General features: G+C 38.7%; 1 protein-coding gene and 1 long non-coding RNA gene across 3 annotated transcripts; one reads left to right on the forward strand and one right to left on the reverse strand.

The window, feature by feature from the left end:
* The first annotated feature begins 7,429 nt into the window (after positions 1-7,429).
* On the forward strand, positions 7,430-11,255 carry LOC308696467. Of its 2 annotated transcripts, XR_014030823.1 has the most exons (3): positions 7,435-7,469; positions 7,548-7,617; positions 7,703-11,255. It is a non-coding gene; the product is annotated as an uncharacterized lncRNA (long non-coding RNA). The 2 variants fall into 2 exon arrangements; XR_014030822.1 differs by having other exon boundaries at positions 7,430-7,469; positions 7,548-11,255.
* Positions 11,256-33,808: 22,553 nt separating this feature from the next.
* Positions 33,809-87,368, reverse strand: cdh7a (cadherin 7a). Its single transcript, XM_081373712.1, has 12 exons — positions 87,009-87,368; positions 81,274-81,730; positions 64,280-64,574; positions 61,506-61,625; positions 60,339-60,506; positions 59,663-59,850; positions 57,394-57,647; positions 56,237-56,373; positions 51,341-51,462; positions 45,898-46,015; positions 45,490-45,741; positions 33,809-35,640 (listed from the first exon to the last, which is right to left on the reverse strand). Exons 2-12 carry the CDS (start codon positions 81,508-81,510, stop codon positions 35,132-35,134), a joined length of 2,400 nt encoding a protein of 799 aa, XP_081229838.1. The 5' UTR covers positions 81,511-81,730; positions 87,009-87,368; the 3' UTR covers positions 33,809-35,131.
* Between the last annotated feature and the right edge of the window lie 56,811 nt (positions 87,369-144,179).

Consider the following 144,179-nt stretch of genomic DNA (forward strand, 5'->3'; position numbering starts at 1 on the left):
CTCCCATCTAGCGGTGAAATTGTATATGACTACCAACTGTAGAATTTTAATCTAGCCACTCCCATTCCGAGGGCGTTTTAACTCCTACGGTGGCCGTATTATTCCAAGATTAACATGGCTTCCAGTTCAACTTTGTCCATGAGTGTTTCTTCAAGTGATGAGTTTACTTTAGAAAACAATGAAAAATAACAAAAATTTACAGTGCTCTTTGATATAGCCTACAAACGGCGGCAGTAAAACGTAAACGTAATAGCTTACGCTATGGGGAAACACTCTTTTCCTCGAGATACTGAAGCCAAAAATTATCCTTAATTTTCTATTAATGTAAAACGCGTTGCGGCAGCACGCAGACATGGGCGAGACAGCTCGCGCGCCCATTGGCTGCTCTGCGGCAACTGCAGCAGCCTATCGAGAGAGGCCCCTCGTGACGACTGATCCAATGAGGGCGCTTCGCGCCCACTACGTCACGTCCCGCCAAAACGGGTGGGGCCTTGGGCTATAAATATAGCCTCGGAAGGCTGGTTAGCTGGTTTTTCATCGCCGAAGCGAACCAGAGTTGATGCATGCACGGCAGGATACGCAGTACTCGTTCCCTCTCCTAGAGAGAACCGAGGTTACATTAGTAACCGAGTACGTTCTCTTACGAGAGGTTCTCTCGTACTGCGTAATAGCTTACGCTATGGGGAACACAATGCAAAACGCTATAGCGTCAACTATCCACCTGGATAGGCTCTGTTTCGACGCGGCCAGTCCCTTAGAACGTCCGCTGAACAAAACAAAGAGCTGCTCCGTCTGTCTAAAGACAGCTGAGCAAGACACATAAGCTCTTAATGCCCTGAGTGGGCAAAGGAAGCTTGCGTCTCCCTCCTCGTCAGAGACCGGTAGGGCTGACAGGGAAATGATCTGTGCCCTAAATGGGGTGTTGAGGGATTTAGGAACGTACCCGTGCCTCGGTTTGAGTATGACTCTAGAGTCGTTAGGCCCAAACTCCATACACGTCGCGCTCACTGAGAGCGCATGCAAGTCCCCTACGCGCTTCACTGAAGCGAGAGCCAGAAGAAACACTGTTTTGAAAGACAAGTGTTTCAGGTCTATCGACTGAATAGGCTCGAATGGGGCGCCTTTCATGGCCTCTAGGACCGTGGAAAGGTCCCAAATGGGGACTGAGGGGGTCTGGGAGGATTCATTCTCTTAGCTCCTCGAAGGAAGTGAATGATCAAATCGTTTCTTCCCAGTGACTGACCCAGCGTTGGCTCAGTGAACGCTGCTATGGCCGCCACATAAACCTTGAGCGTGGATGGGGCTCTGCCTTTATCCAGTAGCTCTTGTAGGAAGGAAAGAACCTCCGACACTCCACAGTGTGAGGGTGATATGTCACTAGCTGCACACCAGTTAGAGAACATTGACCATTTCGAGGCATAGAGCCGCCTTGTAGACGGGGCTCTGGCCTGTGTGACTGTGTTTAACACTCCCTCTGGGAGTTTAACGGGTACCCGTTGATGGTCCACGCATGCAGGGACCAAAGCTCCGGGTAGGGATGCCGGGGGGCGCTGATGACAGCGGGCAGCCTGTCCACGCTCTGTTCTCCTATAGCGGTGAGCTGAGAGAGAACGAGCGGGGAAACCTTCGTGGGGCTTATGATGTGTGTAAGCGAATAGGGGCGTGGGACAGCTGGCCCGCTCATAGCGCTGACAACACCGTCTGCTTTGCCAGAATGTATGCACGCTGGTTTCGTTTTTACAGAAACCGCGGAACATACTGAGTGTAGTGTTTGTGGGCACTGGTTTGTGGGCACGTTCACTACATTTAGTGCACAATCGACGTGAGTCGATTTTATTTGTGCGGGCCGTGTGTGACGGGCTGTGCTTGTGTGTAGGAATGGGCACTGGGCAGTGGGCATTTTTACTACACTCATAACACCATCGGCCGTGGCCGGGATACCAGAAAATACACTCTTTATGGGATTTATCTGGGTGGCCGTAAAAACGGCGTTTGTGTGCAGGCAAGCGGGCTGCTTCACCGACTTGTTCACTGCAAAATACGCTGGAACAGTCGCAATTACTGGAACTGAGCGAGCGGGGATTTTCGGTGGGAGTCCGGCCGCAGCGGGACTCGAACACCCTCATTTTCCTAGGCTGGCTAGGAAGACTTTGAGGCCTCGGGCTTCAACTCAACCTTTGGCCGGGGCCCGCGTTGAGGGGGGCGGCGGCTGGTAGAGCGAGGACCCTGGCCCTGGGTCTGACGGCGCTGTGGAGCGGCTGCAGCGGGCTGGGGTTGCGGCTGAGAGCTGCGAGCAGACGGCTTTTTAGGGCAACCTGCTACGGAGCTGGAGTCTTTGACAGACGTTCAGAATAGGCCGGCAGGAGAGACGGGGGCGTCGAGGAACGCGGATCGCTCAGAGTCCGACATCTCAGAGAGCGTGAGCCAGAGGTGTCTCTCAGCCACGGTGAGAGAGGCCATGCTCCGCCCTATGGCCTGTGCAGCGGATTTGGTGGCGCAAAGGACAAGGTCCGTTGCGCTCCTCAAATCTGGCAGGCTAACAGCCTCCGGGCCCTCCTCGTCCATTTTGCGGAGAAGGTTGGCCTGGAATATCTGCAAGATGGCCATGGAGTGAAGTGCAGAGACTGCCTGTCCGCCGGTGGTGTAAGCGCGACCGTGCAGGGATGACGTCATGCGGCAAGCTTTAGAGGGTAGCGCCGTCTTAGCGCGCCGTCCAGCGGAGGGCGGGCAAAGATGGGCGGCTACAGCTTCCTCCACGGGGGGAAGAGAGTGGTACCCCTTGTCCTTAGCACCGTCAACCACGGAGAATGCTGCAGACACGGGGGCACGCACTCTGGCTGAAAAGGGGGCGCCCCAGGACTTAGCGACTTCCTCGTGAAGCTCAGGCAGGAAAGGCGCTGGGCTAGAGGTCGGAGAAACACGGTCGGAGAAACACGACGCCTCGAAACACGAAACACGACGAGGCGTTGTCCACTCGAGGCCGAGGCTCTGAACGGCCTGCTCGAGCAGACGCATGAGCTCCGCCTCAATGCTGGCTCTTTTCCCCGATGGCCGGTGAGAGGAGGGTGCGAGATCCGAAGAGCTCGACCAGTCCTCGCTGCCCGACGCTAGGAGAGAACAGCTGTCATCCTCCACAGACGCAGCTTCCTTGAAGTCTCCCGCGGCGGAAGCGGTGGCAGACGGCGGCCGCTGTCCGGCGGTGAGGGACTCAACAGAAGCAGGCGAAGCTGGCGGGCGCACTGGCGAGCATTCGCGGGTTGGAGGAGGTTCCAGGACCCGTTGGGCACGGCGCTTTTTACGAGGCTTCCGAGGCTATATTTATAGCCCAAGGCCCCACCCGTTTCGGCGGGACGTGACGTAGTGGGCGCGAAGCGCCCTCATTGGATCAGTCGTCACGAGGGGCCTCTCTCGATAGGCTGCTGCAGTTGCCGCAGAGCAGCCAATGGGCGCGCGAGCTGTCTCGCCCATGTCTGCGTGCTGCCGCAACGCGTTTTACATTAATACAAAATTAAGGATAATTTTTGGCTTTAGTATCTCGAGGAAAAGAGTGTTTCCCCATAGCGTAAGCTTACGAGAGAACCTCTCGTAAGAGAACTATTCATCACCTATGATCCGTCGCAGCACACAGATTTATGTTACAAGGTAAACTTTTTCATAATTGACGCAAGGAAATGTATTCTAGACGTCGTTCTAGCATTATGCACAACCATCCTATAGTTAGCCAAGCAACTATAAAACTTTGAATTTACACAAATAGTCTGGATTACCTGTCGAGAAGAAAGCAGGCAACTTCTGCGTCCCTTGCTCCACATGAGCTCCTTCCATCTTAGAAAAGCCACTCCATTATTGACTTTGGTCTTGTTGATTTGCCTGTCGCGTTGTTGTTTTAATTTGTTTTAATTCTCTCTTTTGCTTCCTTGGCGACTCTGTTATATGTCCTCGAGAATAGGTGTGATCCTCCAGGCTTTCAAATCTGCCGGCAGTCGCGAGTAATCTACCCCTCGCATTTATCACAGTGCCACTGGGCGAAGCTTGAATTTCCAGGTATGTCCCTCTTTGGCTAATGTATTTTCAAGATGGAGGCGCAACATGGCTCCCGCCATTCAAGCGACTCGCTCGTATGTATTCTGAATGGCAGATTCTATGCTTACGAGAATACTTGATTAGTTGGTGGAAGTAATTACACATGAATGAGCACATATAATTTTGAAAGAACAAAGTGTTTTTTGCTAAGAATCAACTTACTCAATTTACTCAGTGTAGCTTTAATAATATTACGAGCATGACAGAGTTTCCACGAGTCTGCTTGAATCCGATGAAGATAGCTAGGTCATAGCCTAGATCCTTTGATAGTGCCAAGTGTTGTCGGTTCAGAAGGAAAGTTAGGTTGTTGCTGTATGCCTTCCATTCTCGCTCTGTCTGAACAGCATACGTGAAACGCGCTGATGACGAATGATATCTGCGTTAACAACAGCCTGCGCAGTGGTGTGCAAACACACGTTGACTGACAGGGAACACATGCTGAATGAAATGAATGAACGCACATTCATATTTAGTCTGGAACTACAATAACCATAGTTTTTACACTGCACACACAACACCTTTGCACTTTACTCACAATTTCTCTCAACATGGGGACAGGAGAGCTGTCAGTCAATCAATGGGAAAACAAAGTAATTTGTAGGCTACTTCTTATTTGAAAAAAAAGTAACTCCGATATTTTGTTAAAAATATAAAAAAGTAATGCATTACTTTGATACTTGAAAAAAAGTAATCTGATTGCGTAACTTATGTTAATTATGGGCATTACCCCAAACGCTGGTTACAAACAAACTCTATTTCAAATAAATGTTCTTTTGAATTTTCTATTTATCAAAGTATTCTGATAAGAAGCATCACGGTTTCCAAAAAAAAAAAAATAAGCATCACAAATGTTTTCTCAAATGTTTCTTGAGCACCAAATCAGCATTTTAGTATAATTTCTGAAGGATCATGTAACACTGAATTAATGGCTGCTGAAATTTCAGCTTTGCATCACAGGAATAAATTACATTGTTACATACTAAAATAGGATACTTTTCAAGAACATCAAAAAATCTTACCAACCCCAAACTTTGAACAGTATACTTTCATTTTTTACCATCCAACTAATTCAAAAAAAGGATTCAAAAATGGATAATCGATCAAAATGGAAAAGTCCCCAATCCTGTTTTAAAGAAACAAGGTAAATTACGAAAGTAAAATGGTGTGGCCAACGGCAATTCACATTGACTTTAATATCCCAAACATATCTGCTCAAGAATCTCTAAAATATTTTGTAGACATTCTGTCAGTCCATTAGTTGTGATCCTCCTTCGAATTTACAGTACCCTGGAATCCATACATCTAAAATTCATGTTATGAAATATTCCCTCTTTTCTCACATGCCCTTTTCAGTCACAGCAGCTACATAGAAGAAAAATGATTCACAGCCCTTGTAGCATAATGATTTGCAGCAGTCCAAAAAGTGCACACTGGACCATAATTGATTTAACTGCATTAATGCTCATGCTTAGCTGTATTGTTCTCATGTAAACCCCAGCCAACTGTGGTTAGATCATAATTTTATAGGGAAACAATGTGAGCTGGACTGAAGCCATGCGCTAAATAGGAAGATGGGACAACGTTTTTTCACAAAACAACTCTCTCAAACACTGGCGTGATCTGATGCGGAGCTCAGATTAGTGAATATTTGTTGCGGAGCTTCAGTCTCTGTTTACAACAAACGAGTCAAACGAGCCACCAAGCATTCAGAGTCTAAAGCATGCCAGCATGCTTTGCGAAACAATAGAATATATTCGCTCACAAAGGCAACTAAAAGCCTGAACTCCATCACATATTTTACTTCAAAAGATGAAAGGTAACAGTAGAAATTTTCAAGTGTAACTTACAGCAGCAAACTAATTTCAGCAATACAGGGTCTTTTGAATGAGATTGCTGGAGAGAAAGGCATAATAGAGCCCATTCAACCTCTCAACTTTCTTTTTTAAAAGAACCAAAAGGATAAGTCTAATTAATTAAATCATTTACATATCAAAACATTCATTTCTCCATGATAATGGAAGAAAACTTGAATCATTTGAAGGGGGGAGGGGTACCTGGCTACACATAAAGGCTGGTCTGATGACACTTTTGTGCGGGGGGAAAAAAAATAGTAGAAAGATCAGACTAACCTTTCTCTTTATCTGATGAAGCGGGTCTTAAGCATGGCTTTATAATGAGCATCATTACTAGGGCATAATGCTAGAGTCTATAGGGATCGGGCATGTCAATGACAGACAAAAGGGAACAATGAGATAAACACACACTATCTGGACATATTTTGCCTCTGCTTACCTCACACAACTATTGCTGCATTTAAATGGGAAGCAAAGAAGATGAAGTGTGACCTGTGCACATGATATAGGACCGTCTGGCACTTTTCACTAATTTAGTTATATCGCAGATAACCTTGGCAGCGGTTAATGTCTGTTTAGTTTCTAAAACAGATGTTCAATCATTTACCTTGCCCCTTCTCGGTCACGAAGCAGAATAATGTTATGCTAATGAGCACCTGAATGACTGAAGTTGGTTGTTGGTTGTAGTCGATGCTACACTCAAAAAAATATTTAAGCCTAAATTTATGATTTATGTATTTAAATTGCATATAAAATGTTTATTATACACAAAATAACAGGTAAAGGCTACTAATAAACTGAATGTGTTTTAAATACACAACAAGGTTGATAGCCTACATTTATCATCAATATCCAAAATGTTCCAATGGCACAGATTTCAAATGAATATTGCTTGTTCAACAGCTAGCCATATTTTAACCATCTTCATACTTTTTTATTTTAACATAATAATTGTAATGGTTTTCACAATGAACAGATCTATGCTAGTACTAAGCAAATTTTGAAGAAATGCATTTTAATATGCAATTCAAATGCATAAATCTTCAATTTATATAGGCCAAAATATTTTTGAGTTTTTTGAGAATATATGTTAAGCGTCTGTCGCGATCACATTTAAAATAATAACCAAGCCAAATAACCATGATATTCAAGTATGGTTAACATTACATAATTCACTTGTTGTTCTTTCCTTTAGCAAATGATTGAACATCTTAATGTTTGTCTACTCTTCTGCAAAATAGTTCTGCACAGCAAAATAATAAAGCATAAATTGAATTTGACCCAGTAATTCATCATGAAACCGTGTGATATAAAAGTGCAGTAGGCTATGAATGTGTCAAAAGACTTCATGTGGGCACTGCTATAGGTGGGAAATATACAATAGCCTATGCTCTTGTAACCGGATGAATGAGGTGATGGACATTAGTGAGCACCTATCAGCAGGTAATCCACCCTATTTAAGAGCTGGTTGGCTGTAGCCCGGGATGCGTCACGTTCGACTCCGCCTCCTTCCAGTGTTTACAGTGGCTGTAGGTATGTGTGTTAGCATATAGCAACTTCTGTTTTTAGTTTGTTTGTATGTAGGGGACTAATTATTAGTGTTGTGTTTAGCTTGTCTGTCTTCTCCGGTTTTCCTTCGGTTTGTCGCAGTGGTTGCATTTGCTGGCTGCTCGCCTTTCAGGTAGGTGTGAACTGTTGATGGAAAGCGTATTGTTTGTCTTTATTTGGGGGTTTAGGATCGGCTGATTGTGTTGAGTTATGTGCAGTGTCCCTGTAGTCTATCTGAACAGCGGATTGCATGATTTGAGTACCCGTGCCTGTGAAAGGACAAGTACATTGTGCGAATGCATCGTCTACTTCCGGTAAGTGTTATTGCGCATGTAGTTACGAGCTGAAAGTTTAGCCATTGAGGCATAAATCTTAGTGTTTCTTTGTATTTGGCTTAGGATTTTCCCTCTCGTCCGGCAATCTTGTTCTTCCTGCTGGTGCTATAAAAAGCTATTACAGCCCCGTCGATTCCTTGCTGCCAGATTAAGAGCGCATCGTATTTTCCTGCTCCACTGTCGCTACCGTGTGCAATACAAACTTTTTGCCATCTGTGAGAAGATCGTCACCCCACTGATGAGGGGGACCGTTGCTGTCTGGTTTTATTTATTATTTGTTGATTTAATGTTTCTTTTATTGAACTTTTGAGGTTAACATTTGGTGTCAAAAATGGAACACCAAACTATCTGCTTGTGAGCTCATTGCGTGAATTGAGTTTATTTATTTATTTATTTATTTATGGTCTGTGTTTACGCCTTTGTATGTTATTCGTGATTGTCTATTAATGGTGATATTATCTGCTCATGACCGTACCCTAAACATCATCCAACTGGGCTTTAGTGCAGTTGGTATGTTGAAGTTTGGTTATTAATTATTTTTTTTGTGTGATTTTCGTTTCAGGTGCTGAGGTTCCACGGGTGGAGGATCTCTTGTGGTGGTGGTGCTTTCTTCGAATGTTTGCCGTGACACTTTTTTGAAGTCTTTGCTGTGTGTGAGTGTGCTTTTGGCAAATTAAGTTTAGTGATCCCTCCTCCCGTGGTTTGCCTCAGCCCTGTTAGTCTGTGTCTTTTTCTATGGTGTCTGTGTAACCAGTGTATGGAAAGTGTGTGTAATTATTCAAATGTGTTTTTGTTTACTTGAATGTGTTTGTAACTCAAAACCGTGTCAGTATAGCTCCAGGTTGCCTTTTTAACGTGACTACCCTGCTGCTTTAAATTAAACTTTGTATAAATAAAATTTTTGTATATTTTCATATCCACGTCTCTGCCTACCTTTTATTAGAGAATCGAACCTGAGTGACCTAGTAATAGTAACTTGAGTGTTGTCCATATTTCCCGGGGCGAAATTCCCCGGGTGGCGTAGTCGAAATTCTTTCTACCTGTAATACCGCTCTTTTGCCACATTTGGCGTATAGTCGGCAGGATCTCTATTGTGTAGTGCAAAGACGTGGGTATTATTTTGTTGGTTTAGTGTTTTTGGGTATTTTGTTTGTTTTCTTTTTTTGCAGAAACCAGACAGCAGCAGTTTCTTTCAGGAGTGTGTGACAAGTAGACCTGTGAGTTTTTGTATTGGTAAGTGATCTTTCCTGATTTGTAATCATGGACGATGAACTTTTCCAGGCCTTACAATATTGCTGTCACATTGACTCTCAGCTAGTCTCGGATCAGTTGGGGCGAGTTGAGGTGCGTGGAAGTCGAACGTGTCGCATCCGGGCGGCACAAGGAAATTGGTTGCCGTCATGGCAGAGAACTTGTGTTTCACTCGTTTCTCAGTGTGTGTAGCCGTCATGGCAGAGAACTTGTGTATCACTCGTTTCTCAGTGTGTTTAGCCGTCATGGCAGAGAACTTGTGTTTCATTCGTTTCTCAGTGTGTGTGTGTAGCCGTCATGGCAGAGAACTTGTGTATCACTCGTTTCTCAGTGTGTGTAGCCGTCATGGCAGAGAACTTGTGTTTCACTCGTTTCTCAGTGTGTGTGTAGCCGTCATGGCAGAGAACTTGTGTTTCTCTCGTTTTTAGTGTGTGTAGCCGTCATGGCAGAGAACTTGTGTTTCTCTCGTTTTTAGTGTGTGTAGCCGTCATGGCAGAGAACTTGTGTTTCACTCGTTTCTCAGTGTGTGTAGCCGTCATGGCAGAGAACTTGTGCTTTACTCGTTTCTCGGTGTGTGTAGCCGTCATGGCAGAGAACTTGTGTTTCACTCGTTTCTCAGTGTGTGTAGCCGTCATGGCAGAGAACTTGTGTTTCACTCGTTTCTCGGTGTGTGTGTAGCCGTCATGGCAGAGAACTTGTGTTTCACTCGTTTCCCGGTGTGTAGCCGTCATGGGCTAGTGGTCTATCGTCGGGGCGACGATACAAAAGGTGGGGATGGATTGTAACCGGATGAATGAGGTGATGGACATTAGTGAGCACCTATCAGCAGGTAATCCACCCTATTTAAGAGCTGGTTGGCTGTAGCCCGGGATGCGTCACGTTCGACTCCGCCTCCTTCCAGTGTTTACAGTGGCTGTAGGTATGTGTGTTAGCATATAGCAACTTCTGTTTTTAGTTTGTTTGTATGTAGGGGACTAATTATTAGTGTTGTGTTTAGCTTGTCTGTCTTCTCCGGTTTTCCTTCGGTTTGTCGCAGTGGTTGCATTTGCTGGCTGCTCGCCTTTCAGGTAGGTGTGAACTGTTGATGGAAAGCGTATTGTTTGTCTTTATTTGGGGGTTTAGGATCGGCTGATTGTGTTGAGTTATGTGCAGTGTCCCTGTAGTCTATCTGAACAGCGGATTGCATGATTTGAGTACCCGTGCCTGTGAAAGGACAAGTACATTGTGCGAATGCATCGTCTACTTCCGGTAAGTGTTATTGCGCATGTAGTTACGAGCTGAAAGTTTAGCCATTGAGGCATAAATCTTAGTGTTTCTTTGTATTTGGCTTAGGATTTTCCCTCTCGTCCGGCAATCTTGTTCTTCCTGCTGGTGCTATAAAAAGCTATTACAGCCCCGTCGATTCCTTGCTGCCAGATTAAGAGCGCATCGTATTTTCCTGCTCCACTGTCGCTACCGTGTGCAATACAAACTTTTTGCCATCTGTGAGAAGATCGTCACCCCACTGATGAGGGGGACCGTTGCTGTCTGGTTTTATTTATTATTTGTTGATTTAATGTTTCTTTTATTGAACTTTTGAGGTTAACATTTGGTGTCAAAAATGGAACACCAAACTATCTGCTTGTGAGCTCATTGCGTGAATTGAGTTTATTTATTTATTTATTTATTTATGGTCTGTGTTTACGCCTTTGTATGTTATTCGTGATTGTCTATTAATGGTGATATTATCTGCTCATGACCGTACCCTAAACATCATCCAACTGGGCTTTAGTGCAGTTGGTATGTTGAAGTTTGGTTATTAATTATTTTTTTTGTGTGATTTTCGTTTCAGGTGCTGAGGTTCCACGGGTGGAGGATCTCTTGTGGTGGTGGTGCTTTCTTCGAATGTTTGCCGTGACACTTTTTTGAAGTCTTTGCTGTGTGTGAGTGTGCTTTTGGCAAATTAAGTTTAGTGATCCCTCCTCCCGTGGTTTGCCTCAGCCCTGTTAGTCTGTGTCTTTTTCTATGGTGTCTGTGTAACCAGTGTATGGAAAGTGTGTGTAATTATTCAAATGTGTTTTTGTTTACTTGAATGTGTTTGTAACTCAAAACCGTGTCAGTATAGCTCCAGGTTGCCTTTTTAACGTGACTACCCTGCTGCTTTAAATTAAACTTTGTATAAATAAAATTTTTGTATATTTTCATATCCACGTCTCTGCCTACCTTTTATTAGAGAATCGAACCTGAGTGACCTAGTAATAGTAACTTGAGTGTTGTCCATATTTCCCGGGGCGAAATTCCCCGGGTGGCGTAGTCGAAATTCTTTCTACCTGTAATACCGCTCTTTTGCCACACTCTGTTGTGCAAATCAAAGCGATGGCTGATGGTGAAAGATGGAAAGGCCTCTGATGCAGAACCCAAACCTGCTGATATCAAAGAGCAGGGATAATTCCGATTCATGCCCCTGTAGAAGCTCCTATCGGAATGTTTTCCTGGAGCCCAGCTTGCATGATGAAAGACAGAGCTGGATGTCCAAATGTTGCTTTAATCTACTACAGTTCAAGAAACATGTCAATATCTCCCCTCAGATGCTGTTTCATCACTAAAAACAAGAATATAGGGCAAATCGTACGTGTAAATTTGAACCAGGAGAAGGAAGCATTTTCTTTTTAAATAAATGAGTAAAAGATTTTATTTGGAGATGACAGTAAAGTAAGGATAGACTGATTCCTGCAATGTTCAAATTAAACTTACACTTCTCCAATTTGATGGATGAGTGGCATTCCAAAAGCGCTGATTTTCAGCCCAACACCACTGAGACTTTTCACGGTTTGTATACCTCCGCTTGTCTGTGTTTGCACGTTGTTCGCTTATAACTTCGCTTTGGACTTTGTTCATCAAGAAGTCTAGCAGTCACAGTCTACGACTTTCCAGAGTTAGAAATATTGCCGTCTTTGGGCTTGCATGTGTTTAAAGATTACGTTATTGAACCAATGTGTATTATGAGTTTTGAGAACAGTAAAATCCCGGTTTTAATTCAATGCATTTATGAAGTGGTCATATGGCCCTTGAATAACGTGCAGGGGAAAGTTCACAATGTTGTTTGCAGATGAAATATAACACAGATAACATTAAATAAATATTTTTTATCAGGTTAGATTTAGATTATTATTGACTTTTTCTACTCACAAACATACGTCATGTTAGTTCCTGCAAGTGCAATGGGTTGTGGGCAATATACCAGAGATTGTACGGAGCCACACTTCGGAAACCTACCAGAAATAGTAGATCATCTTATCATCTTTCAGTATATTATGCTTTAGGACACACTTATGCCTGTTTTCACATACTATTTAGGATGGATAGTATAGCAAGTGACTGTCTTTATGAGGGAGTCAACTAATCATTCACTTAACCTATTCATTTAAAAACAGATTCATTCAGGAACAAAATATGTGAGTTTGTTCAAATATACTTATTGATTCATGCTGTTCACTAGCATAACAAAAATACATGGCATTTTTTGTCTAAAATTAAAGTTTGAACTTTTTCTTTATTAAAATGTTAAATAATAATACTAGGCCTAATAATAATATAAAAAAAATATGAAAGCAATAGGCCCATCACACCTGCAGTCATGCGGTTGGTGTGAATATAGCTCAGCTCATGTGATATTATCTAATAACAGCAGTGAGGGAAATGCTTTTCTTGCTGCATAGTGGTAACAAATCAAAGTTTCCCTTTTATGAAAGAGACAGAATGAAAGGTTACTTAAGACCAGTGGCGAAGCTATGGGTGGACCCAAGTGGGCATGGGCATTGAGTCCCACTCTATCAAAAGTTGTCTTTTTTCCAAACAGATGTACTGTATGATGATGAATGATTATGATAAATGTCTATATACACACTATAATTTATAGTATTTATTTAAATAATGATTAAATTAAACTTTCCATGTTCAATTGCAGGCGATTTCCTAGATTTTCCTCTCCCTATAGGTGCATATAATGCGCTTGTCAAAATTGTAATAGTGATTTGTACATTTGTGGAGTTAAATTTGAAAATGGCGAAGCAAATGTCAATCAAGCCAAATTGGATATCCCAAATGTTCTGCTGCAAGCTACAGTAGCAATGAGTCTGGCGATTCCTTTAGTGTAAACTGAGACACTTGATTATGATGAGTTCATCCCCATTTTTAATCAGAAGTTCCATTGTCTCAGACTAATATTGCAGGAGGACATGTAAAAGCATTCGTACAAATATTTTCTCAATGTTTATAGTTTAAAATTTTTAAACATTAATTCATATAGGCCTAATGTGCATACTGACATAACCTTCTTGATAGAAAAAGGATGATTGTTTTTTTATACTCTGTAAAAAATGATATGATTAATAAGTCATGCCAACATATGTTTTACACTAACTTATACAAATAATTTGAACAATTTCAACTTTTTTATAAGTTAAACAAGATTCAACTTGATTTTAAAGTTATTTGTAATGCAATTTAAGTTGAAATGATTCATAGCATAATTGCCTAAGTCATTTTTTGTTTCCTCTGGTTTTCCAAAGACATTGAAATATGACTTAGGCAATTATGCTATGAGGCTAACGTTATATTAAAACAGCAGCAGAACTTAAGTTTTTAAGTTGAAATAATTGGACATGTTTAGTTTTTATAGGTTGTTGTTCTTTTTTTTTTTTAAGCTTTGAACTTGAAACTGTGCTGCGTTATATTTTTTCCTGGTAATTTGGTTGGCAGTTTTCATACTATATACACTTTGCCCATCCCCTTGAACATGTCTGGCCTCGCCCCTGTCGAAGACTTCAGATACCCCAACACCTGTGAAGAGATGACTCCTGCGAGGACTTCAGATGACGCAAACTGAATCAACATGCACCAATGCTACATTTTCTATCTGAGCTCATTGTTTCTGCCTAAAATTAATACATGATGTTAGTTAACTGCGTGATTTGTATATGTACCTTTCTGAAATCCATTACTTTGACACAGTCATCTCTGATAACAGATCACTCTAAATTGTTATGTAGACTCATGCGTTTCATCTGCTTTGAAACGATATGTATTGTGAAAAGCGATATACAGATACATGTGAATTGAATTGAATTATTATTGGCCTAATAATCTGTGAGCTCATGTGTAATTCAAACCGATGGGCATAATGGATCATTTATGTATTTTTTTTCTTCAGAGTTTCTCTTTATTGCTCTGTGAGTATTTCAACCTCTTGTCCTTGAACAAGAAACTCATCTGCCTCACAGGAACAGAACGGTTATTGTGAATTCTCCCTTCATAGTAGCTGTTTGAGGGCCACGCATCTTCACTGTTTCTTTTCTAACCTTGAAGGTCCTTTCTTTGTGATCAAGCTCCAGCATCAACATGTCACTCATCTTTTAGCAACCATTCACTGCTGTACCGCTTAAGGGGAACGTGTAAAAATAAAGTCTGGATAGATGCAAAGAGAAGTTAGCCTTTGAAGTATAGCAAATATTTGGATTTTAAAGATGTTAAGATGCTGCCAACACTTTGTTTTTAATTTACGATACTGCTACTGAGCTACTTATATTTGAAGTCAATGCAAAGGTTAATGATTTCCAACAGCAGTAGTAATTGAAAAATGTCTTGTTTTAATTAATAATCCCAGAAAATGAAATGCTTTTGTAAGTTTATTCAAGTTAGCCAGCTTTCTGCTTTAACCGAGCAATCTCTAAAAAAAATCATGGCGGATCTCCAAGACAGCATTCCAAAAATATCAAAGTTATGACAGGAATGTGTGATATATAGACAACTCAACTAAAGCAAACACTGCTCTATATCAGTCAGTATAAGCATATGCTGATGCTATGCAGCTAGTGGTTCCTGTCAATCATTTCCTATTCACAGAGCTCAAAAATCCTTCAGATGTCATGGGCTGAGACTTCAGCACAGAACCATGCAAATACAATATGTATAATTTAATGGCAGTGACTTAAATCAGTATAAACAGGCTTTCTTGATGTTTGGGCTGGGTCAAAGAATCTCTCTGCTCCCAGTCAATCAGTGATGGTGTTCAAGAGAGACACCAAAGGCATTTTAATTTTTTTATTTTTTTTTTGTAGAGAGACTTGTGTGTGTTGATGTTTGTGTGTAAACAACACTACGGACTTTGATTTCACCTCAAAGCTGCTGTAAACACACACTCCTTTTACCCGCACAAACAGATGAAGACCATCGTTTCTCCTCTTCAGCTCCAGTGATGCTCTCCGGGTGGCATATTGACAGTTCAATTTGACGCTTCTCTGCTATAGTTAGTGCTGACACTCCCCACACCCCTCGCCTGTCCTAAAACTGAAGACAGACCGCCTCTGCATGCAGTTCATCCTCAACAGCCTGCCTTACATAGAAACAGCCATTAAACTTAATAAACTGCATTCTTATTCCAACTTGTTTTTGTTTTCCATTAGTTGCGACTGATGACAGTGACTGGTCGATATATGGTAGGAGAGTGAACATGGGCGAGTTGTGATACAGTCGGTTTAATCAATTAGACGTATAATCAACACAATTCTGAGGTGACAGCAGAGCTGTCAGAGCTGCCAATCTAAAATATATTAAGGATTTGGAGGACAAAAAAAAATCACATCTGACTTGACTTAGGTAGCGTTAATGAATGTTAAATGACATAACTTGTTTAATCTGAATTAGCAGATTCTCTTGATAAATTTAATTTATAACACACTATTCACACAAGATTTTCAGCTACACCTAAACTTCTTTCCAAAGTGCTTCTACTGTTCCCACAAAATGTCTGTTTAATTAACAATAATAGCACTGCTATGGAGTGATTTTGGATGTTCATTGTTTTGAACAAATAAATTTGACTATCAAAGTAATTCAAATTCAACTACTGTTGGTGGTGTTGGTTGTAACATTAGCACATGTGTTCCTGACATTAATTTACACCGTTTTATAGTTTGTAACAAACAAATATGAGAATATCATACCAAAGTTTGAAACATTGCATGTGCAAACAAACACTGAGTTACAGACTTTAAAACAAAATGTGTTATAAAATGTAACAACATTACATTTTATTTTATTAACATTTTATTCTAACCTTTCCCTCACCCCTTGGATTCCCTCTGTTTAACCATGCTTACCTCAGCCCAGTAAGAGGAAAATGTGTGGTGCGCCCCAGGATGCAGAGATCCAGCCCTAGGCACCCCAACCCCCTCACCGCCCGCCACAGGGCTAGACGTACCTACATGAATGCTTCTCCGGGTAGAGCGGCTGGCATGGTCCACTGCAGCCCCAGCCTGTCAATCTCAATTGGGACAGGATACTCTGCACAGATCATCTGCATGTTTGCTGGCTCCCGACGGCAAGCCTGGAACACCACAGGATGTGACTCAACTGCCAGGAGGCAGAGAGGAGTAGGTAAACAAGTCAGACACAGAGAGAAGCAGCTAATGAGAGGTGATGTACTGTATGCACTTGCACTGTAGCTGCTATGCATGTGACAGAGAAATTGCACTGAATAATGTGAGGCTTTGGAGTTTGACAAACTGTTAAAAGCTGGTTTGAAAAAAAGCAGTACAATGGTGGTGGGGGGTCTTGCTACCGTTGTTAGCAAGGCCACAAAGTAAATTCTTTTTTTCACCTTTTCCCAAATCGTCTGTGTTCAAATATCTTAACAATTTAGACAATTTTAGACTCTTTAAATGAATTTGTTCAGTACAAATTAAGTTCAATTAAAAGCATTTGTGGCATGATGTTCATTACCACAATAATTAATTGTGGCCTCCTTTTCATTAAAAGATTTAATCTGGGTTACAGTGAGGCACTTACAATGGAATTGAATGGGGTTAATCACTAAAAAAAAAATGTAATCAATAAAATACCTCTTTAAACTGTCTAAATAGTAGCCACAAGATAGTTTTAGTTTTAGCAAGTTTTTGCAACTTCACTGCCATAAAAAGTAACGCTGCAATAACAGCATTTTTGTCTTGTAAGTTATTTTTTGTATGTATATACTTCTGTTATTATTTACCTACTCATTTTATATTGTTTATTCTTTGAGAAGGGATTAGTAAAGAGGTGGGTGCCATTTCATTATGTAAATGGTTTTGGTTTCTCCTGTTTAAGCTAGTTAAGGAGTTATATTCTTATTGTACTTTTCTTTTCTTTTCTTTATAGCTTAGTTAGTTTCTCCCTAATAGTTAGAGGGTTTATGTTTGTTGTTTTGGCCTTGCCCCCTCTTGAAGCCTTAATCCTCCCACATTTGTAAAATAAAATAACTTGTTTTTGACATTGAGTTGTTTCCGGTCTTTGTTAAAGCAATTAAATTCCCAACCCCATTGGCAATGGGGTTGGGAATTGAACCTTGCTGCCTCCACACATCACACCATTTTTATTCTGTTACATGTTCCTCCAACCCGACTAAATAGGAACATAACAAGCATATATTGGCAATGGTTGCCAATTCAGATCAAAATATAATCTAAATCATTTCTTGTATAATAAATCATTTTTATGAACATTATTTAAAAATACTGTTAACTGATCTTAAAGTGTCCCTATTATGCTTTTTCGAATATTACCTTTATGCAGTGTAATGTGTCTGTGAATGTAAACGGTCTGCAAAGTTGTAAAGTTGAAAGTGCACGATAAATAAAGTTATTGTCTCCCAAACGAAAGAATTGACTCTGAACCAACTAAACGAGTCGTCATGAATTCCAGTCTCACTTCCAAGACCTGCATCCGTAAAGCGGTACATTTGCATAATGCCCACCTATGGTCTTTAGCTGGCCGCGAACAACGTCTACTTCAACCTGTCGTCAAAAACTGTAGCACGTTTGTGTTGTACACATGTTGAGAATATTCTGTATTCTGCTCTGCAAAAGCAAATAATCTTCGTAAACACTTCCAAAGGATAAGGATGTGAAGAGTCCACAGTGATACAACAGCAGTATAACCTTTTGACACTTGCTTCTCAAATCTCTGTCTAAATGGGATTTACAAAATGCTTATCCATTAAAGATGGGACAGTACCCACTTTATTTGAACCAACTTGCTCGTCAGAATCACAGCCGTAAGTATGATTAATTATTGATGTATATATTTTCTACCGGGTGTTCAACCGAATAAATGGCTAACTGAGTTATTACTGTCTTACTGAAATAGTTCTGCTAAGCAGCTGTGGGCCACTATTACCTAAAATTGTGTTCATTAATGCAGATTGTCTGTTGCTCTTACTACTTTGAGTAATGATAAAGAATGGAGCAGGATTTGTTTTATACACTTTAATATTACATCAGTCATTCACGTTAGTGCTCGGCTAACGTATGCACTGTTATTGGTACAGTTAATAATACAGTTCCCACATGTGCACATCAATAAATTAGTAATATACACATCGGTTTGTCGATGGACATATACTTGTTAATCCTGATGGTGAGGAATTACAGTTGCAACATCTCATAATGTAAGTCAAACTGAGTAGAGTATCACTGAGAAACGTCCTGCTCAAGTCGTCCTTGCTATGGATGTTCGGGTGGAATAACTAGTTCTTCCAGTGTTTCATTATTGGACTCGCGCTCAGATTGACACGGTAAAATCGACACCATCGTTACTGTCTTTACAGTGTGTTCAATCGCTGAGGACTGAGGAAGCCTCTGGAGCTGAAGTTCAGTTATGGTAATGGGTGTTTCATTTATGACAGGCGCTATAAGCAGAAGACCAATCGTAACAGACTGAGCCGTCTGGCCAATCAGAGCAGAGTAGCTCGCGGAAAGGAGGGTTTTTAGAGAGACTGATTTATCAGATGAGTTATTTGAAAATCATTGAAAATTGTGTTGATGTCTAATGTATATTATGAGGAACCCTTAAAATAGCATAATAGGGGCACTTTAATTTGTACTAGAACCATAATATTCCTTTAATGTGAAGTAACTTTAAAAAATAGCATAATAAAGTACCTTGACCAGTCTTAAGTCTTTATAGCTCATGCAAAGTGAGGCTTTCTTGGAAGCAACATAATTCAAGACATCTCAAATGAGCTTTCTATCAAGATAATATATTTAGACAGGTCTAAATGAGGCACACAATGCAAGTGTGCAAATCCATGTAAAATGTGAAGAAGTAATGCTTCTACACATTATTCATTTAAATAACTTCTCTGTGTTTAATATAATCTCAAGCTCTGAGAAACGTGCCATGGCTGTGTGTGACGTGAGAGGATTGAAGAGGAGATACAATATCACACCATACAGTGACTGGCCGCTGTATAAATACAAATCCACCTGTTTTCCCCAAGTCCAGCAGGGCCCGAACACGATCCGAATGGTTCCATTCACACCTGAACAAGGTGAGGGTGAAGGGATCAGCTTGTGAGAGCCGGTTAAGTGTGAGATGTGTGAAGCCACAAGTACAGAGGAGGATGGGACTGAGATTGCAACAGACTTTTCTCCAGAGAGCTTTAGGGCTGTGCATCAGTCTGGCCACTAAAGAGATTAAAATGCCAAGAGTCACGTGTTGTGACGGTCAGAGCTGCTATATATTTACTGACGTACAAAATGACCAATATCATGACTCAACTCACTGTGTCAGGTGTGACTACACAGGTTAAAAAACTATAATTCCCTGTCCACACCTTTAAAGCGTGAATCTTATGGCCCGCCGGTTTAGGGAAGTGTTCTGCCTCTAAAATTCCTTCTGTCAGCTTGCTTTGGATCCACTTGATAAAAGGAGAGAAGCAACCTCAATGTGATTTTGGACTCTGCCCAAGGAAAAAATCTACACAGTACAGTGGAATTCACTTTTTATGTTTAGGTGCTCAGCCTTAGCTGATGCTCTCTTCTCACAAGCCCAAAAGGAGGAAGGATATATTGAAGTTTATTATGTAACAGCTCTGGATCTTTAGAGGCCTTTTAGCAGAAACTGTAAGTTGACCCAACTCAATCCCTCCAACCATATGAGTAATTGTATTCATTGATCTGATCTGATACTATGCGTTTCATCTCTTAGACGTTGTCTAAAGTCACACAGAGCAAAAGTCTGTTCGATTAATGTCAAGATTTAGTTTATTTTGTTATCAGATCTCCCACTCCATCAGGTAATATGAATTTGTCTGATATTCAAAGTCACTGAATAATCTTACTCATCTCTACCAAATGTTAGTAAGACTTTGGGTAACTGTCAGGATTAAGATATGTTCTTTTTAGTTGTTCCTCTGTTCTTGTTTTCCATCTCTGTCTCTTTCAGTTACTTATTATTCCCTTTGTTTTTGTAGTTACTGATTCATTTCACCTGGGTTTCATTTAGCTCTCTTTGATTGCCCTGTGTTTCTGTTATTCCTGGTCGTTTCATATTGATGCGTTGTGTGTTTTTGCTCCCGAGATTATTCTAGTGTTTTTCATGAGTTTTAAGTTTAATATAGACTGTTATTTATATCTTCTTCATCTTGATAACACTTTATTTTGACAACAGTAACACTTTATTTTGATGGTCCTTTGCACAGTCTACCAAATATAATTAACTTTGCAACTACATACCACTAAATCGTATTAGAGTATTGGTAGAGTATTAGTAGACTGTTAATCTCTGCTACCCCCAAAGTAACTTTGCAAGTAAATGTCAACTCTAATAATAATTCTCTATCTCTAATACTCTAATGGGAGTTAGTTGACATGTACTGAAGTTGCAAAGTTACTTATAGTTGGTAAAATGTCTAAAGTGGACAAAAGTTTAACCTGACTTGGTCCAACCAGAAACTGATTCTATGTTTGCTATTTTAAACATGTTTATCATGTAATTTATTTCTGTGAATTTTCAACATAATTACTCTAGACTTCAGTGTCACATGATCGTTCAGAAATCATTCTAATATGCTGATTTGCTGCTCAAGAAACATTTCTTATAGATTTCTTAATATTTTTGTGGATACATCTTTTGAAAGTTCAAAAGAGCAGCGTTTATTTTATAATAGAACTCTTTTTGTAACATTATAAATGTATTTACAGTCACTTTTTATCGATTTAATGCACACACACATTTTTAAGAAACTCAGAACCTTTAGATCCTTCAGGATTTACTCTACACACACACACAAAGTTCATACCACTGAAACTGATGCGGAATTCATTCACCATGTCAGCAAGAGTTTTTCCCCCCCCTACATTGAATGCCAACAATGTTCCATATGAATGTTGATTGTGGGGACAATGGCTCATCGAGTACACTGATGTGAGGCAACGCTCCATACAGAGGACAACTAATGTGGCAGAACTTATGTGGCTTGTGTCTGAACATGTTACCACAGCTGTATTTCACCCAGCGCGAGCACAGCCGCACGCCTTAAGACCATCTCCCCATGCGCAGATTAACCTGATTATAGCTATTCTATGTCCGTGATAATCCTGTATGGTGAGTTAGGAGGATATAACCGCTCAGGGATGATAAACAGAGCTGCAGTCCATCGACAGCAGGAGGCCATTCGCAGACATTGCTGCTACTCAGTATTAACAGCGAGAAAGCCCTTGAGTATGACAGGCACAAAGAAGAACTGAAAAAAACTGACAGTGTATATTAAAGTCAATATTCATTCTCACTGAGGGCTAATGAAGGGCCATTTGCTCTTTTTTCAATAGCGATCCAATCAAAGTGACTTTGCAGAGGGTTTCTTTCTTTTACAATGTCATTTGCACTGCAGATACAATGTAAGGTTTAGAAGGAGACATTAATGGCATCACAGTTGAGAGGCTTCTCTTTTTCATTTATGTATTTTATCCAACAAATCTAAGAAATATTAGCATCACGTCGCCATGCATGCAGTTCACTGTTGCTTGTCCATTCTTAAATATTGTCATTCTCCAGCTTTGAGGGTGATTAAACTGTAAGAGTTTTTGAATTCCTGTAGGAGGCTTCAGTCTGGCCATCTAATCCATCAGACCAGCCTAGATGAGTCGTGTGGATCTGTGCCCTAATCAGAATGAATGATGCCGCAGTGATCAAGGATGCAGGTCAATCTCTTTCCAAACTTCATTTACATGAAATGTTCCAGCCTCCGGTACAGCATTCAAACGCCTGGCTACAAGCACGGTTTACCAAATATCTTGTGCCCTTGAGATGTTGTCCCTGTGGACGAAGAAGCAAAAGTCAGCAGAACGCCCCCTGGATCATTACAATTTTGGCATCTGATTATGATACTCATTGGCATCTATAGTGTAGAATCCACCCTGTGAACAGGCAAATTTAACCATATCTCACACACACACACACACACACACACACACACACACACACACACACACACACACACACACACACACACACACACACATATATATATCATATAATATCATATATGTATTAATTTGCAAAACAGTTGCTGTAGCCCAATAGATTTGCACATCTAAACGACAGAAATCTAGAAAGATATCTAAAAAAAATCTAAAGAAATCTAAAAATATTTTGGTGACCACAGAATATACACAATAAACATGCATTATTTAAATTAATTTAACTTATTATTTTATTGTAGGATTGAAAATAATCCAAGATATTTGAAATGAACAAAGACATTTGCTTTACTGTTTCCACCCCCTCTTTCTGATAGCGATCTAGGCCTGTAGACACTTATATGTGTACTTTGGGGGTCGATGCATTGTCACACCTTTAGTACAATGGGGGGAAGTTGTAATTATTTGATCAGTCAGTTTGAATGTCTCACATTTGGGTTTTAGTCACATGGTCAGGGAAGCATAAGATTGAAACTGTTGCTCTTTCTCTTTGGTGCTCTAGCTCTCTGATTCTCTGGGTCCCTTTCTTGGGGCTCTCTTCCTTTACCTCCTCTCTCTCTCTCTCTCTCTGGTAACATTTTACCTGCTGGGTAAGATTAATGGTATAAGTTATCTTCATCTCATACATCTTTTTTTGTAACTATTTTAAGTGTAACCATAACCATATTTTGTCATTAAACCTTTTCAATTACAACTAATGTGCTAAATAGTTTGATTTGGTATTGACTTTGAAGTGCTACCTATTGCAATACAATTTTGTCACTCTCTACTATAGCAACGCTCTCCCACATATTTAGCTATTGTAACTGCACTTATTTCTGTCGTTGGTATAAGTGGCAGTGGGTGGAATAAGCAAGAAATGTACAGTTTTCTACCATCTTGCTGACAACTTTTCTTTAGTCATTCGGCAGTCTTGCAGACTGAACCGCTGCAGGAAATCCACCCTTACATTATTATATAATTAATTATATTAATACACTGTTCAAAAGTTTGATGTTAGTAAGATTTCTTTTAAAGAAATCAGTACTTTTATTCAACAAGGATTCATTAAATTGGTCAAAAGCACATTGTTACAAAATATTTCTTTTTCAAATAAAATTTCTTTTTCTTTTGAACATTCTATTAATCAAAGAAGCCTGAAAAAATCATGGTTAAAGATATTAAGCAGCACAACTGTTTTCAGCTTTGATAATAAGAAATGTTTCTTGAAATGTTTATTCTCTTCTTGTATTAGAAAGACTCCTGAAGGAATTCATATATTTATTCAGCAAGTGCCAGTAAAGACATTTCTAATGTCACAAAAGATTTGCTGTTCTTTTGAACTTTCTTGGGGGGTGGGGGGGGGGGGGGGGGGGTGGGGAAAAGTATTATGGTTTCCTTAAAATAGCACAACTGTTTTCAACATTGATAATAATAGGAAATGTTTTTTGAGCATCAAATCAGCATATTAGAATGATTTCTGAATGTGACACTGAAGACTGTAATGATGCTGAAAATTCAGCTTTGCATCACAGGAATAAATGTAACGTTTATTCAAATAGAAAAAAGTTATTTTACATGCTTTCACAATATTACTGATTTTACGGTATTTTTGGTCAACTTAATGCATCCTTGATAAGCTCAAGATACTTTCAAAATCTTACCAACCTTGAAATTTTGAATGGTGTATGATTAAAAATGATATATGAATAAAATATTATTGCAGTAAATAACATCATTGTCTCCGCCAGCAATACTTTTACACCTCATTGATGTCATGCGCCAAGTTGGAGCGTTCATACATGACATCAATGTTTGTGGACGGGGAGGGCCCCAGCTCAGTTCACACTTCACAGGGGCCATCAAGATTTGCGGTACACAGCAGGTAGAAGTCAATTCACCAACTACCGGTCGATTTTAAGCAAAGTAGACGTCGTGCTGACAGGCTGTATTTAAGTTCCAGGAAAAAGAACCAATTGCACCTCAGCTTCTGCATACAACGTGAAGTATATGACAATATTCACATTTTCCAGTGGCTTGCCAACAATATTCTTCACAAAAGAACAGTCCATTCTGTGGTATGGCACTTCACATTTTTAACATCTCTCTTTGAAGATTCAAGAAGATGTACCGTATAATGGCATGCTTTTGATATGAAGTGGCATCATTTAACCGAAGGAAAGCGAAGAGATCTGGCTGAAAAATGATGACAGAGTATCAAAGCAGACAGAGCACTTAAGACTCAACTCTAACTGAGAGCCTCTTACTGCTCTCATCAGATGAACCATGATCTAGATATGACATTTCTGCCTGCTGCCCCTCATACAAAAGTTTTTCTGCCTGCCAACACAAAACTCTGCAACTGTGACACACAGCTTGGCGGCCTATCTCCAAAGATAATTGAAAGAGTTTACGAGGTTCGAAAACTAGCCTTGCTCGGGCGGTTTAGAGAACTCATTTCTGAGTGGCAATTTACAGTTGATTTGCGGACACTTAAGAAAGGTATAGAGGGGTCTGTCTTATCCTAAAGTTGTGGGGCCTGAGGCCTGTCTGTTCTAATCTGCAGATTGAGGTTCTGATAGCTCTATGTGTGTCTGATTGCTCTCGGTTTCCCTGAGGGCAACTGCCCTCGCCCAAGCTGTATCCTCCTGCTCTTGATTGGCTAGTCCCCCCTCCCACCCCCCATCATTGTTCAATCACCCTATTTTGATCATACCAATTGACTGAGAGAGAAAAAAAGAAGGTATCCGCAAGGTAAAAACTAATAGCTGTTGTTTTTTTCTTCAAGTAAACCTGTGAAATTGAAGTGTGTGTTAATGATTTTTTATTTTTAAAGCAAATGCAAGAACTTGAACTTCTCCCAGCATTCTGCTGTACCTTGTTCTTGCGAGATGTGAAATGTGCAAATGTAGCTGAAGCCTTAATAACAGGCACTGAGAGCAGCTCTGGGACAGTTTTTAGTTTTGATTCACATTGTTAAATATATTTAATGTAAAAATAAATAAAACAGTCCATAACTTTAAAACATTTCCAGAGATGCATGATATCTTATTTATTCATCTAAAGGACGCAGTAAGACTGCCAGCTGCACACTGAAAAATCGATAACTCTGCCAATAACAGCATATTATCTCACCTTTAACGTGATGAAAAAAATGTGATATATATATATATATATATATATATATATATATATATATATATATATATATATATATATATATATATATAGTACAGAAAACATTGCAAAAGACTGTACTGTATAAACACTATATTTGTTATGTTATAAAACATTGTGAAAAGCCGCAGAGAGGCAACTGGCTGTGAATGAACAACAGATTTCAGTAGCTCTGAATGGAGTCAAGGTACACTATTCAATGCACTAGCCCAAAAATGAAAATTCTGTCAGTAATTACTCACCCTCATGTTCCAACCTCGTAAGACTTTTGTTCATCTTCAGAACACATATTAAGATATTTTTGATGAAATCTGAGAACTGGCTCACTCCTTCATAGGCTGCTAGGTAATCGATATCTGCCATCCCAGAAAAGTTAGTAAAGACATCGTTAAAATACATTTTCATTTTTGGGTGAACTAACCCTTTAAAATCCATGTGAACCGGAAGTTGCAAACGACTTTTCTCCAGTGCTGTGACGTATTTCCCAGTGAAAAGGAATATTGAACAGAGGGCAGGGTAGCGCTCCTCCTCTCCATCTCTGCTCATTACAGACTAACGGTTTGAGGGGAGTGGTTCAGCGTTTCCCAAACCAAGCCGCCAAACCTACGTCATCAGAGAAGCAACGCAATTCCAGACCGGAAGTAACTTTTCAGACTTTGATTAAAGACGGCAAACAATTTTTTTCTGTGTATTTACTTGCACGGATTAATTGTTCACCACAAGACTAGTAATATGCGCTAACAAAGTAAATAGGGTCAATTTTGATTTCAGTTGGACTTTAAGCGCCACGTCTGGAAATTGTCAAAAGGCATAATATGAAAAAAAGTGTAAAAAGATTTCATGGTTAGATCACACCAAAATAGAAATTTTCAGCCAAAATTGTAAGCGATGCGTGTGGTGCTAATCTAACACTGCCCACACCTTCAAAAGCACTATACCTTCAGAGACGTGTGCTGGTGGTGCATCATGCTGCGAGACTAAGGACTTGGAATCTTGTTGAAATAAAGAGAACAATGGATTGTGCAAAATGCAGAAAAATACAATGAGACGACATATTTCACCCTGCTAAAATAAATTTGTGAGAGCGTATTTCAGCAGGACAAACAAAAGGCAAAATTAACACTGGAGAGGTTTAAGAACAAACAAAAATTCAATGTTGAAATGGACCAGTCAACGCCCTGATCTCACTCCAGTTGAGATTCTGTCACGCTACTTGAAAATTGCAGAGCACCAGCACCATTCAAATAATTTGAACAAGCAAATCTGTCCATAAGAAAGATTGAAATAGCTCTTGAACTGCACGCAGCTGTCATTGACTGCAAAAGTATTTTTTAAATGTGCGTTTTTATTAAATATTAAACAGCAAAGTTTCTTCAAAGTTGTTTTTAGCATTCAACAATGTTGTAATTTATACGGTATACTGAAGACTTCTGCAAAGCACTGTATATAAACAGAAAGCGGGCGAGCGAGAGGGAGCAATAGAAAGGAGATGTTTGTGTGTGTGTGTGTGTGTGTGTGTGTGTGTGTGTGTGTGTGTGTATGTGAATCAGTGTGTATGAGTATTTTGACAGAATCAACACTTCAAAGCGGAGCATAGTCATCTCAAGGTCAGTTCAAAGCAAATAAAAAGGCACACTCAGCAATGTGAAGATATGTGCATGCACTTCAGCATTCACTCCTGCATGGGCAAAAATAAATAAATAAATAAAAATAATAATTAAGGGCCAAGCCAACAATGCCGAAATATTTCGAGGTCTTTTAATGGTCTTAATCATTTTAATTACAAATCACTGGTTAGGAAATGAGCAAGAATTGCACAAATACTGTAGATAAAATAACTTGGCACAGAATAGACTTCCCCAACTTGCAGACAGTTTTTTACAGGAGGAAGAGTCAGTGTTGTTCCACTTAATGTTGATGGCTTCAAACAGTTCATGAGTAGTTGAAAAATCTAAAATATTCAGAGACTAAGGCCGTGTGTCCACCAAAGCGTTTTTTTCACGCGGCTGGCGTGTTTTTTCAATTGTTTTCAATGGGAGCGCTGCGGTTTTAAAACGGCATGAGCGTAGCGAGGCGCTGAGCGTTTTTTTTCACGCTGAAGCGCAGAGCGTTCTGCGTTTTTTACAGGTCGCCGAGAGTTGAAGAATGTTCAACTTTGGGTAAAACGCTGCGCTCATCACTGTCACTTTTTACCCAAACGACCAATCACAGTGGAGGAGGGGCGGGACTAATACCACACCGACCAACCGCCACATTCTGCTTGTACAACGTCAACAGATGACAACAACAAGCATAATAATGGAACAAAATCATTTAAAACAAGAGCCAGAGAAAATACATTACATTGTATCGACATTTTAATATAGAATCAACACAGAAACAAAATATATGTGAAATGAGATACTAGTAACACTTTTGCGGATATTCTGTTTCATTTCAAGCAAAATGTCTCAACTGAAAAAAAATGCAACACTACCAAAACGCTCTCAAGCTCCCACAGCTAGGCGTTTTCAGCAGAGCGCCTAGCATTTTCAGCTGGCTAAAAACGCTTTGGTGAACACACGGCCTAAATATTCACTATATACTGTAGGTTCAAATCTGGACTCTGCAGGCCAAAACATGAGCATTGTTCCCAAGCCACTTCATGGCTGTCTTTGCAATTTGGGCAGGAGCATTGTCTTTTTGGAAAATAACATAAGGCCTTGTGTCCACCAAAGCGTTTTTTAGCCAGCTGAAAACGCTAGACACTCTGCTGAAAACGCCTAGCTGTTGGCGCTTGAGAGCGTTTTTTCTTTCTTTTTTTTCAGTTGAGATGCTTCATTGCTATGATACAGAATATCCGTAAGTAAACTGTGCTACGGTACTTGTACGCAGATAATTTGTTTCATACTAAAAATATATTTTTCATTCATTTTGTTCAGTTCGGTTACACTTTTGGGGACCCATACAGAAAAAAATACATTGAATTATATTCTGAAATATAACAAAAATATATGATGTTAAGTGTGAAATATATTTATTGGGCCAATTTCAAATATTTCTATATATTCCAAAATATATTCTGAAAATATATTTCAAATATATTTCTTTTGTGTATGGGGTGTCTGTTGCGAGTGTGTTTAATCGAAGTTTTTTTCAACACGGACAGTATAGCCTAATCATCAGCGATGCACGCGATTACATTTAGAAATAGACAAGCTTTGTTTCCAAATGCACCAAGCAAAGATCCTTTCAATTTTATAAACTTTTACAAATCCAGCCAATATAATCACAATGTACACATCCAAAATAAAATCTTTAACATATATATATAACAACTGCAAAGCTCCTAATTTGTAAACAAAATGATTTACGCACTAAATCCAGCATAAACTCTGGCACAATTTGCATATTTTTAAACTCTCAAAACAGACGTCACATTCCGAACCTCACAGCAATTGGCTGCCGACCGCGTTTTTCGCTTGATATTTGCATAAAGTCGAGAACTGCCCAACCTTTTGACGCTCTCGGTCGCTCTCAACGCTTTCTCCGGTCCGCTGTCAATCCCAAAATGCACTGCGCGAGCGTGAAGCTCGACTTCCATAGGAATGAATTGAAAACGCTCGCTCCGCTCGCACCGCGCCAGTAGACATGCACCGATACGCTCATGGCGTTTTAAAAAACGCGGCGCTCCAATTGAAAACAATTGAAAAAACACGCCAGCCGCATGAAAAAAAAGGCTTTGGTGGACACATGGCCTCCTCTTTAGATAACACCCTTTCAAATGTGGGAAACAAGCCGAGTTGTGAATTTGCTTAAATTTTGCTAATTTTCTGAACAATAATTTCTGACAATTAAAAGCTAAGTGTAGCCATTTTGGGCTAATGTATGACATTAAACATACACAAGCCACAGAATCAACACTCAACCCAGGGCTCAGCTTAGAGGACAACCCCCCCACCCACCCCCCACCCCCGACTTGAAAGTCTTGACCAGATAGCTCTGCATTTGGCCGGCATTAGACGTGCCTGCTTGTGAATACAGATCCAAGACCTGCTCTTTAAAATTATTGATCAGAACAACATTAGTAGAGACCTTAAAGGCTTAGCTCTGCATATCGCTCTTATTATTTTGTATAATATGTTCTAATAATATTAGCCTATGCAAGCTGAAAACTCATCCCGGATCCCAGATGTTTTCGTAACATTTCCAAATCCGCCTTTCCCTTGGTTTAAAGTGCCATTGCTTGCTTGCTTGCATAATTATCCTGGCTCTTTTAATGAGTTTTCTACTGGCTTGAAGAGGTAATTGGATTTTTCTTGAAGCAATCTTGTTAAATGCATAAAATCGTATATTTAATTTAGAGAGGAAATCGATGGCGTAGTGAGTGTCGTTGGCAGCGCTCTTGCCGTAGTGGACATGCAACGAGCGCCGCTGAGGAGAAGCCGGCAATATATTAACACACACACTAACATCTCGTTACTGTAATGAAAGCTGTAAATCCAAAGAGTGAGCTTTATAAGTGTTTCATGGGAACCGTATAAGCAAGATTCGGCTATTCTGTTGTGTTAAGGAGACTTTATTAATGCTGTTAATTTTCTAAATGGACCGCAATTTTTCACGGAACGCCCGAAGCCGTCATATTGCAGTCAAGCAAGAACAGACAATTCTAATCAATATTGCTGAGCTCTGTCTCTGACATTTGTGTCTGTCAAACTGATTTAAAATCTGAGAGGGCATTGAGTTGGAAAGCTGAGGTGGCTTGACTCACAGGCTGCAAACACCTCGGCAAGTGGTGATTCGCATGAAGATGACGTGCTGCTGATAGCTGTGCTCTTTCAGTTCCAAGTTCAACTGAGTCCGGGCACCTTAAAAGAACCCAATAAACCATTTGAGTTTGCTTTGGGGTGCTATAGTGTACACCTAAATAATGACAAAATTCAGGTTTAAAATTAGCATCTGTCCAATTTGCATTTTTATTAAATAACGAGGTTCTCAGAGACATATATCTCATGCATCTGTGACCTTTGTATCTTCAGTATGTTTTAAGGATTATGTTGTGGCTGGCGATTCATTCTCTGATACCTGTACATGACATTTATCAAGTTTATCAAGTGACGAGAATACTTTTTGCGTGCTAAAAAAAACAAAAAAAACAACTTTATTCCACTATTCATTTCCTTCTCTCTAGGCCTCGAGTGAGTTAACGTAGTGTTTTTGCGCAGCACGTCACACACATGACCAGCGTCGGCCAATAGTGAGCCTATGTGGTGACGTGCAACACTGACGCGCTGCGCAAAAACACTACGTTAACTCACTTGAGGCCCAGAGAGAAGGAAATGAATAGTGGAATAAAGTCATTATTTTTGTTTTTTTTTAGCGCACAAAAAGTATTCTCGTCGCTTGATAAACTTAAGATTAAGCCACTGTGGTCACTTGGACTATATTAACGATCTCTTTAATAACTTTTTTGGGCCAGCAAGTTTCAGTCCCTCAGCTCTCAGTTTCAGACAGCTCTCAGATTTAATCAAAAATATCTTAATTTGTGTTCCGAAGATGAATGAAGGTCTTACGGGGTTGGAACAACATGAGGGTGAGTAATTACTGACAGAATTTTTATTTTTGGGTGAACTATCCCTTTAAGTCCATAGTGTTCCAGAAGTAAAACCCCATTCATTTTTTTCATAGGGGAACTGATTTGAACACTAACTTATAAAGACAGACCTAACTGTGATCTACAAGGTTGTTAATTGATGGTATATGCTTTTGTTGAAGCCAGTCACCCAAATTATTTCACCTTATTTTTTTAAATAATCGTGTTCAGCGATTACCCATGATTCTTAAGTAAGGACAGATGTTTTCTTGCATTATTATTATTTTATTTTTTTAACGAGTGTAACAGCTTATCGAAAAAGAAAAACTATAGGACGGGACTTCTGTTCTATGTTCTATGCATCGGTTGTTGATTGGATTTTGAGATATGGGCATTACACTCAAAAATAGATGCAGATGAATGCAAGCTTGCACAAGTGTGTTTAAGCAGATTGGATAAGTTCAGACGTTTTAACCAGAAGCTGCATTTACACATGTCATTTTGATAAAAAAATTTTCATTTTTTTTATTTTTTATTATTAAACATACAAATTGTCCGATTTTCAAATAGCCTACTTTTTCGCTTCAAATCAATGTTTGGAATGTTTTAATTCACCCCATAGCTGGCTGGTTTGATTCATGGCTTATAACTCTTAAACAAATACTTTCCTTATGGAAAAAATACATCCAGAACTAGGGCCACTGAAGAAATGGCAGAGCACTGTTGCACTCTGTTGGCTACAGGAAGAGAGCATCTCTGTCGATATGCCCCTCACAAACATCCCGTTTTGTAAGAAAAACATCACAGAAAGAAATTTGGTCGAAAAAATGGTCAAAAATGAAAAACATTTAATGGTATAAGTAATTTCAGAACTGTTTTTTAAATTACCTTAATCAACGAAAGGGATTGGGCATGTAATAACTACTTTTATGGTATTAAAATCATTTTACAATCATATTAATTCTAGGTAATCAGTTATTGGACTGAAGCTGTCATTATCACACTTTTCAATCACTTAGAAGCTGAGCAGCTGAAATGACCTCGCACTGTACTCACATTGAAACAATATATATTATTTAATTAGAAATGATGTATATAAATTGTACTGGTTTCCTTTAAAAAACATGCCTCTGTACATCAGGTCTTTGAGAAGAAGCTGTTGAATTTATTGTCAGCCATACTGATGCTAAGCCTTCTGCTGGGTTCAGAAAGGAAAGGCCACTTAGACCAGCAGGCATTCACTCTCAATCTCAGTCAGTTAATGGAAATGAATGTGAAGTCATTAAGTAAAGACATGACTCAATGTGAAGTAAATAAAAAAGAAACAGAGGACAGGACAAGCTTTCTATTCCGGGCAGTTCTTATAATTTTTCTGAATAAATTAGGAAGGTCTGCTAGAGATCTTAAAGAAGTGAATGAATGATTCTTCTTTTTTTTAAAAAGGACCAGTTTGTTTTATAAGCCACTTGTAACAAGCCCAGCATTCCTCTCAAGTGTATTATGAGATCATGTCCTAATAACGTCCATAATCCCAAAGCAAACAGTGACCAGCTTGTAAAAGTAAAGTAAATAGAATCAAACTCATGAAAAGAAAAAGCGACATTGATTTTCAGTCTCTTTGATATATGTGTTATAGAGTCTGATATCTGTAAAGAGAACAATGATGGGGTGACCCTATCCTCCTTTGTTTGCATTATCTGCTCGCTGCAGTGACTTGCTTAATTAAAACTGTATTTATTATTACTTAGTGCCAAGTCAAACGAGATTTCAATTGCCCTTTTAGTTTTCATTTAGTGAGCCAGTTAACAAATAATTACATTTGCTTTCTGATAGCAGCTTCCCTCTAATGATCACAGACAGTATTCTCAGTCTTTATTACCCTTAGTCAGATAAACAAACAAAATGACAAGTTATCACTTGCGTTAAAAGCCAAATCCATTATCGACGGCGTAACATGATCACTTTATAATCATACAGACTGGGCAAGACACAAAATATCCCATATAACTCAAATCAAACTTGTATCTCAGATTTTGACAGGCACAACCACAGTTGATAATGAGCACGCAAACAAACTGACAAATTAAAAGCATGTATAGTTTGGACACTTAGATTCAATTTCCAAACGCCATCTGAAAAACAGTTTACAGCATCTTATTGAGTGCCAGAAGCTGTTGGGGAAGAAACTAAAATGGAACATGTTTCATGACTCAGAACAGATCACAGCTATCTCACACTGTGATAGCGCAGGCCAGGCTGCAACAGGCGTTCGTGGAAAGACTGCCATCCTAACACGTCAAGCTGTGTACGAGTCCGACAGCGAGACTAGGCTCATTGGAGAGATCTAACTAGCCCGGGCGAGACAATTTATAGGCTAAGCTTCACGTCCGACCGTGTCGTCGCACACCCAGTCTGCCCGTGCTTAGACGCTTGATCGTATTTCTGGATGTATGCTTGTGTTCTCTAACTGAATCATCAATCTCCTCTTTCGGAGGCTAATTTAGCTGAGGCCTTTTAAACGCTCTGACAAGCTTCGTGTCATTTATCAAACTCGAAGCCCTGTTGGTTCTCTCCGCTAGCCTTGATTACATATCATGTCTGTGTGCAAACCAGCCCGTTCCACAAACAAAAGCAGCCAATTCAGCAGCAAGATCTCCACATCAAAACATGCACTGCATGCCGGGATGTCCGAATGAATGAAAGCAGTCATCAGGAAATGGCCACACTGTGTGCTGCAATTAGTGTGCTTTATTACAAAAATCTGTACAAAATGTCTTCCCAGTTTTAGAATGTGTTACTGTCATTTCATATCATTACAATTTAAAACCATGATAATAACCTGTCGGACAATAGCTAAACATTGAATATACTGTAGTAGTAAGGTCTGTGTTGTCCATATGTTATACACCGTTTCACACGTCGCCAGATATTATTTAGGATAATGTCTTTACATTCTTTTTTTTTTCCTTACACTTTGCAACTCAGACTCATATAAACACCAGGCCTGCTTTAAAACAAACAGCTCTCACAAGATATTCAGCAAGAACCACAGCAAAAAAAGAAAGAAAGAAAAAAAAACTGTACACGGGACAGCATAGAGCACTACAAAAACATTTTGCCGCTTAGAGTTTCTCCACTGAGACTGAGGTTTTCAAGAAAGGAATAGGCTTAATACAAAAGACTCCCCTTCAAACGTTCGCTGTCGTAAGGGTTCTCTCTACAAACTTACAAAATAACATCTCAAAATAACTCAGGTTGACAGCATCAACTGAAAGGCAAGTACTATACATTTTCAATGATTAAATCCACTCTGGCCTGTCCTGCTTGATACATCAAAGTCTATTCACTACGAGTTTGACTTGTATTTTGGTCGGCGTTACTGCAGGATACTTCAGAAGTTGTGATAGCGATACGCCTCGGCCCAAATTTTCTCATGGAACTAAGGCCTGATAACAGACGTGAAGTTATGCATAACGGATATTTTACAAAGCAACAGCTGCAGATCCTCGCTAGGCAATGTGTTCGGAAAAGATACCGTGTTCTTGATTGCTGAATTCATATTGATTTTTTTTTGTTGAAGAACCTATGAGTCATAGAAACATCTGATAGAACAGAAACACTGATCTTTTGAGCATCACTGCTATATAGCTAGCAGGATGGCACTGTCCTCATTTATAACCATGGGGAGAGCACTTCAAATGTCTCTTAGAAACAATTGGTATTCCTGGACCAGCTCGCATGGCGCAGCGGTCCACCGTCCATTATTCTCTTGGGCCTGAAGATCGCTCTTTGGGCGCTTGCAACCAACATCCCAAGTCCAGACTTGGCATCTAACTGTAATTTAAATAGAAGTGCTTCCGAATCGAATCTCCACAGTCTATTCGTTATCAAAACTGCTGCTCTCTGCAGATAAATCTCCCCCCTTCGCATTGAATGTTCCTTTTTTTTTCTCTCCTCCTCTGTCAAGCATCAATGAGTCAGTGGTATTCTCTTGAGCATTGTTCATTTCCATTATTCCCTTGATTGAGCAGACCTTGGCAGTAATTTTAATCCCGGCTAGGAGGAGAATATATTGCTGCTGTCACCGTGACCATACAGGTCGGCTAGCTTCCTGAAGCGAGGTCCCCAGTCGCTCAGATAGTCATAGTTCTGCTCCGAGTCTGTGCTAAGGGAGTCCAGGGAGCTGAGGGAATCAGCCACAGAGCCGCTGCCCTCGAAAGCATACGTCTGCAGGGAGTCATAGGGAGGTGCTGAAGGATCGACGTCAGCGTCCTTCAGGCGGTCCCATATAAACTCCCGGAAGATCCCGTTGTCGGGAGTGATTTTGTAAGGGGGAGGGCGGGAGCAGTAAAGGGTGGGCACTTCCGGGGTGACGTCTCGGCGGGCTTTGCTGTCCCTCACTACGTTTAGGTTTCGTAATGCCACCATGTCAAATGCCTCTGTGTCTTCCTCACCTCCACCTTCATCGTCGTAGCGCACAATGTTCTCCCGCACATCCCGGTCTTCATCCAGGATCAGAGGTTCCTTCTTCCGCCTCCTCATTGTCACAATCAGCAGCACCAGAACTGGAAACCCAAGACAGAAAAATCATATGGTGTTAGTACAAGCAAACCAAAAACAGAACAGAAACCAGATTTGTAAAAAATAATAAATAATAATTAATTAATTTTTATTTATTCAGCAAGGAAACATTAAATTTGTCAAGTGACAGTAAAGACATTCATAATGTTACAAAAGATTTGCTGTTCTTTTGAACTTTCTATTAATCATGGTTTCCCCCAAAAATATTAAGCGGAACAACATTCAACATTGATAATAATAAGAAAATGTTTCTTGAGCAGCAAATTAGCATATCATAATGCTGAAGAATCATGTGACACAGAAGACTGGAGAAATGATGCTGAAAATTCAGCCTTACCATCAAGGAATAAATTACATTTTAAAATAGAACACAGTTCATTTAAATTGGAATAATATTTCACAATATTACTGGTTTTTTTTAACTGTATTTTTGACCAAATAAATGCAGCCTTTGTGAGCATAAGAGGAAAAGAATGATTACAGACAGCAATTTTTTAGTAGTAATGTACACTATTTGCATACTGTCAAGAAATATACAACATAATTAAAAGCATATAGTAATAATAACAATATAATGTATACTATTGTGTGTGTATATGTACATGTATGTACAGCATGTATATGTATGTGTTTGTGTAAATATACATATGATATTAAATGTTGTATAACATACTATTAGGTAATATAACTTGCATGTTGTTTACTGACTAGTATACTTGCATATAGTTTAATAACTAATGCATATAGCCTACATTAATAGTTTGTTATTATTATTAATTATTGTATTAATTTATATAGTTTACAACCTTAAATACTATATCACGAGGGTAACTTATTTGCATTTAATTCATTTCATTACATTTATTTATTTTCTAATTTAAAAAAAAATCCAGGCCACTTCTCTGACATCTTAAGTATATTCATAGTTCTGTTTCCACCAGACTACTGGGGTGCAAATAGCTGCACAGTGCTGTTTACACTTTGTGCAAATAGTCATTACGATTAAACTATTTGCTAACAATGTGAACAAGAAACTCCTTTTATATGAGAGTAGTGTTTAATAAATTGCTTCATTACAGATTCATGTCCACAGTAAACAACAATTCCATGAAAAATCAAGCACCAAGTAAGATTAAGATGCACCCAAGCTTTTTTTTAAAAAAGAAGGAAGAAGAAGAAGAAGAAGAAGAAGAAGAAGAAGAAGAAGAAGAAGAAGAAGAAGAAGAAGAAGAAGAAGAAGAAGAAGAAGAAGAAGAAGAAGAAGAAGAAGAAGAAGAAGAAGAAGAAGAAGAAGAAGAAGAAGAAGAAGAAAACACACATTGTGTTTTTATGTTTTATGGGGACTTTCCATAGACACAAACAAACTGTACAAACTGTATATTCTATCCCCTTACACTAACCATACCCATCACAGAAAACTTTATGCATTTTTAGATTTTCAAATAACATCACAGTATTCTTTATAAGCCGTTTTCAGCATAGGGACCAAAAATGTCCCCACAAAAAGCATTATTTTGGATACTGCCATCTTCGTGGGGACATTTTGTCCCCATAATCGATGGTTATCAAAGACACACACACCTTCAAATCTCAAGCAGTCCATTTACCTTCAGTGAAAGATAAGCAAAGACATAAGAGGTGTAGAATCAGATCAGAATCTCGACCTTAACTGTATCTCAAAAATATGACAACGGACCAAAATATTACTCTCTCATTGTTTTACACCCTATAGAACAATTCTGCCTCAAGGCCTGACACTTTGAGGTACAACATGAAAGATAAGCTGAATTATCTCTGCAGTTCAATTAGGGCAGATCTGGTACATTAGTTTTATCAATAAGTTCATCAGACTGGGCTGTAGTGATTTTAATAATGCTGCTGACAAATCCTGAGCGGGAGGCGTTTCATCATTGGAGGTGCTCCTGGGAGCAGGAGGAACCAAAGGAGTAACAGTCGGATTCAATCTCATCCTGCATGTTTGTTTACAGTGGTTATTAACTGTACGGGCCCTTATCCGCGCACAAAAACACATGCCAGCACTTTTGTCTTCTCACTCTTAGCTCTGTCATGTGTGAATATAAGCAAACAGACAGAGATAAACACATAGATGCACGAAGAGCAAGATTTAGGGCAGGATGTGTTGCTGTAAATATGAGGCTTTAACGGCCACTTGCTTCCTTCCCGCTCCAACACAAGCTGCTTATTCGGGAAAGGCCAGCATTAAATCCTTTTAATGAGTGCAGCCTACTGTATGTGTAAAATAAGACTGGATTATATGTCAGTCAGAAAATATCACCCTGCTCTGAAAGCACAGACCCCGTATACAGCACATCAAAACTATCAACGAATGGCAAGGTTGCACCGTCGCACAAAAGACGTGTCTCTGTGATTCAAACCGGGGATCAAATAATGCACGGAAAAATATGGCGTGAAAGAGACGGAGAAATTCTGTCATTTTAAAAAGAGAAAAGGGGAAGCGAATTGCAGGAAATAACTAACATAGCAAGACACATGCACAAAAAAGTAAAATAAATCCATTTTTGTGGTGTTTGGAATGCAAAAACCAATCCTCCGTGTTGCCGCTCTCAGACCCATGAATGCGAGGGATCTTACAGTATAGCCACAACACAGTCCTCCCACGGGAGTCTCTCTCTCTCTCTCTCTCTCTCTCTCAATGTAGATAGCACATTTGTGTATTTGGCTGCCGTTACTAAGCTCGAGGGGGAGGGAAGGGAGCAGATAAAGTAGGGAGAGAGAAAGAGGAGGTGTAAGTGGGAGCAGGCTGAAGTGAGAGAGAGAAAGATAGAGTGGAGGGAAAAGGGAGGCAAACGTCTAATGATCCATCCTTCAGGCCTGCCACAGCAAGTGTGAAATATGGTGCCAAAGTCTCATACTTCATCCTCAGGCCTAGTGTCGTTTTGCAGGGGCAGACAAGCTGGGCGAGTGGGCTGGCGAGGCAGCGGCTGCACGAGTGCAGTCATAATCACAGTACACACACACACTCCAATACAAAAGTAAAGCATATATCGGCCTTAAATACAAGAGCTACGGCCTTACAACCATTCATGGTGCCAACAAAGGAAATGCTATATATAAAACTGGAAATAAAGGAATAGAAAAATTAAAAATTGGTCATAATTTACTCAACCTATTTTTTCTTTTTTTTGAAAATCTGTATTTTTTTTCTTCTTCTGTGGAACACAAAAGGAGATTTTATGAAAATAAAAGTGAATGGTGACCATGGCTCCAAGGCAAGATTTTCAAGAAAAAAAAATCATTATTTCAGTCTTTTCCTCACACAAAGCTATCAGAAAAAGGCCTTGTATAGAGAAACGAGTCATTTGAAATACTTTTATGGTGATTTTTTTTTTTGTCCTTTTCGGAGCTTGACAGATCCCTTAACTTTTGTGAAATGCTAAATATAGACAATTCAATAGAGTATAACAGTAGCAAAGGAGACAAGCTGAAGACCTGGAGTTTGTACCAAAATTTGAGTTTAGTAGAGTGTACATATAGAGAAAATGATGTATGAAATTTTTACACATCTGGAAATCTTTTCTTACTTTCTTATTTAATGTGATCATTGGTTTCAGTAAAAAGGTTGCTTTGGATATGATTTGGGTGTACTATAAAATATGTAATGCAATTACATATGTATGTGCAATAATGTATTTTTTATAACTGGGCAATCTACTATAATCTACTGAAATTGTATTTAACTGAAATATAATATTCAACATTAAAGGTATGGAAAAGAGAAGCTTGGACATCTTATTTTGCATTCCACAAAAGAAACAGCATAACTTGGATTTGAAACAACATGACGGTTAGTAGTCACTTTTTGGGTGAACTACAGTATCTATAAATAATGTATATATGCATATCCTATATCAATGCAGTTGTTTTTTGAATATTTTCTAGGACAAAAGCAAATAATTTTATTTCTACATGAAAACAGTTTATTTCTATATTAAACTCAAAGCATTTCGATTTAAAACAGAAACTTCTATTTTGCTAAAATCTAATTTTGTGTGAAGCATTGTTTTATTAGAGACAATATGAACCTATTGTTTAACAAACCAAGTTCTTTAAAAGACACACAATGTCAGAAAAAACTGTAGAAATTTTTTACCTTACCGCCAAAGGCATGCAGCTTGTTACTGGGTTAGTACCCTTAAAGAGATAACTGTAGTAATATGTACCCTCCTGGCACTATACATGAAGCTTTTAGGTGAAAATAAGGTACTAAGATCTCTTTGAAAGTCTCTTTAAGGGTTCTGCGCTGAAACACACTGTGGTATCCTTAAATCCAGTAAAAAAAAAAAAAAAAAAAAACACATTCTGAGAGTGCAGGGTTTATATTTTTTAAGCCATTGTTATGAAGAGTTATATAGATCTAATGCAGTCTTAAAACTTAACTGTTACAGACTGTGCCCACTTTAAGGCTTGATTTACCCTCTCTGCAGTTTTGACACAAGATGGATGTTCAACGGGAGCAGCAGATCAATTTAACATTATCCTCAATTTGCAGTAATTGGATTGAGAAAACAATCCGTCATCCAGAATCAATTAAACAACAAGTGGGATATTTTGTGGGGGCCTCGTTCTCATCGACCTCTTAAAAATGAGGCAGCGACTACTAGATTATGCACTGCCCTTCATTCTCTCTTTCACTCCCTCCCTCTCTTTCTCTCGGTCTCATGCGTTCCCTTCACATATCTCAACCACTGCCAATAGCCCAGGGCAGTGCAGGGACTAATCAAGATATACTGGCGATATGCGGCTCTATCTGGCTGTTGACATTTATGCCGCTGCCCAACACAAGGTGTTTGTGCTTTATGACACCTGTCTGTCCCTGCGTTTTCACAGCAGTGACATTATCTGCAAAATAAAATATGATTTATTCTGGGTGATGCAAGAGCACAGTGCATCGCCTTAAGGGCCCTCATAAGTATTACTGACTACCGTCCACTTGCACCATCAGAGGCCATAGTGAAGCGCGCCTGGAAGACAAGATGCCCTGCAATCAGTCAAGCAGAAATTGAAAAGGTGATGTCAGTGTTGCGAGTGTGACCTGTGGACATGAATGTATCAGAGCGCCTCGGGCTTACCTGACCTCTCTGTATTCCTCCACCTAAGACTGGAATAATGAGCACATTAAGGTTTCCCTCAGAACAACTAGAAAGGCACAGCGGCTGTCATCATGTGATATGCGCTACAGAAATCCTTTAGATTACTTTATGCAAACACTGATAAATAGCAATATGTTTACAGATCCCTTCTTTTGAAATGTTTTGAACCATTATCAATGCTTGGGCTTGAAAGTGTGAGTAGGAGTAATAGAGAGTTCACCTGAAAATATGTTATCATTAACTCGCCCCATGTCGTTCTAAACCTGCATGAGTTTCTTTCTTCCGTGGAATACTAAAGGGATTATTATTTATAGCACAACATCCAAGATGCTCTTTACCATTCTATGGAAGTGAATCGTGACCAACTGTCCAGGTATGACATTCAATCAATTTTTCCTCACACAAAGCTATCATATAGCTTCATCATCTACTTTTATTAAAATATGGCTCCAAAAGTGCGTTTTCGCAGTGATGTGACCCATTTTGGGTTCCCCAAAGAACCGTTCAGCAAACAATTCTTAAAATACCCATTTTTTTTCTTAGTGAGAAGAACATTTTAATAACAAAGAACCTTAATTCCACTATAAAACAAAATAAACTTTTGTGGAATGGTTCTAAAGGTTTTCTATGGAACCATAGATGCCAATAAAGAATCTTTATTTTTAAGAATGTATATCAAAAAGAACAATGTTTCTTTAAAACATCTCATTTTGTGTTCAACGAAAGCACAAAAGAGTCATGCAGGGGTGAAATAACAATATTTTCATTTCTGGGTGAAAAAATCCTTTAATGGAGAAACTCTTTTGTACTGTATGTTGTTAGATAAAAAAAGACAAAAGACTCAACGTTGACATGTCCTTGTGTATCATTCATTGCCTGGCATGGTTTAGTTGTGCGCTGCTTTGAAAACTAAAGCAGCAGCAGCCAAAAAGCTTGTTGATTCATTACTCTGAATAAGATAAAAGCAGAAAAGAAGATTCTTTTCCCTCTGCAGCTCTCCTACTCTGAAGGCATCCTCCTCCGTCTCCTCCTCCCCTCAACCATGAGTGAGCAGTCTTGAGCCCCTTAGGGGCCGGACTCTTTTTGCCAAAAATAACTGCATTGCTCAGATCAGGCAGAGCAGTGGTCTAATCCAACTTGTGTAGTTTGGGAGGAGATGGGGTAGAGGGGTGGCGGCACTGGAGATCCCTACATTCACACGAGACGGCAAACCACAAGAATGACAATATAACATCATTTACAGCTGTATGCTGAGCTCACATTCGGATGATAAATATTTCAAAACAGCGATCAATCAAAACAGTGATGGAGTCTGCTACTGTGTGCCACAAGCTGTGCTGTTTGGTGAAGATGGGATTACTCACAGGTTCCTGTTGAACCTGAGGATGGACAACAACGAGAAGCAAAACATGTCTCATGGTTTCCACAGTAATATTAAGCACAACCGTTTTCAACTTTGATATGAAATGAAATGTTTGAAATGTTCTTGAGCAGCAGTTCAGCATGTTAGAATGATTTCTGAAGGATCATGTGACACTGAAGACCGGAGTAATGATGCTGAAAATTCAGCTTTGCCATCACAGGAATAAATTGCATTTTCATATATATTAATTTAAAAATTTTGTTCAAATAAATGCAGCTTTAGTGAGCATAAGAGTCTTCTTTCAAAAACATTTGAAGGGGAGTTTATTATGTTTACTTTTCTGTTTATATTGTTGTTTTCCATGTTTTAAGCATAAACCTCAATACATTTAGTTAGATTTGTACTGAAAATAAGAGGAAAAAAATGCATTTGAATCTGAAACCAAGTCTTAATGTCTCATGGAATTTTGCTTCATCGTGATCTTATGTATGGTGCTAGAACAGCAGAGAGTTCTTAGGGAATGTGAAATTGAAGCTTATTGCACTCAGCTTCACTGCAACATATTATTTCAGATCTACTTTTTAGTTGTAACGTATCTATTCAGATAGAAATGAACTAGTTCATACTTAGATGTAATGGCACAGAAGAGGCGGAAAGAGTTTCCATTGTTACGTATTCATAATCTGTGCACTCAGGGGAAAAAAGAGAGTAATCAAAAAATGGGGTTTGGTTTCAAAATGTACACACACAAATTCCTGTCTTGTCACAATAACAGGACTCAGACAGAGACAACATTTGTCAGTAAATAGAGTTGTGGCTGTGTCCATAGACAGATCTCCACATCGCCATCACAGCCAGAGAGACAACCTATCAATGGTATAATCAAGAAATCAATCAAACCATCAGGACTGCATTCACTCCCTCTGTGCAGTCTTCAGGTCGCCAAATCAACACAAAGGCACACCAGTCAACCAATCAGACCAAGTGAATGGTACATATGGGGTATAGGTCACTCATCAAACAATCAGCTAATAAGGCTCCAAATAATAAGTAATCATCCAGACCTGCAGCCTCCCTGTAAGAAGGTAAACAAGTCAATTGTGGCCAAGCAGACCTCTCAGCGCATGCCGAGTCCCAACTGTTAAAGCAGTCGTGCCAGCACTTCTAAAGTAAGTGCAACCCAAATGTGTGCTAAATGTCAGTACGGGGGAGGTGGAAATGCAAGGAACGCTCTTAAAAAATGATTTGAAAAACAATAACAAAAATTGGGAAAATATCCTTTGATTGGAAGCTGCATTCACAAAGCTCTCTGGCATTTTTACCTTAACATTAGTTTTCTCTTAAAGACAACATAAAATCAAAATATGTTGAAATCAAATGTTATTCATAAATAATAAATAAATAATAAAATGGCCCTGGTCCTTGGACATGATTTATAAAAAAATAAATACAAAATACACTACTGTTCAAATGTTTGGGGTAGGTACAATTTTATAAATGTTAATTGAAAGAGCTCTCTTATGCTCACAAGTACAAATTGTAATATTGTGCAAAATTATTTAATATATTTATTTTAAAATGTCATTTATTTCTGTGATGGCAAAGCTGTTACTCCAGTCTTCAGTGTCACACGATCCTTCAGAAATCATTCCAATATACAGCATTTATTTGAAATAAAAATAGTTTATAACAATGTAAATGTCTTTACTGTCACTTTTGATTAATTTAATGTATCCTTGCTGAACAATTTCTTTAAAAAAAAAGAAAAGAAACTTACACCAAACATTTGAACAGTAGTGCATTTTCAAAATGTAACTTTCTCAGACTCTGAAACCTTTTCTTCAAATTTCCAGCAGAATATTTTGTTTCACTCTGAAAAAAAATGTACATTACAAAAGCTAAATGTTGTTTCATAATAAGCCATTTGTGTGCTGAATTGATCATCCCAAACAGCCGGACACAACAACACTGGTTTAATCATTGGCGGGAGTTTGAGGCGGGTTTATATGTTTTTAGACCTATTCAAGAAAGGGAAATGATCGGCAAGAAACAAAGAAAAGCAGCACTTTGTCAAAGTCAGTTTGTTTCATTAAACAGGCTTATTAACCATGGCTGCGTTCTCCGAAACTACCTTAACGCTACGTCGTTCTTAAGTTGTACCTTAAGAAGTACCTTTTCGTTAATACGTGGTTTCCGAAACCTTCTTAGTTAAGTATACCTTCTGTAAGTCATACGTTCGTAAGGTTGGTCTGGACCACTCTTAGCTTTACCTTATCACTGTTGCAGGTCTATATGAATATAATTCAGAAGTTTTAATACACCCAGACAGTGTTCAGTTAGGCTAATTAAAGTGTTTTCATGCAAAGAATAAAATTGTCATTACAATGATTGTTGTTAGAATTTTAATTATATTATTATATAATACAATTTTATAAATTTATTTTAATTAAAGAGCACTTTTAAAGGCCAGTGAAAGCATAGGCTACTGTTAAGTCCTATTCGGACGCTAATATTGTTTCTCATGGGCTCGTCCGGTATTTTAAACATTTACAGGGTAAGTCGGTTATTTTAGTGCCATCCGAATCCATAATATCAGTGTTTTTTCTCACCCAACCTGTGTAAAAATCCCTGTCCAAATTAGTACCTACTGTTTTTTGACAAACAGGTCGTGTGGTAATTTAATTGCCGTCTGAATCCACATCTCCGAGTTTACAAAAAGAGATTCAAAATCCACTGTTTAAATCCTTTTTGATCACTGCCGAGCACCGTACGTGACGTACACTTTTATTTACTGAAATGCTGGAAAATATTTACAAGAACAATATTTCATCGCAGCTCCACCTCAGCGAACAAAAATGGGAAAGAGAAGAAAGCACATAAAAAATTAAAATGGTTATTATGGCAGCAATATATGATAGCCTATAATTTTAAAATATGTAGGCAAGTATAGGCTAGTATAGTTTGGATTATTTTTTAAAATATCCCATGAGTCCTAATAAATGCAATTTAAACTATTTCTGAAGTGATTATTTTATAAAGAACACCACTTTCTAGCTTAATGCAGTGAAACAGCCACTGCACGAGAGAATAATTGATTCTTGAGCCATCGATTTCAACCAATTCAGCACCATCGCCATGGACAGCGCCGGGTAACGTCGCACGTAAGAAGGTATATCTTAAGCAGCTTCCTAAGGTATGGTTCGGGGAACACACCTAGAAATGGTATACCTTCAGTTAAGTTATACCTTAAGAGTCTTCGTAGCGTGCTAAGAGACAACGTTATCGGAGAACGCACCCCATTGCTTTATGTGCTCAGGAGGTATAAATGTATTTCTTACCAAGCAGGGTGATGATGCAGGCCAGGATGGCGATGAGAGCTCCGGTGCTGAGTCCAGCCGACAGCATGAAGGCCTCTGTGCCACATGACTGGGGCGTCCCATCAGGGTCACAGTCACACACTCTAATAGACAGCGTGTTGGTGCTGCTGAGGGCAGGGGACCCGCTGTCCACTATCAACACTGGCAGCCGATACATAGCCTGCTCCCTCCTCTGAAAACCACTCCGCTTAGTTAGAACAGAAGCGGTATTGTCTGCAGAGAGAAAGAGAGAAAAAGAGACATATATGATATCATGTGAAAAGTGAAAAAATGACTCCTATGAATAGATAAAACGAAACCTTTTCTTACTTAGGAATAAGAGCTGAGACTCAAGGATTCGCTATAAACTGTCTTAATGAAATGACGTACCTTTATTGTCTCGAAGGGTGAAGTTCATGTTCCCAGCTGTCTCTGCAGTGAGGGAGAAGAAGAAGCGATGCCCGCTGGGTGGTTCATCTTTATCCACTGCACTTACTGTTTCAATGACCTAAGACAGTGTTGAAGAAGGAGTAAAGAACAGGAAGATGAATACCGCTGTTATTGCCTCACTACAGACAAAATCATCCACAGCTCTCTCGCTCAAAACACTGCATTGTCACAATAACAATGAATGTTTCAGATTACAGATAAACCTGAATATTTCATGAATGGACTTATTTAATTGATGAGTTGATTAATTAGTAAAAAAAAAAAAATTATTAAAATATTTCCTCAGTAAGGCACCATACGGAAGATAATTTCAGACATTACATTTTTGTGGTCAATTAATCAAGTCACTTAATTATGTAATGAATTAAGTCAGTGTATATTTTGTTTCCATATAACTGAACAAACACTGTACAAACTGGATACAACGTGGCTTCTTCAAGCAGTCATATCTAACTGGCCTGACCATTATTGTATTTGTTGATGTAACCTAACGTAATCAAACTGAATCAGTCAAATTATCTAATATTTTTGAGCTTAATAAAACGTTTATTTAGATGCCACTCTATGAATATTTCAGGTTCAATTGCGATTGATTACTATTTTTAAAAGTATAAACCTATCACTCAGCATCTATCGCCATGAGAGCCACATATTAAGACAATTAACAGTTAATCTTTTACATATTAACCTCAAGACCCATTTTTAACACATTTCTTTACAGAATTGATGGTAAAGGTTTCATTAGTTAACAAAAATGAGCAAATACAGTAACATGTATTGCTCATGTTAGTTAATAAATTTACTAATGTTAACAAATGAAACCTTATTGTAAAGTGTTACCAAATTAATTAACTAATATAACATGTTAAATCAGCAGCTCTTTTTCATGTAACACCACACAACAAATTTCAGCCATCAGCTGAATTCAAGGTGGTGAACTTGGAAGAAACAAATACACAATTCACAAGTTTAAATCACACTGAAAACAACATCAGGAGGATAATCGAAGCCAGTAAGCTATCTGTGAGAGATGGCGCTCATATGGTATCCAGGGATTTAGCAAAGTAGAGGGCCATCCCAGTCTAAATCTGGACCGAAACCCCTCTAAAGCTGGGCAAAGTGCTGCGTTTTAGAGATGAATATCAGGGTGACCCATCCGGTGGTACGCTAAGAAGATTCTCCTGACACACTGTTGTGGCCTAATCTGTGGGCTTTGGCTGGGTTAAATACTGTGCACAGCTCTTCCCTTGTGTCAGGCTGGAGTCAGCACAAACTCAATCTGCTTGAAAAATCTCCTAAAACCTCACACACAGGCCGATTGCAGCGGAGCTGCGGCTAACAGACTCTTCTGTATCTTTTCCTTGTTCGTCCGAGGAATATGACCTTGTGCTAACCTAGAGTTTTCAGCACTTTAATTCTCCACTCATTTATTTTTATTTAAGACCCCTTCCCCACATATACGCTAAGTGAGTATTTGGCAATGGGAACTCTGACGGATTTATCATTTATCTGTAAATATTTTTAAAACGTTGCACTATTAAAATCCTGCATAAATGACACAAGCAGCACAGGATGTTCCCTCAGCACCAAGCGCTGATTACAGTAAACTGTGACAAATTTAATTTCAGATAGTCCATTAAGGCGAATGCAAAGTGTATTGATAAAATCATTGATGCAACGGGTTCATTCAAAATGAATAAGAACATCTTGCCAAGGCAGAACAGCTTAAACAAAACCTGATTTTGCATTTGACCAAGGAGAAAAGTCAATACATTTTTTTTTTAAGAATAATACTGCAGAAACACAAAATAGCTCTTGTATAGCCAAGAAGTGCATATACAGAATGAAAATAAAATGGGTGATTTAAGCTCCTTTCACGGTACATGTAAAAATGGCTGGAGGGCAAGGAATCTCCCCTGTGCCACCTGGTTTTAAAGAGGGGTAAAAGTGGTAAGACCGCCCATGAAGAGTTAGCAGTCACAAGCGCTTTAAAACACCAGTCTGTCAGCCTGCCACTGCAGACCGACCGTGTCTCTGAGGCATAAAGAAACAGGAATATAGACGACCTTAAAGAGATTTAAAAAAAAAAAAAAATCACTCCTCATAATCTAATCTGCTAAATCACCTGTAACAAATCATCTGGCTCATTTAGAGACCGAAGCTTCAATTCATATTAAGCTTCTATTAAATTCAAAAAGGCATATTAGGAACAAAAGAGAAACCAAGGGCACAGAGAAAAGAGCTTTGCGCTGGGAAGCGAAGGTGAAGACATACGTTTGGTGCATGTGACCCCATTACAAGCACTTGTTGGATGGGGATCTGGGGACCCTTTTCAACAAGCCATCTGTTTTAGCCTTGAATGCAATGATGGGGAAAATTCCCTCTCGTATCACATACATTGGAGATGGGTGATTATGATCACCTTTATCTAGATTTTTCATGCATTTTTAAAATTTTAGAATTTTTTAAAGGCCAAGCTTTCATTAATAGAACTGATTGTCAACAATAGCAAAGATGAAACAAAAATGTGCTAGTTAAACAATATTGCTGATGAAAATAAGATATGAACAATGTACTAACAATGTTTTCAAAATGAAAAATAAAAAAATAAAGATTTAAATAATCCAGTCACCAATAATTCAAACTAACTTCTGGATTTAAAGAAGGAAAGACTAGAGCCTGGCTTGCATAATTTTTTTAATGTCTTGCAGTGAGTGTTTTATTTTTTTATGACGATGTATCAAGATAAAAACTGCATCTGCATTCTGGTTTGTTACATTGCACTACTGTAGTTTATTTTTAACACAAGAACACATCTTACGTCTGAGCGGAATCAAACAATCACAAAACCAGCCTAATCATACAGGACTTCGACTGGTCATTCAGACATCCCTCATTTTGAAATAATGTACTTTTTCCACAATCTAGCTCTCTGAGTACATAAGAAAAAAGTGAAAGAATTAAATGTGCACTCAAACCTGGTTTCATTTGCTCATGAACCTGGCATGAAACCTGGCAACAGCATTACCATACAACTATACACAACACTTCATTCTTCCTCCAGGCAATTCTGAATTTAAATTCAAGAGCTCCATACAGTCTCTTTCAGAGGGGCTGGCTTCTTGATGGAGCAGGTGTGAAGCTCTAAATTTACAAATGTGCAGATGAGGTGTACGGAAACAATAAAGTGGAGATACACTCAAAGATAATTTAACAGCAAGCGCGAAAGCTGGCTGAAAAAGAGCCTATTTCACCACAGACGCAAATAGAAAAACAGCATTTGCGACTATTTTGCAAGGCACTGAAGTGACAAAGAATGTAAAAGTGCCATCACTGTTTGTTGATGATACTGTCCCTCACGGAAAACATTCTGTCTGATCAAAATTCTTCATCTAACAGCTCCAGAACGCCTCATTCAAAGGCTTTGACTTTCAGATTTGGTCTCCAAAAGCACTCCAGGATGTCTGAGAGCCTCTGTTCTGCAGGTACAGCGTTTTAAGGGCCGTGATAAGGACAGAGTCCTCGTGCCAAGAATCACAGGAGAGATCCGTGCAATCAAGACAGCATTTGACTATCACTGCTGCATCGCTCAAGTGCTCCCATGGCTGAAGATATGGAAGTGAACATGAATCACAGGGGAAACTAAATCATTATGAAAACACACAGACGCTTTCATCTCTACTCAGAGAAAGAGAGACCGTTCTACTGTTCCTCGGAGAGGCAGGAAAGTAATTTAGCCTCTAATATGAGAGAGAGCTCTGAAAGTTAGAAGTGATAGAAGTCTGAGGTGTCCAAAACACATGGAGAGTGTTCTTGGGGGACTTAGGTAATGCGTTTCAAGGCTACGATAGCATTTGTGAAAAGAGCCCACCAGCACCTTTTCATTTAGGCAAAACAAACACAGTTCCCTGTGACTCTGGGACACAAGCAGGCCAGGACTAATTGTTATGGCCCAGACAATCATGCCACTACAGGGGATTGTATCTCATGCTCAGTAAACCCTGTAGCCTTGTTCTGTTCTCTCTTTGTTTTGAGAGCTCTTGTGGGAGGGATTATTTTTTCTTAAGAAAAAGAAAAACATCCTTCAGTATTCTTTCACTACTCCCAAAAGAACTGCTCAGATCAAGTCAATTTCTGATACACTAAAAAAAACAACATTGTAATTAAGTGAGTAAGAATTTCAAACACCTCTTCAAATGCTTGACCATTAACTCTCCTCTAAATATACACCATCTTTCTGAGCTTTAAATGAAACAATTACAATTACTAAGTGGGGTTTCTATGGAAGCTTGCTTTCTTCGACTATTTATATATACTGTAGGAAAGGTGCCTCTAGTTGATTGTAGTCCTCTGACATTACCCAGCGCTTTTCTAGATCAATGGTGAATCAAGTCACAAAATTTGTCAGTGGCTTTTATCATTCCCATTTGGACAGAACAAAGGTCCAGAATGTTTTCTCCATGCAATTAGTATGTGGCATTCGTAATGCCCTTTATACCACATTTATCTTAGTAATGATGTTCTGACAAACATAGGAATATGAATGTGACAGAGAATGTGTTTGAATCAGGGCATGTTGCTGACTCGAAAAAAGAGGAATCTGTTGGTTTGCTTGTGTTTGTGTTCAGCAATTGCCTGCAGCAGGACCTCACATTTGGCTACTTGACAATGCCACGCTCCCCAACAAACCAATTTCATGCCACAGTCACCTCTGTCTCATTTGCATCAGTGTAAAGCTTTTTCTGCATGAGCGCACAATGTTTTGATCCCCTGATTAGAGTGATCTGCAGCAGAAAGTCACTAGAATCCTGTTGTTATCATTTTGTCCATCTGTGGCTCTCGCTGTTCTTTACTGGCTACTGATCAGCACTAAGGTCCAGATTCTTTCTGGTTAAGTTATATAAAAAATATAAACTAATGAAAAGCAATATTTTTGAGTTTCTTTCTTCTGTTGAACACAAAAGTAGATTTTTTTAAAGAATTTTGCTAACCAGACAGTTGACGGAACTTATTGACTTCCATAGTAGGAAAAAAGAAATACTACGGATGTCAATGGGTGCCATCAACTGTTTGATTACCATTCTATAAAAATATATTTTTTTGTGTTCAACAGAAAAAAAAAGAAACTCAATCAGGTTTGGAACAACATGAGGGTGAGTAAATGATTACAGAATTTTCATTTTTGGGTGAACTATTCCTTTAAGCTGCACTGCAATGCAGCACATAATCTATTTTCTCATTTATTAGTTGCTTCCAACAGTAATAGTGCACAATTAATTTGTGTAGTATCAGAGAAGATTTCTGTGTTTAATTGCACTATACGAGTATTGAAATCACATTTGATATGAAAGCCTTTCTGTTGAAGAATCAAGAGCCACAATACCTGTCCTGGACCAACGTTTTCACACAGGAAAGTCTCATACTCTATGGCAAAGACGGGTGCATTGTCATTAATGTCCATCACTGTGATCAGTGCCACTCCTTTCCCCACCTGCGACGGATCCACTGAAATCACAGAGAAAAATATGCATGCATGAACAGGCTAACAGATGAAAAAACATGAGGACACCAACACATTTATTTCAATATGTTTCATTTATTTAAATGGGTTACATTTCTTAATGGGTCGCATTTATTTAAATATGTGCCTTGCCATCTTTCTGGCCATAGTCACCATTAGTTTATTCACTGGGGGCTTTAAATCATCATTATGAAAATACTTCACAAAAAAAGTGTTGTAAAAATTAAAAAAAAGGCTAAAATGAATAGTATAAAAATAACATTAAGTATAATTATGATGTAAATTCATTATGTATCAGTGTATAATAAAGGTAGAGAAGAGATTGTCACACGAGTGTGCCAAGTAGCCATTTAGCTACACTTATGTTGAGATTGACAGGATGAGATGAACATTCTCCTCCTGAACTTTCTTTTAAAGGCTCCACTTAAATATTCCCATTGATGTTCTTACAAGCGATTGCAAATGTGGTTCTCCTACTGCGGCTGCCTAAACTTTGTTCACTTGGCCCATTTTATCCAGAGAAACAAACATTTATATTTGAAGCTGAGTTACATTAACAATTTGACCCTTTGTATACAGGGGTACAAAAGAGACAAAGCCGCACTGAGGAGTAAATCTTATCTTAAGACATGATAGTCACTGCGATTTATGCAATACAGCAAACTGAAATAGGGATTAGCTGCTAGTTTTTTTTTTTTTTGTTGTTGCTCACTTCTCCCATGAGTGCTATAAAAAAAGACTCCAGGAAATTTACTGCTGCAATACACGCAATAGAATTTTATGTGAGTTTGAATCAAATATGAGCTGTCAAAATATACAGGCCAGTTGCAACATCATCCCATTTATCAGCAATCGGATCCAAAACAGCGGACGTAAAGGGCCTTTTCTGGTACGACTCGGGCACATCCAGTACATGAATGGTTTGAACGTTAAGCCCTGTGCACATCTGAGTCAAGTTTTTGTTCTACTTTTAGCAAATAAGTAGCCTGGCAAGCCAGACCTACATCAAGATGTTGGGTCTGGCAACTCTCCATAGACACGGCTCAATCCGAGGGGCGGGATAAACGGCTGTCTTTCAAATTCCCTCTGCACGCAATAGGACAGCGCTTCAACCAACCAGAGCGTTTTCCCAACAGCGAAGCTAGTTAATAGATTCAACAACTTTTGCCATATCTGGCCGGCAAAACTACGAACACATCTTCCTTTTTTTAAAGAAATGACTTAAGTGCTGTTCTTTGCTCTTTTCTCAAAGAAAAACTTAACTCCAAGTCCCCCGGAGTCACGGACAAAGTCGATTCGAAAGATGTTCGCCAGCAGCAGCAGCTCTTCTTTGTTTTCAAGTGGCAGGTAACCGTCGCAACTCTGTCGTCATTATGTTAAGCCCGCCCCGCCTACTCTATAGACCTTATGTAGCCCCGCCCCTTTTCAGCGCTGCGCTCGTTGTCTTTTGACTTCCGGTTTTATTTTCACAGCGATCTAGCGTATTTATGAATGAACGGCTCGTTTTAAAATCTTCCCGGTCTACTGACATTTGTTAAGACATCTGGTTTAAACATTACAATCCTCATGATAACTTTCGTTAACTTTATATAAAGTAAATCCACTTCAAAAGCTAATTACTCTTGGACAGCAATGCCATAGAAATATATAGAGCGACTGCAAAAACGGAAGTTCAAAGACAATATTCTAAACATGGCGGTGCCCTTGTTTCTCTGGCGCATAAGGTCTATAGACGACGTGATTGGCCTGACCCAATTTAGGTTTTTGCAGCTCGAAAGTCAATGGAGAGTTGCTAGACTGCCCTGGCTGCAAAATACATTTTGTTGCCGCTAGGGTGCGTCTAGATTTCTAGGCTAGCAAATAAGGTGATACTTTCAACCATCAGACGTGCTGCACTTGGCAATCAACAAATTAACAGACTGCACAAGGGCGTTGGGTTATTTTTGTTGTGTAACTATGAATGTAGATATCCCAAATGGTATTGGCACTTAAGCACAAGCCAATAGCAAACACCTGTTGAGGGCAAACTGTCTCTAGTCAACCAGAACAGACACAGCTGCTAGTATTCTTTGAGCGGGCTGACTGCTGTTTGCTAGTACATACTCACATTCGTTGCATGCTCACAATGCACAACAAAACCAATAAGAGCATTTCAGTTGTGTGCTAATCGACAAAATCTCCATGCGTTTTTGCAAGCTGTCCTGTATTATGGGATTTCCATAATTTTGGCACCGGTGATGATATTGGGGGGCATCGATGAGGACAAAACGCGGTCATGGTCTTCAGCCAAATGAGTTGATGGAGAGCAAAAATAAATCTATTCTGCAGGTGTGAACACAGCAGCAGTGGGCTGGAAATATGCTGGCTCATTCGGAGTTGATTTCCATTGAAAACACAGTGATTTATTGTACGCAACACACTAGCTTGACTCTTTATGTGGCAAGCAGAATTCAGCCTAACTGTCTAACACAAACGCTGCTCTGGTTTAGGGAAAACGCATATCCCAACAAAACCACGCTAGTAAATATATGACTCATGCCTCCCACTATCTTCAGCCCAAGATATATAGAGCCCATCTGCCTCCGTCCCGTACACACCTGCAGGAAACATGCTGAGTTGCACGCGGGAAGAGAGAAACGGTGTGCGGTTTGAGCTAATTCATTTATTAATTTGACTTTTTAGAGGATGAGGGATCTACCATGAATTAAATCTAGGCAGACTGCCATCGCTGCATACGTATCGTAGCTGGCTTTACAATGCTCTAAACAATAAAACGGGTGATAAGTTACCTCAGCGCCGATGGCACGGACAGTGGCTGTTAAGCACATTGTCGTGGCGGTGACTATAATGTCACAACTGATGCCCCTGGACAGGCTCATAATTCGCCGTGTTAAGTGCAGTCACATGTAACAGAGCCACACTTTTTTGACCAATGAATTTCCATGATTTTTTCAAGACCTTCTCAGTGATTTGTGATTACTTGATAAGGACTGTTTTGAGAAATAAATTTAGAATAATTCCTGAGCTTATGTCAGGTAACAATGTTATAAACTAATAGCAAGTATGTATTGATATTAAAAGTGTGGTCAATCCCGATAAGCCAATGATTATTTTCATGTTATGGCAAATAACTGAAAAATGTCTGATAAGTCAGTCAACTAAACTAGCTAAAATCATTACGTCGTTATTCATTACAGTTGTTGCAGTGCTATTAAATTACTGTTTTTAAAGATTAACATTGCCATCGTCTAAAGTGAAAAATGGATACGTAAAATCATACGCTGTAAAAAGTAATTTTTCACCTTAAATTATTTTTATTTTATATGCTGATGCACCCCCCCCCCATTTTTTTTAATAAATGAAACATCCAAATCATTATAAAATTATTAATTATTTTTTTCTATATCGTAATAAACATTGCAGAAAAACTAAATATCACAAAGTCCCTGGTAATAATTATCAGAATAATCAGTTCTGTAATATAGTCAATTCTCCTAAATGAAAGCTGTTTGCGGTAACTGACTTAGAATATTGCACATTAACATAGATTGTGTGGTCATATTTATAGTAATTTTACAAAAACTTTAAATAGATTCTTGCATACGAAGCAACTTTATCCTGAATGTCCCTTTCAAATACTGTATGATTGCCATTAGAATCTAAAATATCCATTTTCTAAAATCCTAAATTTTCAAGGCCATTAACACCTTACCAAACTATGACAAAGGACTTTGAGGCTACCTTTTGGTAGCTAGCAAGCCTCTGTCTCATTCTTACAGACAAATAGAAGAGGACATTTCAATCTTCTCTGCCAAAACCCATTTCAGAGACAATGGGTGCCTCTGACAATGACTGATTGTCTATGAGGGTAAACCAGCAAACTTTGGTTAAGTGTGTCCACATTTATGGATATGGGTTAAAAATGTAACCACATGATGGATATTATTCCCCTTCATCACTCAAGTCAATATGGTTATGGCTGTCTGTGCGAAGACTGCAGGGGATCTGTGAAAACAGATGCACTTGAGTGAAGGTCATGGTGGGAATCAGCATCAAAAGTTAGGTGGGAGAGGAAGAAGCAGTTCAGCCCATCGGCTACAATCAGGACAAGACTCGATCAAGCTACACGGATTCTGGAGGTGCCAATGGACAGCGGTCAACTCAGTGGTGCAGCATCTGTTCCCTTCCTGACCAGAGCGCACTCGCATAGATTAAACGCTTATGCTATATCTGCTGTGCGGCAAGACAGAGAGGCACGACATGCACATAGGATATGGTTGGACATATTGATCACTCCAGAGCAGTGCTAACTGTTAGCCGAGGCAGCCTTGGGATAATGATATTCATTGTGAAATTCAAGGCTTTAATTTAATGAAGGATTTCTTTCTAATAGAATTTAGGATTGCAAAAAAAAAAAAAAAAAATGCAACTGCTCAACACTCCACAATTCAAACCAAAAGGAAAGCAATTTGGGTATCTTTCAATAAAAAGTTTAGAAGAGCTCAGTTATGAAGGACAAATCTAGCAGTAGCAGTTTCTGTAATTGACAGACATTGTTCGATAATAAAATGGAGCACCGTAGCACATTTATATAAATCAGGCCTCTTTCACAGATCATAATTTTGTGTTTCATTCTTTATTTCAGCCGAGAAAGATAACTACTTTCAATGTAACCACAAATTTACTGAAGACCTTAAACCATAACATAACCATATAAATTAGCTCCATAATTGCACAAACTAATTTGAGGTTACTTACAGCTTTCAGTAGCCAGGATGGTGATGTTATGTACAGCATTGGCTTCTCTGTCTAATGGCTTAGCCGTGCTGATGACTCCTGTTGATGACTCAATGTTGAAAAATCGCTCCAAGTCTGTGTTTCTGTCTATTGAATACCTGGGGAAAAAAGTTTTAATGAATTTCAAGCTTTGACTTTTAAATGAATTCTATAGATATGGATATGCCCTTTAGCCATAGCTACAAGCCCAAGCAGCAATCATTATTTTCACTGGCTCTTAGGCACAGAACTACTTAATTATGAGCGTTTGTATTTTAGCACAAAACAACTGAGTCCCACAACTCATTTACAGTCAACATTTGCATCCACTCCCACATAAACAAAATATTTTAATTTAACAATGATGACACTAATGACTTGCATATGTGTTGTCTTTGGGTCAGTAAGATTTCATTTTGTATAAATAAATGCATCCCTTTATCCAGCAAGGACGTGCTAAATGGATCAAAAGTGACAGCAAAGATATTTGGCAAAATATTTATATTTCAAGTAAAAGCTGTTCTATAAACTTTCTAGTTTCTGATAAAAGTCAACTTTTTTTTTTTTTAATTAAGCAGCACAAGTGTTTTCTAAATTAATAATATTAATAATAATAATAAATGTTCCTTGAGCAGCACGTTTCTGTGACACTGAAGACTGGAGTAATGATGCTGAAAATTCAGCTTTACCATAAAAAAAAAAAAGAAATGTAAAATTTAAAAAACTATTTTTAAATGTAACAATTTTTCACAATATTACTGTTTTACTGTATGTTATGTTTTATCAAATAAATGCAGCCTTTGTGAGCATAGGTTCATGTTTTTTTTTTTTTTCAAAAACAAAACAAAAAATGTACCGACCCCTAACTTTTGAACGGTAGTGAATGTATTTTTTCATAAGCCATTTTGCACAGGTTTGTGTGATCTGATCTCTATCCAGAGACATATTACACTGCAAGGGTTGAATGCAATCCAGCTAAAGACAATCCTGATATTATCTAAATACGAAAATCAGGTCTTATATTTTTATTAAAGCTTTAAGCTTTAATAAAACGCTGTAGTCGTTCTCAAGATTTGATCTTGCCTTCATAAAACCAGTATCACGACGGTGTGAAGTAATTCCATAAGGCCATGCCTTACCTGATGGGACTATTGGTGGAGTCCGGGTCCAGTGCAGAGACAGTCCCTATGATGGTTCCCACTTTAGCAGCTTCAGAGACAACCATTTTACTGAGCGGAGAGGAGAAGATAGGAGGCTCATCTACATTCTCCACAGTCAGCCTCACCATCGCCGTATCACTGAATGGTCCTTGAGACAAGAACCGTGGGTCTATGTTCCTGTTGGATGCCTCAATTTTCAGAGTGTAGCTTGACTTTGTTTCAAAGTCAAGATTCTGAGGTAAAGAGCACAAAAGGAGGGAGGGAGAGAGGGGGGAAGTGTTGAAGAGATAGTTTTGTAATTATAAACAAGGACAGAGAATATGTGGTAAGGATCCAGGCAAGTCAAAAACAGAGTTCAGATTTTAAATCTAGCCATGTGATGTGTGTACATATATAATGCATCCAAGAACCTTTGATCCACTCTTTTTAGCTCTCATATTTCATTTAAGTATTGCTATCGATTGACAGGACAGAAAAGAACAGTGTCAAAGCAGTACATTGATTTTAAGACAGAGATACATGATGCCGAAAATGTCTTGTGGAATACTTTCTCATATAGTCATTTATCACTCCTGTCTGCTGTAATATGCAACGCATTGAAAACTACCTTCCGTGCCTCCTTCATATCACTGACAATACATAACTTCCCTGAGGGTGAAACAAAGCCAAATCCAGGACTTGTGAACGTTTAAATGTAGCTTTAAAATGAGAAGTCAGAGTCAGTTTATTGTCAATTCTATCCTACACAGTTTCCCTGGAAACCACAGTGCAAATATATAAAACACTGTATATACAACATACAGAGTTCGAAACACAAGTTTTCAGACAGATTATCTTTGTATTCATGTTGGCTGTATACTTTTTGAAAATGTTTTTATTACCTTAAACATATTTATAATAGAGATATTTGAGAACAATCTAAAATAGAGTGTTATATCCAAAACAAATTTGTGTCACGTCATTGACCCGTATAAAAATATATACAATATATGCTAGAAGCAAAACACATTACACTGTGCGGGGTACAGTCGGAATGTAAAGGGGTTTTAGTAAAAGGTGCCAGCAAAATTAATTAAAATCCCCCCAAAATTCAAGATATGGCTGCAAAACAATTCACCTGTGAGTTTTTATTTCTATAACATAAGGTACACAAGCAAGGGGGGGATGGGTGGGCATAAGGTGGGTCAAAGAAGTTGAGGAGCATGATCGCCTTTGGGAAGAAACTGTTCTTGAGTACAATGGTTCAGGAGTGTATGCTCCCGAGGCTTTTCCCAGAATGAAGAAGGGCAAAAAAGCTGAAGGCCAAAATATTGTCCTTCATGCTGTTCCTGACTTTCTTTAGACACGGCTTGGGGGAAGTAACATGCTGAGCAGCCTGCACTGTAGGACTTACAGCGAGAGGAAGAGCAGTTTCCAAACACTGTTGATTTCCTGAAGTCAACAATTATCTCTTTTGTCTTGTTGACATTAAGAGATGGTTGTTGACTCCTCAACATTTTTCTACGTCTTTCATCTCCTCTCTGCATGATATCTCATCATTGTTATTGATGAGCCAAAGCACTGCGATGTCATCTCTAAAGTTGATGATATGGTTGCCGGGGTGCCTGGCAACCAAGTTTAGAGTCAACAGCGAGAACAATAGAGGGCTGAGGACATGGCCCTGGGGGACACCAGTAGCCAGGGTGACAATTTGTGAGGTCTGGTCATGGATCCTTACTGCCTGCGGTCTGTTTTTCAGGAAATCTAAATTGCGATGCTTAGTTTTAAAGCAAAATGCCTGCTATGCAGTATCTTTTAACAAAAAATGTTGAAAAATAAATAAACAAAAGTAAAAAAAACAACAACAACAATGAATTCCATCATAAGTGTTATTCATTATGGATAGTTTAGCCCATAAGCAAAATGTCAGAAGTCAAGTGTAGGTGGGTTGGAGGTCTTGATAAGGGTCATGACCAGCTGCTAACAGCATTTCATTATTATGGATGTGAGAGCAACAGAATGCTAACCATTAGGGCATGCTACCGTAGAGTTGTTCAGCGCTCCTACTTTGCAGACAGGCACAGAGTAAATGAATTTGTCAGGAATTCAAAGGGGTCTTATATTGGAAATGAAAGCAGTAGTTGTTAGTGTCTGCACATTTTCTCATCGCACTCCCTTCACAGGCATAAAAATGTATTGCCTTCCCTTATTTGTCATCATAGCAATGGGGCTGAAAGTACATGTAAGGATTGGGCTGTCTATGGCCTACCTTCTGCAGAGTTATGACTCCTTCTTGGGTATCATTGTCTGGTGCGACCCTGAACACCCCAAGGCCGTCGCCCTCTATAATTCTGTAGTCCATCTCAGCGCTTGGTCCGATGTCAGAATCCAAGGCTTTTATCTTGGCCACCACTGACGCCACAGGCAGGGATTCAGGCACAGCAAACTGATAGGATTCTGCAAAAGAGACCCAGCAAACACACACACCCACACACAGAGGTTATTGATGATGCTATTTCTCTTTTTTCCTTCCTTATCACCTAGCTGTTAGGGCCGGTCTGAGCTAATAATGTATCCCTCTGCTCCGTAGCAGGTAAGCCACTCTATAGATATAGCAAGCACGAGGACAGTCTGAGCTCTACACTTTCCCGGACACATAATGATGGTGGTGAAGGCATCGTGCAGCTAAAAATAGGGACAGAAATGACTATGACAATAATCTAAAAAAATCCTCTATTATAAAAGAAGATTGTTCAGTTCTATTAAGAAGATCATCTCCCTGATAATTACACAGCAACTACAGCGAGCACTTGATCTCTGTAATACAAGATCAGCCTGAGTTATTAAACATCTCAGATTACACTCATGCAATTTAAATGGAGAGACAGCATATGATAATGATGGATCAGGTCCACGTTTGCTTTAAGTTGGTAGTAGAATCATACTCCGTGAAAAGCGGGGTGGGTTGTCGTTAACATCCGTCAGGGTGACCGTCACCGAAGTGGTGCCTGAGAGTCCACCCATTTGGCCAACCATGTCTTTGGCTTGGATTACCAAAAGATACTGGTCCCGTGCTTCTCGATCCATGTTGGGCAGAGCTGTCCTCACAATGCCTGCACAGAAAAGTTTGAACTGTTTGACTGAACGTCCTGTTGTCTAGTGTTGATTAAAATGTAAGAAATATGGGGGGGTGTTGATGCATGAGATGTACTGTGTAATGATAACATCCTCTTGGCCTGAAAGAGCTGTGAAAAAGCATCTAGATTACAATATGGATCACTTCCCTTCTGTATTATGGGGATATGGAGTGTCCATCAATTAAAATAGGATTACCATTTAGTAATCTAAACAGCAAGGACCTTTTTCAGATTTGCTAGGCCATATCATAATGGATCTCTCATCGATGAGTCAAATTCACTGAAGCCAGCGCAGGACTGTAAATCAATTTCCTCTCCAAGTCATTGTTAGTTTTGGAATTATTTATTGGCACACCAAGAGTGATTAAATAGTACCTACTTCCTTTTTGCATACAGAAAGCTATGATAAATCCTAATCAATAACCACTGCTATTTGCCATATCTGGCTTCATTTTCTCCCACATGTTGTGGTGGCGTCTCTAAAATTAGCTGTACACTTTAAAAGAAAAGGGAGAAAAAGTTTAATCAAAGTTTGTAATTTACCAAGTTGATTGAGTCCATATGTGGAAATGACCTCAGTTACAGCTAGAGTGCTGATTACATTAAGGATTTCATTCCCTGTAATCAGTTGCTAATGTGCGGCAGTAACTTCATCACAAGTCCCATCAACTTTTTTCTGTCTTTAAGTCAGTCAATCAAAATAGTGGTCTCCTGACGTTTCCATATTTCCATTACAGGAATTGGTGGTTACCGCGTCAATGCCTTGAGAAGACTTCTTACTCAAGTTACAATGGAAAGGAAGTTTTTTTTGTGTGAGTTTTTTAATTAATCCGATTTAAAATGCACACTATTTAGCTAAAGAGATTGACGGGTGAGAATGATGCTGCTGGATAAGCTTCAAATCTCAGCATTGTAGTGTCTGAATATTTTACTGATAACATTGCAAAGAAATAAACATTTGTAAATTCTGCATACCTGTTTTTGGTTCCACTGAGAAATAGGGTTGTCCCTCAAGGATGCTGTACACAACTCTGGCACTGTTTCCATATGTGGGATCATCTGCGTCAGTTGCCTTAACCTCAACCACAGATGTGCCTGGAAAAAAATTATCCACCTAATTTGGTCAAAATGTTACCAGACATAAACTGGATTCATAGGCATTGGGCCTCACTTGATTACAGAACTGAAATCTGATGCAGCCTATCACGAAAACATGAATGAGCTCAAATAAACCTACTGTATAAAGAAAAATTAGGATGCACAGATGTAGATCAGTGTCCATTGTTCAGATCCAGCAAGTGCTCACCAAGGTTACATTTATTTGTAAAAAACAAACATTTTAATATATTTAAAAAAATTATTTATTCCTGTGATGGCAAAGCTGAATTAAAACGTCTTGCTCTTGCATTCCTGAACCATCTGACACGCTGTCAGTTCCAGAAACGAGGCATCTGCTGCAAAACGCATACATGAAGTTCATTAGAGCATTTTGTAATCACATTTGATAAGAGTCACAATGGCTTCCCCAGTGACAACTTTTATTTCCATTGTATGCCAATTTCCCCAGAAATTACAATTATGTTTTCTTGAACACATGGGATAGAAATACTGCGTTATCCGTAAATTATTTTCGTGATTGTTTTTCATATTTTTTTGCATAAATTAACAATGAAACTGGGATTGAAACATATCTTGCGTGGCTTCTGCAGTGTTTTTTTTTTTTTATTCTTGTGCCTGTTTTGATTACAGAGTACTGAGCTGGTGTTGCCTCAGTTCTCATTACGCCATGTATTCTTGCAAAACAAAAACTTTAAACACAAATCTGTATGTGGCCTGCACTTGCCTCCCCTTATCTTATCATGATTTTCTGTTTTGTTTGTCTTTTTTTGCACAATGACATCCGCAGCACATACAGGTTTTGGGTTTGTAAGATTTTGTTATGTTTTTTTTATTATTAGTATTATTATTTAAAAGAAGGCTCTTATGCTCACCAAGACTGCAATTATTTGATCAGAAATACTGCAAAAAACATTACGATTGTGAAATATTAGTACAATTTAAAATAACAGTTTTCTATTTTAATATATTTTAAAATATAATTTATTCCTGTGATGGCAAAGCTGAATTTTCAGCATCATTAATCCGGTCTTCAGTGTCACATGATCCTTCAGAAATCATTCTAATATGCTGATTTGGTGCTCAAGAAACATTTCTTATCAATATTGAATACAGTTGGGCTGCTTAATCGTTTTGTGGAAATTGTGATACAGGATTAGAAAGATTATTTAAAAGCATATTAATTGAAAATGTATTTTTGGTAACAAATGTACAAATCTTTACTGTTATTTTTGATCAATCCAATACATCAGAATAAAAGTGTTAATTTTGTTCAAAATTATTAAAGGTGAAATAGATTCTATACTTCAGATACTATAATTTATCCTGTAGAACTGGAGCACAAAGGGAAGTTTAGTGCTCTTTTACTGTTATTTCCCAGATTTTTTATTTAAACTGTAAAATGGCTAATGGAAAGTGCCAGGCCCTCATTTGAGCACAATTTACAGGCCCACTCCAAACTGCGGTGTTCCTCAGAATACGCAGATTATTCTTAAATGCGTTTGCTTGTAAAAAACTAGAGCAGACATTTGGGGACAGGCCCAGATGTTGTCATATTGGTAACCTAAGCATCTGGAGACACAGCCGAGTGTACAAAAATGCAGCACCATGGCAACACTTCACCGCAGGGACCAAGGCCAAATGAGTGTTACTCTTTATAAGATGGTGCGATGTGATTTAGTCTGTTATAGGTAACCTTGTACCTCTGCAGAATCACTTTAGATTCAACAGGCTGATACATTTATAGCCAGTTAAGGACATGGCATATGGTCAGCCCTTAAACACACATCATTCCGAAACCGTTATGTGTGAAAGTGATTGGATGGGTGTATAAAGGCATATGTTGTGAATTTCCATTTGGCCTCATGCTGACGTCTGGCGTGAGGGAGAGGTGCCTGGGTTAGTTTGTGGTCCTCAGACTTGTGTAAAAAAACAGAAATCTCCTGTTTCTTAATTACCAAATTAAATTAATCATTTTCTCGTTAATCAAATCCATTCATCAACGGTTGACTGCTAATGAATTTAAATGGATCTATAAAGCAGTCATTGAGGACAAGGGTCGCTTGCATTCACAGAGGCTAATGGCTTTGTTCACGCCGTTGGACAGACAGTGGCAGTCAGCATGTTAATTGCTTTTCTAAAAAAGCATGTCAATGTTTGCGTGATTGTCAGCTACTATGCTCTGCGTGGTCGAACTAACAAACAAGTGCCCTGTACCAGGGGCATTCATTATCCTCAGCTAACCCTATACCTAAACAAATACGTGACACAATTACCAATAATCATCATTAAATTGGATGCACCAATAAACCCTGGCTGATATGATAAGCTGATACTTATCTTCAAAATGTATTACAGATAAATGGTTGTTATTTTTGTATTTTGTCAAAAAAAAAAAAAAACTTGAATCAATCGTAAATTTAGGGCTTGGCAACATTATAATGTACAGTAGAAAAATTGGATATTAATTTTGAAATTTGCTAAAGATAAATTTAACAGTTATCGTTATTTTATTATTAGTGTTTTAAAAATGTATTTTTACATTTACATTACCTTAGAGGAAATGAGCATGCAAAATCAAACCAGTTGTATATCCATCTTTAGTTTTGTATGAACAAATCCAAGGCACTTACCAACAGGAGACATTTCAGGAACTTGAGCATTGTAAGGGCCATCCAGGAACTTGGGCTCATTGTCGTTAATATCCTGCACTTTGATAACAAACTCTGATTCTGGTTCGACTGGCAGGCTGGTGGCGCGGTCTTGGGCCTGAGCTCGCAGCGTGTAGTAGGCCTGTTCTTCTCTGTCCAGGCGCTTCGTGGCATGTATGTCACCTGTGTTCTCATCGATGGTGAAAATGGAGGTTGCACCTTCACCTCTGAGCACGTATTTCACTTTGCCCTCACCTTTGTCCACATCAGAATGAAGCTACAGGGTAAGATGAAAGGAGAAAACAGTTGTTCATATCTATCATCATTGTAACGGTTGTCTAGTTAGCATAGTAATGAATAATGACATTAATTCTGTTTACTCATGTGAAAGTACTTCTGCAGTGGCTTAAATAATAAATGGGGATAAACCATCTCCAGCAGAGAAGAGAACGGACTCAATAAATGTCATAACTCAAGTTATTCTTCCTCATAAATCTCAAAACACATGGATGGATGAAAAAAAAAATTATCTTTCTTGTTATACAGAATATGGCTTAAGGTGCTGTTGCTATGAGTTACCTTTCCAACGAAGAAAGAAACATGAACAACAGTGAGGGAATCTCACAGTTATTTGAGGTCAGTCGTTCTGTCCTAAATGTTTGGTCAGATTTATGAGTGTACAGTTGTTTTGCGAGAAGCATGACAATTATACATGGCTTGTTGTTTTATATTTACCATTGTGCTTAAACATTAGTGCCAACAATGCATATCCGTAATAAACCATAAACCAATTTAATTCACAGTCCAGAAATCCTCATTATAAGCCTTTTTCTCATGCCGTTACCATTTTATGGAAACTGACTTGGTATTTCTGTCACCAGCAGTGAATTTTATTTACTTGTTTATTTCTTGAAAGACATTATTTTGCTCCCTTGGGGATTATAAGCCAAGTCCTTAGCTTTCCCTCCCTTTGCTTTTCTTTCCTTTATATAAATCTAACATTTTTGGACTTCAAATCCACATTTCACAATACACTGCCTTTCACTGCTGAACAATACTTTCATGTACAGGATCTTGCTGGTATGAAAAGACAACTTGTTTGCTTCAATTAAGCAGTCCTGTCATATCATAAGTCTTTATGTTGCTGTTTCTCACAGACATACTCAGAATGATTGGCTGGTGTGTCATAGTTGCATTACTTTCATGGGATAAAGTGAATGAACGACTGTATTTGGGTAGAAGGCATGCAGTGTCATGGGGTGTGACATGCTATAATTCATCTAAAACCATTATTTTAATGATTTTATATTACGCATGCAGTTTATGACCACATTTCTCTATATGGAATTGTGCTTTTTCACACCACAGGACTGCAAAAAGGAAAAAAAAAAGCTCCCATCTAGTCACATCTGGTTTAGGTTGCAGTTTACTTGCCAATAATATAGCGCTGCTCCACATATGATGTGAGTTAATCAAAAATTACAATGGTTTCAGTGCAGAAACCGAGTGTGCTAATGACATTTGAGGCTAATTAATCAAAGTAAATGTGTGTTTGGATGTCAGTGCTGGCAATTCTCCAAGGCCAACTCCAGTCTGATGACTGCTGTGTGGCTCGGCTCTGCATTTCTTTTTTCAAATGTTTATTCTGACCATAATTCACCGTGATGATGACTGCAGATCATTAGATTGTGTGTGCTCAGCTGTATCGCTCCAGCTCACAAGCTCATCTAAAACAATTACAATAAATGTATATATCTTTTCATCTGAATAAAGCTGTCAAACGTATTACCATTCTCAGAAGTTCAAAAAGTTTTTAGTAAAGTGGTTGCTAAAAATTGTTTACTGCCTTTTAACTTTATCCAAAAACAATGCAATACACATTTTTGGTTCTTTTTCCAACAGTTTAGCTGATAAAGAATGTATTTTGGCTACCGTGTATGTATTGATGGTATAAAATCTTCTTATATTGCTTGCCCCAAGGGGGTTCCACAAGGTTCTATTTTAGGACCAATTCTATTTTCACTTCATATCAATGATTTACCTAGAGTATAATAATAATAATTCATTACATTTATATAGCGCTTTTCTCGACACTCAAAGCGCTTTACATAGAAGGGGGGAATCTCCTCAACCACCACCAATGTGCAGCATCCACCTGGATGATGCGACGGCAGCCATATTGCGCCAGAACGCCCACCACACACCAGCTTACTGGTGGAGAGGAGACAGTGATGAAGCCAATCAGTATATGGGGAGGATTAGGAGGCCATGATGGACAGAGGCCACTGGGCAAATTTGGCCAGGATGCCGGGGTTACACCCCTACTCTTTCGAAAGACATCCTGGGATTTTTAATGACCACAGAGAGTCAGGACCTCAGTTTAACGTCTCATCCGAAGGACGGTGCTCTTTTGGCAGTATAGTTTCCCCGTCACTATACTGGGGCATTAGGACCCACACAGACCACAGGGTGAGCACCCCCTGCTGGCCTCACTAACACCTCTTCCAGCAGCAACCTGGTTTTCTCAGGAGGTCTCCCATCCAGGTACTAACCAGGCTCAGCCCTGCTTAGCTTCAGTGGGCAACCAGTCTTGGGCTGCAGGGTGATATGGCTGCTGGATGTATATCATTGAGTATGTAAAGATGTAAATGTTCAGATGTATGCAGATGATGTAGTCATTTTTAACAATGCAAAGAATTTTGAACAAGCGTCGATTACTTTGACTTCTGCTATGACCAATATACAGAATTGGCTTACCAGGACAGGTTTAGTATTGAACACACAAAAAACCTGTGTGTATGATGTTTTCAAAACAGTTAGTGGAGTTGACACATTCAAATGTATTTCTGAGAGGGGAGGAGCTTGAAGTTGTTAAAGAGTTTACGTATCTTGGGGTTACTCTGGATTCTACTCTTACTTTTAAAAACCACGTAAAAAAGTTGTCTAATATTGTGAAATTTAATTTAAAGAATTGTAAGTACATTAGGCCATTCTTGACAGTTGGTGCTGCAAGGTTGTATTTATATTCAATGATTTTTTTTGGTACCAGGTCTGTCATCAGAGGAGATTGTGAAGTACCATATACGTGAGCATCTTTTGGTCAGAAAGTATTATCTGTGATAGGGAGCAAATATTATAATAGTTTACAGCAGTCAATAAGACAACATTCTACTTATCATACTTTTAAAGAACATCTACAGAAGTGGCTTATGACAAATCAGGTTTTGGGTATTGTTTTTTTGTAGTGTTGTGTGCTGAGTATTTGTTTTTATGTGTACCTTCCTAGGGACTGCGGATGTAAATTAGCAATGTTGCTATAATCCGGCTTGTTTACATTGTGTATTTTGTGCAAATGTTCATTAATATGCTTTGTCCCTATCAAATAAAAACAAACTGAACTCAAGAATCCTGAAAAAAAAATATATCATGGTTTCCACAAAATTTGACACAACTGCACAACTGTGTATGATAGTGATGATTAATGATAATACGAAATGTTTCTTGAGCAGAAAATCAGCATATCAGAATGATTTCTGAAGGATCATGTGACAGAGAATTTCAGCTTTGTCATAACAGGAATACCATTTTAAAATATATTAAAATAGAAAACAGTTATTGTTGTGATATTTCACAATATTACTGTTTTTTGATCAAACAAATTCAGCCTTGGTGAGCATGACAGACTCATTAATATATATATATATATATATATATATATATATATATATATATATATATATGAAGAAATTATATATATATATATATATATATATATATATATATATATATATATATATATATATATATATATATATATATATATATATATATATATATATATTACAGACCCCAAACCTTGAATGGTAGTGTATATGCCAGTGTACTCCTAAAAGTTTCTTTTTAGGCACATACTCATTTAAAATTATGGGGGAAAAGAGCAAAAATAAGAATAAATAAAATAATTTATGACTCATTTCTGCACTACACAGATTTTTGTCCAATCAAATGTAATTGAACCTCACCTTAATATCAAAAGCAACCAACTACCATGAAGCAAATCATGGTTCATGGCTATGACGGAACTAAAATCAATTAGGCTTTTAGAAACTGCTTTAGAAGCTACTTGACATAGTCCTCTATCTCTCGACCATTGGCTTTTTTTCAGAGAAAGAGAAAGAGATAAAGAACCAAGGAGCGACAAAAGGTGCACATTAATGGACTGCTGAGAACAAGAACAAGCTAAAACATGAAGGAGAGGAAGGAAGAACTGAGCCTGAGGAAGAAAACTATACTGGAGGAAGCCAGTTAGGAGGGTGAAGTCTTGGGATGAGTGCTCACCTTTTCTCTCTCAGCCTTTAGTAAGACCTGCCGGCAATCTCACCACCCCTAAAAAACTATCCGGCTGAGTCATGCCATGTCTGACTCTGTAAATAAGCGATGTGGGTTGTTGTTGACGTGGATGATAGCACAACGTAACGTTTCCTTCATCTGGACCGGGACCAGTCTCACGCTGCCAACGCATTCCACCACAATAAAGAAGATAAATGAAGAGTGTCATTACATCCCTGTCATCTGTCTCTGGCAAACCAGCGAGCCCAATTACGTTGTGAGATTACAAACGCTGCCTGTTTTACACACAGCTAATTTATGTTCATCTGTCTCCTTCTTGGATCCTGCAGGGGTGCCCTTAATATGATGCTCCCTCTCTTAGCCACTCTCACTCACTCCAAATACGGAAAGATTATGGATATGGCAAATGTGGAAGTGTCTTGCCTGCCAGCGCACATCAGTTACTTTCCTCACAATCTCACATAATGAGTGACTTTCAATCTGAAACGAACTTCATAATCAATAACACAATTGATATGGGTGTTGTTGCTGGAGTGATCGGCACTGGCGAGCCATTTAGTGTAATTTCTTCATATAGCGATTCAGAAGCTGTGACTAAAATTGCACAGCAAGATATATTACAGATGGTGCCTGCCTTAATTAACTACATCTACTCAATCAAAGCAATGAACATGCCTCTTGTCTGCGATTAAGCACTGCAAAATAAGTGGCATCATGTAGAAATTGCTTAGTTTAACATTCACACAGGGCAATTAAGGTGATACGTATTATTTATGTTTATATTATTACAAAAAAATTATATTTCAAATAAAAGTGGTTTTAAAGGTTTCCACAAAAAATGTTAGAATGATTTGTAAAGGATCATGTGACACTGAAGGCTGGAGTAATGATGCTGAAAATTCAGCGTTGACATCACAGGAATAAAGTAGAAAACAGTATTATTATTTTTTTGTTCTGTGATAAATGCTGCATTGGTGAGCATAAGAAACTTCTCTTAAAAAAACTTACTGACCCCAAACTTTGAGCAGTATGAACTGTATTGAGACAAAGGCATATTTATCATGCTTTATATGATCTTTTGGCAATAAATATAGTAGACTCATACTAAATAATCTTTTAAGAGAATTAAAGAATATACATTTTTCACCACAGAGCAGTTATAGTTTTTAAACTACTAAAATTTAGGCTACCCACAGTCACAAAACAACAATGCTTATTATTTATCATAAAAAATTTCACAGTATCACAGACCATAATTACAACTTTTTCAGGGTAGAAAATGGCCTTTTATTTCTAAATTATGACAATTTTTGATGTAAAAATCATACTAACATTATAAGTGCACCCTTAAGGAAGCATTACAAAATAATAATTAAAAAAATGCAGTTCTTGACCCCTTTTAAAGGTGGTATCAGCGATTTCAGGCCCAAACATAAATGATCACATTCATCTAATATTTCGCTAGCTGCACGCCCCATAAGCATGCTGTCAAAAAACCGCGTCTCTCTAGGTAGCCTAGGCTCAGAGATCTGCACACATAAACAGTTGGTATCAACATCACTCAAAACCAAAATAAATAGTGTTCCAACCAATCATCGACAGGGGCGGGTGTTGTGAGGTTTTGCGCTCGTGCACAGCTGCCTATGACGGCTGCATGCGAAAACCTCACAACACCCGCCCCTGTCGATGATTGGTTGGAACACTTTTTGTTTGGGTTTTGATTGTTTGGCCAAACAGACTGAAAACAGCTGTTTTTGTGTGCAGATCTCAGAGCTTAGGCTACCTAGAGAGACGCGTTTTTTTGACAGCATGCTTATGGGGCGTGCAGCTAGCGAAATATTAGATGAATGTGATCATTTATGTTTGGGCCTGAAATCGCTGATACCACCTTTAATGCTGCTGAGAATGTCAGCGTTGTTTCATTTGGACTTAAAAAAGAAATTAAACCCCCAAGACATTTGTGACCCTAGACCACAAAACCAGTCATAAGTTGCACGGGTATATTTGTGGCAATAGCCAACAATACATTGTATGGGTCAAAATTATCAATTTTTCTTTTATGCCAAAAATTATTAGGATATTAAGTAAAGATCATGTTCTATGAAGATTTCTTGTAGTTTTCCCATCTTAAATACTGCATATCAAAAATGTATTTTTGTGAGTGGAGGCAGCATAATCGCCAACAGAAAGGGACAACTTTAAATGCACTTTTCTCAATATTTCATTTTGTTTGCACCCTCAGATTCCAGGTTTTCAAATAGTTGTATCTCGGCCAAATAATGTCCTATCCTAACAAACCACACATCAATGGGAAAGCTTATTTATTCAGGCTTCAGATTATGTATACTTCTCAATAAAAATGATAAAAAAAAAATACCCATAAGACATTTGAGGTTTGTGAAAGAAATTTTGTGCCAAATTGAAACGCTTCTCACTGGATGTCGCAGCACAGTTTAATACCTGTCGTGTGATCGATCTGCAAGTAAATTAATCTGCTCTGAGCTTGCGCAGCGCTGTCTGTTAGGTCGAGCTTATAAATGGTTTGTGCCACACAATTCAAACAAGTTGCGCTATTTCTTTCCGCTTTTGGAACATTTGCAGTTTGATGTTTCTTATTTGCCATATGAATATCAGCCTATAATCTAAGAGATTTGGGCAACTTAATTTGCAGCAGAACCAGTGGGACCTCAAACAAAACTTAATTGTAGGGAAAAAGTTCACAAAATGCAAACATTTATTCACAGGCAGGAGCCCTATTTAAATATGCTTTGCATGTGCCTGTTCACCTTTATTTTAGAGTAAAGCATTTCTCATCTCTTCTTGTCTCAAAACAACAGCTCACATCCTTTGCATGTCTAGGCAGAGAAATGCAAGTGGCATGCTGTTTTTTATGCTTAATGTTTTGATGGTAAATCCAAGGTGACAAAGATATGAATAAAACAGGGAAGTGGGATTTTCTCATCCTGAGCCATTACTGTAGCAACAGCTTCACCTAAACTCACAGTGGTACGCTTTTTAAAGAGACAAAATTAGCTCAATATGATTTTTTTTCATTATAATAAAGCAGGAATGGGATCCGATATTAAAGAAAGAAACTAAAAATGAAGCATCCAACAACAAAACATTATGAAACAAAATAGATTATGACATTTGAATGCGTCTAATCAGTTAGACTTAAATCCCTTAGCTTTAGAATAGTGGTGCTAATGAAGCACAAAAGCTAATTGCAATAATGCTAACCAGCAGCCATGTGGAAAACTTATTATGTTAGATGATTCTTAAACAAACTAGATGCTGAGTCACTGTGCTAACCTCGATGTGTGGGAGTTTCCTGTTCTGTTCATCAGCCTGAAACAAGAGCGCAGTCATCCTCAAAGACCAATGCTAATCATGCTATCACTGCAGAAATAGGTTACCCTCTCCTTTAGAAAATGACAGAAAGAATGAAGGCTGTTTGATCCAGTACTTGAAGCTAATATGACTAGAAAAGTGAACATGAAAAGGCCTACTGTTGCCATTCAGAGTTATTTTATGATAATTTACCACAGGTCTTGCATAACACCATTGTCTTACTGTGGTGTTTATAAACTTTAAGAATTAAAAACTATATTGTTTTTTTTTTTTCAATTACATATGTAATTATAAGTACTTTTTTAAAACAATTACAAATAAAACCAATTGTATGTTAAAAGTTAATTATATAAGCTAATATAGCAGATCAAAACATAAAAGCATGTGGAAGATAATGAAGAGAAACAATAACAAAACATATTACATGCAATAAACAAAGAGTGCTTTCTGTATTTAATAGTATCTGAATGTGATTTTTCTCTTTCTGATATTTACTGTTATTTGATTATTACTGATGACATCATAGACAGCAGGAGCTCTAATAAGCTGCATCCACACTAATACACAAACATCTTTAACCATTTAAACGGAGTCGCACACAGCCGTCTGTAATGAGCACTCTTCACAAAGCGCAAGAGCATTTGAAATTGAAAGCAGCCTTCTGTCAGTGAGTTTCATATTTTTAAATATAAGCCCACTGCATTCCAAACGACATAATTGATGCCTTCGTAGAGCATTTGTAATAAAAATACCGGCTGGCGAGACTGCACACGTATACAAGTTTTATATGCAAGCGTCACAAAGCAAAGTGTGTGTTTCTCACAGCGCATATCTTATGCAATGAAGCCAGCGAATGTTGTTGTAATTCATTTCAACCTTTCAGAACTTTATGAAAGATTATTTTATGGATGGTTCGAGTGGTGTTCTGAGGAATTGGAAGCAAGCAGAATACGGGTGTTTCTAAAGCACACGCAGCATCACCGCGCATCTGGTTAAAAACTACGCTCAGAATCGATTCTGAAATTCTCAGAATCGATCCAGAATCATTGGAGAGAGGATGGCAATGCATCAGTTTTTTTTTCCTCCCAGCGCTAATAAGGAATGTTATTTTTTAGTCCAATGATCCTGTATCTCCTTAGCATCTCACTATTGCGCCTGTGGGAGGGGCCAAAAATGCAATGATGTAGAAAGGCTAGGTGTTGTAGAGGCAATCTTTCATCTCTGTCACCAGATGTAGAAGACTGAAGAAGGCAGATTTAAAATTTACACAAGATTTAATCCAAAAGCAGGTGCAAAGACATAACCGTATGTCCAACAAAAACACATACAATAACCGACAACCAAAGACTGAAAACAGAGGAACTAAATAAACAGAGATAATAAAATTATAACAAACAGGTGTGATGATTAGATGAGATAGTGATTAGATAGTATCCATGGCAACTGATGACTGGCGGGAAACTAAGACAAAGAAACACATGTGACTGATGAAAACAAACTGAAATCCATGAAAACAGAAACTAAGAACAAACAAAACTGAATGTGTGTGACAGTCACACTATTATGTCATAATGTGACAAAATCTGAAATGAGTCGTTTTCGGAGCTTGGTTTCAAATAAAAGCTGTTTTTGGATGAACAAGAAATATTTGAATTCTAAAACTTGCAGGATGTTGACCTCTAGTACAATGACCTCTTGCATGTCAAAAGATCAAGGAAAAAATGATTCCTCAATTCATGACCCTTTTAAAGTGGAAAATAAAAGAAACATTGAATTGATCAAAGTTAGAAGGCTGATGAATTCACAAATCACCTACATCTACCATGGATTTACTGTACTAACATGAACTGTAAACATGGTATTTTGACAAAAAATATGGGGTAGTCATATTGAATGTTACTATATTAGTCATGTATACTGTAATAAATTTATAACAGAGGTAAGGGAATATATTTACAGTATTTTAGTTAGAAAACAAATAGTTACTTTTTTCCATGGTAGTGAGGAGCCATACATGACTTTACCATGAACTCCAAATGTATGATACTATGGAAAAACAAGTACAAAGTAGAATCAAGGGCTGTAGAACACAAACCTAGTCACACCATCAGAATATTTAAAAGGGTGGTATAATGCCCTTTTCCAAGATGTAAAATATGTCTTTGATGTCCCCAGGGTGTCTATGTGAAGTTTTAGCTCAAAATACCCCACAGATATTTTTATATAGCATGTTAAAGCTGTCACTTTTTGAGGGTGAGCAAAAATGCACCGTTTTGTGTCTGTTCCTTTAAATGCAAATAAGCTGCTGCTCCCAACAGAGGGTGGAGCTTCAAGGGCTTGTGTCCTTTTACCTCACACGGACATGCACTAAAAATTCAGTCAGATGATGATCAAAAGTCAGATGATGTCAATGATGGAGAGACTCAAGAAGTGACAACATGTGGAATGCAACAGGACATTTCTGAATGGTTGGTTGATGAATTTATGTAGCTGATGTGTAGTTATCTTCTAGTCATTGATTAGCATATTCTGTCTTGATAATCTATAAATCGCGTTCAGGGGGCGGGGTTTATGTAAATTCTAGGGTTGGTGATATCACTAACCCGGGAGGAATGTTGTGTTGTCCCTTTCAGCTGTTTGTTGAAAGCCATTTATTTAAAAGCAAATATCTCCCTTTGCTTCGAACTTTGAGCATTGTAACTTTGCAGATGTTGTTTATGCTCAAACAGCAACATTACACACTAACTAAAGTTAGAAAAGTGAAATCATAATCAACCACCCCTTTAATTATTTCCCTATAATAATTAGGTTTTTAGTTTACACTTCTTACAAATGTTACTGTTGCTTATATATATTAAAAAGAAAATGTGTTTTTGATAAATTATGTAATATATCTGTAATTATTTGTGAAATTGATAGGATGATTCGTTTTTGTCCCTTCCCTTGGCACTATCAAATCTGGTGCCACTGCTCTCAAATGTTAGTCTGGAGCCCTTTATCAATAATCAATAAATCACTGGTACACATTTAGATTTAAAAAAAAAAACTGCATTCACACCAACTAAACAAATCCAAACTCATATTTTTAGCATAAAGGACAGAACTGAGGCATGTTAGTTTGTCAGCTATCAATAATCGCTGCGTAAGCATATAAGCATAGACACGCACAGTCTCATTAAAGCGACAATTGCCTCAGAAATACCCTTGACTCACCATTTAAAGGTGAAAGAAACCTAGCTTGGCATTCTGGAACTGTTTGTACATCAGTGCTTGCTGTTTGCGACTCTTATGGATAACGACAGAACCGGGACATGCATTTTCTTCTCTGTTCCAAGCTCAGATGATGTAGTGCTTTCCAATGTCATTTTCCTTTGCTTTTAAAACCATCTTACCACCCCGGGTAATCAAGAGCCAGGCTAAAATCCCGTCTATAATAAAAGGCAAACGACTGATTCTGTGAGGAAAGGCAGTCATTTGTACTTGATAGCTTTTTACATACTGGATCTATTTGCCTGTGCCTTTCAATACGCTTTCGTGGTGTGGGATTCTTCCCCCTGTTGTAATATTTCACCTGAATCAACACCTGCAGAGTGCTATATAAATGCAAATGGTATTTTATTGTGTTGTGGAGCTGCTCTTCGCCAAGGAGGTGCGAGCCACATCTTTCCCTTATTGTGGAGGATTCCTTATTCCCTGTCATTAGATTCAGTGGTGTCAGCTCATATCACTCTCCATATGAGAAATACTCTGCCAGATCCTATTAAAAAGCACCTCTGCGACTAGACACCCTCAATGCCCTCAGCCTTAATTATCTGAAAAGACACAATTCACTTTCTTTACCATCTCCATTTGTGGGCGTTCGGGTGCGAACGCATGCTTGCTGATTGTATATGTGTGCGCACACATGCTCGCAGGGTTGGCACCAGAGCCCAGGCCGTGACTGCCAACCCAATGACTTTCATCTGCACTGATGACAAATGGCCGTGGCATGGACCAGTACGGACTGGAAGCAGATGAAAAGCGGCCCATCTTCTCCCGCACTGCATTTAATTACCCAACATATGTTAGAAATCACTCCAGAGAGGATTTGGGGAACGCTTGTTGATCTGCAACATGAAAAGAACTCTTTCTCTTCTGTTTCATTTTGTTTAATTCAGTTTGCACAAATCATTGATGTGGTGGGAGGGCGGGTGCGACGGAGGGCGCGTTTAATCTGCTCGGCCTGGCTGACGAAAGGCTTCCCGGTGGCCAGAAGGGGAGAAAAGTCTAGATCTCTCATCCTCACCGCAGGGTTACAGCGGCACTCCTGGTTTGCTTCTTATTAAGCGCGCATTTAGAAGGTGAGCTACGAGTTGTTTTTGGCAGGCTAGGAAAAAGGAAATGCAAATGTATCATGACGGAAATCGGCCTGGGAACGTTCCCCACCTTGCTATTGCACAAACTGCACCATCAAAGGATCCCCCCCAATTAGAGCTGAATTCAAAGCCTTTTTCTCTGGTGTACTCAACAAATATAGGCAGAATATGGTCGGACATTCAACACCCAGCTGAGGGATTTAAACCGACGGGCCCTGCACATCTTATGATGTTCAAAGATGACAATGAGAGGGCAACAAGCAGCTGCGAGTCGTCAAATCAGTGTGATTCCGAACCAGAGGGAAGATTTTTAATTATGCGGTTAGGATAAAAGTCCAGGAAACTTGGAATTGTGATGGAACTATTAATGACATCGGACACTTGTTTATGCTTATTCCGAAGTGAACTCGCCTGGAAGTACTGTAATGAATGTGTACTTTCAGTGGAGACACTGGGGTCATTTCTAATAATTGTTGATATTACTGAACTCACCCCGGAGACACGGATATGCATTATTCATCGCGCTCTCTTTGACATCCCTCTCGTTTGAGCATTTTATTCAAGCTGGACCTATCATATCCATATTCATCAGGCTGCAAAGAGGTCACCATGGGCAATAATCCCAGTCGCTGATGGTACGATATCAAGATGGCAAAGACATATTCATTAAATTCATTCTGGTATAATTTCACAGATAATAACGGGTGAGCAGATTGGACTGCTGTATGTCAGACTGCTTGTTTGATTATGAATAAGCCGCTCTGTACGCTTCTCTGCTCATTGTTCTCAGTAACAGAAAAATCTTGTTTTCCAGCATGAATCAAGAGTGAGAGACAATCAATAAAGCATAAAACCAAAAGAAAATGTTATTTCAAGAGTTAATTAGAGACGGAAATTAAAGTTTTCTTATGTTTCTTATAAAGACTGGTTGAAACCAAAAAAAAAAGATATAAATGAAAAGATGAAGATAGTTGATGTGAAAACTGCTTCAAAAGGTTCTACTCTTTTACTTTCTGGAAGCATCAAAGTCCTTCTTCAATCAGCCTGGAGTCTCAACATCAAATCTCTGCCTGGAAAGTGTGTTTGTCTCTTTATAGGAGCACAACGCATCTTTCAACTTTCTGCATGAATGTAAAAATCATGTTGTTAGAAGTTAAGAGCATCATCAAGCCAAATTGCTGCTGAAAGGGTTTAGTCTCTGTTAGATCAGAGTCGAAAGGTCAGAAGCCAGAACTTATGCCTAACCTTGCAACAGTGTGCATGTCTACCTTTTATATAAAGTTTTTATATGTTATGATTGATATATGTTTGCAATTTCCATGAAACTGTGTATTGAAGATCAATAAAAGCTTTTGGGTCCCAGACTTTATCTCCTGCTGTTCTATTTGCCTCAGACCTCAAGAATACAACAGCTATCCAATTGTGTCCAATGGTAATTGCAGAGTAGCGGTACAATTACTCTCTGTTATACACTCTCAGAAAAAATGGACAAAAGCTGTCACTGGGGCGGTACCCCTTTTGAAAGGTACATATTGGTACCAAAAGTGTTATTAGTTATTATTAAGTTATTAGTACCTAAATGGTACATTAGAACATTTTTAAAGGGTACCTTAGTAGTGACAGCTTTTTTGTACCATATTTTCTGAGAGTGTACCTAAGCTCACCAACAGACGCTCACTCTGGTGAATTGGTACTCAAAAACATTTGTTTTTTTGTCATTATTATCAATGTTGAAAACAATGTTGTTGTGTTGCTTAATATTTTTGTGGAAACTGTAATAAACATTTTTCAGGATTCTGATGAATAGAGAAACCTTTTGTAATATTATACACGACTTTACTGTCATTTTTGATCAATTTACGTGTCCTTGCTGAAAAAAAGTATTCATTTCTTTCAATTCTTTTTTTGTTAATTTAAAGTTACATTTAAATATATGTACAGTTAAATTATGTAAAATAGGGGCTCATTCAGCAATTTTGTGTGTATCTCATAATTTAATTACAATTAATAATATGTATTAACATAAAATATGTAAATATAAATCAGCATATCAGCCTCCCTGCCCCCCAGATATCAGCCATAAAAATAAAAATAAACATCTCAGTCAACCACTACTTTTTATTTTATTTTGCTGTTTATACCTTGAAAGGGGCATAGGCATTAAAAGAAAGAAAATATGAAAACGTTCTATAGATCTTATGGTTAGTTGTTTATGAGGACCCTGTCTTTTATTGTCTGCATTATGCCACTCTTATCTTGATGAACAAGACCATCTTTCATGCTCACTAGAGATCAAAAGATGAATGTATACATAAAAGCCAAGAAATGAGAACAAGCAGCCAGCCATTGACCATCATCCAGAATACATTCAGCCCTTGAGACGTGAAAGATGGCGAAATTTGAAAGAGAAACCAGGAAGAAAATGTTGTTGCTCAAAGGTCGCCCTTTCATAGCTTAATGGAGTTCTCAGTTCTGCCTCATCAACTTTGACTCAGATGTTTATCCTAGATTCGTTCAAATCAATAAAAAATAGACGCAAATGTGTCATATGTTGACATATAGCAATAGAGGTATAAAATTAGCACCCCTTTCTAATGACAACCAAAGCATAATCTCTTTATGGTCCAGGAGAAACATCTGAGAGCTTCAAGAAATTTTACAACTTCTCTTTCCTATGGGAAGATAGAAAGATAAGCCACCCTACTGTACATTACTCCACTGATCATTATTCAGAACGGGGGAAACATTTGTGTTCAGTCACTTCTCTTTTGCCCGGATCCCTCCGGCTAGAGTGAATTGGAGATGAGCCAAAATCTAATAAGGTTCAACCTGGCTGTCAGGGTTTTGAGTGTGTGAAGGTAGAGAGGTGTGTGATATAGTGGCTGAGAGATAATGTATTGTAAAAGCCAAGGAAAGTAGAGCAGGTGGCGTGTTGGAGTATCTGGCTCATTATCCTTAAAACAGGAAAGCTTTTGGCTGTCTTTGCGTTTAGCATCAAGCTAACTACTTACAAGCCTGTGCGTATAAAGCAATCACATTGCTAGCGGACTGGAGCTAATACATAAAAGAAAATACGCTTCCTTTTGTGATGATGCTTTTTTTCCTCTTTGTGTGGCTCATTTACTGTAGATCACAGTACGACTATAAAATCCACATCGCATCAAAGAGGTTTGATCAAACACTACATGTGATATTCATTAAAAACATGATCATCCACATGCCAAAGAGTTTCGATCAAACAATGCATCAGATATTCACAAGCTACACATTCATCTACAGACTGTCATTAATAAGAGGGAAAATGACTAAAACACTTTAAAGGCCAAAGCCTGGGCTTTGATGGGACAGCATACATCAACCCCTGCCTTCTCTGTAAATGAATATTAGCAAAGCTTTTAAAAGAGCCTCGGAATAATGTTATATTACTGATTCAAATGTTCACATGTAGGAAATATGCAGGCAGAGCATCTGTTCTTCACATGCACTTCATTAAGGAGCTTGATTGACACATCTTCACAAAGTACTATTAAACCTCATCATGACAGAAACATGAGACGTGTATGCAAGGGTATCTGTTTCACTGTGCCATAATGAGAAATGCTTTCTAATTGGCAGATATAATGCTACTATATCAAAACATAAGGTCAGAAAATGTGATAATCAAAAGTGTTTAAACTTTCAAGCACATCATATTTCTGTTTTAAATTGCATTTTTTCTCACTCTCTCTGATGTTTCGATGCATTCAACAAACTGCCTTTGCAGCCTTTCTACGGTTTCAGTTGCAAATAAAGTTTTTTTGAGTTCTGTATATATGCGTACCACATATCTTCGTCATGATTCCTCATGATACAGCTCCTTTAAAATGAAAACTTTCTCACAAAAGCAAGAGCCTGTCTCAAGAGGCCTGCGTATGCCAGGTCTATGCACAATATCTTGTCATGTTTAATTAGCATCACATGTTTAGCAGAAATAGCGATCATGTGCGGCTAAGACACAAGACATTGCCAGACACTCCAGAGAAATAAGTCTGCGACTGGACAGCTCTACTGGCTTCTGGGCACCCCAAGTACATTATCTAAATAAACATGTCAGCTCAGTTAAAAGGCAGCCACTGGACGTGATCTAAGATCCCTTTTATAAACATCTATAAATATTTTCCCTGTTATAAACATCCATTTCAGGTGATTTCTTTGAAAAAGAACCGAAAAGTGACCACACTGTATCTGACCAAAAGTATTTAAAGGAGATGCACTCTACCATTCAAAAGTTTGGGGTCAGTAAGATTTTTTTTATATATATAATTAATACTTTTATTTAGCAAGGATGCAATAAATTGATCAAAAGTGACAGTAAAGATATTTATAATGCTACAAAAGATTCCTATTTTTATTTCTATTCAAAAAAAGAATGCATCACGGTTTCTGCAAAAATATTAAACTGTTTTCAACATCAATAATAATAAGAAATGTTTCTTGTGCACCAAATTAGCATTTCAGAACAACACTGAAGACTGGAGTAATGATGCTGAAAATTCAGCATCATTACTGTTTTAATATATATTTAAATAGAAAGTCATTATTTTACATTGTAATAATATTCCATTTGTGTTTACTGTTTTGATCTAATAATACAGCATTGGCGAGCATAAGAGACTTCTTTCAAAAAACAATCTTATAACCCCAAACATTTCAACAATACCAGGTATTAATTTTAGCCTTCTCAGTATTTTTCTAAATTTGTCCGCCTTTCTGATGATATTTGTTACATTTATGCATTTCACATAATGAATTCAACATAGAATGAAAATAATAATTAAACAATAGTGCTCAGCCCTAGTTGTCATCAGGAATGGCCTCAGTGCACTAGACTCGGTACATATAAAATATCAGAGCCAGAGGATATAGCCTATTTTGCTTTACCTTGCCAACATAGAGAGGTTCATCTCCTGTGTATTCCTCCAGGACGAAGAATTGGTTCCACACCCAGTTGCGCTTGTGTCTTTGAAGGGATGCACCCACACTAGCTCTGATGGGCCTCAGGGAAGCCGGACGGAGCGGGACAGAGTTCAGTGTCATCCCCCAGCCCACGTCCCACTGGGCCAACAGCAGCATAGTCATCACAGTCAGTCCAGTCCACACTGCAGAGCCTATCTGCATCTTTTGGATGAAAGGATGAAGGTAAAAAAAGGAAACAAAAAAAATACACTCCTCCGTATTGAACGGGCACCAGAGATCTTGAGGCTAAGACGTTGCTCCTGGGAAACTGTGCACCACCCTCAGCACTGGCGCAGGTATCGGGATAGAGCAGACCGTCTGACCAGTAATTGATGGGAGAGACCACAGGAATGAACGATGATTGTAGCTGAAGCTCTCAAACCTGCGGCGAGAACAGACATCAGAGAGAAAGGTTGAAGAAAATCAGAGTGAGAGAAAAGAGTCAAAGAAATATACAAAAAGAGAGTCATTTTTACAATAGCACTTCACATTTGAACCACAGATTTAGACAACATGACTTTTGGCATTTCAGAGGTTGCAGTCTGAGATGCAGGTGCAGGCAGACCACTACAGGTGAGCAAAACGGACATTCAGCTCTTTCCTCTGGATGGGCATTTGACAGCACTGCTGAAAGTGGAGCACATTAATCTTTAGGGCTGAAGGGAACCGGGGAGGGAGGGGGAAACAGACGGAAGGAGAGGGATAGAGTTCCAATGCAAAGGTTTGGAGAAATAAAGCAAATATGTACCATCCCAAGTCCCAACAAAGGAGTGAGCATACTTGTCTTATGCAAGGCAGCATATGGGTCAAATATGTCAAATAAGTTTAAAACACATGTTCTCTGTATTCATGATGGTTTCATATGGTTTTGAAACCATTTTATATGGCTTTTTTACCATTCTCGAAAAAAAAAAAGGTTTTCAGTTAATACAAAATTAATAAAATAAAAGATTTCATTTTAATACTCAATTAATAATGTCACGTGATCTATCAAGCAAAAGGTAATAACATTTACCTTACATCTTGAATGTGTGTACACATCTTAATCATTAATATATATATATATATATATATATATATATATATATATATATATATATATATATATATATATATATATATATATATATATATATATATATATATATATATATTAAGGTAAACATCACTTTTAAGGTAAACAACACATTTTTCTTAAAGAAATACTAACAAAAGATTATGCCAAGTACTTAATGTTTTCTTTTCAAAAATTAATAAGGCTTTTTTCTTCATTAAGATGTAAGAGTTGTACCATTTTTAAACTTAAAAATATCTAAATTAATTTCAATTTGGATATTCATAGAATTGGTATAACAGGTATGAATTGCATTTTAATGTATTTTTAAATAAACGAATAGTTCCTGACAAAATAAAACAACGAGCATAATGTCTTTGACCCACAGTTTATCATCATCATATTTCACAGGTATATTACATTATATTATTCTTCATTTACCAGTCACTTTCTAATCTATGTGACTTTTGCTTAGCGCTTTGCTCAAGAGCACAATGGCAGTGGCTCATGAATGGACACATCTGGGGTTTGAACCTACAACCTCCAGCTCAAGAGCTGCTACTAAGAACTACAAAGCTGCACTGCACCTTATGTGTTATGTAAGTGACACTGGATTTTTATATTGTATAAAACCCCTCATGCTCTAAATTGAAAAAGAGAACTACAATTTAAAAGTGTGCACTCTAAGTTGAAGTGACAAAATTCCAGGCACAAAATTCTCCTAAGGGGTCCCTGGAGCTTCTCGGTCCGAGAGAGCCTTTTAGGTGTTTCTAACATCCTTTTAAAGTGAAACACTTACAAGTCTGGAAAAAAAAACAGTTCAAAAGGGATTTGGGTAGAGCACATATACGTTCTCTAGAGAAATCTGTCCTTCCAGAAGTTCAAACCAACAGCAGCAGGATTCACGCCTCAACAGCTTATTTTGATGTTGAACGGGATGTCAAATCTCCACAGAAATCCTTCGTTGTCCGAGAAAAGATGAGATCTGACCTTCGCTTTACAGAGAGAACAACTTCCATGTTGGGTGTAGAGTGCGTGGCATTTCAAAACTACGCAATTATCGCAGCATGTATATAAGATTAATTATATTTCTTGCAGGTTTAGGTGGGCTTCAAACGATGTCACTGTTTCAAAGTGTTAAAGTGTTAGCATCGTTAAAAAGTGTTGATGGTAATATAGGGTTCAAATAAAATGTGTTAAACACATCTGCGACATTAAAGCTTTGACAGATACTGTAACTCTGCAAAATAATAGCATAATTGAAGCTCAAGCTCTGAAGGTGAACAGAAGAGTAAATCAAAAAGCATCCCTCTGGGATTGCATTCCCTCCTTGTATTCTCTCCAAGCTCAAAAGCACCAGCGCTGCTGGAGAAGAACAGAACGTCTTGCGCTTTGCTTCAGAAGACCACAGTGCCAGGACCCTTCAGTGGGGAAAAGTCTCATCTAAAGCCTGTAATCTCTATCATAAGCTTCACTTTATAGGGGAATTACAAGTGCTTAGCAGCTGATTAGATCTCTATGCGTTTGACTGAGTAGATTCTACAAAAAGTTTTCTAAAATGGTTGACGATGGGTATCAAGAAAGCACAGTTATGGCAAAATAATCCTCTAAACATCTCAATTATCTCTGACCTCCAATAGTTTCATTGAAGTGCTACATGACACCGCTGCAAAATAAAAAGAGCTTTGAGTCTGGAATGCTTATAGTGTAGCGCAGGCTAATAGAGAGCTGGAAGGTGATATGAATCATTTATCATTCGCTTGCATTAAAACACAGCAAACAAGGACATAGGAAACAAACCCAGAGATTATTTAATGCTGTGCGCCTGAAGCAATAACTTAGGAATAGTTTGCACGACTAAATTGCTTAGGACCCAAATTAGGACTGAAATTATAAAGAAGGAAAATTGCAACACAATACGCAAAGGAATTTTTTTCAGAAATTAACATGAGGACAGCATGTCACAATCTTGATTATACCTTTGCAACATCGACACCATTATTGAACTGAACTGAATATAATGCCTTCTGCAGAGCAGCTTATAGCTGAACTGAACTCGATTCATTATTGATGAACTTTGCAACATTGACAGTTATCGAACTGATTAAACTGAAATTTGAAATAATAGAAACAGATGGCTTCAACAAAAGTATATACCATCAATTAACAACCTATGAGCTCACAACAGGTCTGTCTTTAAAGTTTTACAAGTTTTTGTTGTTCTTCCTCTATGGAGAAAATGAATGGAGCTTTTACTTCTGGCACCCAACTCTTGCACTCTATTATCTTCTGTAGAGCTGCTTTACGGCTTAAATTGAAATAGTTTCATAATTGATGAATTTACACTGTTATTTTTCAGTTTGAAGCTTCTTTGAAAAATTCTGTATCAGGATCCATCACAAATCCTTTTTGGTTTTATTTTATTATTCTCGGATTATTTTGGATGGATCAAATAATGGATTGTGACTAAAAACCTATTACGAATTACTGTACATTACAAGGCGACTATATGCCATGCCATGAGTGTACTATATTTGTTTCTCTTCTCCGTCCAGCCCCCCACTAACATTTTTCCCCGCCCGAATCTGCTCGCTGTCAGGCTTGGCTGAGGCCCCGGACTTTGTGTTCAGCACAGATCGCCCAAATGGTCTGGGACAGGATGATGAAGTCTCATTAGCCCCCCATGCCATCTGACGAGAGGAGCTTAGGCTTCAGCGCAGACCGCCCTGTGAGAGAGCGCCCACAGCCACAGCCAGAGACTCAGCTCCAAAAACCCATCTCAACACACTCTCTAGTCATAACCCCCCTGCGGTGCAAGAGCGATTGTGGCACGCACCAGGGACAGTATGCTCGAACACAGAGCAAAGCAAGGCTCCTGGCATCTGGACATCAAACACAGCACATTGCGGACTGGTAGCATATGGCCTTCTTATTATGGCTGCCCTTCGCTGTGCAGACTCTTGAGGGTGACTATGACAAGATTACGAAAGGATCTGGGCTGGATATGGCTGCTTATGAGAATGCATGATGAAAATTTCTAATAAAGAATACATTTATAATTTATTAAAAGACATTTTTTTCTGGCACTGTTTCATTACATGCTTCACAAAAAAGCCTTTTCGTATTATACTTTCATAAAAGTGCAATCAGTGCATCATGTTAATCCAAAACAATTCAAAAATCCAAATCAATTTAAAATTCCTGGTACAAAATGTTTATGTGGCCCAGAAAAAAAAAAAAAAAAGAATAATGATTTTTTTTTTAAGTTGTAAATAAAACCAATATTATTGGACTGCATTCGAAAATAAACACTATTTCAGAATTTCTAATTCTGCAAGTGTCCCTTGCAGTTTCTTTGTAATTAATTGTGAATTTTACTAGCTACTTTTTTTCAGTGTACAGCATGGCCTGGCAAAACTACACCAGTCCCATTTCACAAACATGTCAAAACCCCTAAAACTACCATTTTACAACAGTGGTTCCTTTTTTCATAATCTTTGCTTGGGGCCAAAAACAACACGACAGCCATGGGCTATAGCATTTAAAATCTTAGTGGGACCCCCAGATTTCAGGGCGACATTTATTGGTCATCCCTCTCTGAAGACAGCCCTTTATGCTTGGGCACGATAGTGCAAATATGCTACAAGTAGCCTAAGCAATTGTAACAGCACAAGGAAACTGAACATATTCTGCAAATAACACTGAAAATTATTTTATAGGCCTGCTGACCAACACACACCCAAATCCACAATTCATTTTTGGACAGCCTATAAACTAAATCAAGTTGGCCTCACAAACAGTTCACTCAACGCGCCACCTAGCGACCGCCAGCTTCACATTACAAGCGAAGTTTCCACTACGAGCCTCCGTGCTGTTGTTGGCATTGCAGTGGCGTCCTGACAGAGAGGTATTTGATATCGATACGGAGGTGTGAGGAAAATCTGCACCTCTGTATCTGTTATATCTGCTTTTGTTTTGGTATAATACTACACATAAAATTAAAAACAACAACCTCTGTAACTAACATTGGGCAATTTTCCCATCAAAAATAAATCTTTCACAGTCACACTACAGACGACAGTATTTGCATCACAAATGCGACTCTCTGGCAAGGTCCCAACTATTGCTCTTAGGACTGAGAAATTGTACTTCGCAGCGGCTCGATTAAAATGCTGACTGCCAGACCTTAACTTTTGGACATCACAGATGCTCCTGAGGGAAAAGCGCTGAATATTAAAACATCACAGGCAGTGAGAGAAACTTTGAGAAGCGGCTCTTAAAATCTTGATGCAGACCACACTGTTCTACAATATTTTAAACTGCATAGTGCGTGGATATTCTATTGTATTGACTTAAAAAGGCTTCGTTTATTTTTCCTTTTTATTATTTTTTCCCCATAGCAAATGCAATACTTTCATTGCCATCCGTTAAATAAAACAGACATTTTCTGAAAAATAAATACACAAAATAACAAAAAATACTGCCCCTTCTCAACTTTTAGATGTCATTCTATAATGATTTTGTAGCAGTATGTTAACGGGCACCGCAAATACACTCAGTCTGTACGGTATTGCACCTCAGTAAACGCTGCAAAAATCACGCTCACCTTTTCCTCTTGGTCCTTCGCGCGCGGATAAATTGTCAATGTTCTTGTGAAAATGCAGAAGGATTCCGTCACGTCGCAGGCGCTCTAGACGCGCTCTTCCCGAATGAGTGAAGGAAACATATTCAGGAGCATCCCTGCACTACAGGCGTCTTTCCCTCCGTTCCGCTCAATCACTGCGCTGCTCGCTCACACTCCGCGCGTCTACAATAAGCCCTATTGAGAAGCCACAGCTGCAGCGAACCTCAGCCAGGGGAGAGCACTGTGGAGAAACTCACAAAGGGACCACAACACTGTCGGCCATCCGTGAAGCATGCCTCGGGAGTCACAGTCCCCACAAACTCTGGGAAAAAAAGTGGTAACGCGCAACTTATTGTCCCTAGTGAAAAGTGGCTGACAAAATGGACAAGTCTCTGTTAGTGTGCTAGAGGAGCATCGCTCATCAGGGAAACGTTGCACTGAGGGGAGGTGCCGATGTCAGTCAGCGTATCCAAGGAGCCGTGGCGACTGTAGGATTCTAGGGGGGCACAGAGGGGCCCAAGAGTGCAGAGAGGGACTAAATTAAAATCTCGTCAGTGTGATTCTGTGTTCCTGAAATGTGGGTTCAAGCACTTACAATTATTATTTTTTTTCAGTCTAATTAAGAATCATATATCTCAACTAATGGTGTGATCTACACAGGAAACCCATCTGTGGGTATAGGTTACAACTGATTTCCAAACATTTAAATTGAGCATTTAAGGCAGTTTAATAATAATAACTTTTGACATAATTCTGTTTCCACTCCAATTTATTCAAAAATACATTAAATATTTAAGAACAGGTTAAAGGCACACTATGGAAGATTTTTGGATTAAAATATCCAAATTTTAATCATCGCCTGCATCGCCTATCAATGACATTATACTCACGTTACCCTCGATTTCCGGAAACAGCAAAGACGCTTTAATATATTATGTGTTTTATTTGACAGGTGAGCAACTGTTCATCGACAGAACAGTTGGATACATTCATCGACAGAAAACTAATCATTGTTATACAGCTCAACCGTTAGTATTTTTGTTTAAATCTTGATTTACCGCGAGTACCATTTTTTCCATGCCTAAAATTGATCTAGCTCACTGCAGTGTGCAACAAGTGTCTCATATAGTAGACACCGACCGAACGCACAGAGTAGCATTATAACAACTTTCAACACACTAAATATGATAAAACAGCGCTGCGTTACCCCACATACGCATGAGCGGAAGAAGCGGAAGCACCAGTCATTCATGAATATGATTTCTGCCCCAGTCCCATTGTATTCTCCACCGGCTGTAGAGGTGAAGACAAAAACTCCCATGATTCCACGAAATCAAGGCGTCATCAAGCTATGCATTTGTTTTGAATAAACGACCTCTAGTGGCGAAAAGTTACACAGTGTGCCTTTAAAATATAATCAATATGTAATATAGTGCATATATTTATCAAAATGCTCCCCTCTAGAGTTATTTTTTTAATCCAAATAAATTAGTTATGGTCATTGAATCGCTTTTCTGAGGTAAATATATGGTAATATATGTCACGTGACATTTTCCATTTTCCTTAAGCGGTGTCTTCATAAACAAAACACTGCCTGAGAAGTGACTGGACAGCCAAGAACTGCCTTCAGTTTCGGATGCAGCTGGGATCTTTTGCTGTTTGTATCAGTCAGCTTGTCTGTCTTCTTGGTGTTCAATACTTGTGGATAGAGCAATAGAATGAAAAGTGAAAGTAACAGAAGATCATACAATACATTTTAGCAGGCTTAATTAAGCATGAAAATAACTGAAGGAAATATAATATATGACAATGAATTTTTTTTTAGGTAGGCTAGGACACGAAGGATCCACCGCTGCATTCGAAATCAAATACTTTCCTTTTACAGTATATAACATGCGAAAACAGTATTGCCGAAAGAGTAGTATGTCCATTATACTCTCTGTTGTCATCGATGTTTCTATGTCTGGACACAAACACTGTTGCTGCCTGGTATTGGAGCATTTTTTTGAGTATGAGTACAAGAAACGAGCGTAGTATTGGGCCGATACCGATACATTTCTAGTACAAACGTTACTTTCACTCATTACCGGCAGTCACAGTTGCTAGGCGACAAGAATTATTCTTCATAGGCTAGACCGTCTCATTTAACAACACTTGGTCCAACCTTCACGACATTCGAAGGATGCAGCCTCCGAACTGGGACACAGCTAATTCGTGCAATGCTGAGAGGAAGTGGATTTGCCTGGAGTGAGGAGTTTTTTTTTTTTTTTTTTAAAGACAGTGTGTTGCCAATTTCTCTCTTGTAACAGAAGCATAGCTGTGTAATTTTTCCCTGTAGCCAGGAGGATTGGTTGTTGAAAGGCTTTGTGCGTTTTTCCATGGCCTCATGATCACTTGGTTTCTCTTAAAAGTAAACGGAGCGTAAAATGGAAAACATGGAGTGGAGCTGCGGCAGAGGATGCTTTGAGCAGAGAGGGGATTTCTTTTGCTTTGGTCTATTTTGGAACTACTGGTACTTTTGTTGGTCTTCTAGATTATAAGAAATATACAAACTAGCCGGTTTTTGTCAGAAAGTTACTTTCTTCTATTTTAGGTCACACCCAGTAAGATAGAGGATTCAATTGAGAGTGAAAAAGGTGTTTGACAAAGTGAAAATTGTAGTAGTCGGTCAAACTGTCACGGAATGGTAAATAGTGAAGCGAGGATTCATGTGCAGGAATCTCAGGATCTTTATTAAACAAAACAAAACTACAAACCAAAACTCCCCGTGGGGGAAAGGCAGGTGGGGCAAATTAATCAATAATCAGGTAACAAGATGGGAGGGGCTAGACAATTGACAGGAGAGCACATGGCACAAGTAAAAACATGCAAAGCCATGTGCTCACAACAAACCAGACTATACCCAACGCATGACAGACCGGGAATGCCAGAGCTCTGTCACCAACCCAAGATGTAACCCAAACAGAAGTGACGGAACTCTGACATTACCCCCCCCCCCCCCCCCTAAAGTTCAGGCTGCCAGGGCTGTATGGGCGACCAGGCCGGCGCAGGCTGTGCAGGCGACCAGGACGGAGCAGGCCCTTCGGGCGGCCATGGCGGAGACAACCAGGGTGGAGCAGGCACAGGAACAGACACCGGCTCAGAAACGGGAACAGAACCCGGCTCAGAAAAGGGAACAGACACCGGCTCAGAAACGGGAACAGAACCCGGCTCAGAAAAGGGAACAGACACCGGCTCAGAAACAGGAACAGACACAGGCTCGGCGGCGGCCATCTTGTCCAGAGACACAGACTCGGCGGGGCCATCTTGTCCGGAGACACAGGCTCGGTGGCGGCCATCTTTTCCGGAATCACTGGATCGGCGGCGGCCATCTTGTCCGGAGACACTGGCTCGGCGGCTGCCATCTTGTCCGGAGACACTGGATTGGCAGATGTGACGTGAACAGTCTCTGGATCGGCAGACGTGACCCGTCTCTGGATCGGCAGACATGTCACGTGAACCGTCTCTGGATCGGCAGAACTGACGTGAAGAAGCACTGGCTTGGTAGGTCGCATGGGTGGAGCCGGTAGGGCGAGACGCAGGGGCAGCGCAGGCAGGGCGAGGCGCTGGGGCGGCGCGGAAAGGGCGAGGCGCTGGAGTGGTGTTGGCAGGGTGAGGTGCTGGGGCAGCGCCGGCAGGGCGAGGCACTGGGGTGGTGCCCATAGTGATATTATAATGATAATGATAGTACCCCCAGCATTCCCATCTCCCACAGGCTCATTAAAGCTGGTGTTGAATGTGTCCTTTAGCACTGCGTCTCTGATGTTGAGCCCCACCGCTACAAACACAAACTGGTGAGCAAACTCCTTCACATTGGCTCTGTTGAGCGGAGGGGCAGAGAGATGAGAAAAGGAAGATGCTCATTCTTCTGCTGAATCCTCTATTGGCTGGTTCGTTCTGTCACGGAATGGTAAATAGTGAAGCGAGGATTCATGTGCAGGAAACTCAGGATCTTTATTAACAAAACTACAAACCAAAACTCCCTGTAGGGGAAAACAAAACAGGCATATGGCATCAAACAAGAACACGAGGGAACATGGACAACGAACCAGCACAGGACTGCCAACATAGGGAGACTAAATAGGAAGCAAACAAAAGAGGGTAACGAGAAAGGCAGGTGGGGCAAATGAATCAGTAATCAGGTAACAAGATTGGAGGAGCTAGACAATTGACAGGAGAGCACATGGCACAAGGAAAAACATGACAAGCCATGTGCTCACAACAAACCAGACTATACCCAACGCATGACAGACCGGGAATGCCAGAGCTTTGTAATAAACCCAATACTGTATGTAACCCAAACAGAAGTGACAGAACTCTGATACAAATGAAGAAATTTCAGGAAACAGTCTCTTGGTAGCGCAGGGACCCGATCCTCCGTGGAAGGTGAAGGAGCGACCAGGAATCCAACCCGAATCCAGAACCGAACTCAGGAACTCAAAGGCAAACTCCTCCGTGGAAGCAGGCAGAGTGATCAGAAGGATCCAATAATCCAGCACGTAAACTCAGAAACAGCCAGGAGACAAGACACAAACACTGGGAACATCCACAACGATCTGACAAAGACGAAAGACAATGAGTATAAATAGGCACGACTGATCAGATGCAGCTGGCGCCGATGATCAAATAAGTGGTGATCAGTGGCCACGCGCACACACAAAAACACAGAGCGAGAAAGAGTCAGTCAATTCATGAACCTTCATGAATATTGTTTAATTATATACAGTAAAATTATATACTGTAAACCCTGTAGTTTAAATACTGCAAGATACAACAGTCAATGCATGATCTTTATTTATTTATTTATTTTAAGTAATACAGGTAAAATATAGATACTGCACAATAATTATAGTATATTTTCATAAGGGCAAGTACAGTATGGCCTGGATCCATATGAATACAGATCAAGCTTTTTAAATTGGGTGTTAATTAACTTAAAAATGTATCTACTCTGTAAAAGAACATTTGGACATGAGCTGTATTGCATATCATTAGAATAAAGCTTATTGGCATGGTTGAATGAAACGTTACATAAATGCTGAAGTCTGCTGTATTTCGTCCTTTCCGCCCTCTCTTCGAAAAGAGAGAAAGATTTACAGTACTTTTTTGTAATAATTGAAATTTCAATCTTCCTTCGTTTGTAATAGCATGCCTGTTTTTTCTGACATTGAGAAAGAAAAGAGTCAAGTTTTTTAATGGAATTACGACGTGTCCAAAAAAGCTCCCAATGATAAAGTGTGCTTGTGTCTATCATCCACGACTCCAGTGTGATTTAAGTCACATAGCTGCAAGGCTCCTTTGGCTCAATCCCTCTGTGACCTAAAACAAACAAGAGAAACTTTATATTGAAGAGAGTCCTCTAATCCAGCTGCGAGCATTACTTTATGAAAAAGTTAATTAACTGTTGCTGGCTTATGTCACCGTCAATAGACCTATGCTTTCAACAGCAGTGCTGAGCCAGTCAAAACTACATAAACGCAACAACTCCTCAATTACAGTAGGACACTCTGCAGTGTCACATTGCCCTGGATTAACGAACACTGGCGACAGCTAGATCCCTGAGCTTCACTGAGCTACTCGGAGTCCAATGTTCTTGCATTTAATCCCACAGTTGAGAAGCGCTGAGGCAGGAGAAGAGTATTTGTTTGAAGAACTGCATGGTAAACCAGATCTCTAGTTCATAAGTGAGGGTGCAACAGAGCTAGTTTAAACCAAGGAAGGCAGAATATTTAGAAAAGGGTTAATTTTTGTTGTTGTTGTTGTTGTTTTAGTTGTGCCAGTGCGTGGCATTCACAGATAGAACCTTGCCCTTGATACTAAAGGATATTGTCAAAGTGTGGGTGAGTTTGCGATCCAAGTAAGTGTCGGCCTTGTGATATTACATTTGCTTTAAGTGCATAATTTAACAAGTACAGCCAGCAAGTGCACAGAGCACTGTGAGGTTGCATAGAAGCTAAGAAATGTTTTTTTAAGGATTGCCTCAAAGGTAAAGTGGTGTTGTGGAGAACACGATTCATACTCTCAAGGCACACGCTCGACTTTCTGTCTCTTGAGCAACCTATAAAAGATCCAAAAAAAGCATCCATATAAACTGACATACATTTTTAGAATAAGAGAATTGTTTGTACTAGGGATGCTAACGATTAAATCGGCGATCGATTAATTGTCGATAAGAATTTAATCAATAAAACTTATCAATGGTCGATTAGCCAGGTCATCATTAAAGTGAGTAGTTTTGAGGTGTGTGCGGCTAATGCCAGAATATGTGCAACAGACACGTGGAAAAATTAACTTCCGTTTTTTCGCTAGCTCTGTATATTTCTATGGCATTGCTGTCGAAGAGTAATTAGCTAGTGAAGTGAATTTGCTTATTGTAGAGTTAACAAAAGTTATCATGACCCCAGATTTCCATCAACTGTGGACCGTCCTTCAATGCAGGTCCGGATTTGTTGCGGAACGGCTGTGGCCATGACTGACAGCTTAAGTCACGAGGACCCACGAGATCTCGCAAATTCACATATGATTGCGCAATATAAGTGCTGAATTGCTGGGAGCTCTCCGGTATCCGGCAAAAATAGAAGCTCTGCGTATCTGCTCCGGAGGGCTGCGGATCACCGGAGTTGGAAAGCAGCCGTTCTGCAGTCAGTGAAAATACACACATTGACTTTAATGGAAATCTATTGACTCTGCCGCCGTTCCGGAACGGATCCGCAGTTGGTGGAATTTTTTAGGGGTGAGCATTTTAATGTTTGAAGTGAATGTCATAAAGTAGAAAATGTAAAATGAGCGGTTCATTCATAAATCCATAAGATCTTGCCTTCATGGCATGCAGTGGAAATACAAATCGGAAGACAGATCACAACGAGCGCAGCGCTGAAAAGGGGTGGGGCTACAGTACATAAGGTCTATAGCTTTAGCAAAGCAGCATGTCACGCCGCGATCTATGCATTGTCTTAGGTTGTGTTTGGGCTCATTTGAGACCACCTGCTCTAAATAAAGATACTGTACTTTGTGATCTACTATGGGTTACTAATGTTTCGCAAAGTTACAGGTGTATGCGCAAAAGCATCACGAGTATACTGTTTGCATGTGCGTCAGCGGAGCTTTTTCATACAAATACTTGGTATAGTTTGGTCTCTAACTATAACTCTGCTAGTTGAAACCTATCAATGATATATGACATAAGTCTATCTGTTACAATGATTTTACAGATCATATTATCTTCATGTAAAGCAGCTATTTTTTCAACCTATGAAAATAGAGCACTTCTAATATGTCAGCAAATTTAAAAAGCAATTGTTAAGTGATGGTCTTATTCCCTATATTTACTGTAAAGCCAAGCTTCTGAGCTTTAAAACGCTTCAGATTTAAGAGGTTGGTTAAACGATTAAATCGATTAATTGATCATTAATTTAGACAATGATCGATTATGGGAATTTATGTAAATTGACATCCCTAGTTTATAGTGATAAAGTTTAATTCATCAAGGCCAGTTTTTACAGAAAAAAAAAAAAGAAAAAGTGAAATGGACTGACATCGAAGGTTTCTATTCACTTCTTTGTGAAGAAAAAAGTCATGGTCATTCACATGCTTTAATCAAAGATACAACACACAAACAGAATTTTGTTTGTTGACCAACACTTTTAACTGCTGGAATACTATTTCCGGAGAATCCTGACACATTATTACCCAAAAGTGCCATCCCAGCCCAGCACAGCTGGGTTTTACAACACTAAAGCCAACCAGGACAGCCAGGTATATGAGGGTATTGTTTAGTGACCAAATGAAATTTACTGCCCACATCTCAATGGTCATCTGGTCTTGCTTTATAGCATCAGCACTGGTGCTTCAAGACTGGTACTGAAACAGCATCTTACCTGAACAAATGTTCTCTCCCATCATCTATAGTCTGTGTGAGTGTGGGGAAGTTCCTTCCCAGAACCTTTACTCTGGGGTAGAGCGAGTTTCCAACCTCTACCCGATTGAATCAGACCATCCTAACATTCAAGAAACAGCTGAAGGCACATAACCTCTGTGATCACTTAACCCACAACCATAATCAAAGGTACTTCCTATAAATAAACTATTAAATTCTCTTTTTATTCTTTTTCTACTCCCCTTAATTTTAATAAAGCTCCAGCTTCTGTGCTTTAGCTTGCACTTAAAACTTGCCATTTGTGGTACTGAGAGAAATATTGGCTGTTTTATCATAAATTGCTTGTGATGTGTCTTAATGTTCTTGATTTGGATAAAAGTATCTGCTATACTTTATATTATCAATGTTGAAAAATGTTGTGTTGCTGAAACTGTGATACAGAAACCTGTTCTGTCAAATTTCATCCCTAGTGTATAAGTCAATTGGAACTTATTTAGTCTCGTTCACACCGAATATTCACTCAATATGTGAATAAACCTTTAGCTTTCATCCTTTGCTCGTAGAGAGAAATATTGCTTAACCCAGGTCAGACTGTTTGATAAAGCTGAATGATGATTACTGGATGGATGGATTTTTAGCATTATTTTGGCATCTGTCAGATGATTGATTAGTAGATAATCTCTGCCCTTATAGCAATCCATGTCCTTATACAATTAAAATACTGACTGTTCATCCATTCATGAAAATTCTGTCATCATTTACTCACCCTTACGTCATTACAAAACTATATGACTGTTTCTTCTGTGGAACACAAAAGAAGATGATTTGAAGTCACTAAGGTAAGGTCCAAATGAAAATTAAATGGACAAAAAAAAAAAAGTTCGGAGCGACATGAGACAGAAAATGGTGACAGAATTTTCATGTTGGGGTAAACTTAAAGCATTTAAAGCCTGATAAATTGATGGTTCAGGTGATGCCATTAAAAAATATTGATTTATCAACAACTAAAGCTTTTTCCTTGTGGTGTAATATATGTTGACAAATTTAAGAAGGAAAGCATCACTATTGTAATTTATCGAGGTTTGAAACTATTAAAATTTAATTCAAACCAGTTTAACAAAGCATTTCATAACACAAACTCAAGTGTTTTTGTTTCAGCTTCACTCCATCTGTGTTTAAGTCTACTTATGTTTGGCTTGTGCCCCCCCACCAGAGCACCACACCAGAAGCATACGGCACCATGGAAACCCTGTGTCTCCGAGGTTAAGCAGCAGAGTGAAAATAATGCTTCTTTTGTATCAGTGTGGTTACCGCAGTCCCCTTGCTGGGCTACTTTGGGCTTCCTGATGTGAGGCTTGTATTAGTCCATGGAGGGAGCTTGGAACGGGACAATGAGACTCCACTGAGAGGCTGCCCAGTATTTCAGAACAGGTAATGGGTGTAACAATGTCTGCCATGTCAATCAATTATCTCTTTTCTTCAAGTCCTGCTCACAGGCAGCATAAATTACCCCACAGTCTTGACTGATAATTGGGAGACAGCACTTATGTATTCCTGGAAGAACACATTTCGACCACACTTATAGGTTCTATTGAGCTTGGCTTTGACGCTCACTACACTACCTGGATCATGATAATTTGCTTCTTTCTGAAAATTATATGGTTCACATTGGCAAAAAATGTTAACCTTGGTGCAGATGTTTCATTCAATCACACTATGTTGTATGTTCTCACATACGGCCTGTCATCCCATTATTATGGTCTGTAGTCGCACAACAACACAATGAAAAGAAACTGAAGCACCACGTTGTGTTGGAAGTTAATCAAAACAAGTTTTAGTTTTTTCACTAGCTTTCCACTACAATAGCACCAAACACCAAAGGTGACAAAGTAATAAGTGTGAACATTTTTTAAAGATGTGTTTGTGTCTTGTGACAGAAAAAAAAGTATTCCCTTCAGATCAAGTTTATTAAACTTCATAATGAAATGATGATTCGCTTCTCCTCCATTTCCTTGAGTGGATGGGGGAGGGGGGCATTCACACGGCTCTCGTCAGAGTCTGAGGAGTGAATGGAGTGACAGACAGAACACAATAAACCCCAACCCAACTCTACTGGCTCTCAAAAGCCAGAAAATTGCATCAGTCTCCTCCCATGGTTTAAAAGGAGGAGAACAAAACTGTCAATGCTCTTTATGGTTATCTCAATACTTTTTCTTTCGCTTCAAACAAATACTCCCTTTTTTGGGAGACTGGCCGTGTCTTCAATCAATCAGGCTCTTACTGAAGGGCAGCAGATGTCATCAACACTGTGGCAGCAACTCGGTGACCCGCCCCCCGAACCACACACATCTCTCTCCTCTATTGATCAGGAGATGCACAGAGGGAGAGGGCGGATTTTAAGATGGGCGGCTTTGTGCTTCTATGGTTTTATCTCCTGCGGGGCGTGTGCTTGTGCACATGCTTCAGCGCTCGTACTGAAAGACTTGGGGTCCCGTCTTGCTCTTTTTCACAAGGTTGGGCCCGTCATCATGCTTGCACAGATTCGAACAAATCCTCTTCTTTAACCACTCTCTCTGTATCTGCACCCTTTAAACAGATGCACTGTGACCAATCAGACCAGCGCAGGCCACAACTGAGGGTGTGAACATATTTAGCTGCAGCCATTCAAGTCACTTTTACACACACTTTGGATCACTTTAACAAAGCACCATGGGATTGGATTTGATACAGTCAATATGGAGCCATGTTGTACACATGGTTTGAACCAGGGCTGTCAGGGATACAATGAAGTGAGCATCTCTAAATGACACGAAGATGACGATGGAGGAGGCTACAGAGATTACGCTGATACACCTAATTAGAGCATGAAAATCCATTTCAAGGGGAGAGTCTGAGGAAGACCGAGATGAAAAGGAACAAGGATAGATTAGTGTAAGGGCAGAAACATGGCTAATATGTGCGAAAGCCCCAAAGAATCCCTTTTGACTGATCTCTCTAATTTTTATCAGTTATAATCCAACGCCGAATCCCCACCCAAAAGGAAAGCACCAAGATAAATGGGTGTTTATCTATATCAGGCAACCCTGCATGTCTGCTTTGTTGCTAAAGTGTCTCTCCAGAAGCCTGTCTGAATACATCAGTAACAAGATTGTTTTGAGTAAACACTCAAGACATCTGAAAACACATCTGAAAAGCACTCCCAGATGTTGCCGCTGCTGTCATTGCCTTCGGGCACTAAGGCATAAGGCGAGACATTGTATCTCAGGTGTGCCACTTTTTCAAGCGTGTGAGTTAAACACTGGGGAATAATATCTTGTGAAATCTATGAGTGCATTTCCATGAAGGGTGAAGAGGACTTTTCCCTGACTCGTTTGTAACAAATAAGGAAAAATTGTGTCCAAAAAGACAGTGGGGTTCAAAAGATTTTGAATGAAATCTGCGATTTAAAAGCGAATTTGAACCTGTAAAACGCATAGTACAGTATAAAACTTATTTTTCAACATTGTGAATGAAATAGTAGAAAGAAAAAAGAAGTATTTTCATGTTTAATTAAACGTATTAAACGTTACTTGGCGATTAATTAATTGTAATTAGTTGTGAAATGTATCATTTATGAGTGATGGCCTTGTACTCAACAAGCAAGTACACACACACACACACACACACACACACACAATATATATATACACAGTGTTTCCCCACAGGATTTTTGTTAAACTGTGGTGGGTGGTCCTTGGTCCCTAAAGGGGGGTCCAGGGGTTTGTCCCCCCATTAGACAATTTTGTACATTTTAAAGTTAAATTCATAAATCTGGTGCACTTTGAGAGTTCAAAATTAAGAGCTCCAACCCATATTCAGTGTGCAACTTGACTTCTACCTGAACTTTAAAGGGACTCAAACCTCTTTTAAGTTGTTATATAGTGTCTCAGTCTGCATTACACAACATACTACTAATACTAATAATAATAATCAAGTCAAGTCAAGTCAAGTTTATTTATATAGCGCTTTTCACAATACAGATTGTATCAAAGCAGCTATACAGTATTAAATTAAAATAATACATCAATGTTTGTTTCTAGTGGAAAACGTCCACGTTTGGTAATGCTGATCAATAGTATTGTTGATTAATTAAATTAAATATCCCCAAATATCCCCAACTGAGCAAGCCAAAGGCAACAGTGGCAAGGAACCGAAAAACTCCATCAGGTGACCTAATGGAGAAAAAAAAAAACCTTGGGAGAACCCAGGCTCAGTCGGGGGCCAGTTCTCCTCTGGCGTTTATAAACTAGAGGTCGGATTTAACTGTAAGATTAAAAGTATTATATGAATGCCTGGCTGAAGAGATGCGTCTTTAATCTAGTTTTAAACTGGGAGAGCCAGTCTGAGCAACGAACAGTATCAGGAAGACTATTCCAGAGTTTTGGAGCTAAATGTGAAAATGCTCTCCCTCCTTTGGTGGACCTAGATATCCTAGGTATGACCAAAAGCCTTGAATTTAGTGATCTTAAAGAGCGCAATGGATTATAGGGCGATAGAAGATCCGTTAAATAGACTGGAGCTAAGCCGTTTAGGGCTTTATAAGTCATTAGGTAACTTTATAGGTAACCAATGTAGTGATGATAAAATCGGTGTTATATGATCATATTTTCTTGATCTAGTAAGAACTCTAGCGCCGGCATTTTGGACTAACTGTAGCTTGTTTATTGATGATGCAGGACAACCAGCTAATAAAGCATTACAGTAATCTAGTCTCAAGGTCATGAATGCATGAACTAACTTTTCTGCATCAGAAACTGATAGCATGTTACGTAGCTTAGCAATGTTTCTAAGGTGGAAAAAGGCTGTTCTTGTAACATATGAAATATGATTTTCAAAAGACAGGTTGCAGTCTAATATAACACCCAGGTCTTTTACTGTAGAGGATAAAGTAACAGGACATCCTACTATGTTAAAGTTGTAGTGTGAGAGGTTTTGTGGGCGGTTTTTTGAACCGATGATTAGTACCTCTGTCTTGTCTGGATTTAATAAAAGAAAATTGCGCGTCATCCAATCTTTTATATCTTTAACACACTCTGTCAATTTGGATAATTTAGCGTTTTCATCTGGCCGTGTTGAAATATAGATTTGAGTGTCATCAGCATAACAATGGAAACTAATTCCATGTTTCCTTATAATATTTCCAAGTGGCAGCATATATAGAGAATAACAGAGGGCCCAACACAGATCCCTGTGGCACTCCATAGTTTGCTGGAGTTATGATCGATTTTTCTCCATTTAAATAGACAAAATGGTAGCGGTCAGATAAGTATGATCTGAACCAGCTTAATGCTTGTCCTTGAACACCAGTATAATTTTGTAGTCGATCTAAGAGTATTGTGTGATCTATAGTATCGAACGCAGCACTAAGATCAAGCAAAACTAGTATTGAGATACAGCCTTGGTCAGAAGCTCATAGTAAATCATTTGTGATTTTAAACGAGCGCAGTTTCAGTGCTATGATGCGGTCTGAATCCAGACTGAAACTTTTCATAGATGTAATTTTCTTGCAAGAAAGAGCCCAGTTGGGTGGATACAACTTTTTCTAATATTTGAAATGGGTCTATAATTTGCTAGATTATGTGGGTCTAATTGTGGTTTCTTAATGAGAGGTTTTATAACTGCCAGTTTAAATGTTCTTGGAACATGACCTAAAGATAAAGATGAGTTAATAATATTGAGGAGAGGCTCTTCCACTATAGGTAACACTTCTTTCAATAGTTTAGTGGGTATAGGATCTAATAAACATGTTTTGTTTCAGATGAGGTGATAAGTTTATTTAACTCTTTTTGTTCTATAGATGTAAAGCACTGTAATTGTTCTTGCGGGGTGATAATTAAGGCTGAATTATAAGTGCGATTGAGGATTGAATGTTTACAATTGTGGTTCTGATGCTTTCTATTTTCTCAGTGAAGAACTTCATGAAATCATTACTACTAAACTGTAATGGAATATTTTGTTCAGGTGACATATGTTTATTTGTTAGTCTAGCCACGGTGTTAAATAAAAACCTAAGATTGTTTTGGTCGTTTTCTATTAGTTTGCGGAGGTGCTCAGCCCTGGCCGCTTTTAGGGCCTTTTTATAACGTGACATACTGTCTTTCCATGCGATTCTAAAGACCTCTAAATTAGTTTGTTTCCATTTACGCTCTAAATTACAGGTTTCTCTCTTTAGAACATGCGTAGTATTGTTGTACCATGGTGCTTTACTTTTCTCTCTGACCTTTTTTAATCTAATGGGTGCAACAATATCCAATTTTCCAGAGAGAATGGTGCTCAATAATAATAATAATATAATATTATTAATTCAAATGACAGCAATAGCCATATATTGTAAAACAAATGCACTGAAAAATCTAATTTCGGGCCACAACAGTCTAATTAATGAATGGGAAACACTTAAATATATTTGTGGCGGTCAATGTTGATATTGTGGTGGCTCCGGTCGCCACAAGATTAATCAATTTATGGGAAACACAAATACAAATAGAACAACTTTGTACCTCAGCTAATTTACATTTTTAACATGTACCCTTAAGATTTCGCTTTGAGGGTACTACCCCAGTGACAAGATATATATACAGTATAGCTGGAGTAATGGCTGAATTTTCAGCATCATTACTCCAGTCTTCAGTGTCACATGATTCTCATTAATTTTTTTCTTTTTCTTTTTTTAAAGAAAGAAAAAAACTAATGACCACAACATTTTCCATGGTAATATTGTTACAAAATATTTTTTTTATTTTAGATAAATGCTGTTCTTTTTTTAACTTTTTATTTATCAAAGAATCCTGAAAAAAGTATATTTATACAAACAAAAGGGGGTCCAACGTGTCCAACACATAAAAGGGGGCCAGTGAGTTTATGTATGTACATTTGTCTATTTTGCAGGTTGACTGTTTTTTCCAAACACATGACCACACTAGGAAATAATGAGGCATGCAGCAAAGCAGGCATTGTTCATGTCACAGAAACACGTTTCAAGGGCCTGGCTGTCCACCTCTTTATGTTATGCATGAAGCCTCATTTGTCTCTCTGCCTTACTACTTTACAGCGAAAAAACCAATAGAGAGAGAGTGATGTACTACAGCCACTGATACAGAAAACAAAGATGTATAATCTTTCACAGGTCTAAAAAATAATTAGCATTTATCAAGTGAAAATGCATTCTCTAATGGGAAGAGAAATGCAGATTGCTCCACATACCATGCATCAGCCCTATTTTCTAATGAGTGTATATTATAAGTGAGCAGCAGTGTGTGGAGGAGCAAAATTTGGAATTTTTGAATTAACTCCTTTTTAATTCATGAGTTGGCAAAAAAATTGGCATTTTAAATGCAGTGACATTCAATTGTAAAAAGAAATTCAACATACTCATTCAAAAGTGGACTTCATTAGTTCAAAACCTTTTGTAACACAATTTATTTGTAATTTTTGTAAATTAATTGCTACTTATTTCCTAATACTGTAGACTTCCTAATACTGACCTTTTGACTTCCAGACCCCCAGCACCATATTTGAAGACCCCCATATTGGCTAAGATATTTCTATTGTAATTATGATAATTTAAATGATTATTTTATTAACAGAAAGTAGGAGTGTTGATATACAGTATTAAAACAATGAACCATGATCCATTTTGTGATTCCAGAAAATGTGTGTGTGTTTTGAAACACACTAAATATTTACAAAGGAACATTATATATATATTGTTTAATATTGATGTTTGAATCCATTTGAAGACTTTAATCCATAAAAAATAAACAAAATAAACTAGATTACCTATTATTTATATAATTATAGATTGATGTTGATAACATATTTTGGGTAATTCATCTTCAAAAAATAAATGTGAATAATGAAAGCTGGTAGAAGGCCGGGTAACCGGGGGGTGATGTGGTAATGCACAAAGCCTTCTCTTCTGCTACTGATCTTATTGAACAAGCCTAGATCAAAAAGGGAGCATGCTGTGGGGAGTTTATTAATGCCACTGCACTCTGTAAAGGAATCACTGAATGAAGTGACTTTTCACTTAATAGAGTTTGGTCTTCATGAGACTAATCATACGTTGAAGAGGCACCTCAATATGCAAAGCCTTTCTGGTTGAGTTTTCTCGGTTTTTGAGAGGGATTGGAGGGATTGAGTCAAGTTGCATCTGTCAAAAGCAGCAGAAGCACACATAAACAGCTCTAAACAGTTTTGCTCATCAGTCAACAGCTGAGACGTTTCGCCTTGATTCATTTTCTCAGCTGTGAAGATTTGTCCCCTCATAATTCAATTATTTCTCATTCAATCACGCTCTATTAGATCACGATCACTCCCAGCTCGCCTCGTTACCGCGGGAAACACAATCAGGATGATTCGGTGGTGACAGTCTCAAGACTGCACTTTGAAATGACTGCTTGTGTGTTTGGATTCATTTCATTATATGACATGGCACATCATAACACTCTCTCTGCAGGCTGCACTGACTGATTGAATACTTTATTCACAGGGTAAAGATGAGCTTTGAAGGCCCTAATGAGAATGAGAATCTGATGCCTGGTATATGCATCATTGTAGATTACATATACAAAAGACTGCAATAATTCACATTTATTTGTGAAACCATCTCAAATTAGTTAAAATAAGCATGAATGAGATAATTATAGACAATACTAGATCTTGAATTGGCTATCAAGTTGTGCATTTTCATTCTCAAAAATCACCCAGAGGTGATTACTTAGATTGTATAGCTTTTAAAAAAGCTCTTTTGAAAAAGATCTTTTTCTCCACAAGAAACATTACAAGTTGACCAGAAACTATGCGGAGAAGCTGTGATTGGCTGAGGTTAATCATTCCCCTGCCCCTCCTGAACCTGATGCCTGATAAAACTGGTACAAATAATTGAAAACTGGACCTTACTTTGAGTTTGGAACACGTTTTTCATAATTGCCTCATCCCTTATTATCCCTGTGTTGTGTTTAATCCCTTCGTTGTTTTTTTTTTTTTACAGACATTTTAATAATTATCATTTAGGAGCAGATAATTACAGTAACCTTCAGAGCTTAAGAAAAGCAAACAATTCCAAAGATGACCATGCAAGTTTTAACTAAGACTGCATTGATTTTCTAAAGAGGAACAGAAATTGCCAACATAGTTATCCCATTGTAGAAAAGTTTCATGTAAGTTCAAAGAAAAACTTGGAACTTGGGCCCTCGGAACTTGGGCCCTGAGGCCAAAATCAGTCTGCGTTTCCACTGTTGGGCCAGTAGCCCTGTCGTACTACCCTAATACCCACCCTTAACATGCCTCGGTAGAACAAAGTCACAATCTCACCATTTCACCAGAATGTGGAAGCTAGCTGACTGAAAACTAGATCGCAAAATGAACATGACAGAAGTGGACGTTTGGTCTATACTTTAAGAATTAAGGCTCCAGCATTGATATTTGACCAATGATTTATAATAAAAAAATGTTACAGTGAAAGTAAACACACATCAATCATGCTGAATCAAACCAAATTGATCATAATTACACATAAAACACAAACTTATTCAGTCAAACCTGCTTCCATTTTTTTTTTTTTTTTTGTGATGACAGACATCCACAAAACAACGAACGGCGTTAAGGCTTTTATGTCAAAAGGCTTGCCTTACACATTTAGAAAAATATTGATAAACATAATCTCCGTTAATAATCTGTTACATAGAACTTTATTATATTAAATATTAATAAAAAATGATTCACACCTTCACAAAATCCAAAAAAAACAGCGTAAGAGTAAAAATAACGAAACGCAACATGTGGCGGCCGGTGTTGATTCTGTGGCGCACCGCCACGAATTAGTCTATGTGTGGGAAACACTGTATATTTTTTTCAATATGGAAGTCAATGGGGCCCCATCAACTGTTTGGTTACCCATATTCTTCAAAATATCTTCTTTTATGTTCAGCAGAAGAATTAAATTCATACAGGGTTGGAACAACTGGGTGAGTAAATTTTGATTAATTTTGCCTATTGCAATGAAAATGGGTTACTTGGGTCATTCCAAGAACACAGATACCAATTTTGCCATGGTCAGCCGAACTTCCTGTCCAACATTTGGATTTTCCTTTAAAACCTAATTTTTCAAACTCCTCCAAGACCATTTCCTCCAATTTTTTCACCAAATTAGAGTCAGACTCAGATCATCTTCAGACTATGCCAGCAAAAAGTTTTGTGGATGTCGTGTCGATAGACAAAAACGTTTTCATATACGCATCAACAAATTTGATGGCATGATGCCAAAACAATTGCTCCAGTGCTTTGGCATATTGGGCCCTATCTTGCACCCAGCGCAATTGACTTTGTACACCGACGCATGTATCATTCCTATTTTGCACCCGCGCAAAGCGCGCTTTTCCCTCCACAGAAGCACGTCGCTAAACTAGGGAATGAACTTGCGCTCCCTGGGCGGTTCAGCGCAAAAAAAGGAGGCGTGTTCCGGCGCAAACGTATACATCTAGCTTACACATTTACCCAAATTATCATACACCTTTTTAACCGAAGTTAATTTGGGTGGGTTTCTCCATCCTCAACGTCCCTGACGAGAGCGTTGCTCTCCTTGGCAGTGAACCGCTCCTGGCGCGCGCCTGGCAAATCCGCCGTTATAATAGGAATCCGCTGTAGAACAAGCGCGCCTGCTCTTAAAGGGAATGTGAGATGACGCTCTGATTTGTTTATTTCACGTTACGCCCAAACCACACCTATGAATAATGAAGCTACTTCAGACCAACCCATTTTAGATTTGCGCCTGGCGCATGAGTCATTTATCCCGCCGGGAAAATAGCAACAGCGCCAAGACCCGCCCACAAAGTTACTTGCGCTTTGACACTTGCGGTTCAGACCGTTAAAATAGGGCCCATTGACTCCAAACCTAACTCTTACCACACCATATAAATTTTAAACAGTGCCACCTACTGGTCAAAAGTGATAAACCATTAAATCACATTACTAGTGATTGTATTCATGCTTTTCCAGCCATTTTGCTTAAAATCATCTTTATGTCTTTAAATGATGTTTTATAAACAAAGTTCGGGAGGAGCACGTTCAAATAATCAATCCAATCTACTCGTCATCAAACAATTATGTCTACCCTAATCAGCATGACAAGAAGTATATACATATCCACTCTGTCAACTCACCTAATGTTCCTTGACAGTTTTCCAGCATCCCTCCACCACCCCGACTCCTCACTCTTGGCTCAATCTTTTACAGCCAGGAATATGGGGGGAGTACTCTGGGTTCGGGCCGAATACCGAGCCCGGAGCCCTCTCCTCGGACAGCACGCCAAATACGCATTTATTCTATCTGACTTATTTGTAAGTGTGAACTAGTGAATTGCTCATTGTTGCAGTTGGTCTTATGCTCCCAGCCAAACTGGCGTGACTTCTTTGTGCTGTGAATTTGAAAAAATAATTACTTTGGTTTGAGATAGATAAACTTATATTAAGAAATTGTAATGTTTAATTTTAATGTAATTTTGTTTTTCCAATTAATTTTATTTTTATGATCAGTGTGTTTTAAACAAAACATGTTTCATATCAATTTATAGGTTTTTCTTTTGTCTCTAATTTCATTTTCCATTTGGTTTTAACAAACAAATGCCATATTCTTGACATCATCGTGGCATCTCGTAAACGCCACGCTGATATTGATCCTCGTTTTAGTTCTCCTTTTGTCCCACAGTCTGCTTGCCATGGTCCATAATGTTTGAACAAAACAACAACAGCGTGAGCGTGAGCGTGCCGCTAGACGTATAACGCAATTGTCTACGTCTGTCGCCCGTTTCACACATACTCCATTTGCAGCGCATGTACTGGCCTCATCGAATCCACAGTCAATTGTCCAGCAAGTTAAACTCCATCACACAATAATTCCCGGAATCACGAAGTGATGTTGAGATTGTTTACTGTATGAATAGTGTGAAACTGAAAATACAAATACATAAACTAATAAATAATATACACATATACATATACTTCGATAAGAAATAACATTATCAAGAAAGTTAACCAATAAACATGAAGGCATGCTATACCAAACACCATCAAACATCAATTATCAATACACAAAACACATTCAACTCAAAGATAACAAACCAGAAAACTCACAAAGAATGCCCCATCAATAGCTCCAACAGAAGATGTCTCTGGATTAAGAAGCCCACAACATGTGCAACCCCATTGTGTCTTTGACTCACAGGCTGATTCAGTCTGAATATAATGACATCATCGTCTCACATTAATGAGGTCACACACTCCAATCTTCCTGCTATTCCATCCATTACCATGAGAGGTCACTTGACCTCATAAAACTGGTAGGCCCATGACACTCCCCGTCTGGCATCTTTAAGATACCACATTCTAATAAGGATTTTAGCTTGGGGACATCAAAAAGATCAATTCTGAGATAGGTCTGAAGTAGATTTTTGGCAGACCTTGCTTGATGACTCTCACTTCAGCTTTCCGTACCATCCCATCTTTACTAGGAACAGCTTTCACGATTACGCCCATTGGCCATTCGTTCCTTCTGACGTGATTTTCTTTAAGAAGGACAACATCCCCCTCTTTAATGTTGGGTTCTTTATGTAACCATTTCTGGCGACATTGCAAAGTACACAAATACTCCTTACGCCATCGATACCAGAACTCATCAGCTAGCAACTGAACACGTTTCCACTGATATTTCAATATATCTCCTCCACTAATATCAATGTCAGGAGAGCAATGAGTGCCACTTTTCTGGGTTAACAGCATAGAGGGTGTTAGAATATGAGGATTCTCAGGATCAGATGAGATGGGAATCAAAGGGCGTGCATTCATTATGGCCGTAACCTCAGCTAAGAGTGTAGTTAACACTTCATGAGTAAGTCGTACTCTACTAGTCTGAGACAACATCCCATCCAAAATGCGACGTGCTACTCCAATCATACGCTCCCACACTCCTCCCATATGAGAGGAGTGGGGGGGATTAAAGATCCAAGTGCATCTCTGGTCTTGTAGGAACCTTTGCACACCATCCTCCTCAGGAGAACTTATCCCCATTTCTTTACATGCGCCAATGAAATTGGTGCCGCAATCCGAACGTAGTTGCTTGGCTGTACCACGCAATGAAAAGAAGCGTCTCAATGCATTAATGAAGCTTGAAGAACTCATCTCTTCTACAACTTCTATGTGGACTGCCCTCACACATAAGCAGGTAAACAATACCGCCCATCTCTTGCTGTTTACATGACCTCCTCGTGTACGCCTTGCTGATACTTCCCATGGACCAAACATGTCCAGTCCAACGTAAGAGAAAGGAGGGTCTACTTGGAGTCGTTCTTCTGGCAGATCAGCCATCTGTTGCTCCTTTACTTTTCCTCTGAGCTTCCTACAGGTAACGCATTGGTTTAGCACCTTTCTAATGAGCCTTTTTCCTCCAACTAACCACAGGCCACCTGCTCTTATGGCTCCTTCTGTAAAATGCCTTCCCTGATGTTGAACGTTTTCATGGTGGTATTTTACAAGCAAAGTTGCTATATGATTCCTTCCAGGAATAATGACAGGGTTTGATTCTTTCAGCTCAAGACCTGCATGGCAAATCCGTCCTCCAACTCGAAGTAGACCATCACTATCAATGGTAGGATTCAACTTAACAAGTGGGCTTTGTTTGCAAAGGTTACGGTTCGATCGAATGCACTTGAATTCCTCTGAATAACCTTCCTGCTGCACATTTCTGATAACTTCCTTCTCTGCTCTCTCCAGTGAGACCACAGAGATCCCCTTCTTGCAGATGTGCCAACCAGCACAATCTCCATCTTCTGTTGAATGAATGAAACAGTATGCAATATGCGTGAGGTGAGCTACAGCCTTGACTACAGATTTCCATCTGGAAAAACGCTCCCATCGGTTTGAGCTCAGACAATTCTCAGACACACACGTGGACAGTGCTTTCACCTCAGGACGAATTTCTTTGTCATCATCTGGATCAATTATCTCAAATCTGATTTGCTCCTTTGATTCCAGAGTTAAACTGCCATGAAGGAAAGGGGGGCCAGTAAGCCATGTGGTAGCAAGAAGTTTAGGAGCAGAAACAGAGCGTGATCCATGATCAGCAGGATTTTCTTCTGATGGCACGTAATGCCACTGATCAGGTTTAGTTGTTTGTCTGATTCTTTGTACTCTGTTATTTACATAGACATAAAAGCGTCGGGACTGGTTACTAATATAACCCAAGACGACTTTGCTGTCCGTGTAGAAACTGATCGAATTTAATTGTATGTCTATTTCTTCATTAATGACTTCTGCAATCTCAGTGGCCATCACTGCTGCGCACAGCTCCAGCCTGGGAATGGTAAGATCAGGCTGCGGAGCAAGCCTTGACTTTCCAAATACAAACCCCACTTCTCTATGTCCATCTTTGGTTGTGGCTCTAAGATACGCAACTGCAGAAATGGCTTTGACAGAAGCGTCTGAAAAGACACAAAGATCCACACATTGAGCTTTAGAGAGAGGAGTTGTTGAGTATGTGCGAGGCACACGAATGTCACTGAGACTATATAGAGAATTCTGCCAGGCTATCCATTTTTCTTTCAAACTCTCAGGCAGACTTGAATCCCAATCACAGACTTGTGATGTCATCTCTCTAAGTAATAGCCGTCCTTGTATGGTTATTGGTGACAAGAAGCCCAGCGGATCGAAAAGACTATTCACCATAGAAAGAACTCCTCTTCGTGTATAGGGTCTATCAATTCTTGGAATGTGAAATGTCAAGACATCTGACATAATACTCCATCTTACTCCAAGGCTTCGTTGGTCAGGCAATTCATCCACAAAAAGATCGAGATTCTGTAGGTCTTTGGCTCGGTCTTCAACTAGAATTGCGTCCAATACCTCAGGATTATTCGAAGCTACTTTGTGGAGCTTGAGGTTTGAAGCAGCTAACATTTTCTGTGTTCTTGAAAGAATGTCAACAGCTTCCCCCACGGTAGAGAATGACTTCAAAGCATCATCCATATAAAAGTCTCTTTCAACAAAGTGGCGCACATCTTTTCCATATTCATCTTCTCCCTCTTGAGCAACTTTATGCAGTCCATAGATGGCCACTGCCGGTGAGGGGCTGTTACCAAACACATGCACCCTCATCCTGTAGTCAACGACTTCTTTCGTTGGATCGTTGTCTCGAAACCACAAAAACCGCAGAACATCTCTGCAATCCTCACGGACAAGGAAACAGTGGAACATCTGCTGGATATCGGCTATAATTGCTACTGGATTTTTCCTGAATCTCAGAAGAACACCTAACAGACTGTTGTTCATGTCTGGCCCAGAGAGTAACACATTATTAAGTGACACACCATTAAACTTGGCACTAGAGTCGAAAACTACACGTATCTGGTTGGGTTTCTTAGGGTGGTACACTCCAAAGAAGGGCAGGTACCAATACTCGTTACCTTCTCGCGCTGGAGGAGCAAGCTCTGCATGGAGTTTGTCTAAGATCTTCTGCATGAACTCCATGAAGTGAATTTTCATTTCTGGACGTTTCTCGAGAGTACGGCTCAGAGACTTGAATCGACTCATGGCATATGAGCGGTTGTTAGGCAGACACTGCCATTGCTCTTGAAATGGAAGGGGAGCTACCCAACTATTCGTGGAATCTTGGAAAAATTCATTCTCCATTATCCTAAGAAATCTGAGATCTTCAGCTGACAGTGCAAGCTTATTGTCATTCTTAGTCTGACAAAACACTGACTGACCAATGTCTCCTTGTATCCTTGTTGGTCCTGTATCCTCGCTGGTCCCCTTCGGGTGATTTTCACTAAGACTCCTTTGGAAGGACAAGTGTTGCCAAGGAGACATGAAATTTTCCTTGACTGACAAGTGACTTTCACATGGAGAAAAATGACTTGGCCTGCCACTCTCAAGAACATTCGTTTTCATACTAGTAACCTGTGAAGGTCGATGTGTGTTTCCCAGACACACATCACCAATTATTACCCAGCCCAAGTCCAGCCTTTGTGCGAATGCTGCGTCATGAGGCCCACTGATTTGTCTACGGACCTTGTGCACTCTTAGTAAGTCCCTGCCCAACAACAACAAGATTTCAGCATTATCATCCAGTTCTGGTATCTCGTGAACTATGGGCTCAAGATGGCGATGACTGGCAGCCACTGCCGGAGTAGGGATTTCATCCCTATTGTCAGGAATCATGGTACACTCCAAGAGTGTGGGCAGCGGAATACTCAGTCTACTATCAACAGGCTCTATTATGTAGCCAACAGCTCGTCGACCAACTGTTTCAGCTACGCCAGAACAGGTCTTGAGTGTAAAAGGGACTGTAGGGCCACATATGTTAAATATATCAAAGAACTCTGGCCGTGCAAGTGACCTATTACTCTGGTCATCAAGCATAGCGTACATCCTTCTACTTTTGCTGGAATCACCATCTGGGTACACATTGACCAAGCATATCTTCGAACAGGACTTCCCTTTAAAGCCCTCTCCACATACTTCTGTACATTTGGGTGAAACATCAACCTCTGATATTTCTTCCTTCTCCCCGCCATGCCATGCAGAGGAAAGAGGAGGCTTGAAAAGCCATGGTGCTGGTCCTGGATGAAGAGCCGATGGATGTCTATCACTCTGGCATTCAAAACATTGTACAGTTGCCTCACAATGTCGCGCTACATGTGTGTTTGATGCACAACATTTGAAACAGATATTATGTAGCCTCAGAACTCCTTTACGTTCCTCCATTGTCATTTCTCTAAAGCCTCTGCACTTTTTAAGTGGGTGCGGTTTGTGGTGTACAGGACATTGCTCGTCGGGGCTTTCAGCAATAGAAGTAGACTTGGGAGAGGACATAACATCCATTTTATGAACAGACACTGTTTTACGATCATTACTGTAACTCTCACCAAACCTGTCCCTTTTACTTGAGGGCATATAGGATGAGTTGAAATGAAAGCTTGGGTCATTACGAGCTTTAGCTTGTCTACACAGAAACTCTGCAAAGAAAGAGAAAGGCGGAAAAGCAACTCTATGTTCCTGCTTATATCGAGAGCCTTCCATCATCCATTTCTCTTGGAGTCCATACGGAAGCTTCTCAACTATGGGGTTTACTCCCCTGGCCGTATCCAAGTAGGTCAGCCCTGGCAAATATCCTTCTTGCTTTGCAAATTCGATTTCAGAGAGCAAATCACTTAACTCCATAAGCTTTTGGTGTTCTCTGGGTGCTATTTTGGGAAAAGATTCCAGTTTAACAAACAGAGCACCTTCTATGGCTTCTGGTGATCCATACACATCTTCCAGCCTTTGCCATATCGCGTTCAACCCCGCAGATGGATTCATTATGTTTACTGACTTGATACGTCGAGCATGTTGTGCTGAACCTGTACCCAGCCATTTAATAAGGAGATCCATCTCCTCTCCTGCTGTGAGATCCAAAGTCTCAATGGTACCAATGAATGATGACTTCCATGCTAGATAATTCTCTGGTCTCTCGTCAAATCTCGTTAGGCCCGATGACACCAGTTGGCTCCTTGCTAGATACTTTGCCAAGTCTGCTGAAGTGTCACCATATTGATGAGTAAGGCTGAATGGATTGTGACTAGGTTGACCAGAATAAGGGATGCCAACTGGTGTATCCACAGCATGACGAAAATGACTGTTAAAGGTATTAGGATGATTGAGATGGACATCATGTGCAGAAATGCTTTGCGGTGGATGATTCTGTGAGCGTGACTCTCTCTCTAATCCCTGGTCTGCTGGCAAATTATGAGCAGCTATTTGTAGCTCCCCAATGTTATGTGAAGATCGATGTCTGGGTAAATTTATGCTTCCACCATTAGCACTACATCTATTCACATACTCTTCAGTGCGTTGCTGTGTGCTTTGTTCAGGCAGTCTTTGAGTAATACGTTGACTTTCAAACTCCAACTTTATAGCCACGGCTTCCATCACAGCAGCTTTAGCTAGAGCAGCCTCTGCTTCCCGCTCTTTCTCCAGAGCATCCAAGGTAGCTTCTAATCTGGCTTTTTCCGTTTTTATTTCAATTTCTCTCTTCGAGAATGAAGCACGAGCCAAGGCAGCCTCAGCCTTTGCACGTGCCTTGGCTGCAACCATGCTAGCATTTGAAGTGGTTGAAGATTTAGATGAACAAGAGGATTTGGTTGACCCAGTTGACTTAGTAGAATAAGATGACTTAGCTGAGACGGAGGCAACAGACCGTACTTCTAGATCTGAGTGCTCCATATCTTTCCAAGAAACTTGAACTCTTTAAGGATGCAATGAGTATGACGTACCCTCAAGCAATGCACTTCACTCCGGTTGCCATATTCACTTGGGCATTAAAATCCACAATACAGTCAGGACATCTAGATTCTTGATTGTAGCTCTTTTTTCACTGTACTGGCCTCATCGAATCCACAGTCAATTGTCCAGCAAGTTAAACTCCATCACACAATAATTCCCGGAATCACGAAGTGATGTTGAGATTGTTTACTGTATGAATAGTGTGAAACTGAAAATACAAATACATAAACTAATAAATAATATACACATATACATATACTTCGATAAGAAATAACATTATCAAGAAAGTTAACCAATAAACATGAAGGCATGCTATACCAAACACCATCAAACATCAATTATCAATACACAAAACACATTCAACTCAAAGATAACAAACCAGAAAACTCACAAAGAATGCCCCATCAATAGCTCCAACAGAAGATGTCTCTGGATTAAGAAGCCCACAACATGTGCAACCCCATTGTGTCTTTGACTCACAGGCTGATTCAGTCTGAATATAATGACATCATCGTCTCACATTAATGAGGTCACACACTCCAATCTTCCTGCTATTCCATCCATTACCATGAGAGGTCACTTGACCTCATAAAACTGGTAGGCCCATGACAGCGCATATGCGGTGCGTATTTTCTTCCGTACCCATGTTAACAGGTTAGAGCTTTCACACTGCACGCGGTTGCAGTCCGTCGATCCGTTCCAGTTGTGGTGCGTATACAGCAGTGCAGCGATCGTTTCCGCACCGAGTCTATTTTTGCTGTGCTGCAAATGCTGAATTAAAGTGACAGCACATGTTTCGTGGTCAAAATGAACACAGATTGACCTGAAAATGTAGTAATTTCAAGTCAAGTCAAGTCAACTTTATTTATATAGCGCTTTTCACAATACAGATTGTATCAAAGCAACTTCACAGTATTAAATAAAATAGTACATCAGTGTTTGTTTCTAGTGGAAAACGTCCACGTTTGGTAATACTGATCAATAGTATTATTGATTGATTAATTAATTTAAGTATCCCCAACTGAGCAAGCCAAAGGCAACAGCGGCAAGGAACCGAAAAACTCCATCAGGTGACCTAATGGAGAAAAAAAAAAAACCTTGGGAGAACCCAGGCTCAGTCGGGGGCCAGTTCTCCTCTGGCGTTTATGAACTAGAGACCGGATTTAACTGTAAGATTAAGAATATTATATAAATGCCTGGCTGAAGAGATGCGTCTTTAATCTAGTTTTAAACTGGGAGAGCGAGTCTGAGCAACGAACAGTATCAGGAAGGCTATTCCAGAGTTTTGGAGCTAAATGTGAAAATGATCTCCCTCCTTTGGTTGATCTGGATATCCTAGGTATGACCAAAAAATTAATACGGAACTTTATAGGTAACCAATGTAGTGATGATAAAATCGGTGTTATATGGTAAAATTTTCTTGATCTAGTAAGAACTCTAGCGGCGGCATTTTGGACTAACTGTAGCTTGTTTATTGAGGATGCAGGACAACCAGCTAATAAAGCATTACAGTAATCTAGTCTCGGGGTCATGAACGCATGAACTAACTTTTCTGCATCAGAAACAGATAGCATATTACGTAGCTTAGCAATGTTTCTAAGGTGGAAAAAGGCTGTTTTTGTAACATATGAAATATGATTTTCAAAAGACAGGTTGCAGTCAAGTATAACACCCAGGTCTTTTACTGTAGAGGATAAAGTAACAGGACATCCTACATATGTTAAAATTGTATTGTGAGAGGTTTTGTGGGCGTTTTTTTGAACCAATAAGTATTACCTCTGTCTTGTCTGGATTTAATAAAAGAAAATTACGCATCATCCAATCTTTTATATCTTAAACACACTCTGTCAATTTGGATAATTTAGCGTTTTCATCCGGCCGTGATGAAATATAGATTTGAGTGTCATCAGCATAACAATGGAAACTAATTCCATGTTTCCTTATAATATTTCCGAGTGGCAGCATATATATTGAGAATAATAGAGGGCCCAACACAGATCCCTGTGGCACTCCATAGTTTACTGGAGTTATGATCGATTTTTCTCCATTTAAATAGACAAAATGGTATCGTTCAGATAGGTATGATCTGAACCAGCTTAATGCTTGTCCTTGAACACCAGTATAATTTTGTAGTCGATCTAAGAGTATTGTGTGATCTATAGTATCGAACGCAGCACTAAGATCAAGTAAAACTAGTATTGAGATACAGCCTTGGTCAGAAGCTAAGAGTAAATCATTTGTGATTTTAACGAGCGCAGTTTCAGTGCTATGGTGCGGCCTGAAACCAGACTGAAACTTTTCATAGATGTCATTTTCTTGTAAGAAAGAGCCTAGTTGGGCAGACACAACTTTTTCTATTATTTTAGACATAAAAGGAAGATTTGAAATGGGTCTATAATTTGCTAGTTTATTTGGGTCTAATTGTGGTTTCTTAATGAGTGGTTTTATAACTGGCAGTTTAAATGTTCTTGGAACATGACCTAAAGATAAAGATGAGTTAATAATATTGAGGAGAGGCTCTTCCACTATCGGTAACACTTCTTTCAGTAGTTTAGTTGGTATGGGATCTAATAAACATGTTGTTGTTTTAGAGGAAGTGATACGTTTATTTAACTCTTTTTGTTCTATAGTTGTAAAGCACTGTAATTGTTCTTGCAGGTTGATAATCGAAGCTGAGTTATAAGGCGCGATTGAGGATTGAACGTTTACAATTGTGGTTCTGATGTTTTCTATTTTCTCAGTGAAAAAATTCATGAAATCATTACTACTAAACTGTAACGGAATATTTTGTTCAGGTGACGCTTGTTTATTTGTTAGTCTAGCCCGGTGTTAAATAAAAACCTAGGATTGTTTTGGTCATTTTCTATTAGTTTGCGTAGGTGCTCAGCCCTGGCTGCTTTTAGGGCCTTTTTATAACGTGACGTACTGTCTTTCCAAGCGATTCTAAAAACCTCTAAATTAGTTTGTTTCCATTTACGCTCTAAATTACGGGTTTCTCTCTTTAGAACACGCGTAGTATTGTTGTACCATGGTGCTTTAATTTTCTCTCTGACCTTTTTTAGTCTAATAGGTGCAACAATATCCAATTTTCCAGAGAGAATGGTGCTCATAGTGCTAGTTAATTCCTCTAGTTCATCTGTTTGTTTGGGTTAACTGTGCAGCTGAGACAGATCCGATAAGCAATTTGAAAAATTATCTATGGTGGATGGAAGAATTGTTCTGCCTAATCGATAACGCGGCGCAGCATGACATATTACAGGGGTACGTAATATGCAAGTTACCATATAATGGTCAGTTACATCATCACTTTGTGGAATGATATCTATATCGGTTGGATCGGTTCCATGTGATATAATTAAATCGAGTGTATGATTAAAACGATGAGTTGGTCCGGTAACCTTTTGCTTAACCCCAAAGGAGTTTAATAAATCTATAAACGCAGCCCCTAACGCATCATTTTGATTATCTACGTGTATGTTAAAATCTCCAACAATTAATGCTTTATCGACATTGACCAATAGGTCTGAGAGAAAATCTGCAAATTCTTTTAGGAAATCAGCGTAAGGCCCTGGCGGTCTATATACGGTAGCTAAGGCTAAAGATAATAGGGATGTTTTTCTAGCATCTAAGAGCGTAACATTTAGTACAAGTACTTCAAATGAAATAAACTTATAACCCGTTTTCTGAGTAACACTAAGAAAATCTCTATAGATTGTTGCAATACCGCCGCCACGACCAATCAGACGGGGCTCATGCTTATAGGATTATCCAGATGGAGTAGACTCATTTAGACCGAAATAATAATTTGGTTTAAGCCAGGTTTCAGTAAGGCAAAGTACATCGATACTATTATCTGTGACTATTTCATTTACAATAACTGCCTTAGGTGTGAGTGATCTAATGTTTAAAAGACCTTGCTTTAGAAATTGTTTTTGTTTACTAATAGCAACATTTTCTGTTTTAATAACAATTAGATTTTTCCTAGATCCTGCAGTAGATTTATTATTTGATCGCACTAAACGAGGAATAGACACAATTTCTATGCAATGTTCTACACTAGTATTTATATCAGTTAATTTGGTGCAGCAGAGACTATGATTTGGACTTTTGGTTACTAGTCAAAAGGTATTTAACATTTTGGAGATGTTATCCGACAGAAGATCCGCTCCGAATCTGCTTGGGTGTAAGCCATCAGCACGGAAAAGCCTAGGACGCTCCCAAAACAGATTCCAATTATTTACAAAGAGCAGTTTCTGCTCATTGCACCATGACGTTAACCAATCATTTAGCGCGAATAATCTACTAAACTTGTCATGTCCTAGACGGTATGTGGGAAGCGGTCCTGACACAATGATCGTTATATCAGGCGATGTGCTGCGTACCGTATCGATCAGATTCCTGAAGTCTTTCTTCAAAACCTCCGTCTGGCGCAGCCTGATGTCGTTCACTCCCGCGTGCAAGACCACAGTTCCGACGCGCACGTCACCGTTCAGAATTTCGGGTACGTGAGCAGCGATTTCAGAAACACGAGCACCAGGAAAGCATTGACTGTGTGTGCACATTACTTTTACCTAATTGTGGCGAGCATGACGAGGTCGAGGGCCTTGGGAGGACGGCGCGAGGCTGGTGGCGTGATTGATGATGAGCGACACGTGCACGACGCACCGGTCTCGCATCTCTCACGGAGGAGCGGAAGCATAAAGGAGGAGCGACGACAGTGAAGAGCGAGAGAGGAACAGGCCTGTGTTTAATTTGATGTTTTGTTTCTGTTTTGTGTGACAGCAGTCGTCCGTGAGGGGCTGCTGTCTTTTACTTTCGTTTTGTATTTGTTTTATTTTATGTCATTAAAGTGTTTGAACATCTGAACCCCGTTACACTGGTGCCGAAACCCGGGAGGAAGGAGGGACACGCTGTCGGAGAGCCCTCGCTGCTGAGGGGGATCGCGGTGCTGAGGAGGTTGGGCAGCACGAGGGAGCGATGGCCGCCGATTGCTGCCCGAGGTGCTGGTGCTGGAGCGATGGAAGATCTGGTGGGACGGAGAGCTCGCTGCCGTGCTCCTGGGTCGAGGAGGGGTGGCTGCCATCCGAGAGGGAGCGGAGGAGTCGCTCCCGTTCGCCGTGGGCTGGAGCCTGTTGCCGTCGGCCATGATGGGGGCGGCACAGGGAACGGGAGACTCGCTGCCGGCTGCCCTCGACCGGAGGAGCCATCGCCGTCCGCCAGGAGGCGGAGGAGCGTCGAGCCGTCCCTCAACGGATGTCCAGTGCCATCGCATGGCACCGCGAGTGATTCTCAGCTGGTTGAGGACCGAGCGGCAGTGTGTCCGGGAACCGGATCAAGATTTTTTTTTTTTCTCTCCTCTCTTGTCTCTCGTCTCTGTCGCTCCTCGTGCTTCCGTTTCCTTTTCCCTCACCTCGTCTATCAATACCCCCAGCCCAGGTACCGCAGCCGCCGTGATCGGTCCCCAAGCGGAGGGGGGGAGGGGGAGTAGGCGCAGTCACGTGGGTGTCCCCCGGCCTGCGAGGGGCGATGGGGGTATGTGGCGAGCACGACGAGGTCGAGGGCCGTGGGAGGACGGCTCGAGGCCGGTGGCGTGATTGATAATGAGCGACACGTGCACGACGCACCGGTCTCGCATCTCTCACGGAGAAGCGGAAGCATAAAGGAGGAGCGACGACAGTGAAGAGCGAGAGAGGAACAGGCCTGTGTTTTATTTGATGTTTTGTTTCTGTTTTGTGTGACAGCAGTCGTCCGTGAGGGGCTGCTGTCTTTTACTTTCGTTTTGTATTTGTTTTATTTTATGTCATTAAAGTGTTTGAATGTTCGCCGGTTCCCGCCTCCTTCTTCCCGTAACATCTGAACCCCGTTACACTAATGTAGCGTGGACGTGCCTGAACGATGGAATCGCCGATGATCACAGCATCGCGTTCTGTTTCGCGAAGAGGGGAGAAGCGGTTTTGTGTGGATAACTCGAAAACCGGGAGGGTCGGAGAGGGTCCTGGTCTAGACCTGACTCGCGTCTTCCGCTGCGGAAATATCCAGGCTACGTGGTGGCGTGTTGGAGCCGGAGTGAACGAGACCATGGCTGATCGCGACCTCGGCGCTCGGGACCGATGCTGAGTAACGCACGGAGTAGACGAGGTCGGAATCAGCGGGTTAGTAACGTTAATCTCTGATTTGTGTGCATCAGCGCGTGATGTTTCAAGAGCTAACCGCCGGTCTATCAGTTTGACTTGTCTCACTAAAAGGTCGTGGATCTCTTTCTCAACAGCTTCCAGCTCAGACTGCACCACGTGCAGCTCAAATGTGTCCTCACCTGCACCAAAAGGTAGACTACTTACATCTGATATATTCGCCATTTTAACAGATGGACAGTAAGTTAGCAACGACGCTACCAGTGATGCTATCAATATTAATACTAATTTATGACTGAAGTCTTAGATATAATCCGTCTTTTTAGTGGTACGGGTGTAGAGTAGACGCACGATAGGCGAAAAATGTTTGTAAGTGAGTGTTGAGAAGACGTGATCCACGGACGTAACCTATAGGAGTTTCCAGCGTTGGATCACTAATAGGCTTGAGACGCGTCTTCTCAACAGTCCGCGTTGTAACTATGAGGTTTGAGCAGTAGTGCTTCTCAGTGAGGAAAGGGAAGAAAATGTTTGTTGTGAGTAAGTTTAAAGAGTAAAATCAAGAATTATAAATCAAATCGAATCGATTTGTCACATTTTCACCACAATTTCACCATAAATGTGTTTAATTAAATAAAATGTAGTAATCTCACCATAAATGTATTTAATTTAATTCTATTATTTTTTTTCAGTCATCTTTTTTACTTTAAGACAGGGGTAAAGCAAGGAAAACTACAATTTACCTCAACAAGGTGACATAATGAACAACACTTGTCTCATTCGTGGAGGTGGAAAAACAAGTTCTTTGTGACATGCAAGATATAGGGCCCTATCTTGCACCCAGCGCAATTGACTTTGTACACCGACGCATGTATCATTCCTATTTTGCACCAGCGCAAAGCGCGCTTTTCCCTCCACAGAAGCACGTCGGTTAACTAAGAAATACACTTGCGCTCCCCGGGGTGGTTCAGCGCAAAGAGGAGGCGTGTTCGGCGCAAACGTTCCTTCATGCTATTTTGCAGGTTTAGAAAACAATTGCGCTACTAACCAGGAAAAAATAGTTTAAAGTCAGTGGCGCGTTGCGCATGTTATTCATATGCTATTTTAAGGGCGCATGCTTGGCCATAATCAATGTAACGTGTGCACAACGTGAATGCACTTTGATTCTCTCATCTACACAGAAGCAGCAGTTTTCATTTTTGCAAATCATACATTATTACGATAGATAGATAGATAGATAGATAGATAGATAGATAGACAATTTATTATAAAAGCATACATCTAGCTTACACATTTACCCAAATTATCATGCGCCTTTTTAACCGAAGTTAATTTGGGTGTGTTTCTCCATCCCCAACGTCCCTGACGAGAACGTTGGTCTCCTTGGCTGTGAACCGCTCCTGGCGCGCGCCTGGCAAATCCGCCGTTACAATAGGAATCCGCTTTAGAAAAAGCGCGTCTGCTCTTAAAGGGAATGTGAGATGACGCTCTGATTGGTTAATTTCACGTTACGCCCAAACCACACCTATGAATAATGAAGCTACTTCAGACCAACCCATTTTAGATTTGCGCTGGCGCAAGAGTCATTTATCCCGCCGGGAAAATAGCAACAGCGCCAAGACCCGCCCACAAAGTTACTTGCGCTTTGCGCTTTGACACTTGCGTTTCAGATTGTTAAAATAGGGCCCTTATTGTATTAAAATTTAAATGCAAAAGAAAAGGCATGAGATTCGCCTGTTTTGTCATTGTCATGTTTGCGATTTTAATATAAGTAGGCAACATGGTTAAATATTTGACCACTTGCTTGAGCAACTTAATATAAGTAGAAGTAATGCATGGAATAATTGGCCTACATTGTTTAAATTGTGTTAAACGTGCATACGTCGATTAAAGAATATATATTGCGATTCTCTATACAAAGAGAATCGCAATGCTGACAAAACTTTTTTTTTAATAAATGTTGCTGCATAACTTCTGAATTTGAAATAAAAATAGTAAGTATGTGTTTGTGGTACAGCCGTGGATCAGTTACGCACTGCAAACGCAGCATATGTGGAAGCACTATAGCGCGTGCTGCTCTTGCACCGCATACGCACTGCAAACGGAGTATGTGTGAAACGGGCGTGTCGCCATGGTTACTATGGCAGTACGAGCGGAAACCAGGGATAACGCGGATATTACGTCATTGACGTGCGACAATGACCAGGGACAAGCCATTATTTAAAATTGTCATTTCTCTGAAATTAAAAATCTTTGGGATATTGTAAGTGCACAAATGCAGGAAATATATCACACTGTGCAAGTGATTTTTGGATATTTTATAACAAAAACTTACATATTGTACCTTTAATTTTCTTGACATTGTGTAAATAACCCAGTGATCTTTTTTGTTTTTTGCCTTTATCAGATGTGACAGTGGAAAACCAAATGGACAGTAAAAGGAGAGAGAGGCAGAACATGAATAGGTCCTGACCCAGACTGAACCCAGCTCCCCACAATCACTATGTCTCCTTTCATGTTGGAAGCACTACCCTCATGTTTCTGAAATTCTTGCATACCCGGTATATAAATATTTGTATATAAATGACAACATAAGCATATTCATTCAAGTTACAGAGCTCAGAAAGCATTGAATAATAGGAATGATCCACTCATTCCCCATGTCATCTCCACACACAGCTGACGATGTTCCATTATTTTCACTCGATCATTAAGTACAGTCATCAAAACTTGCTCGTTGTCCACTTTGAATATAGGCCTGATGCTCCAAAGCATTTCTTTTGGTAAATATAGTAATTTGTCACATCACATAAATAGCCACAGCATGTAATTTTACTGCATGGCCTATGCTGTCCAAATCTAATCTCTATCCATACGGAGGCACCATTTACAAAGTGACAATTGCCAGTCCACATATACCGCTCTATATCTGAACATCAAGAAAATCCGCAGTTCATTGCACATATCATATCTCACCCAGGGGGTTCCTTTGACTTATCATTGAGATGATGAACATGGTTCAAAGGGACAGCAACGAAGCCTCTATCTTGAGGACATCTCAATGAATGCCCAGAACAAGACACTCCAGGAGAGGAAGCTATTGATAATGTGAACCCCAGATAGAAAGTACTGTAGCACTATCATGCAAATGGAACACAGTGGCAGAGGTTAGCGAGGTGGGAGATGGGTGGCTGGGAGGCAAATAAAACTCTATTTAATGAGGACTTTTACAGTGACCTTCCACATCAAAGATCCCCAAGTTAGTCTCCATCAACCAGCGTGCACACCGAGGCTATTGCACCAGCAGCTAGAGAATTACTTCCCCCTCCGTCCAAGTCAATGGACCTCTGACTCCACACAGAGTTTATCACCTAAATCTGCTCACCCACAGTCACTCTCCCAGCTGCTTGTTTTAGCTATCGACATCTGGAAAGCTATCGAGGAGTAAAATCCTCTTAACCTTTTATGCAGTGGAGGTCAGCGTTAATTTACAGTCTATAGTTAATGCTACATAACAATGCACTCAGGGATATCAATTTATTACGTGCACAAATGTATGGATTACAAACCAAGTCATTCAGGGATCCAAACCCTTGGCCATTAAAAAATAATCAGTTCAAAAGAGTCAATTTTGTTCATTGATGCATGCATGAAACGCTTTATGAATCATATCTGAAACCTCCAATGGACACAAAAAAAATTTCCCAAATTACTAGATTTTGGATGCAAATTTGTGTTTTTGTTGCGATTGCAATCATTATAGTCATAGTCTAAAGAACTGCACAATGCAAGACTAATTATTAACATATGCACTGTAGGAATTTATTGTTAAAATAATTGCTTTTGGCTTGTTGTGGATTAAATAAAGTATTGATAAAGAATGGTGAATGTGAGCCGGTGTCCCTTAAGAGTGATGTTTAACGGGGACGCTGAAATGAATTGGATATACAGCCTAGAGCTCAAGGTCACATAAAACAAGACCCAAGACGTCTATACCCTCACACAAGGTCATAAAGGTTCATTACAGTCACAGTGCTTTTGACATCATAGCACTGCTTGAAATATCAAGCTCCTTGCCTCAATAGAAATCTTTATTAAATCACATTAGGTCCCTATAGCCGTAGACAGGGCATTGCTGCGCTGTACTTGAGTGACCGGCCTTTTGCCACCAGCTCCCCGATCTAATTTATAACAGTGTCTGCAAAGTCTGAGAATGCAGATGACACATGGAATAATGCTAAAATGAAGAAGGGACTAAACCTAGAGATTTTCATTGCCTTGATCTCCATGGGATACAGTGTAAGACAGTCACGGCTATTATTAAAGGATTACGTTTTTGAGGCACCTTCTTATAAAAAAAGAATCAGTGTTCTTCCAAGTAATAGGTAATTAAATGACTAAAAAAGGTCACATAACACTCTTCGTCCATAATGCAAGTGACACGGGTCAAAACCCTTATATGTAACAACAGCCCAGCATATAAAGACAACCCCCAATTGCGACAAACATCTTCCATACTGAGCACATCCTTTCTCTACGCTGAGGCCTTTGCTTGGTCTTGCCGCAGGAAATGTCTTGGCACACATAAAGGTCACTGATATCATGTTTAATAAGACCTACACATCAGCAACTCTCAAAACATTGTCATTACCCAAATATCCTCCTTTTAAAAAATGGGCCCTTGATGAAAGCTAGAAGAGCTGTTGTTTTAAAGCAACATGAAATCAAAACTGACCTTATTTATGTACTTTATTAATGCAATTTTCTACACATATTCTGAATAATTAATCAATGCAAGTTTTTCCTGTGGAAAATGTATTTTATTTATATGGTTTTAGTCATCTTGAATCAAAATGTACATAAATAACTTTATCTGACAGGAATAACTTCCTTATTTTCCCACCAACATTGTTTAATAATAATAATAATAGGCTACATTTTATTTCAAGGCATCTTTCTTGACACTTAAGGATACCTTCAAGCATACTAAAGCACATATAAAAAAATAGGGAATGAACCACAACATTCAGTGAGCTGGATAGAATAGTATAAAATCACATAAAAGCCTCTCTAAAAAGAGTTAAGACAGAATTTAAAAACAAGAAAACTATCACTATTTCAAATATCCTGTAGAAGCGAGTTTCATAAACTGGGGGCTACATAACTAAAAGCTCCAGAACCCATGGATATTATAGTTACCAGTTAGTTCATGTCCTTTAATTTCCTCAGCTAAATGGCGTTCTAGACTCAGCTAAATGGCGTTTGTGTGTTCTAGACTGTTTTCCTGTGCATTAGCAGTGGGCACTTTTCAAAGATTTTTTCGGCAGATAATGCCAGTAAGTGACGACAAGGGACTGTCTTTATAAGTGAGTCATAGAATCATGCACCCAAATAATTAGTTAAAACCTTTCTAATTAATTCAGAAATGAAATCCCACCTGGTAACGCACAATTTCTGCTGTGGGTTTGTTTGTTTGGAACTATATATATATATATATATATATATATATATATATATATATATATATATATATATATATATATATATATATATATATATATATATATATATATATATATATATTCCATTTATTTTTTTAATATAACAGCACTCTTGCTTGTGTGACATTGCTTAAATATTAACCACATTCCACAACTCACATTCAATCTGGTTCTATTCTTGTATGCTGTATGTAATGCAAACAATGCAAACAAAGTCTTTAGGACACAGAAGTGTTCTTTTTCTTACAGTCTGACATGAATATGTATTTTATCTGTGCTCTTCGATGAAAAAGTTTGTTATTCTAGTTTGTTATATAGTAAAGGCTATTATATATATATATATATATATATATATATATATATATATAGGTAGGTAAATGCTTAGAATCAATGATTGGATCATTATTGCACTGATTATGCTTCTAACATGTTATGTGTTTGGCAACAGTTATTCTAACCCCTATTGATGGAGTGTGTAGCTTTTCATTTCTTAAGCAACCATGTAAGAAGGCACATCATGGCCATATTCCAGGATGACAAAGGCAAGATTTATCAGGCTCAAATTGTGAAAGAATTGTTGGGAGGGAGCATGATCAATCATTTTCACACATGAATTGGCATCTCTGAGTCCAGATCTTAAGTTAATTGAAAGTATTTGGGATGTGCTTTAGTTGACTTTCCAGAGTGCTTGACTCTTGCATTGTCAATACAAGATCTTGACCAAAAATTGATGCGTCTCTTGATGAAAATAAATGTTGTGATATTATTTCCATCAAGAGGTGCATTAATTTCTGATCTTTTTTGGCCGGGCAGTGTATTTTTCTTATCAAAATGTTTTCTCTAACAAGACATAGTCATTGGTAATCAATGTATAGTTTTTTTTTTTCTTGTGTCCCCAATATCACTTTCCATTTATTTTTTTAATATAACAGCACTCTTGCTTTTGTAACCACATTCCACAACTTACATTCAATCTGGTTCTATCCTTGCATGCTGTATGTAATGCAAACAATGGTCTTTAGGACACAGAAGTGTTTTTTTTTTTTTTCTTACAGTCTGAGATGAATATGTATTTTATCTGTGCTCTTCGATGAAAAAGTTTGTTTATGTAATATTATCACCCAATTTGCCCTGCAGGCAAAATCTGGCATACAGTAGATAAGTAGATATGTCCTATATTTAATAGGTAGGTCTCAACTTCTTTCCAGCTGAGCTCTGAAAGGCTATTAAACTAGGGAAAGATAAACGAAACCGACTATAGTGACCTTAATGTTCCACAAAACTTTTCTTACGCATTATTTTCTATTTCTTGCTACAGTAAACGACCCAAATGATTTAAATATACAGGAGGAAGAAAGGGGGACAGCTTGAGACAAAAATCAATTCCCTGCAGATTCATGGTCATTCTGATGGGAACACCATCCTCTTCGTTTAGAGCCGTTGGACATCGGAAGCCTCATTGTGGGAATGTCACTTAAAAAGAGTCCCATGGGGTGATGAGAGTATAGGAGAGACTGGCCAGGGACAGCATCCCTGAGACACACTCTGTCATTGAGTTCTGACTGAGCCAGAGCCAAAACTCAAAGCAGTCTTGCTGCTGAGCCCTCATTGTGATTTGCTGTTAAGAGCAATCGATCAACCGGAGCTCACCAAAATGTGTCAATCACCCAGAGGAGTGGCCAAGAAGGACGAGCTTTCACCTCAGCCAGTGAGAACAGATGTGACACTAATGAGTTAGAGCACTTCATCTCACCCTAGATAGGGTGGGAGCACGCCAGACAGAAAGACAGAGAAATTACACTGAGGAGAAGCATGCTTCAAAGTTTTGGGCCTGTGTTGGAGGCATTCAATCATCTGGTGTGTGAGAAAAAACACTGAGCTTTTTTTAGACACTTTCCGTTTTGTTTTTTCACATCGTTGTGGAGATCGATCTTGTCTTTTATGCTTTTCTCAAGTTATGGTGCAATAGGGTTATGCAACCACACTCTTTAAAATTCTTTACTTGCATTGAGGACGTGGCCGAAGTTCCCATACATCCTCCCCACCACCACCACTAGGTTGGCCCTTTCCTCCTGTCCAGGGTTGGATCCACCCGTCTTCATCTTCAGGCAGGACCTGCCAGTTTACATCAAGACCTAGACTAAGGACGAGGCTTATGCCAAAGAACTTACTGATAAGACTGTAACTCGACTGGACACAAATTCACATAGTTGTTTGAAAATTCTTTATCTGCCAACCAAGTCTTTCTGGTAGAACCTAAAATGTATATACGATTTCATCGCTACAAAACCCCCTTTTGGAACCTTTATTTTTAAGAGTGCATTTACACTGATGTTTAAATAGACAGAACTTTTTACCCTTTTATTGATTACACTATGAGGTACAGAAAATACTACTTGACCTAATCTGCACTCGGCCCATGGAGGAAATTTTGCTGATGGCTGTATTTGCATTATTGCTCAGTTTTGTCTTTCTTCTCTCGTGTTGTGAGGAGTCCAACATATCAATATCAGACAAAGCATTACCTTGCTTACGCTGCACTATTTTGATCATTTTTCTAAGTGAATTGCTTTTGCTTTGCTTCATGTACATCATTCTCCCTGCCACAGAACTACCAGGCCTTGGCTGCTAATCCTCCAGGGCTGTGCATCATTTTAATTTCTTAATTCTTACTCTTCTTTCTATCCAGGCCTCCTGGGAGTGCGGAAACAGTCCTGGAGCATGGTTTGAGGGTAGTCCCAGAAGACACAGCCATAATGTGTGCCAGGACTGCATGAGGAACATGACATATGTAACAAATTAATTCTCCACACACACTCGCTGCTGCATGGAATACCAATGAGAGTCGTCAGCAGACTGCTATCAGGCTGTTCGAATGCAGCAAGGTTGTCCGGCTACAGTGGGCTGTTGTACTCCTGCTCTGCTTGACATGACCCTCGGGTGGATTAATTGAGAGTTCAGTGGAAGGTTAATAATCAGCAACAACCGGACTATGAAAGGATTCACCCATTCAGACAAGTCTTTTGTTATATTGAAAAAACAAAATGAACTGAGAAGCAGGTGAAGTTTGTTTAGAGCTTAGAGAGCTCGTTTCTGTGACAAAAGGGGTGGAATTAACTATTTGGTTTAATTCCCTCACCCAAATGCACAGTCACTGGTTGGCCACACTACAAAAAAGTTTAGAAGCCCCAAGCCTCCCCCTTTAGATTCTTTAGATTTTTTTTTTTGTTTGTTTTGTTTACTGACTGATTTTGTGAACATTCTGAAGTCATATTACTTTGCACTCCTAAAAATAAAGGTTCCAAAAAGACAGTGATGCCAATCAAGAACCATTTTATGTTCCTAAAAAGAACCTTTCAGTGAACAGTTCTTAAAACCATTTATTCTAGAACTACTTTTTATAATCTAGAACCCTTTACACTGTAAAGATCCCTTATTGCAATGAAAAGATTTCATGGATGTTAAAGGATATTCATGAAACCTTAGATGCTAATAAAGAACCTTTATTTTTAAGAGTGTGGATTTTTATTGTGCAACAAAATGCAAAATCGTACGCAAAATATGCCAGTTTTTCGCAACAAAACAATTCCCACCAAATCAGATGAAAATTCTACGTTTTCAACATAACAGCTCTGCATTACCCACCATATGTGGGTGGTCATATATGTTGATGCTTTCATCTGTCTGAGATCAGGAAGTTGCAGATATTTGAAAACTGGAATAAAAAAATAAATGTTTTTTTTTTTTTTGTTGTCGTCGTCGTCGTCGTCGTCGTTGTTGTTGTCGTCGTTGTTGTTTTTTACTCTGGAGAAGTTGTTTTAAGGAAGTTCTACATTTTCATAGTGCACTCAGAAATAGTGAACTGTTTTATTTCAAAAGATAAAGGAATTTTGATTCCTCATGATACAATTTCTTTACGGTAATGAATTTAGTGTAAAAAAACACTTAGAACTAAGTGGTCTTTGTATGTAAGATGTATTTCAATGGCATGATATTACAGTGCACAGAAGTATGCAAATTAGGATTTTGCTCTTTTTTAAATAAACTTAACATTTTCTAACAAAACTCCAGCTTTATGACATATCCCTTGCTATGATTATTTATATTTTTCACATTTTGTTAAGAGGATCACATACTTAGGATATATTTCACACTGAAATAGAATACAAAAAGTACATTCAAAATATACATAATCTTAGAAACCTCATCTTGATGTATCAGTTGAGGGATTGTAGGATTTTTCTAGATTGTAGACCTTTCCCATTACCTGGTTAATAATAAATGCAGTGGGTGAATACCTGGGGTTTTGCATAATCTTTGGGAATGGATCCTGTTTCCTTTCTGTAATGGACAAATATAATCAAGCATGAAATCTTCAGCTATGATCTGCCTTTGATTGAGAACATCATAACCTTATTCAGAATGATTCATCCCTTCTCAAGCTGCGAGTCCTGTTAAGAAAATAATTGAGGCAGGGAATCAGGGCAAATTTACTGCTTTATGAGGAAATGCTGATGCTCTGGCAAAGCCATTCTCCATATTGGTTTGTTATGTGAATTCTGACATGCACAACAATATAAGTGCAAAAATGCAAAATGAGATGCTAATAAGGTCTTTGAAGCATTTCATCTCCATCAGTCTATTTTCAAAATTCAAAATGAGTGCACTTTCTTAGAGCAGTATATGAGATCCATTCTGATGAATCCCTATGGTAATGTGTAGTGATGTGTTTTACTGATTTATCTTATCTTGATTGTGTGACTGTAAAACTAATTCCTGGGCATTTCAATAAGCTAAGAAGAAAATCACAATATCAGAAGCTGTATTGCTTTTATATGTTATATAATACAATATGCAATAACTTTATTTTACATTAACAAAGATTAACAAATGCTTCAAATATATACTGTTCACTGTTAGTTCATGTTAGCTAACTACGGTTAACATCTTATTGTAAAATGTAAAGTCACACGTTTTATTAAGAGATGTTTATCATAAAAAAAGATTAATCATAATACTAATATAAAGGTGTAGGATTTTAATTCTTAAAATATAATTATTATACTTGAGGCAGTAATTGTTGGGGAAGTTCAACATAAGGAAAAATTAGTAGGTGATAAAAGCATTTTTCACAAGCTGCTTCATTTATAGCTTTGGCTTTTTCCCTGTTAACCTGTATTTTGCCTATTATTTCAAAACATTGTTAAGGGTTTCATTGGATGGTAATAATTCTAATGCTATATGAAGGCTGTCATTATCCCAGCCTGTGTTCCCCTGGTCTTGTGTGGACTTTTATGTTATTTCCTGTTCTGTGCCATGTTTTGTATAACTTTGTAGTTTTTCTTGCTGATTAGTCAAGGTGTGTCTTAGGGGTGGGAATCAAAGGGTACATCATGATACGATACACAGCTCACGATACCGATAATAATGTGATACAGCAATTCTGTGATAATAAATATATTGCTAGACAATCCTATAATGATACATCAAGATATCGTTCTAACTATGAAAACAAAATGCCCGTGAAAAGGTTAAGTGTAGGCCTATAGGTTCTCAGTGAACGTCTCAGTATTTACCAGCTTCCTTAAAATAAACCTGGGAATAGCGTTTATCAAAGGTACTGACTTGGGTATTTACATTTTTAAAAAATGTGACGATACCAACATTTCCCCCTAGCATTTTGAGCAGATTCTTAAACACCTCTGATTGGCCATTGTGTTCACACGCTCATATATGTCTGTGATTGGCTACAATGATCAACGCTTCCAAAACATGTTGGAATGTTGAACACGCTTTACCGAGCACTTACACATGTAGGCCTACACACGGGAGTGTTTGAAAGCAGGCGTCTATCAGCGGATCCCTGATAGACGCCTGCTTTCAAACGCTCCCGTGTGTATCTGTAAAAGCGTTCGGTGAAGAACGTCAAAGATGTCCATCAATGGGCCCATCAAAGCGAGTCCAGACTTTGGACTTGGCTGGGGAATCTATTATTTTACTCACACTGCTGTCCGCCATTCCGTTAAATAACTATTTTTCTAAGACTTATCTTATGTTCACGTTCCCTTCTTTCATGTTCCCCTCTTTCATCCCTCTTTTCTCCACCTCGAGGAGCCATGAAGTAGCGATGATTGAAGCAGGAAAATCTATTTAGGGCGCCTTATTTTATTAATTAAAATCTCGATATTTGGTGCAATCGATTCTTGTATCGCACTGAGAATGACAATATATCTCCCTATCGATATTTTGGCCCACTCCTGGTGTGTCTTGTTTGCCAAGTACCCCTTGTGCATTTACCCATTGTTTCTTGTGTTCCTGGTCAAGTCTTGTTCTTAATGGCAGTATGTTTGGTGTGCTCTTTCAGTTCCTAGTTCTCTGGTTTTCTTGTTTGATTTGTTTGTTTATTTTTTGTTAATAAAATAACTGCATTTGAATCCAGCTCTCCCTCATTTTTTTTTTTTTTTTGAGTTCACCAATTATTACAAAGGCATACAAATATCTTTAAAATGCTTCTTTCTAAGCTTGGAAAAAATAATAATTCATCATATATACATTACAGGTCCTTAATTCTAATTTTAGTCTGCTAGTGTTGAACAACATCACACCACTTGATGGAGATGGTAAGATATAAATAACGGGATAAAATTCTAATAAGCCTAATTATCTTTTAATGAGTGGAGGTTATGGCACTGAATATGCTGTGTGTGTGTGTGTGTGTGTGTGTGTGTGTGTGTGTGTGTGTGTGTGTGTGTGTGTGTGTGTGTGTGTGTGTGTGTGTGTGTGTGTGTGTGTGTGTGTGTGTGTGTGTGTGTGTGTGTGTGTGTTGAGGCAGACAGCCTCAAAGAACTCTGGAAGTGACACCTTGCAATCACACCAAGCTTCTCCCTATTAACTACTGAGGGAAGTAATTAAGACCTGTTCCTCAAAGGACAAGCTGAGGTGATGGAGAAGGATGGAAAAGTACAAAGTAGTTCTTGTTCCAAGAGCTGCCTCACAGCCAACAAAAGCAGCTAAAGCGGCATCCAATGGACATTGAGCCTAATAAACAACTTCATGCGCCACACAAATAGTGGACCAGGGCCGTGCACAGACCTTTAGAGGGGCATGTGCTGAAACTGAAAAAGGGCACCCCCCTCCCTTTTTTATATAAAAATTATTTAGTAAGCCTACATAAAAGGAAGAAATGGTCACGTCTTCATGACAAATTCAATAATACAAAATAATAGTCTCAAAAGCTTTAGATTTATTCACGATTATTAACAACCATAATAATAATATAGATAATATAGATAAACAGGGTTTTAAGGGCCTCTTAACCTAAGTACAACAGCAATCTTCCGTTGCTCTTGTGTACTCCCTCTTTTTTAAATAGCATTTATAGAAATATGTCAAAAATACTTGACTCATACATAAACATGTTAACCAAATAATACAAATTAGCTTATAAAACCAAACAGAATAGCTAAAAAAGAGAATATGAAGAGTTCAGATGCAAAAGCCTCTAAGTGCCATCTGAAATTTTCTTCTAGAATGATAATTTTTATCAAGCTCGTATATTTAAGTTCAGTAATTTCACTTAAATGAAAATTAATAGCTAATTTTCATTGCCATTTAAGTGAAATTACTGAACTTAAATATATGAGCTTGATAAAAATGATCATTCTAGAAGAAAATTTCAGATGGCACTTAGAGGCTTTTGCATCTGAACTCTTCATATTCTCTTTTTTAGCTATTCTGTTTGGTTTTATAAGCTAATTTGTATTATTTGGTTACCATGATTATGTATGACATTGAGAAGAGGGGAAGGTAGAGCAATGAGTCAAGAATTTTTGACAAACTATTTTGAAATATAATTTGAGTAATTATGTCCAAATCAATTCCAGATTATAAGAAACTATAGCCATACCTTTACTATATCCAACATGTATCCGCCTACCTGGCAAACATGTGATACTGTGCTGTGGAGGACAAGGGATGTTGGTCTCTTGAAGGTCTCTTATTCACTAAAAATATTTCACAATATTACTGTTTTTGCTGTATTTTGGATCAAATAAATGAAGCCTTGGAATGAATTACATCATGAATTACATTCTGCATGATACAATATAAAGATTTCACAGTGATCTTCTGTAATGTTTTTTTTTTTTTTGTTACTACTACAACATTACTGTAGTAAAACCATGTTTTACTACATTTTATACATGTGAGGATGAGCGGAGAGTATAGAATAATATAGATTAAAAATTAGCTAGATAGCGAATACATGCATGTTAACAGCCTTGAATTAACCATAATTGAATATTATTACCATAACATGATTAGCCTAAATGTTAATAAATTAAGTGTATCAGCAATCATAAATCAAAGAAGAAATTTCTTAGAAATATGTTACCTAGGTGATGAGGATCGCTTTGTGTAAGTTCCAGTACGAAACAGCGCGGGGGCGGGGGCGCGCCTGTTATGATTTTCCGATGTTAAAAACAAATTATATGTTGTTGTATTACTTATCAATATATAGTTTTTGACCAGCGAATGTGTGCAAATGTGCATTTTTTTTGTCCGTCATTAATACGGCGCAGGCGGTATCACATTACATTTTCATCAACAGGTTACAAAAGTTTGTTTTTCCTGTTGTAAAATACATTTGGCCAAAATCACATTTTATAAAAGATGAAATACTACTGTATGCACAGGATATTTAAGTTATTTGCGTTAGGCTATGTATTGGCTATGACTAGATGGCAAATGCTAGCCTAGACCTCTCTCTCAGGCGACGTCCCACATTTCTCAGTCAGTGAGTCATCAAATAAATAAAATATGAGCCTTTATAGACATAGTGTTTAGTAGTACTTATTCAAACAGCAAGATATTTATTTACCCTTCGCAAAACGTTCAGCTGCTGTCTATTGTGCGGCTGCTGTGGAACTTCCGTTGATTCAGTGTATATAGAGGAGGCGGAGTTATCAGCTTACTGACAGCTTGAGGATCGAATAAGATTTACACAAGCTCGGTTTAAGCTCGGAACTGTCATTGGCTAAATATTTGTAAAACAGACAGACAGACGTAAAGGATGACCAATAGCATTGATAAAAAAAAAATAAAAAAAAAAATAAAAAAACACCACCAAAAAAGGGCACTTCGGAGTGTGAGGGCAAAAAGGGCATGTGCTCTACACAGGTTGAGCCCTACCTGTGCACGTGCCTGTAGTGGACCGCATGCGAAACACACGGGAGACGCAAATCACAACTTAATACGTGTAGTGCCTGCCCACTTTTTCAGCGGCCTTGGTTCCAGAAAAGTATTTTGAGAGACTAGGGAGATTACTTCATTCACAGTGCTTTGAACGGGGGTGGTTTTGCAGTGATTTGCTTGTTCCGATTTTCTGATTGGTAGACCTTTCTTTGCAGAAACAAATTCTTTTTTCACCAGGAATTCTGCTGCTAAACAAAAAAATCCAGGCTTCAACAAAAGCACATATCATCTATAGCTCATAATAGGTAAATCTTCAAAGGTTAAACTATCATTAAAAATGTATTTCATTATGGAGAAAATTAATGAGACTTGCTTCCAGAAGCCAACTGTTGCAGACGACATGGGCAGAATGGCGCAAGATAATCTAATAAGCATAAATGTGACCCTGGACAGAACCAGTCACATGGGTCAATTTTTTTAAATTGAGATTTATACATGACCTAAAAGCTGAATAAATAAACTTTCCATTGATGTATGGTATGTTAGGACAATATTTGGCCCGAGATACAACTATACAATTATGAAAATCTGGAATCTGAGGGTGCAAAAAAATCAAGAAATTGAGAAAATCACCTTTAAAGTTGTCTATTTATGTTCGCGATTGTGCTGCATTCACTCACAAAAATAAATGTTTTATATATTTACTATAGGAAATTTACAAAATATCTTCATGGAACATGATCTTTACTTAATATCCTAAAAAAAATTGGTATAAAAGAAAAATCAATATGTTTGACCCATACAATATATTGTTGGCTTTTGCCACAAATACCCGTGCGACTTGTGACTGGTTTTGTGATCCAGGGTCACAAATATACATGGCACACACATTTTGAGCGAAATAGTTTTTAAAGGTGAAACGACTGAGAAACGTAACCTGTTTGTTTGAGTGGCCAGTCTGGTCTGGATGTAATAACATTTTAACAAAATTAATATGCAACATGGCCAGTGCCGGCCCGAGCCTTTTGGGGGCCCTAAGCAGAATTTGATTTGGGGGGCCCCCTCCCACCACGCGGAGTAACCTGTGCTTGACGATTATTGACACAATGTCACTCTATAATGTTACATTATAAATAAATACAATGAGGTTATGTATTAATACAAAATACTTAATAAAATAGATACTTAAAAATGTTTTAACTTTTTCTTTACTCTTTTACTAACTCTTTGAAACTTCTGAAAACAAATTGTCACAAAACATATTAAAAAAAATATTTGCAAAATATCCTCCAACGTTTTGCAACACTGCAGTTTGAATGATGTCTTGTATGAACATGACGGAGTATGATTTTATGTTTCCACTGTTCGCGCCCACGCCTCACACACACAACATATTCCAGCATTGCAATCTTGACATCGCAGCCTGTTCGTTATAGCCGTAATAAAATATAATTATAAAATAGTCAACGTAACATATAAAAAGTAGCCTACATGCTCTGCTTAAATAGTCAGTAGTAGCCAACAATTCGTACCATTCAGCGCTGCGTAGCCTAAGCACCGCTCCACTGTGATGTTTCCAAGCACATTTTTGCGCATGTGAGTGAAGAGAATGATTTTTTCCCTCGATATTGGATTTCAAGCACATTTTTGCGCATGTGAAGAGAATGATTTTTTCCCCTCGATATTGGAACGTGGGTGAAGTACAAAGAAGCCTATGATAAAGAATAGTTTACCATCCAAATGCATCGCGAATGTTGAAACATTTTGATTCTAATGAGAGAGATACGTGAGCCCAACGCCGCTTTCACTTTCGCATTAAATTATTTCGTTTTGGCTTGTTTATAGTTATTTTTTTATTCTTGTTCTGTTCTGAATATCATTAAATTTAAAGGATAAATCATTGATCAAATAAAATTTTTGTGACATGGCTTAACATTACAGTGACTTTGCGCACGAATTGTCTATGCACGCGAGGTTATGCGCATGACTCAAACACTGGCAGACACAGCAGCAGTTGTAGGCAGGTATATTGATCATGAAATCATAATTTTCTTGTCTTGAATTATTAATCCATTCATTCATTTATGTCACTTGTTTAATTTAATTAATATGAAAAAAAAACTCGCTTGGGGGCCCCCTGGTGGCGAGGGGGCCCCAAGCAGCCGCTTAGTTCGCTTATGCCTCGGGCCGGCCCTGAACATGGCAACAGTATACTTTTTTTCTTTTATGTACATTGATTTCACTTCAAATAATAACTAGTAAAAATGACTAGTAAAAAATTGCAGCAGGTCAAATGTGAGACATTTGTTGTGTCATTCAATGTCAACTTAACCAGAGGTCCTCTGCTAAAAAAATATATATATTTTGATTTTTTTTTTTTCTGGTGAAAGAAATACATAATTGAAAAAGAAAGCCAAAATATGAAATGTCATAGATGTACTGTATACTTACAGAGTAATCCATTATTTTGTCAAGGGGGGTCAAGACAATTTTCACATGAGACTTGGAGCCAAATTACAGGGGGTCATTATTTTATTTTTACACAAAGATTGGTAGATCTATTAGTAAAATAAGTTTACTTCAGCAATCTCTGTGGCATTTTATGCCAATGGTGACAGTTCAAAGATGGGGAAAAGCACTTCTTGTGTTTTTGCCTGAAATTTGCATGCCTGTAACTCAAGAAGTATTAAAGATTTCTTAATATGCTTTTATATTTTGGTTTTTAACAAACTTCTCTTTTGCTATCCATATTTTAAGGCCTATATGGTTCAATTCCATAGTTATTTGGATCTCAATATGGCTCTAAGAGTAAACTGTTGAATTGTACACCTTTTCATTGGCCAAAACCCACTGGGTCACTTTGCATGCAGCTGATACTTTTTTCTTCTGAGTATATGAACAACAAATTATGTTGAAACTAGATATGTATCTCGTTTTTTTCTATCAACACAATTGCATAGAACATACCTGTCTGAGTGCCATAAATACTCTCTTTCCAAAGTTTGCGTGCCTGTCACTCAAAATGTATTAAAGATATCGTAATATCCTTCTATATTCTTATTCTTAATAAACTTTTCTTTTGTAATCATCATTTTTAAGGTCCTATATGGTTCAATCACATAGATATGGAGATCACCATGTGACTACATGTTCAAATAGTTTTCCCATTTTCAATGGTCTTTGGAAAAACAATATTTTGAACAAAGATTGCTAAAGTAAACAGATTTGACAAATAGACCTATCAATATCTGTGCAAAAATAAAATAAAGATGCTGAGATCTTTCTAAAGTCATTTTTCCCCTCTGTAATTTGGCCCCAAATTTGTCATTTTGAACCCCATCTACAAAATAGTGGATTACTCAGTAAATATACATCCATGGCATTTGATAATTTAGCTTTCATCAATATTAATGTTTGTCTTTCATCAGAAAAAAATAATAACAAAATCAAAAATTTGAGCCGGGGAAGTTTCCAAAATTTGGTTGATTTTACATGGAATGACCCTATTGTGACCTGGTGAATATTGTGACCAGCATTCAGTTCAGCTGTGAGAAGACTTCCATGACTACATGAAGCATTGCAATCCACAAGCTTTCAATACAAGATAACTACTGATCCATGGAGCAACAGGACTGGAATTAACAGGGATTGTGAACAAGGGGTGCATCAATCTTGCTTCAAAAGTTTCTCCCATAGGCCCACTGCTGTTGATTTTTCTCTATCTCCCTGGCTTCAATGATAGGGAAGGTATATCAATACCAAGTCGATTCCCCTACTGCAAGGGTGTGGGGCACAGTGTTGGAAGTCCTAAATTGTTTCCAGCTTGAACAAGGACGTCCGCAAGAGCTCCTGTTTGTCTCTAAGCGTCAGCATTAACAAGTGAATCAATTACAGGGGCTATATGTTCCCCCAGGATGTCAGTAGGAGGACATAGAAGTGCACCTAACCAGAGAAAAGTAAAATTGCAAAATCACAGGCAGGCTTCAAAGAGTACTTTTGTTGTTCCAGCTACAGTATTAAACAGCAAAAAGCTTTGTGAAATCAGTATAAATTTGTGATTGTTATATTCTCTTTGTTGTTTTATAAGTAAAATAATAAATCCCTTTGTTGATTTTTTTCACAACTAATAATAAAAAAAAAAAAAAATACATTTCAAGACCACACCAGAAATGCCAAAACATTAATTTGTATTTTTTTGCCATTAGTTTATCTATTAATTTTTAACAAGACAAGAAATAAACTAAAGTCTCTTTCAGATTTCATGTTCAAATTAATTTTCCCCCATGGCTAAACACAGCCAGTGGAGCTGTGAACTATTCATTCATTTTAATATCTGGCAACACATAACTCTTGCTGTCAAAGTCATTTGACACACAGGTACTTTGCTGTGAGTTTCAAATCCCGGAGAAATTAAATCCATATTTATGCTGGATATTCTTATTTTGTTTATTCCAGGAAACAAGCATAATGGAGCAGTCTTTTCCATATTTACTAGCAAGCCTGCCATGTGACAGAACATATTCTCATTGATATTTCTGAGCTGTAAATATGACTTGAAGTAGCACGTAGGCCTGTAATAAAATAATATGCAATGTAATCCCACAGGTTCTCTGAGAGATCATAATACCGTATTACATGTAATTGCGGATGGATTAAATAATTGCATGTTTTACCTTAAAATGTAAGTCAGCATAAACACACTCCCATTGCAAGTACACTTAGAGATGTTTTATGTTCCTTTTAAATTATGTTTTAAGTTCAAGATAAGCTTCTAAGATCTCCTACATCTAAGAATACAAGTAAAAGGGGGTCTTCAACAACAAGGTTGATGTGCCCAATGCTTGACCTGAGGATGTCATTGACAGGTGTTTCATCTCTCAGCTCAAATGCTGAGTTAGCCTGTGTGTGTGTGTGTGTGTGTGTGTGTGTGTGTGTGTGTGTGTGTGTGTGTGTGTGTGTGTGTGTGTGTGTGTGTGTGTGTGTGTGTGTGTGTGTGTGTGTGTGTGTGTGTGTGTGTGTGTGTGTGTGGGTGGGTGTGTGTGTGTGTGTGTGTGTGTGTGTGTGTGTGTGTCGAGAGCAGGATGGGATGCTGTAACGCTTTAATGGGGACATAAGTTAAAAAAAATATTTCTTTGCATTTTGTAGTTCCTTGAGGCAGTTTTACTTACTCAAGAGTCTTTTTATTATCAGCAAACAGTTGGGATGTCCATTAATAGTTAAATGCATTGATTTACAGTTTTTCTCAGTCGCTTTGGTGCATTTCTCATAACACTATTTACATTTGCACAACAGTTAATGCAGTTCTCAAAACAATTAGTACAAACTGCAAAACCTAGTTGATAACCTGCAAAAGCGTGTCACTTGCTCAAAATGGAAAGCTCATTCCTCAAAAGCAAGTATTTATGTCAATGAAAGTGTCAGTGTCATCAAAATGAAAAGTCCTGACACCATCGTTTATGAACAAGATAGTCAAATGGCTTAGTCATGTTTTCATTATGACAGTTTACTCTGTAAATGTTTTCCAATGATAAAAGTCAGATCTTGGTGACACTACCTGAAAATGCTCAAGATAGCACTATATACTATTTGCACAGCCATTTGAAAAGATACAGTAAAGTTAAACATTACTGTATTTATGAGGTAACTGAGTACAAGACATTGAATATGTATGTTTCACATTTTTACTGCATATGCTCTTTGCAATTCTAATTTGTTCACAGCATTGTGCAAAAGAAAAAATACACCCTTATTTACAACAAACATAAACTCCCTTTGGGTAGAGCTGTGCACAACTGTACACAATATTGCAGTAGGCCTATATACTGTATTGGAACTGAACATACAACATACATAGGACTGTAATCATTCATGCACATCCAGACGTTCCTCTCTGTCTGGTCACATAATTTCATTTACATCCCAGCGAATATCATCTCTTGCTCAATTGCAAATTGTTCAATTTAGGAGACTTGTTCAGGATTTTTTTTTTATTATTATTTTTTTAAACTAGTTCAACATTTTTGTATGTAATGACTCAAGCAATGAAATGAGGACTATTAGTTTTATATGGAATGACTATTCAGCATTCACAAGTATAGTTAATTTTGACTGACATGACATAAGCAAATGATAATGTTGTAAAACAGCAGAGAGTTGTATGAAAGCAATTGATGCATGTCCAAAAGCATTTGTAATTTGTTGGAAGGAATGAGAAACTGCTACTATGATGTGCACAAATGACTAAATGTTGTGGAGGTTGAACTAACTGTTGTGCAAATGTAAATAGTGATGTGAGAAATGCACCAAAGCGACTGAGAAAAACTGTAATACATTTACAGTGAAATAAAAGGCTTGTCTTACAATGAAAACAGGCCATTTGCTAATCTTTGTAAATGTTTATGTAGAGAAATCAGACTTGCTCAAGGGTATAATTGTGTAAAAAAAAAAAAAACCACCTAAAAACCTATTCATATACAGTACAAACCTTTAACTTTTTCATCAAGTGTCTTCCTTTACAAAAACATACTATGGTTACAACAGTATCTTACCAAACACTAACAATGTGATTATTACTTTTAAAAAGGAAAACTACTTGTTATTACAGTTTTTCTCAGTCGCTTTGGTGCATTTCTCACATCACTATTTACATTTGCACAACATTTAGTTCAACCTCCACAACATTTAGTCATTTGTGCACATCATAGTAGCAGTTTCTCATTCCTTCCAACAAATTGCAAAAGCTTTTGGACATGCATCAATTGCTTTCATACAACTCTCTGCTGTTTTATAACATTATCATTTGCTTATGTCATGTCAGTCAAAATTAACTTTACTTGTGAATGCTGAATAGTCATTCCATATAAAACTAATAGTCCTCATTTCATTGCTTGAGTCATTACATACAAAAATGTTGAACTAGTTGTCAAAATCTGTCAAGTAAATGTTACACATTTTTTAAATCTTTTTTTTTTTTCTGAAAATGTCTCCTAAATTGAACAATTTCTCTCAGGTGAATCTCAGCTTTCACTGATGAGGAACGTCTGGATGTGTATGAATGATTACAGTACCATGTATGCTGTATGTTGTATGATGTTCCAATATGTACTGCAATATTGTTTACAGTTGTGCACAGCTCTACCCAAAGGGAGTTTATGTTTGTTGTAAATAAGGGTGTATTTTTTTCGTTTGCACAATGCTGTGAACAAATTAGAATTGCAAAGAGCATATGCAGTAAAAATGTGAAACATACATATTCAGTGTCTCGTACTCAGTTACCTCACTAAATACAGTAATGTGTAACTTTATTGTATTTTTCAAATGGTTGTGCAAATAGTATATAGTGCTGTCTTGAGCATTTTCAGGTAGTGTCACTGACTTTTTTGCATTGGAAAACATTTACAGAGTAAACTGTCATAATGAAAACATGACAAAGCCATTTGACTATCTTGTTCATAAACAATGGTGTCAGGACTTTTCATTTTGATGACACTGACACTTTCATTGACATGAATACTTGCTTTTGAGGAATGAGCTATCCATTTTGAGCAAGTGACACACTTTTGCAGGTTATCAACTAGGTTTTGCAGTTTTGTACTAATTGTTCTGAGAACTGCATTAACTGTTGTGCAAATGTAAATAGTGATGTGAGAAATGCACCAAAGCGACTGAGAAAAACTGTAAATGTTTTTCAAAAGAAAATGATGAATCACTCAAAAATTAATAACTTTTTTTGTTGATTTTATCTGCTCAGCATGTTTTAAAAAAATAAATCTAACATTAAAATAAAGCAGGAAAAAAAACTAATGTAATGAGTAACTGTACTGCTGTCTCATAAAATAAAAATGGTGTTGGATTATATAGATAGATAGATAGATAGATAGATAGATAGATAGATAGATAGATAGATAGATAGATAGATAGATAGATAGATAGATAGATAGATAGATAGATAGATAGATAGATAGATAGATAGATAGATAGATAGATAGATAGATAGATAGATAGATAGATAGATAGATAGATAGATAGATAGATAGATAGATAGATACATTTTATTTATAAAGCACATTTCAACATAGCAGAGCTATCCAAAGTGCTGGCCATAGTAATTAAAAAATAAAATAAATAAAAGCACAGTAAACGTAAAACCAAACAAAAAAAAAACAGTAAAACAAGGATGTTAAATATCAAAACGCCAGAGAATAGAGGTATGTTTTCAATTTTGATTTAAAAATATTAATGGAAGGTGCAAGGTGGATGTCCAGAGACAATTGATTCCATAGATGGTGGGTGGTAACTGAGAAAGCTCTATCTCCCTTAGTTTTTAAACGGGAGCGGGGAATATATAATAAAGCCTTGTCTGCAGATCTTAATCTGGAAGGTGACAGAGGAGTAAGAAGATCTTTAAGTTAAAATGGAGCTTGATCATTAAGAGCTTTAAAAACAAACAACAAGATTTTAAACTGAATTCTAAAATGAATCAGGAGCCAATGAAGGGACGCTAAAATTGGGGTGACATGATCATATTTCTTTGTCCCGGTCAGCAGCCTTGCAGCTGCATTTTGTACTAACTGGAGGCGACCAAGTGATGTCTGAGGAAGACCCAGATACAAGGAGTTACAGTAATCTAGACGTGAGGTAATAAAAGCATGCGTAACCTTCTCCAAGTCTTGTGCTGACAAAAACGATTTAATATTGGAAATAATCCGCAATTGATAAAAACTATTCCTAACAACGGAATTTATTTTAGTTAAGCACAATTCTGAGTCCATGATAACACCAAGGTTCCTAACTTGGGAGGAAACAGAGGGGAAATGATTGCTTATCTCCTTAATAATACTACTCCTCAATTTTTAGGAACCAAAAACAATTGTTTCCGTTTTGTCCTCATTAATTTGGAGAAAGTTAAGCGCTAACCATTTCTTAATGTCCCTGATGCATTCCAACAAAGGTTGAATTGAATCGCCAGATTTAACGGCAGGTACAGCTGTGAATCGTCTGCATAAAAATGAAACGAAACATTGTGCTTCCTAATAATATCCCCCAATGGACGCATATACAAGTTAAAAAGAAGGGGACCCAAAATAGAGCCCTGAGGAACTCCACTAATTATAGGTGCAGAAGATGAAGAAAATGTACCTATCTCCACCGAAAAAGATATATATATATATATATATATATATATATATATATATATATATATATATACAGTGCTATGCATAAGTTTAGACACCCATGCTAAAGTTGACTAAAAAGAGGAATAAAAAATCATCTTTTGGAAACTGAACTTAATGCCTTAATTTAAAAAATTAGGAAAAATCCAACCTTTAAGGACACCAATTTTCTTTGTGAATGAATAATGTATCGTAAATAAATAAATGTTTTTCCTTAAAGGGGTCATATAATGCCATTTTTGTACAAGCTAATATGATTCTTTAGGGTCTAAATTAAAAGTTTGTAATATACTTTAATTAAAAATTCTCATTAGTATTGTAAGAAAACACTAATTTTACCTGGTCAAAAACAGCTCTGTTTTCAGCACGCCGTTTAAGTGCATGTGTCTTTAAATGATAATGAGCTTTGCTCACCCCGCCCCTCTGTTCTGTGGGTACACCATTTCTAACACAATAACCACGTGTTGTTCATTATAAACGTGGGATTATGAATTATATTGAGAACGTCGTACATAGAAAATATGCGTAATGTACCCTGAGTGTAAACCTTAGACGCATTCATCGTGAAGCCTGCAGCAAGGTTTGCAAATTTCGCAAAGATTAATATAAATACTAATATAAAGGTTAATAAAACATTACACTCACATCTTCTGGAGGTTCAGCAGGAACACGTTGGTACCGATCCGTTTTTTCTCGTTTGTAAAGCTGTCTGGTGTGAAATGATTCGCGCAAACATGAAAGCACAGACGAATGTGGGGAATCCCCGTGAGGGAATCCCCGCGTCAATCCTTTGGGCATATCGCTTCAAAAACAAAACTCAGCCACTGCATCTTCAACGGTTCGGATTTAGGAACATCCAAATGACTACTGTGTTCCTTATTACATCTAAGA

This window comes from Scardinius erythrophthalmus (genome assembly GCF_964197995.2).
Source record: "Scardinius erythrophthalmus genome assembly, chromosome: 9".
NCBI classification, from domain to species: domain Eukaryota; kingdom Metazoa; phylum Chordata; class Actinopteri; order Cypriniformes; family Leuciscidae; genus Scardinius; species Scardinius erythrophthalmus.

What these genes read in the sequence shown, in the direction of transcription:
- cdh7a (XM_081373712.1), bottom strand. Translation starts at nt 81,510, where the DNA reads ATGCAGATAGGCTCTGCAGTGTGGACTGGACTGACTGTGATGACTATG. An exon ending in AAAACGTTGGTCCAGGACAG is followed by an intron (nt 46,016 to 51,340) that starts GTATTGTGGCTC and finishes ACACTGTCTTAG; the next exon opens with GTCATTGAAACAGTAAGTGC. An exon ending in CTGCATCATCACCCTGCTTG is followed by an intron (nt 35,641 to 45,489) that starts GTAAGAAATACA and finishes TTGGGTTTCCAG; the next exon opens with TTCTGGTGCTGCTGATTGTG.